This window comes from Enoplosus armatus, chromosome 17 (assembly GCF_043641665.1).
Source record: "Enoplosus armatus isolate fEnoArm2 chromosome 17, fEnoArm2.hap1, whole genome shotgun sequence".
NCBI lineage: Eukaryota > Metazoa > Chordata > Actinopteri > Centrarchiformes > Enoplosidae > Enoplosus > Enoplosus armatus.
The window spans coordinates 20,411,060-20,552,890 of NC_092196.1; the positions used below are offsets into that span (position 1 = coordinate 20,411,060).

General features: G+C 43.2%; 9 protein-coding genes, 1 long non-coding RNA gene and 1 other non-coding gene across 11 annotated transcripts in view; 5 read left to right on the plus strand and 6 right to left on the minus strand.

Annotated features, from left to right (window-relative positions):
- Positions 1–25,145: 25,145 nt before the first annotated feature.
- On the minus strand, positions 25,146–71,605 carry tmem104 (transmembrane protein 104). The gene is made up of 10 exons (XM_070923778.1): positions 71,486–71,605; positions 70,807–70,873; positions 69,888–70,009; positions 68,127–68,208; positions 64,389–64,482; positions 63,452–63,535; positions 56,939–57,038; positions 54,979–55,075; positions 35,650–35,743; positions 25,146–26,084 (listed from the first exon to the last, which is right to left on the minus strand). The coding sequence occupies exons 2-10, from the start codon at positions 70,849–70,851 to the stop codon at positions 25,321–25,323; spliced, it is 1,482 nt and encodes a 493-aa protein (XP_070779879.1). The 5' UTR covers positions 70,852–70,873; positions 71,486–71,605; the 3' UTR covers positions 25,146–25,320.
- Positions 71,606–72,687: 1,082 nt separating this feature from the next.
- LOC139300047 (5-hydroxytryptamine receptor 3A-like) lies at positions 72,688–76,210 on the minus strand. Its single transcript, XM_070923019.1, has 10 exons — positions 76,171–76,210; positions 75,927–76,090; positions 75,423–75,467; positions 75,227–75,336; positions 74,299–74,471; positions 74,048–74,208; positions 73,758–73,968; positions 73,509–73,667; positions 73,324–73,359; positions 72,688–73,175 (listed from the first exon to the last, which is right to left on the minus strand). The coding sequence occupies exons 1-10, from the start codon at positions 76,208–76,210 to the stop codon at positions 72,898–72,900; spliced, it is 1,377 nt and encodes a 458-aa protein (XP_070779120.1). The 3' UTR covers positions 72,688–72,897.
- Positions 76,211–76,525: 315 nt separating this feature from the next.
- tsen54 (TSEN54 tRNA splicing endonuclease subunit) lies at positions 76,526–82,597 on the minus strand. The gene is made up of 12 exons (XM_070923459.1): positions 82,542–82,597; positions 81,436–81,594; positions 80,978–81,041; positions 80,803–80,886; positions 80,569–80,667; positions 80,436–80,488; positions 80,133–80,240; positions 79,475–79,940; positions 79,266–79,401; positions 79,110–79,170; positions 77,942–78,055; positions 76,526–77,661 (listed from the first exon to the last, which is right to left on the minus strand). The coding sequence occupies exons 1-12, from the start codon at positions 82,595–82,597 to the stop codon at positions 77,484–77,486; spliced, it is 1,578 nt and encodes a 525-aa protein (XP_070779560.1). The 3' UTR covers positions 76,526–77,483.
- Positions 82,598–83,535: 938 nt separating this feature from the next.
- On the plus strand, positions 83,536–85,451 carry LOC139300271 (C-reactive protein-like). The gene is made up of 3 exons (XM_070923304.1): positions 83,536–83,587; positions 84,193–84,400; positions 85,046–85,451. The coding sequence occupies exons 1-3, from the start codon at positions 83,536–83,538 to the stop codon at positions 85,449–85,451; spliced, it is 666 nt and encodes a 221-aa protein (XP_070779405.1).
- Positions 85,452–86,217: 766 nt separating this feature from the next.
- trnat-cgu (transfer RNA threonine (anticodon CGU)) lies at positions 86,218–86,289 on the minus strand. Its single transcript has one exon. It is a non-coding gene; the product is annotated as a tRNA-Thr (tRNA).
- Positions 86,290–86,759: 470 nt separating this feature from the next.
- On the plus strand, positions 86,760–89,047 carry LOC139300599 (uncharacterized). The gene is made up of 2 exons (XR_011598846.1): positions 86,760–86,887; positions 87,750–89,047. It is a non-coding gene; the product is annotated as an uncharacterized lncRNA (long non-coding RNA).
- A 2,149-nt stretch (positions 89,048–91,196) lies between these two features.
- Positions 91,197–99,722, plus strand: LOC139300310 (polycomb protein suz12-B-like). Its single transcript, XM_070923356.1, has 17 exons — positions 91,197–91,368; positions 91,922–91,968; positions 92,079–92,143; positions 94,729–94,797; positions 95,129–95,178; positions 95,284–95,369; positions 95,493–95,739; positions 96,410–96,512; positions 96,607–96,712; positions 97,308–97,482; positions 97,587–97,675; positions 97,937–98,080; positions 98,314–98,471; positions 98,601–98,799; positions 98,945–99,024; positions 99,239–99,586; positions 99,671–99,722. The coding sequence occupies exons 1-17, from the start codon at positions 91,197–91,199 to the stop codon at positions 99,720–99,722; spliced, it is 2,190 nt and encodes a 729-aa protein (XP_070779457.1).
- Positions 99,723–102,884: 3,162 nt separating this feature from the next.
- crlf3 (cytokine receptor-like factor 3) lies at positions 102,885–116,074 on the minus strand. The gene is made up of 9 exons (XM_070923703.1): positions 116,007–116,074; positions 111,480–111,607; positions 108,277–108,484; positions 107,955–108,042; positions 107,676–107,853; positions 107,358–107,586; positions 106,831–106,969; positions 106,514–106,626; positions 102,885–106,335 (listed from the first exon to the last, which is right to left on the minus strand). Exons 2-9 carry the CDS (start codon positions 111,594–111,596, stop codon positions 106,070–106,072), a joined length of 1,338 nt encoding a protein of 445 aa, XP_070779804.1. The 5' UTR covers positions 111,597–111,607; positions 116,007–116,074; the 3' UTR covers positions 102,885–106,069.
- A 1,904-nt stretch (positions 116,075–117,978) lies between these two features.
- Positions 117,979–120,764, plus strand: mpv17l (MPV17 mitochondrial membrane protein like). The gene is made up of 4 exons (XM_070923907.1): positions 117,979–118,285; positions 118,805–118,875; positions 120,161–120,190; positions 120,549–120,764. The coding sequence occupies exons 1-4, from the start codon at positions 117,979–117,981 to the stop codon at positions 120,762–120,764; spliced, it is 624 nt and encodes a 207-aa protein (XP_070780008.1).
- Positions 120,765–126,895: 6,131 nt separating this feature from the next.
- Positions 126,896–132,817, plus strand: LOC139300482 (nuclear distribution protein nudE homolog 1-like). Its single transcript, XM_070923597.1, has 8 exons — positions 126,896–127,004; positions 127,652–127,805; positions 129,726–129,874; positions 130,317–130,453; positions 130,543–130,803; positions 131,384–131,469; positions 132,275–132,420; positions 132,769–132,817. Exons 1-8 carry the CDS (start codon positions 126,919–126,921, stop codon positions 132,815–132,817), a joined length of 1,068 nt encoding a protein of 355 aa, XP_070779698.1. The 5' UTR covers positions 126,896–126,918.
- Positions 132,818–137,320: 4,503 nt separating this feature from the next.
- Positions 137,321–141,831, minus strand: part of LOC139299846 (myosin-11-like) — a 22,973-nt gene continuing 18,462 nt past the window's right edge. The window contains exons 34-44 of the mRNA XM_070922780.1: positions 141,575–141,823; positions 141,227–141,439; positions 140,920–141,132; positions 140,572–140,733; positions 140,319–140,447; positions 140,065–140,153; positions 139,775–139,898; positions 139,446–139,654; positions 139,238–139,346; positions 138,988–139,160; positions 137,321–137,543 (exon numbers count right to left, since the gene is read on the minus strand). Of these exons, the coding sequence (XP_070778881.1) occupies positions 137,321–137,543; positions 138,988–139,160; positions 139,238–139,346; positions 139,446–139,654; positions 139,775–139,898; positions 140,065–140,153; positions 140,319–140,447; positions 140,572–140,733; positions 140,920–141,132; positions 141,227–141,439; positions 141,575–141,823 (1,893 nt within the window). The remainder of the gene's footprint in view (positions 137,544–138,987; positions 139,161–139,237; positions 139,347–139,445; positions 139,655–139,774; positions 139,899–140,064; positions 140,154–140,318; positions 140,448–140,571; positions 140,734–140,919; positions 141,133–141,226; positions 141,440–141,574; positions 141,824–141,831) is intronic.

A 141,831-nucleotide genomic window follows, 5' to 3' on the forward strand; every position in this document is an offset into this window, starting at 1 on the left:
ACAGAAAAATAGAACGCATAAAATACAAATAACAGAAAAAAGAAAAAGACAAGAAAAGAGACCTAAAACAGAGGCGGAGACAGCAATAGTTTGTGTGGGAGGGAGAGCTGAGGAGTGCTGGTTTACAGCCACTCTTCTCTGAAGTGGAAATTTCCCTGGAGGAAATCAGCAAGAAAGTAGAAACCATTTATGTGTCCAGTCCTCCCTATTGCAAAGAAATTATCCCGTACAAACCCCCACATCTCTGGGAGCCGAGCTGCCTTGACCTTCACCACGCTCTACCTGTTGTAAAGCCTCTCAATTTGCAGCCCATTTTGTGCTGGATATAAAAGTGGAGCGAGTTCGAGCTTCAGAGAATAACACGCACTGACATATCCATGAATTCCAATGAAAAACAAACGGACACAAAGCAAAAGACCAGCATCCAGCTCACTTTCCTGGTGAACTTAAGAGGTAACAGGACATTTATGAGTATAATGTTTAAAGGGAAAAATAAGTCTGACTCTCCATCCTGCATGGCTTTCACACAAAGTCGACCAATGCAGCTGACGTGCACAACGTCATCGTACCAGCAGCTGCAAATACTTTTCTCACCCTCTCGGCGCAAGAAAGCTCTTCCATTGACGGTTTATTAATTTAGATGCTGATCTGTCCCCGTGGCAAAGCCTGTGCTGTCAAAGAGAGAATATCTGAACACAAAGCAGCAATACGGACGGATAAAGATTACAGTAAGGTACTGTTAAACACGATGTCCTGTACAAACACTCCCTCGGGCCTATTTATCAATATAATATTACATCATTTCTCTAAGAACTTTTGATGAAACGTTTTCAGTAAAAATGACTTTTCAGCGGTCAAATCCAAATTATCACCTTGTTTTTATTTTTACAGCAGAAATGTGTGCAGAGCACGAAATGTCTATTAGAGCATTGATGTATGAAGTAAAAGTGCCTCATGAAGTTTGTCATATTTATTAGCTGAAGGATGTTGGGCATCAACTCATCAAAATGTATATGTGAAGGTATATTTATGTCTAAACACAGGACAGTATAGACGTGACGGCCTGATTGAGAGAGACGCCGCAGTCGTCCTGTCGCAGTCAACAGACAGATAAGGCCAACAGACCGCTCGAGGAGCAAAACTATAAGAGCTCAAACAGCAGCAGAACGATAAGGTGGAGGAAGAGTGGAGGATCTTTATATCGGGAAACGGGGGAAATGGCATTTTATCTCCATCTTCTTGAATGAGGCTCTCATAGGAAATAGTGTGTGTGTGTGTGTGTGTGTGTGCTCTGTTACAGCTGAGTGTGTCCTGACACTTTGCCCTTCGCTGAACCTACAGGTCTCTGATTCTATGCGAACGCCTTCCCTCTTGGCGCGCCCTCTTGACTCCTCTCCTCTAACTCAGTTTTGATCTCTTTTTTAAAAAACATCTTTTTGCAGAGTAGGTGGAAACGTTTCAAAGTCACCAGTGAGAAGGTCGAAAGTTTCCCCACGTCAGATCACAGCTTCTTTAGACACTAAAGAGAAACAAACAACATCAAAAAAAGGTTCAGTTATGGCGTGAATATAGAGGAGATAGATTGTGTGAATTCTACTGCAGGGGTTAAAGGCACCCTGTGGAGTTTTTCTGATGAGTCCTGTTTTGTTCGTAAAAGTGAAGAAATTAAGACACACACAATGTGTTTGGTGCGAAACACTGAATGTAAACATAACTGTGTTTGTTTGGGAACCTTTAAAGCTGCTCTGCTGGACCTTCGTTAGGTCTTCGGTGGGATGTTGTCAAATGAACAGTGAGATGAAACAAAAAGCTCATTCAGAAATATACTACCAAAGAGTCAAACTTGAACTGATGACGATGTTTTGTTGCATCATTTAAACACTAATTCAATTAATCATTTATATGATTTATAATTGCTTTTCAAACGTATCAGATTGTGGATTTATTTTAATCAAACACTGTAAAAGTCCTGAAACAGACAGGTGTCCCTCTGCGAGACGATGAACGTCTCGGCTCATTAAATCCGTCCGTTAACTCAAACGACTCGACTCTCAAAAGAAGCCGTGAATTCTTCCGTTCACTTGCAGACACTTTCTTCGCTATTCATCAGTGTCCACGAGGCAGGAAACTTTTCTGAATGGGCGCCAACATCGCACCATCTGTCTCCACCTGTCCTACGCTGGAGGTGCTGCATGAGAAATTGATATCGAGTGCTCCGGCTCCACCTGCAAGAAAAGGAGAGAAGGGAAAAGGGGGCAGACTAATAACTGCAAATCATAACAGGCCAATGGCACAAACCTGCGTTCCTCCGTGAATCCGGCCCCCTCTGGTCTGATCACCTCGAGCTTTTGATCCCGAGCTTCGTCTTCTCGGAGTCTTTCAGCGTAATTTCAAACGTGATCAAACCTGCTGTCTGACAAACAAGCGATTCTGGAAGAAGAGAGAATGTTCCTTGATATGTATTTGAGAACAGCTGCTGTAAGCCACAGAGGTTTGTGCCCTGCAGAGCATCTGCCTTTGCAAATTGATTACCCAGGGGGAGGCCAGACTCTGCCCCCCGCCCCCCGCCACACACAAACCACAGCTGCTGCTTTCATTAAAAGTTGAATCCAGGTCCGCTGTTTTACCCCCGTAAAGGTCCAACTCTGAACTGGGACCAACGTTGTCTCTGGAGGACAGGGACCGGGGATTACTGACGTTATCTGGGCCTCAGGACTGATCAGACCGAGCTGGGCTGAGTCCGTTAGAGCTTCAGCCAGCTGTTGTTGAGAGCAGGGAGGTAAAATCGCACACATTGTCTTAAACAGGTCTGGGTTTTTTCAGTGAGGAGCTGAAGTTTGCTGCGTTCATTAAAGGAAGGAAGAAGTTAAACATCTCAGAGCAGGAAATTGGTGTGTGGTTTATCCTGCCCTCACAGAATTACCTCCTCGTGGACCGACGAGAGGACCCTCGGTATGTGTTCCTTCTTCCAATAGCTAATTAACTTAACGGAAACAAGAATTGACCTTTGAGTCTTTTCTGACATTTCCAACCAAAAAAAGCATCGATCTCCGTTATCACAGCGACTCTGCAGTTTCCATCACCCCCGTGAGCTTAAGTTTTCTCTGGTCTGTCTCAGCTTGTTGTGGCTTTCGGAGAAAACACCTTTTCAGTAAAAATTACTTTTAACAAATGTCCGTTTTCTTTTCAATATTTATCTGAAACCTCTACATTCCTCTAAACTTTAATCAAGTGTTTTAATAGTTAACAACATACAGGACTTGAAGCCTGGTATCTGGTCTGATCAAAGTCCTGAGCTGTACGGATGCTGGATTTGTAAAAAACGTCATCTGTAAAACTGATCCAGGCAGCAATTACATTTCCTCCAAAACACATTTGGCAAAGCAAATTACAAGTATAGAAACCTCATTCTTAGGAGACGGGGGACGGCTGCAGCGCGAGGAAACAACTCTCCAACAGATTTTGACTTCCTCACGCCATTAACATCAGAACGAGTCAACACTTTTAGCCTCTATATTTGGCCTTGTGTTGATTCAAATGAGAACATAAATTCAGTTTCTGTAGATGAAAAAGAAGAAAAAAAACTGCACTCCATTAATCAGTTACAGCTTTTTCAAGCACAAGATGCTCCAAGTGTAATTACGATGATGAATAAATATTGACACGACCCTGAATCTCATTATCATCATTTATCATTGTCCCACGCAGGCACTTGAATAGAACTTTGATAGTTATTTATATTAGATATGAAAGGCGATTAAATGACTTTATTCTTTACGTGCGCGCTGATGTGAGAAGTCCGAGCGGTTCAGTCAGAGGTGGAGGACATTTAAGAGGACAGTCGAGATCGCTCGATGTCACGGAAGGGTTCATGATTTCAAATACAAGGCGGGGTTCAGAGAGGTTGGTGAATCGCAAGACTACATCCACTTCCCTCAGCAAAGGGGCGAGTTAGAAAAGGTTCAGAGACACCTCTCCAGCCTACAAGACGAGAGGGTTTGACATTCACAACACAGATTCCTTTGAGAAAGTAGTTTAATTCAACGTGAGAAAGATTTCATATACTCGTGTTACAAAAGGCAGCACATGAGAAACTGGTCATTTGTGTGGCACGTCATGACTCAGGTCATGCAGCTGTGTTTTTGTCACGAGGTAAAGTGTCTCAACGACTCCAGCGTGACGTGAGCTGTCATGCTCGGTGAGGTGAGGCAGGCTGTCGGCTCTATTTCACTCGAAAACGCAGACGGACAAATAACAATATCAATCCGGGGTAATTCCTGGAATGAACCTGGGGTTGAAAGACTTGGAGCAAAGGTGATGAAGCCGAGGGAGGAGGAGGAGGAGGAGGAGGAGGGCAAGCAAGCAGAGGGGGTGGATGAGTGAAAAAAAAAGAAACTAATGGCCAATAAAAATGCAGCTTTCACTGCTCTCATGGAAAGACCTTTTTCTGCTGCTTTATGTGACGCAATAAACAGGACAGCTGAGAGGGCGAGAGGAGGAGGAAGGGCCATTTTATCAGCTGGAAATGAGTCTGTCTCTTTCAGCCCCAAAGACTCATATTAGTTTTATTCTTGTCATGGTGCACATCCCAGAACCCCGTTTAGCCCTTCTCCTCAGATTTACACACTCAGTCTGCTGGAGGACTCTCCTCTTGTTCATTTCATGACTTACCTAACGGTGAAACACTCACAGAGGTGTTACCTGATGTCGACAGATTTTCTTCTTCAATTAACAGAATTGTAAAATGGGCTTCAAACCTTTGCTGTCTCTGCTAAAGTAGACAGAGATGAAAGACAACAATAGTAAACGCTGTTAAAGTGGCTTTGGAGGAAAGAAGGAGTTACCAGAAGCACAAAATGGAGCTTAAAACATATCTCAGAGGCGGGTTGAGCACCAGGAATTGTGACTCTCCCAAGATATTTTCCTCTCGCTCATCTTAACTCAACTTACAGATGACTTCAATCAACTGATCCATCGTTTGGTACGCACTGAAATATCTTTAGTTTGTATATAGATGTTCATGGAAATGTTAAATTGATATCCTTAGTTTTGCAGGTGTTTGGTCAGTATTGGAAAAAGTGAAAAGTTGACCAGATGAGTAAAGGAATCACCAGTTTTATTAGGATTCATCCTCTAGGAACTAAGACTTTAATGGTAATCCATCCAGTAGTTGTCAAGACATTTAACTTTGAACCACAAACTTTCCACCTGATGGCTGGAAAACTCACAGAATCACCAAAGTAAGCAGGACCTGTCATCTGTGAACCATGAATGTCGGCACAAACGTCTGTGCCGATCCATTTAATGGTTGTGGAGATATTTCATTTCATTTAAAGCAGAAATGTTGGCAAAAGATAAAAAAAAAAGGCAGGAATCCGGGAGGTTATTAGGGTTTAACCTCTGAGGATCATGTGTGTCCGTACTAACCTTTGTGCCTCGATCAATAGATGATTATACACTTGACTGGTGGTGCTGGGTGAAAAGGAGGATCGCCAAACTCAGTAGGATTCATCCTCTGGGGACCATGAATATCAAGGCAATCCATCCAATAGAGGTTGAGATATGGAAGATATGGCTGACAGCATGTTCGTGTCCTCCTTGTCCAGCCTTGACACTGAACCTCTGCAACCGCTTCAACAGTCATCTCCATCATGGATCGACCCTTCAAGGCTGCAGACCTGGAAGAAGAATGATCCCCAGTGTACATGCATGGAGGAAGGATTTGTGGCAGTTTGAAAAAAAATGTGACTAATGAGATTTCATCGTCATGAATCTCAAATTTAATCTAAGAGGCTGACAGTGATAAAAAAAAAAAAAAAATCCCACCAACAGTGATAATTGCTTCAGAAATGTATCACCCTGTTCACAGCGGTCACATGGGCCACATTTGCATTTATTCAAGGCTGTTTTCTACATAATCAAAGCTGTAAAGCCTGAAATCCCTTCCAGCACAGTGCTAAACAACAGTCAGCTGGCACACAGTGAGTGGACAAACTCCCAGCCTGTCACAGGGTTAACGAACAGATCCTTCATTATAGCCAAAACAATCTTCTTCTCCCACACAATTAGTGCCAAAGCCCCCGGCGGCGCCCCGTCTGTCTGCTGCCCGCCCCGTCCAGGAGGAGACACGTCCGTTCACGGCGGCGTCCTCCCTCTGCCTTCTCGCCAGGCGCCAGGGCCACGAGAGGGTCCCCCAACACATGAACAAAGAAAACCATGGATTTAGGTTCTCAAAGCGTTTTCTGTCTTCTCAAAACATTATATTCCATCTCAGTCAGTTTCAAACTTTGCATTTTCTTTTCTTTTTAACCATTGTCCTCTTGTACAAAATGTGAGATTTCTGCTGCTTCATCTGCTTAATTATCTATTAAGGAATTAAAGATCTATTAGGGTTTTTTTGTACTGTTTTCTATAGGAAGAAAACTGGACTTCACCAGGCTCTGATCATGATTGGTTGTTTTACACATTTCAAGCTTTATTTTTAGACTCTAGTTTCTGTTGTAACCTCAAAAAAAAGTTACAGCTGTTTTCCAGCTTTAATTAATTGATTACAATTAATTATTTACATTTCCCTCGTTGTATTTCACCTAAAATCAAAAACCAAAGGTGCCTATAAAAAGTTTGTCATTTTGTCCTTTGATAGATTCACAGATGTTGATAGTATTTTGGTAGATTTAATGGGAAGCTCTGGTATGTTTAAATCTGGGCCCTGTTTGTACAAATGTTGGTGTCTAAATAACTAAATGGAATTGGTCCAGTGGATCGCCTCAGCTGGCAGCCACGAACGGGCTGCAATGGCTGCAAAGTAATCCTTCACTTCAAGTACATCCACTAAAAGCGTTTGTTAGAATAAGTGTCTGACAACATTATGGGAAGGATCCCTACAGAGAGAGACCTTTGTGTATAATATATATGGCCCAGGTTTAAAATTTCCCTTTAATGTTTCTTAAACTTCATCTTATTTTCCGACGTGAGACAGAGTGATCGCATGTCTTGATCTGAATGCTAACTAGTGCTTAAAACAGCGGAGTAATTCCCGTGCATGTGCGTCACAGAGACGCAGCACGACAGCTGAAGGACCCCTTGATTCATTGTCATGTTCAATTTGCACGACTGATCTGAGCCAAGCGGCTCGTCGGGAGGAGGTGCGGCTCGACGGGTCAGCGAGGCCGAGCCGAGGCCGAGCCGAGGCAGCGCGGCCGGGGCTCCCTCCGTGTGTGGAGGCCTGAGAGGGAACGGATGAGGAACGCGGACATGACGAGCAGTAATGTGCTCATCCATAACGCGCTGGGCGACTGTCCCATAATTACTGCACGCATTGGGGTCCAAACATACATTAGCATTGATCATTACAGCACGAAGCTACCTGGTTCAGCCAAGTGATGACACCAATCACAGCCTTAATGAATCCCACTTAGCAGCAGCGGCTAGTTATCCCAGACTGATTACTCTCCCAGTGAATTAGAGGCTCACATCTGTCACGAGGTGCTACAAACACTTTGTGTACCTGCGGATCAGCATCAGGAACCGGCAGAGGATCTGTGGAGGTCCTGTTGTGGTCCACTGAAAGGGACTCTGCTTTCATGGCAAATACGCACTGTTCAGGCCCCCTCCTTCCCCCCCTCTGCTGAGTGTCCTTTAGGTAAAAGTAAATGGAAAAACAGTATGCATTTTTTCTAAATGACTTTGGTCACTTAGCGGAGCGATGAGCCGCCACTCGCAGCCTTAACGACTTCCCTCCTCCGGCTGTTAGCGGAACAAGACGACGGATTTACAGTTTGTGGTGCGTCAATAAAATGATCTGGATTATATTCTCCTCAGAGGCCGGGGGGGGAGGGACGGGGGAAGGATGCAATGCAATGCAATATATTGATCAGAGTATATTATATTTAGTGAGCCATGCATCCATATTCAGCATCAGTTCAGCACTATAAGAAGTCTTTCACCCTCAAAATCTAAAGAATGTGTCACGTCAGAGGGTGAATTTGTGTTTATTCATCAGACGACGGGGGTAGCTAGCTAGCAACACATGCCAACCTGGTGTGTGTGTGTGTGTGTGTGAGTTTGACAACATGCAGTTCTTTCAAACATTTTCCTCCATTTTACTTCCCTCTTCCTGTCTCTGAACATTCACGAAGTTACATTTGTTTTTACTGAAGTAGAAGTAATTGAAGTTGCCTGCACACATGAAACAGGAACGTGCAGCGTGCTACATGCTAACATGATCGTAACGTTTGTTCTGGAGTCTTTTCACATCAACTATGACGACTTTACTTCGATTCTCAATTTGCTCCAAGAAGATCAGATTTACGTGAGTAAAATATACCAATACAATGATGTAAAAATACAAGTAAAAGTACTGCATTCAAAGTCATACCGAAGTAAAAGTACTTGTTCAGCAGAAAAATCAGGCCCCTGTGACTGATATATTTGCATATACTGTACGACACTTTTGGATCGTTAATACTGATGCATCAGTGTATAAGTATCAGGTAGTTTAGTCCAGTGGTTCCTAAACTGGGGGTCGGGCCGCCAGAGACCATTATCTCACAGTTTCTCTTGTATCGTTGTGCTACTGACCTCCTCTCTTCACATCCTGATGTAACCAACATTCATGGGATTAAATGTATCTTGCAGGTGCAGTTAATTTTAGAGCATTAATGAACTGTAGTACTGTTTACATTAAGCAACATTTGAATAGAAATGTGACGACAGTTCGCCACCGTGGAGAATCCAATTAATAATCTCTGTTAGATTTTCTCTTTCAGGATTTCTGTTTGTGCTCAAAATGATAGCTGACACTGATGGGAAAATGTTCCCACACTCCTCTGCCACCCAGCCCACCTCTCCATGCCACTCTTCCCCCTTTTACTTGGCGAGCAAAGACACCATCCAACACCAATTAGGAGTCAGCATGAACAAGAGGAGTTAAGAAAGCTCAGGTTGAATCCAGAGGATGCCGAACATGCAGCAGATCTGCACCATTCCCACGGCCGTGAAACGACCGCTGTCTCACACATGCCAAGACGCATTAGCAGAGATTTAACCGCCCTGTTCCCAGCTGATCCCTCGAGAGGATCGCGGCAGAGCTGGTCGCCCACCACAGAAACAAAGCAGGCGGCCGCAGAACGAAGAGAAGGACGAGTGTAAATCTCAGGCAGGAGCGACGTTTCAGACGGACAAATATTGTGTCGCGTCTCCGTAAATATGGGCCATAAAAACAGACGCATCCTTTGGTCCTTGGAGAGCTTTCAGACAAACTGGCTCAGATTACTGAGACAGCAAGGGCAGTTCTGTTCATCAAATGGACAAACTGGATCACGGCGGAGCAGCGAGCTGCTCGGACGGGATATTAAAGTGATATTTCACTTTCCTCCACCACTTTTACTTTTTAGCACGCTATCCAGTAGCACACCCCTCCAGATGATGAAGCTCTAGTTCAGCCAGCCGTGGGAACAGATTTCCGTTTTTCTCACCGATGATCAACACGAGAAAAAAAGTAGAAGAGACGACTTCTCGAAAGCCGTGACACAGGAAAAGCTGATTCACTTGCTATCTGATTCTCAGACTACTGTAGTAAAATATTTAGTTATGAAGCTAAAGAGGTAAATGAGGTCAATTTGTTGAGAAGTCTTTAGAGCTGCAGCTTCTTGTGCAGTGACGGAGAGCCAAGAGTCAGCTTGTGAAAGGGAGTTTTGGTCCCATGTGGTGAGAGACAGCAGTCAAGAGTCACTGCATCATGTGAAACATAAATGACACCTGACTGTTCGTTAAAACACAAGATGTCAGGAATCAATTCAACATGTCGTAAGCATGTCCGACTGATTAGCTTAATACTTATACTATCACTCCACATTGTTAATACTGGGGTTAGGGGTTAGTATGCTATCAGTTTAGGCTAACGTTAGCGGCTCTGTCCCGCTCCTCATTGGATTAGAGATACTTTACGCATCGCATGGTCATCACAAAAACCTAAAAGTGAAAATAGTTTGAAAATACAAGCAAAGTAGATAAGCTAAGCGTTATATAACAACCTGCCTTATAATGAATATAAATAATAAGGAGCTCTACACAGCAGCAGTAACTGTGGAGGGCGAGGGGAGAGTCAGTTAAGACAAAATGAAGATGATGCTCGTCACCTTCAGCAGAGGCGACTGCGAGCGAGCGAGTGGGCGTTCGTTGGGTGAATTCTTGGCCCTTGTCGGCACATGTGGGGCGCGATTAAACAGCCTCATTGACGAGTCATCTGGGTGAGAACAAATTGGAGGCCGAGGTTGGCATTAATGGAGCAAAGTCACAGAGAGATGGTGGTGGGATGGGGGGGGCAAGGCACCTGGAGACTAATTAGATATGACAACCAAAGCCTGCTGTCAATTTACACCCTACATACAGGAGGTTTGGCAGGACTGATCCAGACCAAGGGCAAGGCAGCCAGGTAGGAAGAAGGAAGAAGGAAAAGCTTACTGAAGTGAAGAAGAGGAGAAAAATGAACTGCAGTCCAGTGATGAAGACTCATCCACTGTTTTTTAACAGAAGTAAACTCTCAGAACTTCAGAAACAACAACTTTAAAACAAGGACTTTAAAGAAGTGCTGAAACAGTCAGTTAATCAATCAATACGGTGATAACAGACGTCCTGTGGTTCCAACTTCTGGAGAGCTTCTCTGTTTTATATCATTTTAAATTGAATGTCTTTGGGTTTTTGACTGTTGATTGGTAGTTGAGTGCTGACATACTTTTCTTCTTGGTTCAGCTGTCACTGTCGTCCATTTCATCGTCATTTATTCTAAACTTACTTTGTATGAGTTTAAAGTATATTTAAAGGACACCAGAAACGTGATGTTTAGAAGTTAAAGATTGAAAACCAGCTGTTTCATCATTTGACAATAATGCAGAAATGGTTGCAGGTCACGACTATCGTTAGCAGTGATGGTGATTACGTAAAGAGGACGATGACCTTGAGCGTTGCCTCCGTCTCTTCTCATGACTTTGACTGTCCTCCAGTCCCACATGGTGCAGTATGAAGGCGCTGTGGAGAGACGTGAGAGCTTGTGGCTGAAGCGCTAACCCTCAGAGAAACGCTGGTGTTCACAGCAACAAACAAACGGTGTTGCTGGACGTGTGCACGGCTGTACACAATGCAGGAAGCAGCAGTGGGGGACGGAGACGGGAGGGACAGATGGCTTCAGATGAGAGAGGGGAGGGGGGGGGCGGTGGTACAGTATGTCATCAATTCATTTGAACTGCAGCCTGAATCCCAAATGACGCTCCTGTAAGATTTCAAAGACGCTGCAACAGATTGAACACCGGGCCTGTGAGGAGATCCAGGCAACGAGAGTTTAATTGGGAACACCGACATGCAAATCCGCCGCGGCATCAAAGGCGGCTTCAATTACTACAAACTTGTCTATTCAGACTATCTGTTGTGTATTGCTGCATGAGGTGATGTAAACTTTGTGGGGAGAAGTTCAATCTGATCTCTGTGAGCTGCATCGCAGCAGCGACCTGCAATAAACGCACCTTTAAAAAGTCTGAGCCTGATTCCTCTTTGATGGCTAAACAGTCACTAACAGGTCTCGTCTAGATGCTGCCGTCCTTGTCAGCGAATCAATAGATACCCTGCCAGCGGAGGCAGACGGGACCTGAGGCCTTGGATTTGTAGAGGAGGAGGAGATCGGGCTCCAGGGGAATGCTGGAAAGCCAAAAACTTGTATGACTGATTCAGTGCAGAACATCTAAATCTGCTCCGAGTTACAGCAACAGTTGGATAAGCTGCATGATCTCAGGAATCTCCTCAGCTCAGTCAAGCATGTCGGCACGCTCATGCATAAATCCAGGCCTTAATACACCAGTTCACACACACACACAGAGAGAAAACTCTGAGTGGGACAGCATGAGGGAGGATGAGATGTGAGTGATGCTTGTGGGTAAACTGGGTCATTGCAAACTGTAAAAACATGCAGCGACGAAACCAGACTGAGGCATGCAAAGATTATTGAAAATATGCAAAATACACTGAAGTCTGAAGCGGCTCCCCTAGAGGCTGCAGTGGCCATTACACCTGACAGAAGTCCAGAACCAGAAGGGACCACCTTAACAGAAGTGAGGACAGCGGGAGAGAAAAGGCCACCTGACAATTGTGATTCTAATCATTCAGCGACCAAGAATATAACTCGTCCGGCGTGTTTCATTTCAAAAGACCTGCGGCTGTACTGCGTCGTGGATTTGGATGGTTTCTGGTCTGGAATTAGACCCAATCCAAAAGGCAGCGTGATGCAGCCACAATCACTGAGAACATTGTGATTTGCTTTTTCCTTGAAGGTTAGCGGAGGTGGTCTTTGTTTCAGGTGGTCCACCTCCTTCTAAAATACTGCGTGAAACACCACAGACAGTAAATGACACATGAGCCAAAGTCAGAGAGGGACTCGGGGGTCTGTCAGCGACCACAGGGGCCTCGTGTCCAGCCCCCGCCTGCTGTCCCACTGCGGCTGTTTCAGCATCATCGCTCTGCAGGATTAAAGCCGCTGTCACTTTCACCGTTTTGCATTCCGACGGCGAGTCCTAATGAGGAGCGTGGAGGTGACTCCAAGACCCCCCCGCCGCCCCGCTGTCCAACCACATCAATCCAAACTTTGTCACTTAATCCTCAGCGGACGGGCCCCCGTCAGGATCCAGGGGGGGGGCGGCAGTCACTCAAACTGCAGCGGTACCTTTGACCTTAATTTTGCAGAGAAGCTGAAAAGATGGAAATTCCTGTTTTTCCTACCAGGAAACACAAAGTGACAAACTGTCAACTAGCATTTTATTGTCATTTTATCTACTTTAATCTATAATAATGCGTCATACTGTATATATTTATCTTATGTTTTGTTTGTAAAACAGTGAAATATTTTCCCCCTAAAAATACAGAAGGATAAACGTTGAAAAACTATTTTTCTACATTTTTCATGAATCTACTGTAGATAACACTGTAAATACAAGGCTCATGTAAATCCCAATTAATATGACCTTGGAACATCGAATGAAAGCGTTATTTATTGTGCGTGTAACCTGTCAGCTGTAACTGTGCTGTATGGATCGACAGTGACCTCTCACCTCTCACGAAACCAGGCCGAAAAATCAGTGAAGGGTGAAAAAGACATTTGAATGAACTGAGGAAAGTGCAGGTGAAAGACTTTAAAATCAGCGTTTCAGCTTTGTTTTTCTTTCAAGTCTATAATTTCAAAGCTCTTTCAGAATGAAGACACACTTCGTCTGCACAGCTTTCCGCTCAGAATGGCTGATCTCTGTGATTTCATGCCGTCGACACCCCCAGCGGGCCCCTGCTCTGCCATGCAGCACTACACATGACTTCTGCCTCATACATAATGAGTGAAGAAGACATTGTGAATGATGATTAGCAGTCGCCTCCGTCACCCTCAGGAGGGCAGCTAAATATCAGACAATTAACTTTGTTAACCTTCCCACAGGTTTCCTACAGGTGTGGCGCCGATTTCACCCCCGGAGGACAGACCCAGACCGGGACGAGAATTTTAACGAGGATGCTTCATGATGCTCTTAATGACGGGGACGGGGAGCCGGACTCGCGGACATGCAGCTCTTCGTGTGCATGCACATGTGCAGCAGAGGTCTGATGGTGTCATTTTATGGGTGATTAACAGAGATGAGTTCCCTCGTGTTAACAGTAATTATTAACTGACTAATTCAGGATTTATAGAAACACAGGGACTAATGTTGTTCCTGTCCACTATTAAACATCACTGACACTAAAATGTCTACCTGTTGAGCGTGTCCTCTGGACGGGGGATGACTCTCATACATTAATATTAATGACTCATCGCTCATAATGTAGAAAATAAAGTGGATTAAATGCACCTTCTAGCCATTTACTGCAGAAACAAACAGCGCGGCTCCCTCTTCGTTTCATTTTATAATGAAAAATAACTGATAATAATAAAATACAAAACCCACATGTTCTCACTGGCAGGTTATCAGGACAGGAGGAAGTCATTTGATAGTTTTGGAGCAGTCCCCATAACACTTTATTTCAATGCTGAAATGAATATTAATACTTTTAAAAAGATGATTTTGCATGTGACTTCGCAAAAGGAGACACGGTATTGGTTTACCAGCTGAACTAACAGTTTATTCAGACCCCCCAGAGTTAAAAACATGTTACTGTAGGTAGAAATCAGAAGACACAAAGACACAAAGACACGTTTCTCACCTCCTCACGCAACAAGCAGCGGTTTGCATGTGTGTCTGATGTGATTGGAGAGTCTGGCGTGCGACTCACATCACAGCATCTGCTGATGGATTAGGAGGCTTCAGACAGCTCTGAGGGGGGAAAGAGAGTCTTATCCCTCAGATCAGATTCACAGCCTGTCTGCTACCGACACAGATACAGGACTATCTTGGATTTAGACAAAGTGGCGCTCTGTGTGAGGAGGACGGACCAGAAACCGCCGTCTCTGTAGCTGAGAGGATAAGAGATGTTTGTAGGCGACAGAGACGTCTTTCTGGGGGGCAAATCTAGGTCTTGTCAAAGAAAGTCCTTTGGGGTCCGCAAGTCTCAAGTCCTCTTGAACAAAACGCCAATCCCGAGTCTCTGAGCGCTGACCTCTGTGATCCGAGTTGTCTTCACATGCAGCAGGTCCTGTTCGTACAGAGGACCAGTGATTGAGTACTGAAGGTGAGGAGTCTGTCTGTCACTGTCTTATTTATGTTTCATTCTTCATTCAAAAAGACTTGAATGTTTCTGCTTTCAAGTCTCAAGTTCACACATTTAAGGAGCGAAATCTCAAGTCAGTCGAGTCAAATGGAGACAACAGTTACTCCACCAGGTGCTGAGATTCTCGCCTTCACAGCTCACTTCCTGGTTCACTCGTAGCAGTCGTTGTTTCCCTTCCCCCAGGTCGTTTTGAAATGTGTTGAATGTTGAAATACCTCTGAGTTGATCGGAGGGTTATTCAGGTCACCTGTTGCTTCAGAGAGATGGGGAACTGCACACCTGTGTCATTCTGATTCTTCCTGGAGTTACTGCAGACCTCATTCTAGCAGCAGTGGTCGGCCAGGCACTCTGTCTGCAGGCCCGTTGAGATGTCTTTGCTGTATTTGTCTGATTGAGGACGATTTCAGGCCTTCTGGAACATTAAAAACCTTTCAACCAGGTCGCCTGCGATAGGCTTTATTTTGTTTATTTTCATTGAAACTCATTTCCTTTACACACATTTCCTTTCGGGAAAATGAAATGTGTGTAAAGGGGGTAAAGAATAAAAAGTAATCTTTAATCTCTAATCTCTAGGCATCACTTTCTGTTTGTGTTCATGTCTTCTGCGCTGCCACGTGGCTGGGAAAAGCAACATCCTGTCAGATATATAGACACAGATGAGATGTTCATACGCATTCAGACTGGATCAAACTTCACTTCCACAAAGGTGGTGTTACTGTATGTTTCTTATTGTCAACAAATCCAACCAAGTTACTTACTTTGTTAGCACACGAAGCCGCTGGCAGCAGAAAAACTCCTTTTTTTAAAAGGTTAGAAATTTCAAAAAAGAAGATCCTTGAGAAAACAGGATTCCTGTCACAAAGTGGGATGTGTCGCTGACTGTTTGCGTTCGTCTGGAGGACGACTCCCCCGACAACGTGACGGAGAGAGAAAATACCAGCAGCCGGTCCGATGACGGCGGCTCAATCTCTGAGTGTTTGCTCGTCCTGATCCTCTAACCGCTGAGGCTCCGGTGATTTCTGGGTACACAGAGAGACACCGTCGACATGGAGCTCTGCAAACAGTCGACGCTGAGGAGACTGAGAGGGCTTCCAGTGGGTTCCCCGTCCAATCCATGTGTTTATACTGGAGGTACCTGAACCAGCGGGACTCTGCTCTGTTTCCAGTATCTCACAGTAATGTTTGAGATTATCGGTAACAATTAGAAGACGACAAGTTGTTTGTGTTCTCTTGTTAAATTATTACAACATGTAGACTCTGTACAAGCACCAACCTCCAGGTCTGCACTCTTTCTAATGGCCAGCAGGGGGCAACGCCATTAAGTCCGATTGCATAGAAGTCAATGAGAAAATGACCCGACTTCTCACTTGATTTATGACCTCAGTAAACATTTTCCTGATGAGTTAATGGTCTCAGAATAAAATAAATAGACGATAAAGCTTTAGGGTCCGCTTTAGGGCGGGGCTACCTTGTGATTGACAAGTCGCTACCACGGCAAGTCAATCAGGGTAGCAGCGTTTGGCTGTTCCTTTTTTCTGGTAAGTACATTTACAGCCAGGTACAGGTAGGCGTGCATCGCGTCCTCGCGTTCTCAGATCTCCAGCTCCACCCTCTCGTCCAAATACGGTCACTTCTGGCTCCAAAAAAACCCCAAGATGGCGACGGCTAAAATGCCAAACTTGAGGCTTTTGAGTCACTTTGGTGCCGATGGTCAAATTCATGTTCCTCAGACGATGATTTGCAGTGTTTACGGTGACCCTTGACCTTCCCCACCATCCTTCATAATCTGACAAGCAGGATGCCAGAGAATGAGAATTCAGATTTTTGTTCAGTTTGCAGCTTGTGCGGCTAAAAGAGGTCAAAAAGTGACTTCACGCAGGTCGCAAGTGAAGAAACGTAAGGATGAAAAGTGTTTCCAAGAAAAACTACAGAAAGTTCCTCCTCCCTCTTTCTCCTTAATCGTTTTAGAGGTGTGGTGACTTATTATTGATTATTTATTGGCAGAGCACCCAGACAAAGTTCCTTCACTACATTTGTTTTTCCTTAATGATTGTTCACCTTTTAGTCCATTAAACGAACAAAACGGTCCATTTGAAACAGCTGCTTTAAAACAGAGTTCGACTTTGGGTAAGTTCACTTTCTTTTTGACTTCCAAAGAAGTGGAGATGATTGATTTGTTTTCTCGTTCTTCTTGTTTGTTGTCTGATTCGTTCCTCAGTGGACCAGATTTTAGCAAAGAAACGAAAGAGAAACGAAAGAGATGATGATCTACAGTCAAGCTTTTGACGGCATCATGATGATTAGAAACAAAAAATACAAAACTACTATTAGAAAAATACTATTAGAACTTTTATATTTCCCTGCTGGTTTCCCTTTTCAGTAAAGCCCTTCACTTTTGACTAAATTAGTATCATAAAGTCTAAATATTTGCCTTTGAAAACACAACGTATCGCCCCAGCCGTCGGGTTGAAGAGCACATCTACATGCAGGAGATCACCTCCCGGGCTGGAGCTCCACCTCACAGCAGCCAGCGTTATGAATGACAGAGAGCCGCGAGGCTTCGCTGTACGTTGTGTGTCGTGGACCGAGTCTGTTAACCAGACAGGTGTCAGAGAGTAAAAGGTTCCTCAGTGAGGCGTCCAGCCGGCGGCTGACGGCCCGCTGACCCAGCATCTGTAATAAAGACGCAGCCTGTCAGAGAGCCGCGCAGTGACAACATCTAGTTTTCCTTTTCTATCTGAATCACCTGTTTATTCTCACACTGATTGCAACAGAAGCTGTGTACGTTTCTCTGAAGGCTTCCCAACATTTTATTGTTGGACAATTGTTGTGCTCATTTAGCATCTGAGCTCAAATGACTCCTAAAGGTCCAGAGACATAATACTGAGTGGATTAGGATTAGACCAATATGGGGTTTTTTTAGGAGCTGATACTGATGCTAAAGTGAAAGTATTTACCATTAACATGCCTCCCCATCCGACGGCAATCCTGCCAAAAAGTAGAGGGATGCAGGGATTAGTGTTTCCCTCAGGATGGAAAAACCTCTAAAGCAGCATTTAGATCATCATGTGACACTGAAACGCTTTTCTTTTTAGGCGGATGGGTGTTTAGAAAAATAAATAAGTACTAATAAATGAGTGATTCAAATATAAACTACATGATAAAATCATAAAAAAGGTAAGATGGGAAGTGGAGTGATGAGCGGCAGCTGCGTTGTTCGGCCGGAGACGGACGCGTACGCCTCCTGAATGTAAACAACATGTTAGCGGCTGCTTGTGCTCGTCTGCACGTTAACGCTTATAAATCATGCGCTGACACTCTCACCAGACACAACGCTGGCAGAATATTCAACTCCAGCTTCTGTCAATACATCAGAGAGGAGGAGGAGAGGATAACGGAGGAGGTGAGAGATGGTGGAAACTGTTTCCAAGGTCAAAACAAAAAGAATGCACAGTGTTTTGTTTTTTTTCACACTGATCATGTTACTCCATGATTCAATTACAGCCCACAATCCCCAGGAAGTACGTCCATACTGGATGTCTTTTATGTAGAGAGGAGGAGAGTGTGGAGGTCGGGGGGAGGTGGACGGACATGTCGAACCTTCACCAGGACACTAGTTTGCATCCTGTCACACACCAACACCTGAACTTCTATCTACTTCTGTTCTACAGAGTCTGAGTCTGAATGAGAACGGAAAATGAATATAAACAGAAGAAAGGAATCAGTGTCAACACAGACGCACTCCAAAGGACGAGGAGGGAGCAAATATGTTGTATGACAGACTCTTTTATGCAGAGTCGTGGGATATCTACGCCTCACTAATCTAGGTTTACAGCAGGTTACGTCTTCAGAGGTAACTACAAACCCTTTTTCACAACACGAGCTGCACGTTATGCCCACTGAACCGGCCTCACATGAGAAGGGATGCAACTAATTTCAATCTTAATGGCTTTTTCAATGAATCAATTAGCTGTTTAGACTATTAAATGTAACAGCAATTGTCACCACAGTTTCCTGGAACCCAAAGTGACGTCTTCAAAATGCTTGTTTTTGTCCGAGAACAGTGACTGAATCAAAATAAAGACACGAAAGTCAATTTAAAAAAAAACATGATTATATTAATGAAAGTGTGTTGGTGCAGGTGGCACAATAATTAATTATTAATCTACGTTGAAATTCGCTGGAATATCCCCACCACAGAAGACACGGGTGAACCAGAAACTATGACTTCTTTTCCGTTGTTGTCTCGCTCTGTTTTGGCGGTAACGGCTGTCGGAGTTCGTCTCCTGTCAACGGGGACAGATGACCACCTCTTGTCCTGCATGACGATCAGGCGGTCAGAGCAGCTCAGTCAGGGCTTGGCCACCATCCCTAAAATACTGTGACCCTAATCTCTGCCCAAGACTTCTACTAAGCCCTGTTTGTGCTAATGAACCTCACAGCGGCGAGGCATGAGGGAGGGAAAAAAGAGGTCATTAAAAAAAAAAAAAAAAAAAAAAGGGGAAGCATCTGTCTGGAATTAAAAGAAAGCCATCTGTCAGTACAAGATGAGACTACACCTGGCTGGTAATGACTTCCAAATGTGCTAAAAACCTCAGGCAGGGAAATATTAAATGTGAATGATGTTGGGAACGAACAAAGGGAGCTGGCAGATGAGGAAGATTACTACTTTTAATGCCTCTTTTCGCTCTCGCTCCTTCTTGCGGGTACTTAGTAATAGTGCCAGTAAACAAGCCCCTGGCATTGCTTTAATGCATTCTCGTCTTATCTTGTAGCCGCTATGTTTACTGCCACTGCCTGAAATGACTCCCATTAGTGAGGCAGCGCCAAGGTGAACACAACCTTTCAGCCATGATGGTCGTACGGCAGACAGGAAACATGCGACCTGCTAACGAGCGGCCTGTAACGGGACTCCGTGTCCGGTTTCCGTCTGTGGCTCGGATCTGCAGCGGCCTCGGTGTCCTGCTGCTGCCGACACTTAATAAGGCCAGTTGATAGAGTCATAATAGCCTCCACCGCCGGGCTCACCTGTGGGGGCGAGCAGGTCTCACAGCAGCACCTGAAGCAGCCAGAGTAAATAAATGGAGTAATAAAGCTGTGGACCAGAATGGACCGGACTGCAGATGGTACAGTGTGTGTTACTGTCTCCTCTCAAGGACAAACTTGGGAGTTCTCTGACCACCCAACCGGCTCTACAGACTCTCAGAGTCGCAGAGGGGCGACAGCCAGAATTAAACTTTCTGTCTTTTCAGTGGGAAAATGGGGCAGCAGCAGCGAATTGGCAGCAATTTCGAAAAACAGCAAAGAAAGAAAATGATGGTCTCTGGATCAACGGTGGTGTGACACGGCGGGACGAGCTGGAATATTACGTGCAAAGCCAGTAACAAGTTGATCTGATGGCGTCCATCAGCCTCCAAACAAACGCCTCACATTCCCTTCCAGGACGAAGGGAAGGTCTGTCACACGCCTCTCCTGTAGAGAGTTAAATAAACTGCATGCTGCCCTTCACCTGGTCAGTCCGCTCGGTCATCTTCAGGTTTACGGACCTATTTAAAGGCACTTTTCAAATCAAACTGTTTTTATCTTAGAAATCATCAAATATAAACATAGTAACTGTAACACCTTTTGAAGAAACACAGTTTAAGTAGAAATGTGAAAAGTATGAGGTATAAATCACAGCGTGACTGCAGAACACGTGAAGACAAACCACATGAAATATTTATAAAGAAAACGTGAAATGCATCAAATATATGGAGATGTGTAACAACTGTACAAACTCTCATCAACATCAGCTCATTAATGAGAGCGCAGAGTTTAATTCTGCAGATAATCTGATCCAGGTTGCTGCCTCAGTGAAGAACAGAGCGCGTCTTCCTGATTGCATTTTTTGATATGTTTTCATAGACGCTGATGAAGCGAAGAGTTTAAAAAAAAAAAAAAAAAAAAAAAGAAATCAAATTTCACCCGAGGAGATCAAATATCTGCAAACAAACAGCAGCCAGCACCTGCTCTCTCTGTATAAACCACGCAGCAATTAAACACACTGTGAATTAATTAAGCCGTGCCAAGTTTGCATTTCCAATTATAGCTCAGCCCCCAAACATGCGGACACGCCCGCCATACGTGGAAGGGCAGAGGGTAAATTCAATTACACCGGAGCAGCCCTGCTGGGATTGAAATTCAGAGGGGGAGGTTTGGTTTGATAATAAAAACAGGGATCTCGTACGTCAATAAAAAAACTACTGAGGTGCTTCAGGGAAGATGGAGGTGAACGGATGCCAATTACCTGGAGAGCAGATACAAACACTGCCAACGGAGTGTGGGAGTACTGACTGACGACGAGGATGCGATATGACTCGAGTAACAGCAAAGCCGCTCTGATTCATGCATCCAGCTCTCAGCAGAGACTCTCGCGGTTTTACTGGCACCAGAACTGGATTTGTTTCTCTGGAAACGGGCCAGAGCCGGACGCGTCACTTAGACGTTAAAGAATTTCATATCGCTCCGTTTGTCGTCCTGCTGTAATTACAGAACTTGGACGTTCAACAAGGACTCTTTGCCACATTTAATTAGATTTATTGAATCTTAAAGGAAGATTAGTTTTTTTTTTTGCAACCTGGGTCACATGTTTGTAGTTTTTGCCATCGAGCCAGCTGGTTATGAAGCTGTTATTTATGTTGAAGCATCAGTCACTTGTTACAGCTCCTCAGCCGAAGAGGTCAAAGGTTTCAGTCCTGTTTGTCTGCTAAGTTCTCAAAAACTAGTAAACAAACTTTCATGAAATGTGGAAAGTGAAACCACAGACCAGGAACCAGCAAACAGGGTTTGACGGTTCCAAGGTTTCCTAGTCTGCCTCTGCGTGGATCTCCCGGTTTCAGGCTTTCCACCAGCCATCCGGTTCATCCTAAAAATGTTGGATGGGGTCGAGGTCGGGGCTCTTCTTTATGCATTTCTTCATGGAGCGGGGGTGTCGCCAAACAAACTGAAAGAGCCCTGTGGTCTAAAATATCACTGAGTTGCCCTCACTGGAAGTAAGGGGTCTAGTCCAAACCAGGAATGTGACAGGGGTGTCCACATACCTTTGGCCTTATAGTATGAAGTATGAATTCTGACAGCAGGTAACTAAAATGTCTGAGGCGTCCGGTTTAAATGATCGACACGAGGGCAAAAACTACAAAAGAAGACCCACTTTGTAAGAAAAGCCAATGTCTCTTTAAGTAACTGAGGTTGATGATGTTCAGATGAACATAAAGCCTTTATTTTTATTTGTGAATCATAAAAAATAAACATCCATTAAAGCAGTTAAACATCCATATCAATGATCGAATCACAGGCCAAATTACTGTAAACAAACACCAGAAACATGGAAATAACAGATTCTCAGAAACACAGGAAACTCGGGGGCAAACTATGGAAGGAAAAGAAATGAAAGAGAAGAATTATAAAGTATGTTGGGGGGGGGGGGGGGGGGCACACTGATTGTCAGTTAAGTGATATGGATTACATGCAGATGTTGTCTTTTCAAAAGATGAGAAAAACAGCAGTCGACAAGTTTAGGGCCAAAAAATGAGCCCATGAAAAAGGCACATTTCACAACTCTGAAGAAGAGTCATCTCTAATCACACACACACACACACACACACACACACACACACACACACACACACACAGTCATATGTTTGTCTCCAGATTTAACTATAAACATTAAAATTACGTAATAATAATAATAATAATAATGATGTTTTATGTGTCTCTGCATGCAGGGACTCTTACAGACCCCCCCCGTCAGACAGACAGAAGCTCCACCCGTCGGTCCAGCTAAACACTCGGATGCAGTTTGGTGAAGACAATAAAGCTGAAGCACCTCTATAACCTTCCACAGCTACAGCAACACTACAGTACCTTAAAAACACTTGAGTCTCAGCTCATTACCTGTCTGTTTAAACTGCGTTAGCCTCTCTAACCGCTCCACGACCCACTGAACGACCGCCATAACGCTGGGTTTGCATGTTAATCGACTGCAGTGTGGATGACTGTGTCGGTCCCTTTAAACACAATGAGCGTACCCTAAAGCATCACTTTAGCCATTTAAAGGGACACTCAATAAATATTGACCGTGTTTGACCTGAGGGACAGCTGGAGCGTGACCCCTACCAGGGACTACAGTACAAGTCTGGATATCTCAGCTGCTTCAGTTTCTAAATCTCTCGAGTATCATTTTTTTATTGTCAGTTTGAGGAGTCCAAGTTCCCTCGATGAGAAAATCAAAGGCATCTTGACGTAAACAGTTTTTGGTTGTGATTATTGATGCTTTCAGAAGATACATATACAGTGTTGCTGAATAGTTGGTGTCAACAGTCAAATAAGCTCAGAGAGGCTGTCACTTCACCATAAAACACCCTTTAAGAGACGGAAAAGAACATTTATCACTATATCACAACATCTAAATAACCAAAACTCCAGAGGACATCTAGTTTCAGTGATACTGTGTGAGGATATAAGAACATGACAGACAAGGTGGAGCGGCGTTTCTTCCACTGAGTCATTTTCTACATCCAGACACGCGACTGTGTTACTGGGCTCACACCATCCACATTTACCAATTTAGATCCACGTCCAGACACACTTTAAAAGTCTGTTTTTAGCGAGGTTAACCAGTATAAGTTGACTGGTAACGCAACGTAAAGCAGACTACTGTTGCTATGGTTACCTGCTGTTTAATATACATTGAGTTTAGGAGCCGTAGCTGTGCCTGAAATTGCCCGTCAATCACCCTTTCACCACTTCCACCATCACGATACTTCAAAGTACATTTTTTTTTCCCTCCATGGTGGAGATTTCTGACGGCATAAAAACGTTACACATACAATTTGGAGACTCAAATAAAATCTGAAGCACCAGGTAGCAAACAGGAAGTGATACTGGACACAGCATTTGATTGACTGTTGACTGACAGACGTTTGTATTGTATGAATCAATCAGCTCTCCTTCACTGCTGAAGTCCAACAGCATCCATCAGCAACACTAAAGCCTAAAGGCTCATTTCACCCCATTTACATAAGAACAAACAAAAGAACCTCGAGTGGTCTACTCGGTTTTATTTGTCCAGGTTTTGAGATTTCTGTCTCCTCTACTGTTGTTACTCTGGATAATCCACAGACCCGAAATGAATAGTTTTCAGAGGAACTACTTTCTACCAAAGAAAAAGTCCCAAAGACAGCGGTCCACAGTGATTATTATAACAGGATTATCCAGAGGAACATGGACACTGATCCCACTGAGACATTTTTGGACTTAGGATGAACCAACCCTTAAAGGAGTATTTCACTGACAATAATGAATTATGAAAATCAGAAAGAGAAAGATTAAGAAGATTAAGGTGTCAGGGCAATAAAGAAGTCCATCAACGTAGGCACAACTCAGAGAGGAAGCTGCCAAGTGTCAGTGAATCAGCGTTACTAAGCTACAGTACAGTGGGTAGTGTATGAAGCTCTAAAGTCACATTCGGCCACCGATGCCTTCCCCGTATCCAGAGCCGAAGCACTGTAGATCACTATTATCCTGTCAGGCGTTGGGCTGTGTGATAGATACAGGGGAATGAGGTTGACAGAGTCGTGAATGGGTGCTGAGCAGTAAAAGACGGGAGACATGCCCTGTGTGTGAACTACAGGCGCGAGTGCTGTGATAAACAGAGACGGAGCTCTTCCTGGAGGCCTATCTGTCAGTGGATCTGTCACGGACGGAGCTTCATTGTTCACAAGGGGACGAGGAGATCGGAGGCAGCCGCCGCTGAGGAATGGATACACATCAGCCAGGGAAGACGGATCATCCCTGATTCGTTCCTTTTTCTTCTTCTGTTGGCTTCTGATCCAATTTCATTATTAAGCTGTGTAGATGCCAAGCAGCTTCGCAGCAGAACACGAATCTGGATGTGACGGACTCTTTTTCTTGTCGCTGCTCGGCTCTTTGAATCACTTTCATATATTTTCTTTATTGGAACATTTGGCCCTGAAGGTCCAGTGGATCCCTCGGTCCAACCTTTTCCATAGTTCGGATTGAATGAGGAATACTAAAATAAAGAACTGCAGGATGGACAACCCACAGCACTCTTAAGGCGTCAGTCTACTTCAAACGAACCCCCGAACCTTTCCAATTGAGGGTTGCGCCCCTCAATTTTTCTAACTTTCCGAAACCGGCTTTATACAGTTTGCACATGTTCATATGACACTTCTTATGAACTAGTTCGTTTGAAGCATACTGAACCCTTAAGTGTATTTTTTTAAAAGTTGTGAATGTGCAAAACCTCACACTTCGAAGTGTTTGTTGACAATTTAAATAAACGATCCTTTTTTAATTCCCTTTCATTGTTGTCATGCACTGTTCCCGCTTTTGATAAAACAAAAAAAGCACTAGACATTTGGTCCCTTTTTAACAAATTTGATAAATTACTCTTAATCACATTTAATATATGCAACAAAAGTCCCATAAAAAGGCACACTGTCCAACCAGCAGCAAGTAAGGCCTCATGTACAGGAACAAAGACACTGGCCAAACAGATAGCTTTTAGAAAGTTCTTGGAGGAGTGAGTTCTCATTTCTTGGTGTCAGTCAGGATGATGTTGGCTGTGACAAATATGAGGCAGGAGGCGGCCCACAACCAAACAAACCACACCCAAAAGGCATGGCGGAAGGGAGACCGGTGCTTGTTGATGGCATCCCTGCCCATCACGGGCTCCAGATGGCGTCTGGCGTAATACACAAGAGAGGCTGGGACAATGTACTGGATTCCTGTGCCAGCATAGGATCCTGTAATGCCCACCAGGGACTCCAAGTTGTGGGTGCAGAAGGCCACCACGATAGGGGGCACCAGGGTAATGAGGGGAAACACGACCCGGTCCACCACCCATGGGTAGGTGCCGCCGTCCCGGTGGAATAGGGTCTTCCAGTTGTTGCGAAGTGTGACGGCAATGATGGGGAAGTTGGTGCTGATGGTGAAAACTGGGAAGAGGCCCAGGAAGTAGCGCAGGAATGGAATATCCAACACGTTGCAGTTGTCCGTGAAGTTCAGGGTGTACATGTCGTGCAGCAACGAGCTGTCGAAGCAGAAGATGGCGGTAAACGAGAGGAGGACATAGAAGCCCAGGATCAGGGTGTAGTCGGCAAACACCAGGGTGCCGACACGTTTCTTGTCAGAGATTGGCGTCACCAGGGAGGGCAGGGAGTGTTGGCACATGAAGGAGTAGACGCACACCCCAAACAGGTTGGGCACCCCAGAGAAGGAGGCCACTGGTGGGTGGCCCTCGCCGGTGCCTTTACCAATGCGGATGAGAGCCAAGATGATCATCATGGTGAACGCTGTAAAGAGATGACAGAGGAGACGGAATTAAGAACAAACCGTGACAGTAAACCACCCACAGAGATGACAACAGGACATAAACCTTCTTTGCATCTAGCTAAGTTGAGATGAGGAGTCGGTACAACATAGAGCCTCCTACAGAGAGGTGCATGGAGACTACGCAGAAGGATGAAGGATGACCCCAAGCAGAGTGTAGCTACATAATGGGGCTTGTGTCTATTCATTCCTCATCAATATCTAAAAAAGGGGGTCAGTATTAGATCGGTAATCCATATCAATTTCAATGTATTTTTTGCCAGTTGCCCTGGTTCTAGCCTAAGGACTGTGTGGAGGAAGTTGCCGGCCCCTTCTTATCTTTTCACTGGTCAATGAGGAGTGTGAATGTTAAACTCTGTAACATGCGTTTGGGTTTCTACCATCTCCCCTTCATGTTTTGCTGCTTTCCCTGAACTGCGTTCTTGTCCAGTGCCAAACTCTACCCTTCATGCATGCCAACAAGGCAGAGCTTAGCTGCAGTATAACAACGAGGGGTTGATGGGCAGGGATATTGCAGCAGTCCTGGGTCAGCTTGGGGCCAAACACTGAAATTATCCTTTTATTTTTGCCCCTCCTTAATCCCCTTCTTCCATCCATTCCAAAATGTCCTCTTCATTATTCTGCCTCTGTAAAAAGAAATAAATTCACCCTTGAAGGACATCTTTTATTAATCGAGAAGAGATCAGTGTTGACAGAGTGGAATTGTTTAGGTTGCAGTGGCCTTGTACAGATTATACTGTAGTTTATAAACCCCTCATCCTGCAGCAATTTATTGTTTAGCATTTTGAAACACTAACATACATAATGTAAAAGTTGGGCAACTGAAGAGAACGAACATGTTATGAGCATTTCTTCCCGTTTCTTATCACTCCTTCATACATCATCTGCCACTGTCCAAACGACCTTTAACAAATGTTTTGTATTGTAAATCTCCCTTTTCTACCAGTGAGGGGGATTTCCAACAAAACTGAAACTGGTAGCACCAAATGTACAGCTGGTTGTTTTTGTTTTCGATAAATCTCTGCTGAACTTCCAGAAGACGCAGGACTCGCCCGACTCCAACTACTTGATTTAAATCCAGGTTAAAAGATCTTGTGTGTCTGCATTTGACTGAATTTTTAGCATTCATTATGACCCACCTTGAACTCACATCCTGAACTTCTTTATATTTGTTATGTATTCTTTTTTATTTCTTTGATTTTCACCACGTTTTGGTATGATTTCCCCCCAGGGGTCAATAAAGTATTTCTGATTCTGATTTTTCTTTCTTGTAAAATGGTTTCTATCCTTTTGATTAGTGTTTTAGATTGCATTTATATATTTCTTTATGCATTGTTGATTGCCTTTGTGTGTGAAATGTGCTATATAATAAAATTTGCCATCCCTTATTTACACTAAAGTTCATTGTGGCATCAATTCAGATGTTAAAACACTCCATCTACTGCTTTAAAAAAGGGAAGGTAACACAAGTGAATTAAGTTTCTTTCTCCCAGCGTGGAACTGCCTTCCAGCTGTTTGTCCCAGAAACATCAGGCGTAAAAAACCAACTAGGGAACATTTCATGGCCCGGCATAAAGTCATTGGAGCCAGGTGAAGATAGAGAAGCCTCGCTATGTGCCTCCACTTCCTGCTGCTCACATCGCATCTCCAATTGATTTCTAGAGGTGCCTCTTTGGCAACCAGCATGAGCGTGTCTAAAGGAGACCTCTGAGCGTGGCATGCAGTCCGGTTACATGCTGACAGTCATGTGGCCCAGTGAGCCACCTCACCTCCACACACACTCAATCAGCCCGTGACACCAGGAGTTAGTCATAGCCCTGCGGTGGCCAGCAGCCAGCACTTCAACTTTAATCCTTGAGCTGTCCTTTAAACACAGAGTGACATTTAGGACTCGGACCATAATTTGCCACATATATGCAGAAAATGACTCTATACCAAACACTTCCATGCACTCTGGGAGACTGGGTGTGTATGAAAGAGAGAGATCCCTGCTGTCTTTGATGGAAATATTTATATTTATATAAGGGCAAGTAGAGCAGGTCCTCGAATAGTGTTGTTTCTGTTTCCAGCACAGGTAGTAGTGCTTGAACAGGGTGGAGGGGAAGCGTGCAAGGTGAGAGCTTAATGCTTCAAACAACTCTATTAATCAGCTACTGTGTGCTCTCGCAGTGGCACTTTAATGTATGTCAGGAGGACGAAACTCATTGCTATTATCAGGGACGGACTGTGCAAAGGGAAGGAGAAACCATTGGCAACAAAGGCGTTCGGGACAGAGGTGAGTGTCCGGAAAAAAACCATCGAGATTAAAACAAAGAAATAAACCACACAAAAGGAAACAAGAGGCATACAGCAGAAATACAACCAGGACTACACCCAAGAAAATACCGAAAACAAAGGCAGGTGTCACTGATAGGCCTTCTAAACCAGACTTAATTTGTCCAAAAGCAAAAAGCAAGATGGAAGAAGAAGTTGCCTACTTCCTTCATGGGTTTTCTACAGGACATAAATCTAGCAAAGGGGATGTAGGGCCACTGAAAGAGGACAGCATCACCAGCAACAACAGAGAAATGTATGCACACAGCTACATTCCTCAGCCTTGTTTCACACTCTCCATACACTTTCATCAGAGTAGACGTAAACCTGTTGCACAAGTGATCAATATTTAATGCATCTCTGGCTAACATCCAATGTAATCTCTGGCTCTGGGGAAAGCACCGCGAGTTGCAATCCACCACACTCTTGACCTCAACCCTCCTTACAGAGAGGTCAACCAGCTGGGCAGCAGACCAACAGACCAACCTTCAAGGACACGGAGGATTGTTTTCATTATAGATAAATCTGCCAATTATTCTCACAATTAATTAATTTATTGTTTAACCTATAAAAAAAATGTGAAAAAATGGCATTTACAACTTCTACAAACCCACAATGATGTAGTTTGCTTGTTTTGTCAAACCAACTTATATATGACAGAAAAAAGCAGCAAATTCTCACATCCGAGTGGCTGAAACTAGAGAATATTTAGCATTTTTGCTGAACCCTTTCATCCATTATCAATATAGTTCCACTACTCAATTAATCGACTATACAGATATCTAAGAAAAGTCCCACCAGATATCTTTATTGTATAAAAGTCTCCAGCTGTCTGCTTTGTTGGAGACACACATACTTTCTGCATTACTCTCCACTTCTCTCTCCCTAAAAACATCTTCGGTGTGCCATCACGACAACCCATCTGTCTTCTTTCTCCTCCAGACTCTCGTCTTCTTCCCACCTTTCTGTCCACGAGAAGCTACGTGTGAACCAGCGAGCAGGACGGGAGAAAAGAAGCTTTTCTCCTCTCTGACACCAACAGGAAGGAAACAAGCATGGGGCTTTTAATTAAGAGTGCCTCAGGGTGGTTGGGCACTAATACACTACCTTAAAGCACCTTTATGCAAGTCCAGCCAAGATAAAGATGCTGCAAGAGAGCCTGAGAGAAAGGACAGGGTGGACTGTCGTACTGGTAAGCTCCCAGTTAAAATGTAAATGAGGGTTAATAACTAAATAATATTCCGAATCCCTCCAAATTTCAAAATCTAGAGCATAACATCTCTTTTTTTTTCTGCCTACAATTCACAAAGGTTTATGCTAAGCAGAGACAGAGAACTCATTTATCTTACTTAAGACACAGGAACTAACCCCTTATTTTTCAAAGAAATTGAAAGTCAATCAGATGGTAGAGAGGAGCCGAACACCAGGAACAAAGCCACGAGAATTAAGCTTTGCATAATGTGCTCGTTTGTCACCGACTCTCAGCTGCATCATGCTACATGGGGGGGGGGGAGGGGGCAAATCATGTCTGCCCGAGACAATTTTATCGCACTCGTTGCACCTATAGCTAAGAATTTCAACGCTGAAGGAGCATATTAGCTTTGAAGGACCAAGGAAACAGAGTCTAGTACTTTTATTTACATAATAAATTCAGTACGGCCTCCCAGGTCACTGGATTGATGTAAAAGAAGGTTGTAAGTCAGCTTTAATCTAAACTTGTCGTCTCTTCTTATAGCCATCATTGCCTGTGCCTTATTTTATGCTCTTCTTTCGTATTATGTATTGACAGAATGACGGAGACCCTTTAAAAGACGCCACTGACTCTCTGAGGACATCTTATCTCTCACATTTCTGTCCCACCTCTCCAAAGACCCCCCCCCCCCCCCCACAAAGCTCATTCATTCAGATGGGATGAGCCATTTACCTCTGCAGATATCTGCCAGGACACGGGGACGACGTGCACTTTCAAATGTACACGCTGGGCCACGCCAACGCTCTCCAGTACACTTGACACACTGAGTAAATTGAGCAGGTGTCAAACAGCCACATATCATGTCCACGTAACTAGAGCCCGTCAGTCTTGAAGCCTGTGATTTATATTACCTAAATGGGGGGGGTGGCAATGACCTTGTGAGGAATGCTTCAACTTTACAACCCTCCAGAGGAGCCTCTTACAGCTGTATTCTCACTGGTAGCAAACAAAGCTGTTGCTGCAAACACTCTCAAATGCTCCAAGGAGTCATTGACTGCGTACGGAGAAGGATTCTTCAGCGGCTATCGAAGAAGAGATGGGATTCCTGGACTCAATTAATGAGGAGAAAATGGTAGAAGGTGAGAGGTGATCAATCTCAGGTGCGACGGGGCACGAGAGAGCTGCGAGCTGGGGGGGGGGGGGGGGTCTCTCACCTTGGAGAGAATGACACTTAAGTGTGAGCAATTCATTGATGGTAGTGAGAAGGTCAAGGACTTCTCAGCTGTGCTTTAATGTTTGAGAGGAGTGACACTGCTGTGACAGCACAACAGGAAACACGTTGTACTTCAATGCAACTGAAGGTTCTGGTGATGCCGCACTAGTTTTCTCATCTTGTTTGCCAATTTAAACACCTCCTCCCCCTCTAGTGGTTTTAGAGGCACAGCAATCATCCCATCATTAATTAAGAGAGACACTCTTTAGGCGCTCTTGGATAATCTCTTAGGTAATTAGTAGCCCTGGACCTTTGCCCAGTTCTCACCAAGGTCTCAGGATTGCTGGCTGTGGTAGAGCTAGATCACTTCAAACCTATCAGGACCAGAGCTAGCGGGCTGCTGCTGCTGCTGCTGCTGCGTTTGGTGGGCGACTGGGTGATAAGTGGCTGCCTCGCCTCGTAACAAGTTGTGTGATCTCAGATAGGGCTATCAGTAAACACAGCACAGAGCGGCGCAGCAGTTGGCCTGCAGTTTAGCAGCTCCACACTGCAGCTCAGGTTCACAGGGATGAGCCAGCCAAAACTCCATGACACTATCTGACAGCTTCACGAAAACATCAATTAGCCCACTCACCAGAAACACTTCCTGCAACAACTCACCTCTCGCGAGATTTCAGAACGAGACTTCAGTTTCTGGTTAAACAAAGAGGATCGTACTCTTTAACAAACAAGGTCAAAATAAGACGTCTTAATGTTCAGTTCCATCAGTATGTTGATACGGTAAAAGTCATAAATGAGCATTTAACATTAACATTTAAATTTTTTTCATTGTTAGTGAGTGAAGCAGTTATATATCTACATTTGCACATTAAAGCCAAGTTCAGAATTTTAAGCCACAGATAAACAAGTTTGATCAAATGGCTTTAATTCCTCCCTTCAAATCATTCTTTCATGGAATAAAGGCAACTGTGAGGTAAACAAGGCCTTGAGGTCACCGACCATAATTAAAGGCTTAGTTACTGGTTATAGATCCAATTGATCACGTACTCCAACCAAAGCAGACATCCACCAAACATTCCTCTAATCACCCTGGAACTCATCTCAGCAGGAAGTCAAACCTCTCATTACCAAAAGAAACATCAATATTAAGCAGGGTTGGAGGTCAGGGGCACGAAACTAACAGTCAGAACAGTGGAAGTGGCCACGATCATGTTGCTATAAAGAGTCTGATGCTTTAGTCCTCGGCTGACAACAGGAGCGTCATAGAGAGACAGAAAAGGAATGATGTTTTCCAATCTGGGGTTTTTCCCCCTTAAATGTAATTTTTCAGGACCTCTGAACTGTGGCTCTGCTGCACGGTTCATTAAGGCCTGCTCGTATTTCACCGTTCCCCTGTGAGCTGCATGCTCTGGACAAACTGAACTTTCCACTCAACCAGCCACCAGAGTCCCCCTGACCTTCAAAAACAATATCTCCCTCTCTCGCCCATTTTAAATGGCACTGGCAGCTGTGAATATCCCTGCGGGCTCTTTCTTAGCTGCTTCAACTATGTTGTAGTAAACTAAGAGCATTAGATGGATGGCGAGGCCCGTGGATCACTGAAGCTTTGACTCTATAAATTACAGTTTTTGTTGGTGCAGAGGAGGAAAATGGTGCCGTTTACTACATTTCACATAAATATTCAGTTTATCACAGTCAGGTAGGTTACTTTGAAGCCATTAAAGGTTTGTGTGTTATCTCAGATATAATATTAGGGACCTTTTTTGTTTTTTTATAAACTATACAGCGCCTATAAAAACTAAAAGCCTTCATGTTTTACAGTTTTACAAAAGTGAATCAAAGGGGTTTTAATGTGGACTTTTTTTTGGCGCTGATCAACAAAAGTGTCAAACAAGCCACATTAAATCTACTTTGATTCAACACAACTTCTAAGGGGTCCTGTATTTACAGTCTGACTCCATGTAAAACTGTTAGCATATTCTCACAAAAGATGCTTCAGACAGGAAATAAAGGAGAATCAGTGGCAGGATGAACCCCAGATAAAAATCTTTCCTCTGAAATAAATGTGATCGTTTCTCTTGGGAAGCACAGCATCCATATGCCACTGACTCAACCGTTAATATAGACCGTAACCCCTCTGAGGCTCCAAACAGCCATCCAGCCATCCCGGGAGAGATGGACGGAAGTGATTAATACTCGTTTACTGAGTGAGGAGGCTGTTAACTTATTCCCTTCCTCTCATACCACTCAATATCAATTAGAGAAGCCCTCTACTCCTGTCAGCGTTAAGGGGGTGGTCTTCTGGAGAGCTGATAATGATCCCTCCTGCTTTCAGTGGGCAGGAGATGAAGAGGCTGACTGCAACAGGTTGCAGCAGTATTTGCCTTTTCCATACATTTATCAGCATAACGTGCAAGAACAGTATATGGTGGTACACTCTACTAACTCTCATTTGTATTTATTTTGTCCGTCTCAGTGTTTAACTTTTCATATTATATTCACATACTTAAGTTTAGATTCACAAATGTCAAAATAATGTTTTATCAAGAACATGTCTGTAATGTGCTACAGTGAGTGATGATGTATGTCGTGTGCAGCTCCATTCAAGATTTTGTCTCGTTGTTACGCTGAAAAGATATAGACATAAAGGTTAACAAGGAAATGAATGATGACTGGTTGGAGTGGACGGCGTGTGATCTTTCAATATACATGGTCGATATATACAGTTGTAAGAGGAAGGTTAACCCCTAAGCCACAGGTAGGTGGCGTCTTAAAGAGGTGACTGATCGTTATGACATTATGAGTCACTTCATAAAGACTTCAGACGTAGTTGTTATATTCTTTATGTACTTTAAATTCAATAAAACAAAAATGTGACTTTGATTCGCCCTGAACGGTAGCCCACTCCCTCAACTTGCCAGAACATTGTTGGAAGAATCACTTTCACGCAGAAATGCGTACAGATGGCTTGAGCCCAAACGCTGCCCTTTGCACCAGTTCCCATTTTAATTAAGGAACAATTAAGTAGCACGGCTGAAAACCCCCCCAAAAAACTGCAGTCAGGAGTTCTGGGTTGTAAAAACGGTGTCACACTGACTCAGGCTAATGGCTACGCCATTGAAAATCACAGCGTGGTACAGGCAGCACAGCAGCAGGCAGTCACACCATCACTCATGTTTGGTGTAAAAAACAGGGCTCACTGGACGGGAAGGTGACTACAGCTGAGTGGCAACGATCGTGACAAGGCCAGAGCCGAGGGCAGGAGGCAGGGCCCCAACACACCGGCCAGCTGCTAACCCTGACATCAAACACACCACGTCCCCTCACAGGGCAGCACAGGTGACTGCAGGTGTATCCAGGGAGTGGTGAGTAATGGTCCGGAGGGGTGGTGGGGTCTTATGTCTGCAGAGCGTCAGTGGTTCCAAATAATCCTGAGAGCCAGGGACGGGAAAATAACCAAACTGAGTGTGTTAAAAAAAAAAGGAATGAGAACAGCGACTGTGATCAGCTTGAATCCTTGTTTTTGGCCATTTTTAGTGAAAAAGCAAACTCTCAAGCCTGCAGGGGGTGTTTGATACTACTCAGGCTGATCTAGAGAGACGCTGACGTGTTTGAAGCCACAATAAAACACCTGTAAACACACCTTTGACTGTCTAACATTTTAATTTAAAGGCACAGTTTGTGATCCACATGTAAACAGGGGAGTGCTCTGGTATACTGCAGCCACTTGCTGCAGAGCGTTTCAGTGCTTTTGAGTGCAGAACACCACTTTACATCACACCGAACACCTCGCAGCTGTCCAAAGAAAAACACACTTACATATATCTGAAATGTCTTAGCAGCATAATATGTTCTCTTCTCCTCGAGTAGCAGCTCCTCCGGAAACAATCTATAACTCAAACTGTCGTTACACGCTAGGAAATGTCGGCACATGGTTGTCTGCACTAAAAACAAAGATGCACAGCGTGTCACGTTTAAGGTCAACCAGGGGTTTATCACAGTGTTCAACATCTATTGACTCAGACTAATGTAGACCAAGAGAAATAATATCAGTGTTTTTCTTTGGCTTTTGTTAAAACTGAAATTTATTGTGATGGTTTTAAAATCTAAATGTAATTTTATTGGCTGTTGGATCTCTTGAGTGTCCTTTTCCTCATGTTATCGCCCCAAATACAAGGAGGAAACACGGAGCTTTGACTGGAGCCATTTTGAATCATTAGCCAGTGTTGTAAAGAGCCCTGCGAACGCAACGACACCAATCAAAGACCTAAGGTGGCAGGGGAGGGGGGCGACAGATGAAGAAGAGTGAAAGGTGCAGCCTGTGTTATTTAGCCGGGCAGACAGTAGACAGTGTGTGGATGCTGCTGGGCTCGTGTGCTGTTTATGCGAGCTAGCACGCGGCTGTGCGGGGGTGGCGGGAGCGCCATGATTCAGTGGTGTTGTGATTTTAACAGCGGACCCAGGACGGGCGGTTTATTTTCGCCCGTCGCCTTGTGAGTGACGGTCCAATCAAGCTTGGGACGGGCTGTCAAGCCTGTCAGCCTGAGGAATGAGAGGAGATGGGAATCAAAGACGGAGCAGGACCGAACCATGATGGACGGACCTGAGCACAGCAGCCACACAGGCGAGAGCAGGAGGGAATAAGTGGGGGGAGACACCGAGAAAATGGAAATATATGTCTGGAGCAAAAGAAGAGGCAGAGACAGGGCTAGAGGAAGCCAAAGAGAATTAGAAAAAGGAAAACGGTGAAAGGCAAATATCAAAACCGTCTACAGATCTGCATTTTATATTAGGATTCGTTTATTCTTACCAATCCAGCGCATGACTGAGGTGAGAAGCTGGAGATATTTGGTCTTCTGGGCGTTGAAGAAGGTGAAAGGCCCCAACAGTAGAGTGAACACGCTCTGCAGGAGAGGAAGAGTTGATTACTGCAGCATAAGACAAACAATACTCTTACTTGCTCAAGGTAAGGCAAAACAAACAAACAAACAAACAAACTAACAGCTTAAATGCTTAAATCACTCTTTAATTATCACAGAAAGGGATGACAGGAACCAAACTCGTGGTCATGGAAAAGTGAGGACCTTCCTTTACCATCCAATAATAAGAGCGGGCAAATAGTGAGAAACCAAGGCAACCGCGGTAAAATGTCACACAGCACGAATGAGGCCGTAAATGTCAAAGCATGTCAGTGAGTGAATTTGATTTACAGGGGATGAATGTTATGAACATCTCCTACCTTTGAGATATTTCAAATGTTTAATCAGCCGTTTCTGTGTAAGACATGTATTTATTCAAGGTTATGGTAATTCAGAACAGATGATTAATCAGGTCGTTGATCGCCAGACAATTACTTTAATGATCAACTTATTGTGGAAGTTGATTATTGAGCAAACATGTCAAACGTGAGAATTTGCTGCTTTTCTCTGTTTCTTTAACCCTTTAAAGGTTAAACAATCGATTCATTGGAAAGACACCCTCCTTGCCTTCAACACTGTGGCATTACCCCACTTTTGTGTGTTAGCACGACTCCTTATTTTAGCATGCGGCTGTGTCGACTTGCAGTTGCGACACTTCCCTGACGTGTCATTTTGAAATGCCGGTGGAGACGTATCATTCTCCCGAGGGCTGTCAAAATCCCATCAGCTCCCTCAGAGATAGGTGATCAGATAAACAGGAGGACCAATCCATAGTCCACCAAAAATTTCAAATCCTCCCAGGCGACGACTCTGATTGCCCATCTCACACTTTTCTTTATCAAGAGCTGCAATCAGAGGCAGTGGCTCAGCTACTGTAGCTCCAATTCCATCAGTTCCCCTCATTCCTCCTCCTCCTTCACGCCTGCAAACGTATTCCCTTCATCCATTTCTTCCCTCTGTTCCCATTCCCCGACGCTCTCAGGTCTGACTGCACACTTTGAGTGGCATGTGATCTCAGAGGCAGTCGCTTGTGTGCCATTTCATCTGAAGAGCAGCCTGCAGGGTTTCAAACAGGGACCTCACCCTCCCATCCAGACACACACTTACACATACACCTCTGTGAGGACACACAATACTATTGGATATAATACAATAACATATAACTGTTGGATGAATTACCGTGATGTAACAACTTCGGTGAACCCTTAACTTCTCATTTAGCGCCAAAATTTGTCCAATGCTTTGTTTAAAGACCAACTACCTGCAGATCTAATGACATTCCCATCAGCTTTTCTTTGTGGTTAGCGCTAATTAGCAAACTAAAAATGATGAACATGGTAAACATGAACAAATCGTCACTGTAAATATTTAGTATTTCTAATCTGTTCCTTGGTGAACATCAGTCAGGATTGTCTGACTAAGACGTATTCCCATTTACTCACACTTATTCGAGTATGATGACATCACACACACTAATATTTTAAGAACACGCATGATGACTTATCGGTACCTGAAAGTGCTCGACAGTTCCCTACAGAGTGCTTGCTATGTTCAAACTAATGAATGAGGGAACAAGGGCGCAATTTCGGACACAGCTAGAGTCAGCTATTATTTCCAGATGTGCAGATGGACAGCTGGGGTATCTGTGGGTGGGAGGGGGGAAAAAAATAACAGCCTTTAATTCTGCTGAACAATGATGATGCCTATGTGTCTATATATTAAAGTATTAGCAGCTGTCTTCTTGGTAAAGTGCAGCCTAAGCTCAAGCCAAGCCAAAGCATAAATCTGCAACTGCTACTAAAGGTAATGAATGAACCATTACGAAGAGAGACGTGTCTGAAAAAGAAAGTGAAATTAATGGCAGCTGGCTGACAGACAGTCGGCCTTTTCACAGCATCTTTGGTTTCCGTCTACAGATCACTTTGTAAACTACAGCATGGCATCAGCCTGGGCCGCAGTTCAGATATATTCAAAACATATTTCTCATGCTTAATGAAAATGACTGAATACATGTGACAACTGCAACTAATGACCAGCGTGGCACTTTGAGAGTGTTTATCAGTCAAATCAGTTTTGTTATATTGTGGCTCTGCTGAAGAAGCTGCGGACCTCTGTGTACATTAACAGGCAGAAAGTACTGAGCTCCAATATTATCTGATAGTGACTTTTTGGACAAAGGGAAAACATATCCTTTATCAGTTTCTTTGGAGCAAATCTTATAGAAATAGGGTTTGGTGTCCTTTGATGGTTTTCTTTAACTGTGCCAATACGATGGCTGAATTCAATATGACACAAATAATAATCAAAATTTTCCAATGCCTTAGTCTGAGGACAATAAACATCTACAAAATGTAGCTAATCTGTGGAGCATACGACATCCTGTGTCTTCAGACAAAACGCAAAGCTTTGTGAATCTGCTTCATAAACTAATAAAGAGACTGGCGGAAAAAACGCACAAAAATATGACGCTAAAGTCACAAACACACACAGCAAAGTATGTCTGTTGCTAGCTAGCTTACAGCTAACATTTGTACAGTCGGTTGATACATTAGATGTTTGGGGCAAATCAACACAGACTGCACAAACGATCCAGCGGTCACATTTGCGTGAACGACGTGGGACAAAAATGTCTGCCGGACACCTTTAGACGCTCTTCATCGGTCAACAAGTTCTAATAGTCTAGAGTTACATATCAAACACAGACCTTAATGCCTGGTGTGTCCCTGAGGGTTGTACTTGGGCACTTGGCTGATGAATTTCTCAACAGTTTCTGGACCACTCATGAATCAAGACTGCACCTTCAACAGCTTACAACCTCCCATAAAACCCCATACCAAACAATGGCCTGAGGACACCGGACTGCTCAACAACAAGAGCAGCACAACAACACTGAAAATAAATAACTGCAACACCTCCTTCTTTATTGAGAGCTACATTTGCACCAAATAGATCACCAGCAAAGACAATAATGTGGCTACTGGGGATTTGCTTTGTGTTTCTGGCCCCTTTTGGCTTTTTGGTGGTGTATTTCTGTCAGATCGTGTCCAGCTGTTTCTAACATCACCAGGAAGTGTCTGTCACAATCAAAGAGCAAGTGTTGCTTTGCACAGGTGTCCAACAACAACAACAACACAGAAGAAAAATCAATCATTGAAAAGGTAACGGAAAGAGATTTATGTCTCTACAGAAGCATAAATAGATTTTATGCTGATTTCTAAAACCTTGGTAGACTTGGGAACACGGCTGGCACTAATGATATGACTTGAAGTTAAAGGTCTAAATACCTAAATAACTGAAGATAGTTAAACCGTAACTAGACAACTATCAGAAGAAGTACGTACTCCCTCATCAGAGACTGAAAGGCTTGGTCCTCTGAAAAAGGGGCTCTTGAGTTTGGTTGAAATTTGATCACAAAGGCATCAAAGCTGCACAGGAAAGAGAAGAGGGCACACAAACATGTCAGGCTTTTAGAGAGGGAGCATGGGAATGGAAAAGAAGTGGAGGAAGTGTGAGTGGGCGAGTGTACAGGCATCACATGCCATGTGCTGTAGGGTGACTCAGACCCGGAGAGTTGGCATGACCACACCAGAGCAGAGAGACAGACTGGTAGGGTCACGAGAGGCCCGGCCAGCAGGAGATCACACTTCACCATTCCACCTTAAAAAAAAAAAAACAGCGCTATTGTGCACTTTCAGTGTGATCCGGCTGTGAGGGATGAAGCCATAAGAATACAAGAGGTGGGTCCAGTCCAGGTTAGACCACAGCCTGCTAAAGCTAGATGAACCTCATGATGCATACAATCAAACAATGGCCTTCATTTGAAATAGCCTCATATTAGAGGAATATTAAATAAAGGCCTTTATTTGCCTGTTTTAGAAGTAGATATTATCATATGTCATATCTGCTCCGGTTTTAATTTGCTGCCGATGTCGTTTGCTGTTAATCTAAACTCCACAGCACTTAATCCATCAACAGTGGAGTCGTGTCTTACCTACTGTTCTGACTTTCCATTGCTACGATGTTATAATTTCTTTTTCTGTCATTGTGAAGATATTGTCAATAAAACTCAACACTTTCTGCACAGATGTTTCAATTTAAAAGCCTACAAGCAACTCCCAGAGCAAAATGTGTCCCTTTCCTTGTAGGCTTTTAATGTGAAATACTGCTCAAGTGTTGAGTTTCGATCTTGGTCGCTATTTGAAAACCAGCTTTTATCTGAGAATTTAAAACGTGGCGTGTTTTAGTACAGTACATAGTTTTTGAAAGAAGGTATTAAGGAGGACCAGACTCAGATAAGCACACACAGTCTAATAATAAGAATAAATGTGTTGCGTCAGGTCACGAGCTGAGAGCTTCACATGATTGCTGTTATACATGTTGCTGTAAAACACAGGCGATGTGTTTTGCACTTCAGACTTCCAGATGAGTGAAATGATTGAACACATTCACAGATCTTCATGTGCCAAATATCAGAATGAAGCTGCAGACAGATATAAACCTACAGAAACAAATACCATTTCCAGTTGAAAATACCATCATCATCACTCAGCTAACTGCACGCTCGATGGTGTCATATTTCTAACAGCAGTAATTATATTAACATCGCACAGTACAAGCTGAGAACCAGCATCATGGTCTGCCTCAGCTGGGAATATGCAGCAGTGTCAGCTGGAGAAATATAACTGCCAGACAACAGGAGAACAAGAGATGAATATAGCCAGAATTTCATAACATGGACAGATTGAATGACACTTGGTTCCAATGCATTTATTCATTTAATACTTTGTTCGGGCTGTTTTAGCAATTTCATCTCACTCCCGTTCGCAAGGCCGACATACAGATTTTTGTCTGCGTTTTTTTCTTCCTCGCCACAGAAACTGCTTACGTTTCATGCTCACTTTAATAAATGTCTCAATAAACAAAAACAAATTCTGTCAGGAGAAAAGTGGCATGAATCAATTGGCTAGGCCCCTACCCCCATTCCCTCCTCTTCGGCAAGCTGATGGGTTTTTGCAGCACACTCATCAACTATGAGCGTTTCACTTCTGACAACAAAGACATTCTCAAAAATCGGCCATTTCTCCTCCTCAGTACGAGACAACACTTTCAGCAACAGCCACCTGGCTGGCTCCAATCACACACTTCAGTGAAACACAATAAACGGTGAGTCTGAGATGAGAAACTGCAAAGGTGACCAAGGCAATGGTGGATACAAACATTGAGATCTGTCCTATTACCTCTCTTTCGAGGGCACAGGCCGAAGGTGCATCAGTAAATACTGAGGAAAAGAGCATTCAGGCCTAACGTGTAAGGTCATAACCACTCAGTGCTTTGCAGAAAGCATTAGAGGTTTATCATACTTTAATAATTCAACATTTTGTGGTGATTCCAGGCACAATTTCAGGGCCTCCTTTTAAACTCTTATATAATACGGAATCATTAATGCGTAAAAATGCACAACGTAAACATTTGATCGTCAAATTGGAACTCCTGAAAAGGACTGAGAGAGTAGCTTGACATTATCCAAAGTCTATCCATCTATTCACCGGTCACACAAAGATGCAACAACCTGAAAGTTGCTAAAATGAGCAGTTCAGGTTCAGTTCATGAGACAGAAACAGTTCTACAGTTGATACAACTCCAATAATTGCCATCTCTTGGGAACTACTTTTTACAGGCCAATCACAACACCTTTGTTGCCACACCAAGGTCTCATTACAGACCATGACCTAAATCATGATGAGGCTCAGAGGACAGCATCTTTTTTATCACTATGTCAGAGCCAGAGGGCCCAACATCCTGCTGCCTCGTTCTCTAATTTCAATCTCTCCACATGGCAGCAAACAGTTACTTCACAGAGGCTCCACAGGACAGCAGCCACTTCATGGTCCAGACCTACTACTGAGATTGGACGTCAGATCGGACTGAGCTCGGCAGCTTTCAGGTGTGAATGTGGAGGACGACGAAGAGAGCCTCACCTTCAGCAAAACTACATTAAAACATTTTTAAAAACTTAAGAAAACAAGGGTTTATGATGTAATCTCAACGACTCGTTTGACTCCAGCTGGGGACTTTTGTTGCATGTCATCCCCAAACTCTCCCCTCACTTCCTGTCAGCTCTCTACTGTCCTCTGTCGAATAAAGTACTTATAAAAAAACTAACAAAATAACATCACTTTTCTACAACTTCTCCAGCACTCTCTGCGGCGCTGCAAAGTTATTATTTGGGAGATTAATGGGGCTTAGATATGGTGAATGATCTCAATAATGGTGAAAACCCGCCACCAACTGGCAACCCAGGCTGTAGCTGTCAATCACTTTCTAAGTCTATAAAGAGCAGTGTTTTGGATTTGTGCGGTTGAGAGAGTGCAGAGAGTGTGGAAAGGCTTTCAATTGGCATTAGATTGCGTCACTCAGAGCTCACCAGCCAATCCACTGGTCCCATTAATCACCACAGATGTAGGCATTTCTCCAGAGCCACGTGTTGCGTAGGCTCTTCATCCATCACAGTTGGGCTACATAAGTCAACCCCTGACCGCCCACCCCATTTAAGTAATTAATCAACATATTATTCTGTTCTTTTCTGTAGGGTCGGCCAAATACCGCGATGGCACAGATGTCCTCGAGCTCTTGGACGTCACTGTAGAGGAAGTTACAGTATATCCAAGAGCCACATGACCTCTTTGTTCATGACTGCCAAGCTGTCAGGTGCTGGACAACTGGCTGATGTTTCTTCAGACGCAAAGAGGGTTAATGGTAAAAGTCCCAGAGGACGAGCAGAGATCACGCTAGAGAGAAAGTCCAGCAATGAAAATCGTAAGTGCCCTGGTGGTTCCATGCGGTGGTCCAGCCTGGACGCTGATAATCCGCCCACAATCAAACAGAGAAAGAAGGATTATGATTCCCAATCCCCACGGTCCCAAGATCCCCAGCCATTTGTGTCTGATGTTAATCTTTATTCCAAACAGATTTCAAACAGAAAGTAGTGGTGCAGCAGGTCACCATCATTCATTTACTCTTTATTATTGGAGATTAGTGGTTTTTGGTCATTGCCATTGTCACAGCTTCGGAAAGAAAAGGAATATAAAACTGTGAAGTCATTATTCTGCTGATTAGTGAAAGCAAAGGGAAGTGGGATGTGATTAAAGGGTAAAGTTCATGTTGATGCATCAGGGTTTCTCGCAGGATAAACCAACTTTAACGCTGTTGGATTGTGTGTCCAGCTGGTGTTTATCAAACCAACTTTAAACTGAGTTCCTTCTCCGTAAACATTCCCACCTGTTTATGACTGACTGAGGCGTTTCCTCTAGATTTCCCGACTAAACTTAGATGGTTTTCCTTCTCCTGAGACATTGCCGCCCTGATTAATGAACGCAAAGCGAACGTGCTATGAGATTAATCAATCATTGTCACCCGTTGAGCTGAATCAGACGGATGCATCTCTTCTCATTATCATGGAAAGATGGCGATTTCCTCAATCATAAATACCTTTTCTTTTTGCACATCAACTCATTTTTCTGGAAAACCTACATAAACGCTGGCTGTAATTAATTACAAGATGCATTTCACAACAGAAACGTGTGTAGTTGCAATGCAGACAAACTCTACACAACACGAAATACAGATACAGGCTGCAATAATTCAAGACCTCTTCAACTGCACGCATCATTTAACTTTAATTAAGACCTTGAGTTGAGATGTTGAATGTGTAAAGTATAGAGTCAAGCAATCCAATACTTTTTTCAACCTACGGACAGTTTGACAGAAATTGAGACATTGCTCATGTTCCCAGTGGGAAGGATCCACAATTTGCTTTTCTTTTCATTAAGGCTGCTTAAAATGAATTAACCAAGTATTCAATACACATTTAAATAGTTCACAGTGCTGCGATATTGTCGCAAAGGATAGATTATTTAGATTTCCGGAAAATACTTCATCTTAATGATGCATGACTGCATGGAGCTGAGAAAAACACCACTTCAACTACATCACATACACAATGCAGTGGAATATTAGATATTATGGGGCAATTCATTGCCTCGGTTGTGACATGTATGATGAAAGACTTGAGGGTAACCTGACCATGGTGGAATAGAAATGGCATAAAATAGGCCATAAAAGCCCAGGAGATACGCACAAACCCTTATGATGGCAATATCAAGTCAACTGATTCACTGAACACACAGGCAGCAGGAAGGCAAGGGAAGCAAGACAAACATGAACGTGATGGGGGGGTGGGGGGGCAGAGATGGTGCCTGGGAGGCAACACTACGCAGTTAAAACCATATTGGAACTATACGTTTGTCAGGATGAAAGAGAGTCTACCTTCAGCGTCATTAATCACCAGCAAACATCTCCATCAAGAAGACGTAATGAACATAAATAGATAAATAAAAGATGGATGAATAAAATGACGTGACTAGTCATACATCATCAAGAGCCAATTAATGGTGCCAATCAAGATGTATGGTTCAATCCTGCTTTTGATTTTCTTTATCAGGACAAAGTGAACTGTGGGTAGTTACCCTTGTGTAGGTGCGCCAGCATTAAGAAGTTGCTATGTTTGCACAGTGACAGTATAATGTAATTAATAGCGATTAAAAACGGGATGAGTGCACTTTGGCAAAGAGGATAGAGCTGAAATGATGTTTAGATAATAAAATAACTAACAATCCAGCTCCTCCAAAGTGTTTGTGTTTTACATCATTGCACGTAGAACATTGTAAATTGAATATCTTTAGGTTTTGCAGTGATGTTCAGACAAAAAGAAGAAGTCACCTTGAGCTCTGAGATTATGATGGGAAAGAAATATAACGACAGATCAATCAACAATGGAAATAATCTTTAGTTGCCTAACAGAGTGGCAGAGAAAGAGGCAGACTTGACAGCTATTAAAGTACATTAAACATTATTTGAGCAAATGTAATGAGGACGAGTTAACTTGTGTGTCTTCTACACAATGAAAAGTGTGAATGATGCTGTGTGTGTGTATATAAAGCAGAACTCTAGGATCTTAAAATTAAGATTAAAATTACAGCAGATTCAGAAATAAACTGGTGGAAACTGGGTTTTTCTTTTGTTAGAGAGTGGAAAATTGGCTGTTTCTCTTTAGTGTCGGCGGAGGTTTTACAAATGAGCCTTTCGCCCAGGTACCATTTCAAAGTGTTTTGGCATCAAAACGAGTGACAAGCGACTTTTTGCTGACTCAGAATGTAAAACAAAACTGAAGATCTAAAATCTGTTCAACCTCTGCAGGACATCCTCAAAGCGGGAGACACGCTGAGTTATTCAGTTATAAATATCATTAACGAATGCCAGATTATGGTCAATGTTATGTTAATGTCTCAAAGTGTGTGTGCATATTTTTGTGTTTTCTGAGACAGACATAAAGACTGTGAGCTTATCTGCAGCCAACAGAAGCCTCTCCATCCATCTCTTATGTGACCGTCTGTCAGCTCTGGACGCTGCTCCCACCCCTCTGGGTCTTTGGGTTACCATTAAGCTACATAAATTCAACAGACACACACACACACACACACAAAAATACCCCATACCAACACACACATGTATAGATGAATAAATAATGCGGTCTCTCTCTGAACATGCCATGCATCCAAAGCAGACTTCAGGGAACCAGTGAACCAGGCTGCGGACGGACTGTCAGGCCAAGAGGAAGACGATTCAATTCACTGGAGGTCCTTCAGCCAGTTGGTTCAAGTAGTCTTGGTCTGACATTATTCTGTACAATAACCGAGCACATAAAACATATTGTTCTTATTTCGATAATAAGTCCAATAAGACACACAGTCTTGTACAGTGAAGGGTACTAAGTTTTACTGATCATGTCAAGCAGTGGCACATCTACAGTCGGGTATCAAACCTCAATACTTCTTTGGTGCTGAACGAAGCTCTTGAACATTTAACATTTGAGATCGTTGGCCTCTTTTGTAAAATGGAAAAACAACAAAAGAAGGATAAGAGAAGCATTAGAGAATTTGGAGTGTTGGCCTATATTCAGAGAGACTTTGTTTACAGCATCTCTCCTCCTCAGGAAATGTGATTTTAAAGTTACGTTTACCTTGCTGAGACTCGTAGAGGTCTGGATGCTGTTATACATCAACGAGTGCTGCTTTTTCAGCCCGTGTCGATGTTGGAAAACAGGACGATTGTCGTCATCTGTCAGAAGACCTCGTCCATCTGTGCTGATGCATGTCTCGCTGGCACTGGCGTGTGGGCTTACATGGATAATAATAGGAGCGTCTGTTTGGACACATGTCGTACGCCACCAGTGTGTTTCGGCCTCGAGTGTAAGCGAGTAAATATAAGTGAGTCACACATTCACTCACTCACTCACAGTTGGTGTTTCTCCTCAGACAACGTCTCATTCATTCAGGATCGAGGATCGTTCACTCACTGTGTCAGTAATACAGCTGTGGAGCAGTTTGCATCCAGCAAGGCGCTGTGTGTCATCGTGAGATACCCCGATCACACCTGGACTTGTTCAGAGCTGCTAAATGTGGCACTTAAAGACGAATAAATCACATTACTATGACTATCATCAAGATCACTGTCAGATTTGTGTGTGCAAATTGGTTGTTGTTGCCATTTGTTCCAGCTATATCGTTTTACTTTATTTTTCTTTCTGTTCCCTTTTCTTTATTGCTATGGACCTTCCTGCCTGAAACAAGAGTTTGAATTATACAACAGGGCATAAAGGAAATGTGGTTTCAACAACAGCAATGCTAGGTGCATTAAAATGTATGCTACCTAGAAAACGGCATTGGTCAGACTGCAATTCTACATTCCCACGATGTAATATTTAAAGTAACGAAAACAGACTACAGTAAATGAAAATAGCAGACGCTGTATGAGAACAAACTCTCATCTCAGAAAATACTAATATCTACAAGACCAGATCTGAAAAATCACATATAGACACATTCTCAAAGCGGCTTTCATCTCATTTGCAGATGGTGAAAAACGAACCACATCCAACGCAGTAGCCTCTACTGCTAATTAGGTATGTGGCCCTGGAGACTGCCATGTCTCCACACGATTAAAGATAGGACTCTTAATGAGGGGAAGGAAGACAACTCAGACAAAAGGAGAGGTGGAGGAGGGATAAAGCGAGGGCGGAGATGCAAGGAGAATGTATCATCGTGTTTCCTGAGACAAAGAGCAGGACGGGTCAGTATATTTTAAAACTGTGAATAAAGAGACATCACTAAATGAAGTTAAGATTAAAAGAAAGGCTGCCTGGTTTGGGGGTTCAATTCTGACTCTGGCCTCTAGGCTAAACAAGTTGGGTAATATTCACCAAGAGTGCTGGAAAATTAACTTTGTGGCATTCAACTTTAGCCTGTACAATAAACTTGGACTCGGTCCTATGAACATCTCTGCGATACTTAAATTTGCGTTATCTTGAAAAACAGTAGTTTGTGTTCAGATGCTCGACATGGCCACACTCAGCCTGTTTGAGTGCAGCATCAGAAACTCGAGGACTTTTGATGACGATGCCGCTTCATAGACATCAGGTAGTCATTACACACACATTAACAAGTCACATAACAAGGTGCCCTTCAAAATAAGTGCCCCAAATAAACTGTGCATATAAACTCATAATTACTGTTTAATAATGTGGCTACAATTTCAGCCCCCGACTCCACAAAAACCTGTTGCAGCTGTATTTAAAAACATGTATTCGCAGTCACTCATTCCTTTTGAAAGGAGGGGACACTTGTCAAAGTAAACACTGATGAGCATTCATGACTTTGAACAAGCTGCCGTTTCCAAGACGCTCGCCTAATTAAAACTCATAATGCGTCGTTCTGCTCCTCAAAAACAGGAACACATTACACACCTTCCACGGTAAAAATAACCAGCGAAGATTCATGATGGAGGAAATGAGAAACGATAATTTGCCTGTGGTTTAATAGGACGATGGCTATTTCACTCCGCCCATCATCCCAACTACTGTAAAACGGGAGACAGAGAAGGGGGGAGGAGGAAGAGGAAGAGGAGGAGGAGGAGGAGGAGGAGGAGGTGGCTGCATTATAGTACAAGATGCTTTCCATTCAAACTACACTGATGATAAACCTCATGAAAAAAAAAGAAGAATAAATCAACAAAGAGGACGTTTTGCGAGTGTGCTACACGTCAAGATGTAATTGAAAAAGACGACGATTGGATATTTTATTTTCCACTCTCTAACAGGTCAGTGGACAGAACTTAAACAGCTGCTCCCTGAGGAGCGACTGGAGAGCCCCCACGACAACCCGATCAATTCAGAAAGACACTCGAGGTGGAACGCTGTGGCAACCTACAGCATACAAACCCACAATCACGCAGCCCGACACATAATGAGCTGAGGGTTACGCTGGGTCTCACTGTGGACGGTTACTGTTGACCCTGTCTGCATCTTAAACGTGTCCGTGAACTGCTGAACATTTCATGGAGATCCAGTTCGTTTGTCTTCAGCGGGGGAGACCGTTACGTCACTCTAAACGTCCTTGTACCAGAAAACCAGCTTTACACTCCCAGCATTCGGCATGTAGATTCATCCATGTTGGGGAAACATTGGTTTGGGTTATAATTACTACTTCGTTAAGGTTAGGGGACCTTTGTCTTCACAGTTATAACAATAACCGCCTAGTTAAGGTTGAGAAACAATCATGGTAATCGTTAAAAGAACTCAACATTGACTTTTAGAAGGAAATGGGAAACGACCAACCATCTTTGTGGCTCAATAACACCATCAGACTACTTCCTCCTTTGCTCCGGACAAACAACAGTCATAATTACTGCAGCCGCTACAGTCTCATCACACACTCACGACGCCCTTGAACACGCCGAAGCAAAAGAGTTATCTGAAAAGGCTTCAGTGTGAAAAGGGCTACTACTGTTTAATAAAGGCATGATGCATGAGGACATACGTTATCTGGTACAAACATGTCCTCGTAATGAATCAATTAATCATTCGGTTTATCAGGCTGCAACAAAATGGGCTGAATAACTAGCTAAATGTAAAAAAAACAAAAGAAAAGAAAAACAAACTCCACAGGGCCCATCAGTTATTGCTCCGTGACCTCTGTGTCTCCTTGACAACGGCTCCCTCACCACCAGTCACCACCAGTCACCACCAGTCATTCCAGCGCCGGCAGCATCATGCGTCTTTTCCCCGTCCTGATCCGCCGCTCTGATACAGCTTCCTGCTGCTGCGTGGAGCGGACTCCCCCCGTGTGGATCGCAGCTCAAACACTTCTTCCTGCTGCGATAATCTCTATTGAACCATCTGCACTGTCGTCTCCCCACAGCTCCGGCACTCGACTGCAGTATATACCTTCTTACTGTTACTGTACGCATCAAACACGAGTGCTTCAGCCGTGTGGGGCAGATCTGTGGGACCGTCACTCCTAAGCACCTGTACTCAGATCAGTACACTTACTCCAATATTGGTACTTCAATGAGTTTGGTAAAATATGAAGCGTGGAAAAGGAAAAGAAATGTGACCTGTTTAGGTGACGTATTGCTTTTAATCTGTTTCTTTCAAACGTTGGGTTTCACATTACAACAGAACTTCATTCTTTTCAGTAATAATAATAATATCTAACTGTGGAAACGCAGCAAAATCATTAAAACTAATAACTAAAATACTCTGATGACCCAAAGACAAATACGAAGCCGAAAGATAAACTTATTACCCAAACTGTTTTCATACAGTTTTCCTGTGCAATGAGGGATTATTACCAACATTCATGTGCCCAGATCTCCGCACTAAACTTGGTAAGTACACAGACATAATATCAGATTCTGGTTTAAGGTGAGAGATCTAATGTTGGTTTCACTTCGCTGCCCAGTAGGAGCATTATTCAAGTGTGAAGACAAACGTTTTACTAATGGTGCTGGTTTTTATTCTATTTCCAGCATTTTCATAACTTCTACATCTCAACTTTCACTCATGTTGCCACATCAACAGGACAAACACTAAAAAAAACAGGCTGCTAAATCTGCTCTTTCCTGCGTAAAGCTGGTGAAGCTACACTCGAAGTGCAGACAGATCTTCTATGATTGAAAGTGCATCACTTTTGTTGAATTTTATAACCACGAGAGGCAGGCCAGAGAATCGGTCTAGGAATATACGATCACCAGTAATAAAGTAATAAAAGTACTGAGGTGGGATCCAAATCTATGGTGAGCAGAAGCTCATTTGCCACTTGAGTAAGTGCAGTTTCAGGGGAGTGACCCTGAAAACAGAGGTTCAAAAAGATTACCGTTAAATATGTTGCTGCGACACAACTCTTTCTATTTGTTGTGCTGGTGGACAAACACAAGCTTTCCTCCATTAGCTGAACAACTGAAACACCATGTGTGTGCTACTAAGTGTGTGTAACAGGCTAAAACGCTGCAGTACAAATATGGCAGGAGGCCTCCACAGGGAACGGACATCAAGGTCATTGAATAAATCTTTATTAGTCAGTTAATTAATCAATCAGCTCTGTATTGAGGAAAGTGGCAGGGTGGGTCATTTCTGAACTCTTAGGGGACGGGCTACAACTTTGCCTGCACTTCAAATTAACTTTATTCCAATACACGAGACAGCGCCTGGCTTCATAGAAACACACTATAATTGAAACATCTGCATGAAGATAAGCAGTGAACAATGCAGTGTAAGCATAAACTGTCTCTGAGCTCATATACTGCATTGATTTTCCATCACGTCCCACATACTGGGAGAACAATAAATCAGCCATTTAAAATTGTACTGGCTGTCCAACGAGGTGGAGCATACCAACCACTGCTTGGCCAGCCACTGTGACAAAGCCCCCGCGGTGATATTCAAAAAGAAAACTTAGCAGGGGACAATCAAGGACAGAGAAGTTTAATTGAGGTCTCGGGAATCTCTGCTGGAGCTGAACAAAAACCCAGAAAGACCCCACTGTTGCACGCCTGCTTAATCTTTTCAATCAAAGCTGTGTAAAGGGCCAGGATCAACACTGAGTGCTCCGTTATGCAATGGCTTCCATCGTCTTCTGTTCACACCCCCAAAGCCAACAAATATTGTAGATATGGGAAGAAAAGCCCTCCGCCGTCCACTCGGACAGCAAACACGAGAATCAATCAGCAGCAGAGCAAATCACGTTCAATTGATCTTCTTAAGAGCTTTAAGAAGCTGCGATGAGGAAAATGGCTGCTGTGACATGTCCACAGCTCCTAGTGTTGATGTGTGAAGTCAATACTGATCAAGTCAAAGATGTGACCTGATGATGAAATATCAGCCGGGCTGCTTCGGGCCTTATTATCATGAGTAATTAGTCCGTCTCTTTGTGAATTCAGCCCTGAGGTCTTTATAATGAGAGTCTGACGTGCATTAAAACATCATTCTGTGGCCTTTGAAAGCCGAGTAAGACTGAACATGTCAATACTGGACGGGCAGATGTGAATGTGTGCAAAGTTCACCTAATTTAACTTAAAACCACACAGTTGTCAGTGTGAGTGTCAAGACTGACACTCAGTTGATGTGACTGACACACGATGAAGGAAGGGGCCTGAGGTGTGGAGCTAAAAAGAAAACGTGACGCCTGAAAAAACACTAAATTCAAACATGCCCTCCAAGCGTTAAAAGTGAGAAACAAGGGTCAGGAAATCTCTAGAAAACAACACACAGTTCACAAAACTTTCAGCGACAGGTTAAATAAAAACACTGACCTGCTGAAACAGCGTTGAAGTTACTAACCGAGGGGTTACAAACGAGGTCAGCACTCAAAAATGAACCAAACCAGGTTTCAGTGTTTCTTCTCACTTTCCCTCATCCCTCCTCATTTCCTCAGTGTCATCAGGAGGGCTGCTGGTAAAGGTCTAGTCATCTGTACAGAGACAGCTGTTCTCAAACCTAAAAATAACCCACAATCTGTTGTCCACTGCGAACAAAGCACCCCAATCGCTGCAGAGCCAGCCGTCTAGGAACGTCGAGTCGAGACAGAACGGACACCAACGAATAAGGTCGATTCGACAAGAAGCTGTGTTAAAAACCTCGCTGTGAGACTGCTTTAAAGGATGATGAGACAGATCAGTGCTAAAACGATTAGTCTATGGACACAACATTAATCAATTGAGAGATTCATCAAATAAAAAAGCCAAACTTCCTCTAAAGTTTAAGGACTTGCTGCTTTCTGTTTTACATCATTGTAAACTGAAAAAAAGACATTTCAGTGCAGAAGCTTGGGCTCTGGGAACTTACAACTGGCAATAATCAACACATTAACTCAAAACGATGAAATAATCTGCCGTTGAAGCCTGAGATGTGACCACTCCGGCTTGTTTGCAGTGATTCTCAAAATCTGGGCTGATGAGCAGACAGATGAGAACATCCACAGGTTGTAGGAGACGAGTGAGCGGACGCCTCTGAACTTGTCTGGACAACAATTTATCCTGCAGGACTCGACCCATCAATACAACAGCTCCGTCCCTCCGTCACCGGCCTCCCTCTCTCTGAACCAATCACCCACACAGGGATTAGAGCTCTTTACAGCGACACATAATCAGGCTGCTCTTTAATCTCTCGTCGTTTTCGAAACTCTAAAAACGTTACGGCTGCAGAAATGTCTCCAGCATCACCCCCGATGATTCCCCTGGACACGACCAAGCAGCCACCTACTCACACGAGACACCGCTGCAGGCCACCAATCCACAGTGTGCACACGGCCCTGTCACTACAGCACAAAGTAGAGAATATTATAATAACATATTATAATTATAATTCTGTGTTTTTAACCTTTATGTCAGGTTTGCTTTACATGCTGACTTGGTTGCAGGATTTGCCCCCCATGCTTCCCTCATGCCCCTACAATATAATCTGCCCTGCTCAAATTGGTTTGATACCACGAAACTCTGCCAACACTCTCCTGCTGGAATGGACGTAATGTGGTCGTGGGCCACAAAGGGTTATGAGCCTTTATGCCCATTTATTTGATCTTCATTAAGTCAGGGGCGGCTTATTGTTGGCAAGATGTACCCTGCTTCAAATTTATCATCTTTTATTTTTCAGCGAGCAATTTTGAGCATGGCTTCACCGACTGACCCCTCTGAATCTTTGCACCTCCGGAGGAGCCGAGTGAAAAAGGTCCGTTACAAAAACGGACAGTCGGTTTAATACTGTGGAAGAAGGACACGTTGTCCTTGCAGCTCAGCTCAAAACAATGAGAATACAAAGGAGCCCAGGTGGATCCTGGGCGGGGCAGGTTTTGAGGGCTCTTTCCACAGGGTAAAGCTCTGCTGATGAGATATAGTCAATTATTTAGACCCATCATTCAGAGTCTGGGCAGAGTCTTTAGGCCAGAGCCTGTGACCCCGTGAAGGCTCAGACAGACAGCGGAGTGAAGAGACAATCCTCCCGCTGTACAGTATGCTAACAGGACCTGCTCAATGTTTCATCACAGCTCAGTGATTTTCATTTATTTCAGAAAAGGTCAAGCAGGACAAAAAAAAAGACAGAAGATGTCCAGGAAAAAATGCACATTATGCCGAAACACTCGCGTCTTTGAGCAGACGGATCGACGACTAAAATCAAAAGCCACATCGTCACTGTTGAAGACTGCGATGCAACATTTTGAGACCAAGCAAATAAAACTTAAACAAAACAATGTCAAAAAGGATTAGTTCAGATGAATGTTTACAAAACAAGTTTAACTTTAGAAAGTGAATTTGTTGGTTTGATTGGCAGCTGATTTATGAGACAAAGACCGATTACAATAATAATATTATTATGACATATTCATGGGCCTTATTAAGCTGATTGGACGTCAGCCAAAAGTGAACGCTAGTTTTCATTCATCTGCGACTGCGCATCATGTGTTTATACAATAAATGCATTTCAATGTGAAAGCTTCACTGTGGAACTGGAAGTGCTGACCGGTTTGCCAAAGATAGATTCATGCAGCTTCTGATGAAGACACAGCAGTGTTGAAACGTTTGTATGTTTGTACAATTAAATGCTGCAAAGTGCACGCCAGTCCTTAACAAAAACTGAAAAGACTGACGTTAAACTTTCAGGAACATGCAGAGAAACAAAGAGGTTTGTAACTGTACACAGCACCAGTAACTGTACTGCAGAAACAGTGTGCACTGCATGTATTAGACAAGCTGAACATGATGTTGTGTCTGGTTCACAGTTTCAAAAACCTTCTGAACAATACAAATAAAACGTGCACAAGTCTGAGAAGGCTGAATGTGTAGTTACAGCCGCATGTTCCCTTTTACATTGAAGAATACGTTCATCACACAGGGAGGTTTCAGATTTAACTTTGGCCAATACCCCGAGTGTCAGTGTAGTCGGAGGAAAAAGGTCAGACCAGTGCTCACTGGTAAAAATATTCATATCTATTTCCCTGCGCGGTCACGATGAAACTGGGAAATTAGTCTGGAAAAAATGCAAGTGTAAACAAATTGACCAGAGATTACAAATCAGCATTACTTCAATTTGCTTACACACAGTAAGAGGCTTATCCCATAGGAGATAAAGGGGGGAAAGTTAATTTATGGACAAATGACTTGTGGTCGGCTCATTCTATGAAACTATGAGGAAGGACAGGAAACAGAAAGAGAGCAGGGAGGAGGGCGGCGGAGAGATTATACAGGAGGAGATCAGCACATCTATCACTGTCGCTGTGCAAAGTTAAAGCTCGAGTGGAAATCACAGAGTTTGGCTCGCTTAAGACTTCAAGGACACACACACTTCCTGTGGGCTGAGAGGTGGTGTGTCCAGTGAGGGAGGGACTCCGAGAACAGAAGAAGCTGTCAGAGCTGCGTCCGACTGAAGTACAGGCGCAGCATGGCACATTACACCGTGTTCACGCAGGAGATAACAACATCATTGGACAAGCTGCAGCCAGACTGTTTGGGCCAAAAGTACATTTTTATATTACATTACTTTCACGTACTGTCAAGCAGCTCCATCACTCCAAAGAGGAGAAATCCCCAGTGAAAAACAGCTGTACTAAACACATCAGTGCAGGAACTGACTTTAACTGTCCATCTAATTCACTTTCTCAGCCGGTATCTTGACTTGATGTTGTTTTTTCCCAGCGTGAAGGTCACTAAGAACTTTTCCTACCATCCTGCGAGTCTGTATTTTTAACATTCCTTCAATGACAGATGTTATGAGTGTTACAAAGGAAGAAGCTGACAACTGAGACCTGCTGTTGTGACGAGGACTCAACACTTACCAGAAACACCCGGTACGCGTCTTTCCTGGTGACAGAACCCCAGCACGGGTCTGTATCGTTGTACTTCACACTTCCAGCGCTGCAGGAGTGGTTTCCACTGCACAGGTTTAAAAAAAACACAAACAAACAGAGCTCAGTATTTGACCCCGACCTGGTGAGAGGACGCCATCTGAAACTGACGCACACTGCAGATCATCACCACTTCATCATGAACTCTCATAACAACTTGTGATGTAAAATACCTGAGTTTACATATCATGAAAGACACAATGGGATGAATCACCTGAAGGAAAAGATAACGCTGTGTGCAGCAGAGGCTGTGAAACCTCAAAAGAGTCTTAAACGTAATCACAAACCTTATCATTGTTGCGTGGCAGACCAAGCTTTAGTAAAAGCGTCTGGCTCTGCAAGAAGTCTGCAGTTTGAGCCTTCAGGCAAAACAAACTGCTTTTGAAGTCTCAGTTACATCTCACATTTATTCTTGCTGGAAGGTTAGCAAGGTTTGGACCACAGAGGAGGAGAATTTAATACGAGAAGACAGCATCAGTGTGCTGCGCCTCAGGACAGGATGAGACAGGCCGGCTTTGTCACAACAACAATTAAAAGAAGAAGAAGAAGACAGAGTTTACGCTGTGATTTTATTATTGTAAATAAATTCTATGCCACAGGAAATGAAAGATTAATTAAGAATTAATAACATAATGTCCTGATGAAAGAACGATTCTCGGTCCAGGTAATAATCATTTATCTTTCCATCAGTGAGCTACGTGTGTGTCTGTGTGACACTGTTAGCTTAGCATAAGGCAGGCGGGCTTTAAAAAAGAAGCTGTAATAAAAAAAAAAGAATCTGAGTGTGTTTTTGTCTGTTTAATTTCAGTTTGGGCTCAGGTTGGGAGGACAAACACATGAACAACTGTCTGATTAGTGTCTGGCTCAGGAGGGAACTTTGTGACATGGATCAAGTTTGGATGTTAAAGTACGGCTGCATTTCAAAATGCATCTTTTTCTCTCAGTTTTCGTCCCTCCATCCACACTGAGACTCTGTTTTTCAGAACAGAAAATAGACTAGATAAATGTGAAGACAACAGCTGTTGGAAAAGACATCAAAGACAAGAGGACAACTTCCTGTTGCCTATAACTGTCTCTGTAATCACTGTGTTTAATGTCAGTTTAGCCAATCACACTTCATTCACCGATATTCATGTTTATGTTCCCGTTGTTAAAATAATCATTTGATTAGCACAAGAGGAGGAAGGACCGTATCTCTTGTGTCACAGCATGTAAATCATGAGTTTCTAGCTGTCATAAATCACAGCACAGATAATCACAGAGAGCAGGAGGGGGCCGAACTGAGGTTCAACCAGCTGAGACTAACACAGTAACCAGTAACCAGTAACCAGACTGTCTGACCCACTGGTTTATTCCAGTTGACTCAGAGAAAGTAACTGAGATAAAATGGTGGCAGTTTATGAAAGAGATACAATACTTTCTTTCAAAGGTGAACATTTTGAAACTACCAAAAACATTTCTGTCAGAAACTTTTAACTGTCACTAAAAAAGATTTCTGTGGTCCAGGATCTGAAGGGCAGAGTCCGTAACTATATGATCTACCTTATTCTCACCCAGTCTGGCCAAAGGGACTTGCAATAAAAATCTGTCTGGAAGCAGGTCGACATGACTCCGGCGCCAGCAGCACCGGTAAGAGGTCAGCGGGCCTAAAGGCCTCTGTCAGCAGAGCTTTATTGTCTTAATCTGGAGTTCAGAAGGTCACACAGGACCAAAGTGTGGAGGCAGAGGAGCCAGTGAGATGAAGACAGAGCTGCTCTGTCCTGCCAAAACTGAAAGTAGCAAATGTTCCGAATGTTCTTCAAGGACAACATCTATAACATCCATCTCTACGGACGTTTTATTTCACAATAAAACTGAGAACGAATGTGATTAAGAACTATATTGGTCTTACCAGGCGACTTCCATTAGTGATATAGGCACCGCTGCTGCGTAGATGGCCAGGTCTCCGTACAGATAGACTATGATGCAGATGTAGAACATGTTGACGCCAACTGAAAGACAAATATTAAAAGAAGTTTGAAGAAAACCGACAGATTCTTAAAGTAACACGAGGTCAAGAGGTGACGATCGAACACATTTTTCATCTTCATCAGGCGTCCAAACACTTCATCATGAAACAGGGTGGTGTCAAACTTTACCACCATGGTGCCATCTCTATTAAAATGCACTCTCATGCACACCTCCGCTCAGCACATCCCCCCCCTCCCTCTTCTGGGACAGCAGAGGCACATCTTATTGGCCCAATGAAAAATATTAATAGCATTAATTAAAAAAAACTAATCACTCCATGAAAGGCATTTTCCTTCTCAGCCTTTTCCTCTCCACACACACACACACACACACCACACACACACACACACACACACACACACACACACACACACCACACACACCACACACACACACCACACACACCACACACACCACACACACACAGAGGACCGGCAGGCCCGGCCCGGCTGCCTCTGCCAAGACAAGATCGAGAGCTTTAACCAGCCGTCAGATCATCACAGCGCACCACACATCCATCACGCTCTTCAATTCTCAGAAGGGGGTTCGACCGTCCAACTGGACCCTTCAGCTAATTCATTACTGACAAGGAAATTAGAGCACAGAGTCCATTAAAAAGAAATAAAACGTGACAGATTCACAGCTTCAGAGCTTCGCGGCCTCCACCGATTCTTTTATGAATTAAGGGCTGAGGGCGCCGATCACGCAGTTCAATTAAGCTGTGATAGAAGTTGTGAACATAAGGAAGTGGCAGACTGATAAACAATCCTTCATCTAGTATCAGAAACCAACATTAGAGACCGGAAGAGCCTCCAGAGCACTGCAAGTCAAAGTTAGGTGATACTCAATTTACAGCGGAGAGTTTTGAATAGAAAAGTGACATAACTCATTACTAGGAAACAGAAAGTCGTATTAAAAAGCATTTCACTAGCTCTATTTAAAAGTGGTAATGTGCATTTAATTGTCATTTTGAAAGAAACTTCAAATAAATAAATAAAAGAAATAATTGGCATTGAATTGGGCAATCAACAGAGATGATTGCACCGATTTAAGCGTTTTGAAATGTTATGTTTCAGCCTCAGTTCATTTCAATTTAATTTAATCAATATTCTGAAAAAAAGTGATGTGAAAGGAAGTATGACATGACCAGTTTTATACTTTTTGACTATGAAAACGTTTCCTGATACGTTCTAACCTGGAAAACACTTCCTGCCTGCCCGCCTGTGCTTTTAACATTTAATATTAAACAAAAAATAAAGGCTTTGTTAGAAAAGTATAAGTAGTTCTGGAGTGTAGCAACTTTTATACGATAAAATGATGTTAAAATACAGTCCTGGTTCAGACTGGACAGCGGTATGTTTTAGGGTTAACGAAGAAGAAGGAAAACGAAGTCTAATTTCTCACAGTCGGCTGAGGCAACACATCCTTCTCCACACAGCATCGCGTCTCTCGTGGCACAACGTTGGACGAGGCACATTAGCGTCCCAGTGGCAGATAGCAGAAACGGGACGTACTGTACTCTGCTGCCGCTGTCAGTAAGCGATAGCAAGGCGAGAGCCCTGCATGACCACAGGGATGCAGGCCTTCACGGCACTGTAACTAATATTTCCCAATTACCCAGAGCCACGGGGCGAAAATGCTGCAAAATGGGTCTTCACGTGGGAGCCCGGTCTTTCATGTGGCTGTGAAACGCATCACTATCCATCATCACTTTGCTTCTGACTGACAGCAGAACCTGACAACTCCTCAGTGAGCTGCTACACAAGAAAGCGGCCACTATTAAGCCAAGTGCATAATATGTGAAGGCTCTTTTATCACCTTATGAGGGTTTAACAGTGGGGATTTAATACTGTACGTTACATAACAGCAGCGGACAAACATGTTATTTGAAGTATCCTATTAAATATTAAAGTCTGCTTTGACCTCCCCTGTAACATGAGATAGTTTGCATGGTGTTAAATCATAAAAATAACTCGGTGTCACACTGAAAGCCTCTGAAATAAAGAGGAGGAAAGTGAATTTTAACTTTGGATTTCACCTCATTAATCTGTCTCTCCTTATATTCTTCTTCTTGTGGGAATATCAGAGTGAACTTCCGATGAACTGAGATTATAGACTTTCACAAATCAAATCTAAATTGAGCCGGCCCCGGAGGCAACAACACCATTAACAGTATGTCTCTAAAAATAAGAAAATAGGACAGCAGAGATGTACAAAATGGCCAATTTAGATCCTCCTTGTCAACACCACTTCTGTGAGACGGAGGTAACCGACTGAATTCCTTTGTCAGTACACGACTACAGTAAATCAGTACTTGACACTCGAGCTGCAGCTCGTGATTATTTTCATTATTGTTCGCGCCTGCAAAACTCCAAACAAAACAGAGAGAAATACCAGAACCACAAAAGTCAAATCTTATAGCGACTGCTCTCAACGTTACCTGGAGGGTCAGAAACACGGACTCACAAACAGCCGAATTCAAAGTGCACGTCTGACAGGCGGAGCCAGGCAGTAGTAAAAAGGGGCGATACAGCATAGAAACAACGGTTATTTTCATTATCGATGAATCTGCCGATTATTGTCAGGATTAATCGATGAATCTTCTAGAAAATGCTCGTCACAATTTCCCAGAGACCAAAGTGAGACCAAAGTGACGCCTTCAAATTGCTTCTTTTGTCCAGCCAACAGTCCAAAAGATTCTTCTTTTACCATCATAAACGAAGCAAATCCTCACGTTTAAGAAGCAGGAACCGGCATACGTTTTACATTTTTTGCTTGAAAAATGACTGAAACGATTTGATAAACGATTATCAAAATAGTTGGCAACAGATTTTCTTTCAATCGAACAATCGAGGAATCGTTGCAGCTCTAGTTGTTTTCCATTTCTTCTGTAGGCTTTGAGCAGACGTGACATGATCTAGAGCCTCCTTCAGCACTGTGCTTCTTCTATCAGACACAAATGAGCTTCTTGTCTAACAAAACCTGAGCTACTTGTATTGCCCCCCCCCCACAGCTCCACATGTGCCTCTAACCATCAGTAAAGGACTCAACATAACAACCTAACTCGGTCTCACTTGGTTTCATTTTGAGAAACAAATCAAGCTTTAAGCTAATATGGATCTCTTGCGTTGATCACAGTCAGCCGTTACAACATTAAAGTGCATTTCTTACAAAGCTGACAGAGGAAAGTATCGTAGCAGCAGCTTATGGAAAATGATTGTCCATTTATCTTCCCAGTGGCTCGGGCGCTCCTGATTTTCATTTCGCCAGTGCTCTCAATGCTCAAGTATGACATTTAAGTAAAAGTCAGTGAAGTATTAAAAATGGATGCGGCCATGTTTGGCTCTCATTAAAGACAGAAGCCCGGGTTGCAGAGGAGCAAATTACTATTCGCTGCCATGGACCTCCGTATGTCAGGGGAAGGACGGCTCGCGTTGAAGGAACAATCCTGCTGTTTGCACAGCCGCCATGTTCGCCGTCACATCACAGAGGTAAGAAGAGCTGAGACAAGATGCTGATGCAGGGACGGCGCTCCGTTCGTCTCTCTCTTTGTGACTTTAGCCAAAGTCGTCTTCTAACCAACTTTCAAATCGTCAGTGTGAAGGTTACAGAAACACCTTTCCACAGTGGTGCAGATAAACCAGCCCCCATCAACATTCCCGTCAGTGGCTGCAGGTCAGGCTGATACGATACCCGTGGCCTTATTCCAAGCCTGCCTTACCGCTGCCACGTCAATTTCAGTCCAGGAGGAAGTCGAACGCCCTCTAGGAGTGCCTCTCCAACAGCAGGACAGATGCCTTTTAATTGCCTGCAAAGGTGCAGGACAGACAGACAGACAGACAGACAGACAGACAGACAGACAGACAGACAGACAGCGTGCTGTCACGCTGACAGTTTATTATCTGGGAGGTGGATCAAACGGTTTTAACGTCCTGTAACTTGATGGACTTGTTTGCACCCGTTCTTGTTATTTAGCCCCTTGAACACATGAAGAGCTGAATACAGACGTCAGTCCAGACTGCAGTCTGCCCGCAGTCGATTTTGTTTTGCTCCGCTTTCCAAGAAGGAGAAACGACTGATGATCAGATGTCAACATATGTCCCCTCACACCCATAATCCCTTGTAATTTAGGGGTTTTTTCTCCTGGGGTTGGTTTGAATGAAGTTGTCACTTCTGACAAGCCGCACAGCCTTGGAAGAGGACAGAGAGTGACATTCTGGTGCAATTGCAAACAATCCAGATGTAGCTCCTGATGGCCTTATTATTATTATTATTATTATTATTAAAGTTAGCAGATTACTTTAAGGGCAAAACTATAAAATCTGAATGCACTCTGAACAAGAGGCCAGGCCAGAATAAAGAATCTATAGCTAGGGCTGCAACTCACATTATCATTATTTTCATTATCAATGGATCTGCTGATTATTATCTTGATTAATCCATTAACAGTCTGCAAATAATTACCGTTTGAGGGTCTGCAACAAGATAATTTTTGGCTTTTTGTTTAAACAATTACTCGATTGTTGCACATTAATTTACTACAAATTAACTGATTACTCAACTAATTTAAACTAAAATAAACTGCACATGTAAACGTGTAGTCGAGCCATCAGATGAAGCAGTAATTAAACATTTGAAGAGCAAAAGAGTAAAACATAAACTCTGATCGACAGGCACAAAACAGGGACACGTGTGCAGAGTTCACATGTATTCTACAGGACCTACATTTGAACAGTTGTATCAGTCCTCAGCGTGTTTTCACATCAGTTATCATCAGTGTGAACATGCAGAGGTCATCCCGCCACACGAGTCTGTCCCTTCTATTAGTGTTCTCACCTGGAGCCTTTACTAAACACTAATTAAACAACAGAATAAAGAACAAGTGGAGGAGTTGTGGACTCAGAAAACACTTTGGAATAGATTTCTTAATCGTTTGGTCTTCGTTGTCCAATTTAATATCATATATGACAAAGAAGAAGCTCTCGCATATGAGAAGCCTGAATCAGAGAATGTCGGAGGACAAGGAACTGGGGTTTAAACCTCTCTCTCTCTACACGACCATCTCTAATGCGACCCTTAGTCCTAGTCTTTAGTCCTTAGACTGAAAAGTACTAAAAGGTGGCATCGAATGGCAGATATGTAATTCTTCTGCTCATTCTTTGACCAGATAGCTCCTCATTTAAATCAAAATTTAGCAAATTTATTTCATGTATTTTAAAGTTCTTAAATGGCCGCTTGTGTTTCAACATTTAGCATTGAGAAGTTGGATATCAGTACACAGCTCACAGGTCCACACAGGTATGAAAACTGGTGCTGTCAGGACAGACAAAGGAGCTGCGTGTCCCCCCCCTCCTCGTTCAGCATGTGCTGGGACTCGTGCCTATCTAATTCATTTCTGATTAGCCACTGGGCAGCTTTCCCATAGCATGGTGAGAGAGAGGAGAGAAAACTCATTTCCTTATTACCAATCAATACCTCCACGTGCCTCACCTGCACACAGTGTGTTTCGTGGTGGGAAAGGTCATCAGCAAAGATACTTTGGTTTTTTTTCTTCAGCACGTCACCTTTAACGGGCAGGACGCTCGAGCGGAGTGACAAGAGGCTGAATGGACGGGAGCACACTGCAGCTTTAACAGCATGAGCTGCATGACGGCATGCATGAGTGCGTTCACACGTGTGGGTGTGAACATGAGCCGAGCGGGTGTGCGTTACGCTGTGCGTGCCGAGTGCTCCACCCAGTGTTGAGATGCTGAAGGACAGAACATGTCAGAGCTGTGTTTTCCTTCTGTTGTTCCTTTATTCCTGCGACAACTGGGACGCTGCAGACTGTCGAGTCACTCGGTGAAGAAGAGCCGGTCGGCGTAATGTAAGCCGACACGAGGAGGGAAGAGATGAGGAGAAGGGGGGGGGGGGTACAGCACGCAGACACGGCCAGGGCAATGTACCGATATGAAAGAGGGATGTAAAGCCGCGAGGTTGTTCTGTGCGGTTCAAGGTGAACAAGATTCTGCTTTCAATTTGCAATCACAAGTTAGCAGAGGGTTCATTAGCTCCAGAATCACTCAGGCAGGAGCCTCACCGTCTTTGCCACAAGTACAGGTTGAACCCCCTCCCACACACATGCACAGTGGGGAGATTAACAGCCTTGATGGAGCCTCAAACAGGTAATTACAACCAAAGGCAATTTATCCATATATAATTACATCCAATTAAAGAGCCAGTAGACTTCCTTTGTGAACGTGAGGTTTGGACAGAAAAGGTGTAAAACAAAAAAAAAATCTTTCACTGAATTATCCCACAGCCTTCACGACTCCTCCATAAATGTTACACGTGGCTAATGATGGTGGCGTCTGCAGTTAATGGAAGTAGAAGCTCGAGGGCAGAAGAATATTACCTTTGTTGAAGAACATGGAGGCCATTTGACCCATCTCAACGCGCTCCACAATGTCGAAATGATCAACGTGACCTCCTGATCGCTCTGTGAAAACACAAGAAATCTACAGTAAATACAAAGAGCAGGCGGAGGATTTCACCTGCTTCACACTGCATGTATGTCACATCAGATATTCTGATTAAGCAGCTGCAGTGTAAACATAGTAACACAGAGAAAAAAAGCACATGAGCTGGATGCAATGCACCAGAACCCAGTCTAACATGACTCCCGGTCTACTGAGACCCCAAACTGAAAAATTCAACAGTTTGACAGACTGAAGAAGAAACAGGTTCTTTAATCTGTTCAGTCTTTCATCATAACATGATGAAAGAAATGGAAATATGAAATGGGTTAAAAAGTACACCATTGTTGAGATTTGATGGTTAAACTAATGTGACACAGAAAGTGTCCACAGTTCTTCACACAGTTATCTTGGTTATGTTAACACACACTTTGTTGACCCTTAAAACATCTAGTTCATTTTTAATTTTAAAAGAAACTCTTTGGTTCATTAAAAGTGCCGTTTCATCCATCGTCTCTGCAGACAAAATACTGCTTCCTCCATCTTAATGTTCTGATAGATTCGTATTTACTGACCTCACAAAAACAACAGCATCAGTCGTTTGTTCAAATCCCTAAAACTTAACAAACTTAACAAATCTGACTCCTGTCTGTCAGGAGCGAAGGCGTGGGAGGAGGTCAGGTGGACATAAAGGTCAACAAAGCGACTTCATATGAAACTCTAACTTTTAGGTTTGCCTTAACCTAACCTAACCTGTTTACTCTTTTATTTTGGAGGATGTGTTGATTTACCAGCCTGTGTCCAGTCCAGTTTAACCTCGTGTTGCACTAATGCCAGTAATTAAATCTATGTACCATCAACACTTGTCGTACTCACGAACAGACAAGATGGGCTTCGTCTCCGGCTCCGATCGACCTCGTCCCATGACATCATCGTCCGAGTACTCGGAGGTGGAGTCGCTGTCATCGATCTGTGGAGATAACACGAGCGTGTGAAGCTCTGTTTTGGTTGCCTGTTTTCCTAATTTCTCAACATAAACCACATTCAGTTTACAAGCGATTAACACAGCGTTTATCTGCTCTGTATGTGACGCAGGGGAGGGCAACATCTGGAAATTACAAGCAACAGCTGGGAAGCACTTTGGAGAATCGAGGACTTCACAATTCACACCGATCACATACCCACACGTCTCTTTTCACAAATTCTCTGCAGATTAATGTCAATTAGCTGTCAATGATAGTCAACGGCTGCATTAGTAAGCGACACGCCGGCCGGGACTGAGGGAGGAGGAGGAGATGAGCAGTGACAGGAGCTAATGGCTCCCTGACAAACAACAAACAAGCAACAGCAAAACATAAGCAAGCCAACAAAATAACAGATTAACGCGTGCAGCGATGGATGAGTCAGGTGGCTGCTCGTGCCTTCAGGCAGCGATAACGAAGCGACGTCAGGCTAACTTTCTAAAACGCAGTCAAACAGCAGGCGACTGTGAATCTGTGGATCCACGAGCGCTGAAAGTCATAACATACAATATATTGTCTCCAACTGGCTAAAGAAGAAGAATTAAAACAAAGGCCATATGATAAAACTGTGTGAGACAACATTTAACATGACAGCTACATGAACCTGTTGTTCATCTCTGGTGTTTTTTCATCATATAATGTTTACAGGACATGACATGTCATTTAAAATTCATCTCAGGACTCCTGGAGAAGAGGACTTCATTTGTCAGGGTTCATGTCGTCCAGCTGTTAAGTGATTTTCCATTATTTAACTATTTTATGGGAGAAGAAGTAACACTTTACAGTATTTTACAAGAACAATTTTGATAATAGAGTCATTGTTTTGAGTTTGATTTAAAGAAGAAAATACAAAGACGTGTCTATTTATTGTCTTCTGTAAATTGGATATCGCTGGTTTTGGACTGCTGGTCTGACAAAACAAGGAACCTGAAGACGTCATCATGGGCTTCAGGGAATTGTGACGGCCATTTTTCACCATTTCCTGACATTTCATAAACCGAGAAAATGACAAACAGATTCACTGTAATAACTGTAAGTTGCAGTGATTATATAGAGGAGTTCATATTAAAGTTTTTAATAATAAATGAATAAACTAATCATTTACACAGGTATAAATGGAGAAGTTCCTGCCTAAACTGAACACAACTAACTTTCCTGGTCATTAGTACCAAATACCAAATCAAATCAAATCATTCAGACATTACAGACTAGTAAAATGATTTCTTAATGGATCTTTTTTTTACAGTCCCTGTTGGAGACATATATATATACGATCTAGTCGCACTCGACTTAAACTTCCAGCAGAGGGCGGTCACATCTCCGCAGCCAAGATGAACTATGTAATGAGAAGGTCACTCAGCTTCAGACGCAACACAACCAGTTATCTGACTAATTACAGTTGGGGATCTTCATCTTTTCCTCCAAATCTGCATTGTTTTCCATGTGAGCTGGCTCAAAATGATTTCTGCAGCAGGCGACGCACACAGAAGGACCGTTCTCTAACTCACGGCTTCTAGTTTCCACCTGATAAACTTTTAGGAGGCTTTCTCTGAAAACATATATGATGCATCGCTGTAAAAAAAAAAGGCCTTTATTTTCGTTAATATGCTTCACTCGGGCAGAGCGAAATAAAAAGCATTCAGCGGCAAACATTTCTAGTTTTCTCCTCCTCTTGTTTTCCATTACGTGGGAGGAAAAGGCCGAGAGGAGTACAGGAGCCATGAATCAAGGCCGAGTGTTCGGGGCTCAGTTGGAGTCAAGCTACTGTCCTCAGGCTCATAACTCCTCAACTGGAAACCCACCGGCATTAAGCAAGATGGCTTCTGTACCAGGGGAGAAACAAAAAGCAACGGCCGAGCCCTTTAAAGTGCACAAAGTCTTTTTCTTAGTCAAAGTAAAAATGATGGAGGACTGGGTTGCTCCCCTCGGTAATCGGGTACAGTCCTGTACTGACGGCTTCATCCAAAATGGGTTTCTTATAGACGGGTGGCAGGAGACACATTTCACTTGTGCTACGATTGGACAATAAAACAACAGCCAACAGCCATCTCAACCAAAAATGCAGCCTCCTATTAAAAAAGGGGGGATTTCTTTTCAGGCTTTAAACATGAAATATTCTACAGTCTACTTCTTTTTTTCTGGGCTACAAATGAAAACATGAAGAAGAGACATGATGAAGACAGCTCATTGAGAGGAAACGTCCCCCAGCTTTGGTGCTACAGAAACATTTGGACACTGTAAGCTTTAAAAGTCCAACTTACATGTTTAAATGATCCAGTGAGACCAGTGAGACCAGTTTAACACACTTCAGCTGTGATGAAGCTTTTTGAATCATTGCTTTGTGACCCAGTGGACATCATAAATCTACCATCCTCTCGCACTGACCTAACGTACCTTAAAGCTGCCTTTAAGTACGACACTCGCTTGAACACAAAGTGAACAACACAATGAAAACCAGCGCTGCAGGTCTCTACAACGAGCCTTTAACCCCTCGTGTCAAGTAGAAATCCAGCATTAAGCCTTTGAGAACGGACACGCTGTTTGCATAATCCTGTTTAAATTGATCTAAAATAAAAACCGTAATAGCAGGAGCATTCATTCGCTCTTCCTCATCGTCACGTTGATGATGCCGTTACGTTACGCGACACGGTTTTAATTTATGACACAGTTTCAATCATTTTAAGGGTTAGCGTTTTCAAATTTGATGAGAAAAACATGTCCGATTTCTTTATTTTCTTTCATCAATTTATTAATTATTGTGGTTTATTGACTTGCATAACGTTTTAGCTCAGGTTGTGCAGATTTTAGGGATATGAAAAGTATTTGAAGATACTCCAAGAAATGACAATAAGCAATAGTACCAATGTAGACACTGGCGGATCATTTCTATTCAAAGAGTTCAGAGGACTGACAGCGAGAAACATTATTAGAAATCCAGCTAAAGTGTGTTATAAGAATACAAATCCATTGTAAAAAAAAAGTATTACCCTGCAGCGAGCACACTCCTATATCCTCCAGTATTTGTGTTTTCAGTGGCAAATCTGTACCATAGTAGGATTTACATAAGTCTATTTTCTAGACTCAATGAAACAAACTGGATGCGGCGAGCTCCGAGCAAAGAAGGGGTAGTTCTTATTAATCTGTCTTGTAATGTGCTCCTACATAAGCACAGCATCACTCTGCCTGACTGAAATCACTCTGGATTTGTGCTTATTTTGACACAGATTACTTCACTGGTTTATCTCTGTAATGAAAGATGTTAGAAAGAAGAAGTTAATTCTGTTATGAGCTGCCTGAACATGCTTCAACATGTCAGAACAAGACCTGAAAGCACATTAACCGCAGCTAAGGACTGGAAATGTCCTTGCGCAGCATTTACACCAACATTAGTTCCACTCTTTTGCCTGCAGGGTGTAAATAGTGTTTGGCTTAATGTCTTATTAGACAAACTCCCCCTGACAGAGAGGAACATTTACTTCTTTAATGTTTGGTTTGTCTGACACATCCTTACAGCAAACAGAGAACTGTCCATCCAGACGACACCCTATTAAAGATATTTACATAAAGACTGGAGCACAGTTCATTATCCCACCTCCTCCTGCTCCCTCCTCTTCCAGCGCAGCTGAGCGTTGGCCGCCGCCATCGCCTCAATCACAAACGTGGTGGTCATGTAGCTGGTGGGAGGAGACGGAAGAGCAGGTTAAAGAGCCGCTATTAATGACCCTGATGTTCAGATGAAGGATGTTCCATCATCATCATCATCATCATTTAGGCCTTTACTGTGCAAAACAAATGTTCGTCATTCATTGAAACACCACCATGTGTTTGAGTGATCACAAACATCTGGTCTACAACACCTGGTCCTCATCCGAGACCATCACAGTCACCTCTCTGTCTGTCTGTCTGTCTGTCTGTCTGTCTGTCTGTCTGTCATGCAACAACAAAGACAACATAAACAGCTGGTGGAGTTAATGGCTGACATTTTCTACCAGTATCTGCCTTCTGTTTAAAATCTGTTTCAGTATTAAAACAGCACAGCATCTCGACTTTTTAACACGTGGCCTGAAAACAAAAACCAAATATCAAATCCCAAAACATTTACATACAACAGCTACTGAAGTAGTGCAACCTGGATCGTCCTGGATCGTCCTGGATCTCCTGTAAGTCAGACATTTCAGTCCCTCAGTGGGTGAAAGCTCGTACACAACCGTCTCAGAGAAGAAACAGGAAATGACACTGTTTTTAGCAGAAGTATTGCAAATATATCTTCCAGCCACCAATGTTATATGGTTTGTATTGACTTGGAGTAAATAACGTTATGTTACTTTGCACCTTCCTGACGTTGTTTTTACCACCCTGTAAATCACCAAGAGGACTTTCTCAACATTCGTCATGTAACAAAGTTTACCAGCCAATGAGCGACTGAAATGTGCAGCTTTCAGGAGGCGATGTCCAGGCTCTGCAAATATCAAAAATATGTATGTATTTATTGAGACGCTGGTACTGTGGGGTGGGGGGGGGGGGGGTATACAGTAGCTATTATAAAGTAGTTGTCTTTTTCCCCCTTTTTTTCTTTGAAAAGTAACTTAAGCAGTCTGTAAGGGACCACAATCTAATAAATAAATATCAAAAAGAATCAAATCTTCTCCCTTAAATGTTTTTTTTTAAAAACTCAATGTTTAATAGATGCATTCAAAATAAACAGAGCACACACACTGATCACCTGCACATCAAATTGGTTCAACTTTAGTAGAAATAAGTTATCCTTTAACTTTCTGTGGTCTTTTTTTCAATGAATATGTAATCATTTTGATATTTGTCGTGTTGTTTTTGTAAGAATTAGACCACAAACTTCAACTGAACTCTCATGGGAACCAAAGACACGTAACAATAAAACTGAAACTCAACTGTTCTCACTGTGATATTTGCGACACAAATCACAGCCATGAAATGAGTCTCGAGCTGATGAGAAAAAACCTCAAACACTCACTGAGCTTGAACGCCTCCTCACTGGTCCGTGCAGAACTTTTGCATTAGCAATGTGCGAGATTGTTTTTGTTTTGATTTTGTTTTCATATTCATGTCTTACCTTCAGACCACTTCACACTGCATACATGAATAATAAACAACCTTTTCTGGGAAACACATGACTGACCTTCATACACATTTATCTTAGTTCAAATAGAGATGTTGTGCTGTTTTACTACTGGAACAAAATATAAAGTGTGAAAAGAGAGCAGATGTTGGTAGACACCGTCTCTGCTGTTGTGTGCTGGACAGAAAGAGTGTAAAACGAAAGGTATAACACAGTACAGGTATTTTTCGGGTTGCGCACTAACTGAACAAGACTTACCTCATAAATCCTAAAAAGGTGATGAGTGCTAAGCTGACCACCCAACCGGCTGTAGCGAAGGCTTTGGGCATCGTCAGAGCTCCTGTTCCCACAATCAGATTGAACATGTACACCAGCCCCACCTAGAGAAGACACGAGCACAAGTCTAACACGGTCAACTTATTTCATTTTCTGCTGCATTTTGTCTTAACCCCCCCCCCCCCCCCCCCCACTACAACCTTTTAGTTCTGGTGCTTGATGCTGCACTGACCTAATTATCCACAATCAAGTTTCATCCTATATTAATGATTTACTTCATGTAGTTTTTAAGTGCAAAATCTCAGGCACTGCAGTATCAAGTGTTCCTCAGCAGCCTGCTTGATAAAGATCCGTCTACTGGGTTGAAGAATCCACTATTGTCAGGGAGGACGACTGGGCTAATAAGGCAGCCTTCACTCCTATCAGATAGCAAAGTGCTTTAATGATTCAAAGCTTTGGCCTCCTGGAAAAAACATTAAACCAGCAGAACATTATCTTTGTGTCATGCTGACGTAAGCAAAGTCAGGGATTTAAATGAGTAGTCACAAACTCCAGTCCAGACCATAGAGAGGCCTGGCGTGTAAGCATTTTAGCTTCCTCTTTATTATAACACTTTCACACGCACCAGCCCCACTTACATAGACACTCACGTGATGACCCAAAGAACGTTTCATGAGCAGAAAACATTAACATAAATTCAGTCAAATTAGGCAAGTAGTTCAATACAATCCAAAGTTATAATACTACAGTAATACTACAACTTCTTAACCTCAGATCTTAAAAGGGCTGCAGAGTTTAAAGCTTGATTTGCCCCAGAAATATATCCACAAAGTCTAATGACAACCCACATTTTTACAGAGCTCTCACTTCTCAATGTCAAAGCATCCTGCATGATACTTACAAATGCGGAGTAGGGTTCCCCAGTCTCTGTAATTCCCCCTGCCATGGTTGATGACACTGGTCCTCACCTGAAGGAAAAACAACAGCCAAGTAGCTGAAACCGGCTTCATTTTTTCTTATTCAACATAATAATATTCTCAGCTTTTAAAAAAAAAAACCAGACAATAAGTGGTTGTCCAGTCCTATCTTGAATGAAAAAAGAACTCCCATCAAATATCTTGCAATTTGTATTTATTTTAACGTTGGCAAAAAAAAGCACATAGGTTACAATTTCAATTCGAGACATTTAATAAGTTTTAAGAGCCTCCTGTCAGTTCGGCATACACATGATTCACTAAGCAGCACATCTTTCAAAACAAATCTCCCAGTCAGTGGTGTGTCGTCTGGTCACAGAGACTGTGGCAGTAACAACCACTTCTTTCATGTGATTCATGGCCGTGTGTCGGTGTTATGGAGTGTATGGTTCTATCCTGCCTTTACGAAGTTGTGTTTCAGTCGCTGTTGATCTCAGTTAGCTGACATTTTCCTCGCTAGCAGCGCAACTGGCAGCGTAGGTTAGAATAGCTATCACACAATAGTACAACTGTTGTGTCGTTGTTGTGACGTGAGAAACTAGTTAGCTCATCCTGTGTGTAGCTACACGGGTGTCATTCGTGAAAACAAAAGCGAACACTTCTCACCTTACTTCTTTCCAGTGTATCTTGCTAATGTAGCTGCTAGGCTAGCAGGATGTTCCAAGCTGTCAGCTGGATCAAATCCCCACTAGCTAGCTGAAAAAACGCGGGCTGCCGCCACCTAGCTAACATGAGCTGCTTCGTCAGTCGCCGGGGTAATTTTGGAAGTAATAGTAATAGTTGGAGGGAAGTCAGTTTAAACACTTTCCCATGGGCTAGCAAAGGTCTAACACTAAACTGACTGAAGCAGTAAACTAACCAACCAGCTGACCCGCTCCCGCATGAACAGGCGTCAAGCTAACTCTGTCACAAACTCACACTTCCGGTACCACACTTCAAAATAAAACTTTCTCTGTTGCGTTTAATGGTTAAGTGTATAATAAAGCTTTTATTATGAAGGCAAAATTGAGTTGTCCTCGTTATGATATGTTAAGCTTGATGCTCCTGTCAGTTGGTGCGCTCGGTTTGTTGTTGGTGCGGGGATAAATTCACGAGGTCCAGTCGAAGAGCCAGTTTTTGTTAATCCACGCTGTCCCCGCACACTTAGAACTACACTTCTGACTGTCACTCAACATTATATGACTACACTTTGGTTAAATCAGCTTTATTTAAATCGTGTTGCTTCAAACCGCCCCTCCATGCTGCATAGGTTCTCAAAACGACCGACCCCCGCAGTCATATGACACATGTACATGTCATGTGGGATGCACTCTTGTCTGTTCATGATTTCAGTGTAAGTTTTGAGCAGTATAATTTTTAGTGGATTGGTGGTGCTTTTAAAAACCTGTCAGACTCAGAGCAGCTTTAAAGAACCACAGTTCTGTGAAAATGTTCTGAAGACTCTGGAGAACTGGTCTACCTGTGATCCCTCATCCAGGACAGAGCAGGATGCAGGATTCAGGATCAGAGGTTCCCAAAGTGAGGTTCAGTGACCTGAAGTGGTCCATCAAATGAAAAGAAATTACATTTCACCTTAATTTAAATTCATTATAAATTAGTTAATGGATCGTTTTCTCCATGTTCCTCTCAAGAAGGTGCAAAGTTACAATCCTTAAATAAAAGCCCTCTTATAGTTTAACCATTACACTGTAAATACATCTTATACATCTTTTATCTTGTGCCACATATACAACATAGAAATAGAAAACCACCAATATAAACACAAATCAACTTTATTTTGACAAATTCATATAATTCATCCATTTCTTAATATACTGTACATACAGTAATGTTCATAATCTGTACTTTGTATGTAGGTTGTAAGTTCAAAGGCAGTAGAATTGATTAAAGGACAGAAAATGTAGAAGACACAATCAATTAGAGGTTAAAAAAACATAAAAAGGGTGATATTTAGTTATTTAAAAAGCCATCATAGTCAAATTGGCAGATTATACACACATCATCTATTCATTATAATATTAAATATAGTTTTGAAGCCACACTGAATACATACAACTCAGAAAAATCACAAAAGTTAGAAAATAGAGGACAAAGAAGACAGAGTCTACGATTTCGGCAAGTCGTTTGTAGAATCCAGTCTCCGTCCTCCGGTTTTTGTCTTGTCTGTCAGCTTCCTGTCGAGCTGCCTTCACTTCCTCCAGGATTCCTTTCAGCAGGTCGCGGCCACTGGGCTCAACCAGAGGAAGGTAAGTTCTCGCTGGGGTCACCTGGTCCTTCTCTTCAGCTCCAGCAGGCTCTGTGTGGGAGAGGGGAAAGACAATCCAGCAGAATGAGCTGCTAAAGCTGCTAAAGACACACGGATACATACATGTAGGATCATAAACAGAGCTTTAGGTTATTGTTTATCTGCCCGGCCCACAACTTTACTGTTAGTTCAGTCTCACCGCTCTCATAGTGTTGTTTTTGTCCCCAGCAGGAAGCTGTTGTCAGAGAAAAAGCGTCATTCAGATACTGGTCCTCTGAAACATCTCCAACTTTAGTTTATCGGCATGAAAAAATGTGGTCTTGAGTTTAAGTTTTTACAAAAATAGCAGAAAAATGAGAAATCTTTAGTTGGCAGAAAACGTACCTTTGTGACAGTCGGCTTCCAGCTGAAAATCCACCTGTGCATCAACAGAGCTTTGAGCCTTCTTACCGCAATAACCATCAAGGTCGATCAGGAAGCTCACCAGCATGGCCTCCAGGACGCTTAACCCCACCAGGGCGAAGATCGCGACACAGTAGCTGGCTGGAATAAAGATGGAGAGACACTACAGGTCAGTGCGAAGAGGATGCTGAACTCTTAAATCTCTGGTCTGAGGTCTGTGTGGCAGCTCACCGATCATCGGCAGGTTGTCTTCAGTGGAGGGCAACATGTCCTGAAGAATCAGCAGTAAGACGGAGATGGACAGGAGTATTGTCACTTTGAAGCTCAGCTTTTCGCCTCTGGCCTCGCTGATGAAGAAGGAGGCCAGATCCAGGACCAGCAGATAGAACAGGGGCACGATTAAATTGATCACATAAAGCATTGGCTTCCTGATGATTGTGACCTGAAAAAAACAAATGAATTAACAAACACACACTCAGAGTCTGAGCAACAAACTGTTGTCATTACACACCTGTTCTTACCGTGTATATAAGTGTGCCCTGAGATGCATCATCTTTGTTGATAGTTTGAATGTTAGTTTCCATTTGTTCCAGCTGCCATTCTCCGTGAGTAATCATGAACAGCTCAGAGACTTTCATGAGGGTCGTGTCATTGTTGATCGTTGCTAGTGTTACAGTGTCAACTGTGTAGATAATAAAAAACAAGCTTTAAATAACTACATCAAATAGAAAATCTGGATGTGAATAAATGAGGTTAATCTGATGTCATTTACTTTCAGCGTTCATGGATAAAAATGTGATGTTACAGCTTTGCCTGTCAAAGGGGAACAGGAAGAGATCCAGCTGACAGGTGAAGGTCAGCCGCTGACGAGCGTTTGCAAACACAAAACCGCTGGCAAACAAACTGACCTGTGGACTTCTTTCAATACTCCCGGCATCAGAGGCGCTGAAGGGGCGAAGAGGGTTTTTATGGAGAGACAAGCGGAAACAAAAAATATATTATTTCTTATTTATTTTACAAGTAGGTGTTTTGTTCTACTAAGAAAATGTAGCTACGAGTAAAAACATAATTAACATTTTCTTAGTAGAAATGTTGTTGCTGTAAATGTACATTCAGTCAAGATGCACATGCATGGATGCATTACAAGCCATGTGAGGAATCTGAAGGGGGTTTCACAAAGCAAGATTTCTACTTAAACCAGACTTACTTCAGATAATCAAACTAAAACCAGCCTGGTCCCAGTCGGGTTACCCTTCAGACGGCAGCACAATTGATGCTCACATTTGACCCTTTACAAACTAAAGCTCCTTCTTCTCTAGTTTACATTCAGTGCGTCTACAACGTGCTGCCAAAAGATCTTTATTATTTTAATCTTGGCTGAGAACATTTTCTCTTCACATCTCCGTCTTCTTCAGCTCGCTGTTGGTTAGATGAAATGTTTTAAAGGTACCCAGTGGAGTTGTTGATCACCAGTAGCGCTATGGAGCATTATCTTTACAAGGGAGCGCCTGTTTCGTTGAGCTGTGGCACGAGGACGCAGCGACACAGTCCTGCCACCAGCTTAATGCTGCTGCGTTGGTGGTTTTATCATTTGCTTCTGGAGAATTTGTTGTGCCTGACCAGGGACAAACATGGAGACAGGCTCCTTCATGAATAAGATCTAAACCACAAACTGCAGTCATGTATTGAACAGCACATACTCCTCTTTTATGGATATATTTGGGATCCACAGCTTCGATCTCGGGACGGTCAGACCTTCTATCCCACAAAAGTCTGGTGGATTCCAATTTAGGAATTCATCCGTCCAATGCTGGGAAAAGAAAAAGAAAGTGTGAGTGTGTGATGAGAGCCATGACGGTAAAGTTAAAGTTGATGAAGTCGAGTCCAGAATCTTACCATCTGGAACCAGACGTGACTCGTGACAGTTTGAGACTTCTCATCCTGCAGACAATCAGCAGCACCGTGGTGAGTGTTCACAGGCATTTACAACAGAAGTAATGTGTACTCGAAAGGATCAATTCACCCAAATATTCCAAAGTGGTGTCTGTCCACGCAACATCTGCTGCCACCATGATAAAGTAGAGGTGAACATAATTTCATTTGTGATGTTCACAGCATTGAAACAGCTGCATGACTTTTCAGAGAAGGTGTCCTGGTTACTCTGGATAATCCAGGACTGCTGCATGAGACTGCATTAAACTAGCTGTCAAATACATTTAGAGGAGTAAAAGGTACAGTATGTCCCTCTGAATGTAATAAGAAGTTAAATATAATTGAAATAATCGAGGGAAATACAGTCGTTACAAAACTAGCTGGAGTGCCTGATACCACAAAGGGAAGAAGCAAAAATATTTGTGTGTGTTTCGGATGAATTCATCAGAGAACCATAACAACACTGACCACTTCTAAAATACCATACACCACCATGTCCATCTCAACCAGGGTGGATGTAGTCCAGTTTTTCACGGGTCGCATCATTGCTAGAAGTTCATTTGTTGTTGTCAGGTTCAAGTGATTCAGAAGACCAACGTATGAGCAGTCGGAGGTCTGACTGCTGGAAACAGCTGCTGGGAAGGAGACAGGAAACCTCAATAGACAAGGAACAACTGACAGAACGTCTTTTAAGTTTAGTTTAATAACTCACCAACTGAAGCGAGGACAGCTAGAAGCCCCAGAGCCGACATGGCCGTTTGATTCATCTCAATCTGAGCAAACCCCTTTTTAACTGCACAGCTGAGTTACAGTCGAACAATACGACTGTTAAGAGCGGAAGAGACTTCAATTGATTTACTTAATTGCACTGTCAGTGTAAGAAAGCCTCTCTTTGCTTCTGTGGTCTGCTGTCAAAGGACACAAGTGATGCGTACATTTCTATTGTTGACCTGCAGCTGAAGCGGAAAGTCAACACGAGGAGATGTCAGTGGCATCAGCCGGCGTTGTCGACGCTTACAACACCTGCAGTCAAGAAGACACGTGACTAGAAATGATTCCAGGTTTTTTTTAATTATTAAAATGCAATTTAAAAAAAGCAACATTTCAATATGCGAACATCAAGAGTCTCCTGTGTTTGCAGCCAACAGAAAGATAGAAAACATTTAATGTTTTGTGACTTCAGACGGGAACCAACACGAGCACAGACAAAATCTACACTTCCACGACAGTCGGACAAACTTCATCTGCTGTGGAAGACCGTGTTAGAAGATAGAAAGCTCCAGAACGCCGAGGTGAGAACCTTTTACCAACTGCAGAATCAACTTTGAGTCTTGTTGCAAATGTTTTATTTTCACTCTCGAGTTTGTGAAAAGTAGTTTAACTCGAGGTCCGTTAACACGCAGAGTGTTCATCTGATTACAGCCTCTCACGCAGAGTACAGGAGATAAAGCAAAGCCGTGTGCACGAGGACAGTAGCTTCAGAACACAGGCAGCTCACACAGTGTGCAGTTCTGAAATGTCACCTGGACATTTTCCTCCCAGCTCACTGCTGACGCTGTGAAACTGATAATTGTTTGAAAGGTGCTGGGGGGGGGGGGGACTTGGAGTTGGTGACTGAGTTTATCTTTAAATTAAAAAATGCAGTGTCACTAAAACTGACGGCTGTAGCTGCTTTTTTGCACACAAAATCATCTCAAGACGGCATCGCTGTCGTAGCAGCCTGTTAGTGTGTTTTCTTGTCGTAGCAACAATTTATTTGGCACCAGGAATTAACTTCTCAATCTGTCTTGTTGCTGCAGAAAATACACGTCCGCTCATATAAGTCACTCTGATGGTCCCAAAAATGGAGAAGGAAATATACCTCGAAACAAAGCCTGAAAAAAGAGAAACCCACTTTCTTTTTTTAAATCACTGGTGCAGATTTTTTCATCCGTAACGACTGGCTGCACTTTTATTTTTGTGTGTCCAGCCGACCCAACTGATGCAGATTAACTGAAAAGTCCTGGCTTCGTGTCGGTACATGATTTACAGCGGAGTTGCGGAGCAGTGAGGTGAGGGGTGCACGTCGGTGGGCAGCTGGAAGTCTTTGAAGGTGTAGAAGGAGATGTCTCCGTGGTCCACCACAGCAAAGACCAACGGGACGTCTCCACACTGGAGGGTCAGCTGCTTGAGAGCTCGCAGGTCCGGCACAGGGCCGTCGAAACTGAGACACGACAGGGAGGGAGTCCTATCATGTCAGCAGTCTGAAGATAAATGTACTCAAATTCAAATTAAAGCCACAATCTGCAAGAACAGAAGATTAAAGTTGTGTTTTCTGACACTTCACAGAGCACACGATCCACCAACACATCACTGAGAGAAACATGAGACAAGATCATCTTCAACCACTGTGATGTTTGTTTAATTTGAGTCAGCGGTCTGTTGTTTTCCTGCGAGTCCATCTTCAGTCAACACGCCCCGAGGCAGTTTGTGTGTTTGCTTACCTGCACACACACATGCGGGAGTATGGTTTCCCCGGGTTGCTCTTCTTGAAGTCAGCCACCGTATCAGGTTGGTAAACAGTGAAACAAATCCTCCACTCATCTGACCCTTTTAACCTGAGAGGACAAAAGCACATCGTCGTCCCCTGAATGCCGGCCTCTCCATCGCAGCACAATACACCAGCAGCGCCACGCCGCTCTCTCTCTCAGAGTCTTTATGGCTTTCTAAATTAAAGATCATAAATCGTGATAGCAGCGAGACGAGTCCCAGCTCTGATTTATTTTCCCTCACGGGTGACTCACAGTTGATGTTAAGTAGCTGCTTTTTTAATCTGGGCTACATGTTTACTGCAATACATATAAAAGTACAAATAAAAGTAAAAAATATATACAATAAATCTAAATTTATGCTACTTTCTACTCTTGAATGGGAGCACCGGTAACTGTATAATTTTGTATAATTCTGATGTTTATATCGTGCAAGAGCTTTTTAATACCACTTAATATGCAATTTAATACCTTTTCTTACTGCCATACCAGTCAAAGAAATACGGAAAACCAGGAGGGATAATAAGGCTTAATAATTTGTATAAGTGCGTGAATTTATTGACATTTATAAGACATTTCTGTCAGTATTTCCCAGCTGTATATAACAATAATTCCTAATGTGACCTGGACCCAGATAAATGGCAGAAAATGAAGGGATGGCTTAAACTAATTTTATCTTTGTTAACATTGACACGTGCCCATTACGAGTGGATGAGCTTCATATCTGCTGTAGCTGCTGCAGGTCTGATGGGGCTGACTGAAACTCAGTGTCACTCCAGTCTCACTTCTGGTTTATAGGTGTTTGACGTGTCCCGACAGCCCGCAACCACAGACAAAAAAAACGAATGTTACTGTCAAAGCATTTACGTCCTTTTCTGTGAGGAAACTGAAATCAATGCTTTTTAATCCTTTTCAAGGCCTGCAGATAATGTTTCAGTGTAACAGTGTGTGTGCTGTCATGGCGCCTGTTGACTGTGTGCTAACAACAATCGGACAGGTTCACTGCAGGTCGCACGAGGTGTCAGACTTCAGACTTTGAGTCCTGTTTTCAATCTGAACGCCTGCTCAGTCTCTCCTGATTGAACTGGTTTGATGAAGCGATTTTCAGTGTGATAAGTGATACCTGGACGCTCCCTCGAGCAGATGTGTAGACTTAGTCACGCTGATTTTGTCCAGCAGCTCCTCTGGAACACAGAACAAATAGCACTGAATCAGATACGACTAATCGATGTAGATTAAAATCCATGTTCACTCTGAATGTACTTGCATGTGGTCTCACCAGTGGGGACTGGTTGTCTTGGGTCATGTAAAGGAGTGACCTCCCTGTTCCACAAGTGTGCTGGTCGGCCTTTACGCCTCCTCTGTCGCCTCCCCAGGAGCTCCCGATACTCCGCCCAGTTCCTGCACCGCCGAACCTTGAAGGAGCTCAGAATGTGAATATCTGTAATGTGTTCCACCGGAAAATAAAGCTGATGATATGTTACGAACCTCTCTGTCTTTGTTGACGTCCCACCGGCGCCTGCGCTTGTCGTCTTCCCTCTTCTGCTCCTTTGAGGACATCTTCACCGTCCGCAGGTTTATCTTCTGCCTCCAGGGGGAAACGTCGCAGACTCCCACAGCCAAAGACCCAGGCAGCAGAGAGGGGTTCGGGGGGACCGTGCAGCTGGAGAGGCCCTCCCTGGAGCCCAGGTCAGGGAAAGGGATGGAGCTGAAGTCCCAGCGTGAGCGACCAGAGGCGGGCAGGTGATCTGATCGGCCCCCAAGCACATCTGTCATCCACCAGCTCCTGCCCCCGCCTTTCTCTGCTGAACCGGCAGCGGCGGTCTGCGTCCCTGAAGTCCCTGGAGACGCCGTCAGGTGGGACTCAGGAGGTTTTTCATCCTCCTCACCTTCATGGCTGCATGTATCCTCCTCCATTCTGTCACTTGTGGATTCTTCTCGTACGTCAGCGCGACTGCAGCAAGAACAAACAACTGTGTAGGACTCCGACCGGTGATGGAAGATCTCACATGTCAGCCGTTTTATTTGAATTATCTGTCTTTTTCCTTTTCTGTGCAGCCGCTGAACAATCAAATCTGGTTGTGTCCCCAACGTCAGACAGCAGATACAGAGCAGTGTGCAGTAAACAGGGAGGGGTGTTGCTTACCTGGACGTTGCGGTGGGGCTGGGGCTGCGCTTCCTCTTCAGTTGTCTTCCCGCTCTGTCACGTGACTGAGGCAGGTTCAGCTGCCTCGCATAGGACGACGGCTCCGAACTGTAAGACGCCAAACACAAACACATCATCACATCACGCTGGACTTCCACAGCAACTTCATCCAAAATACAAAAGAGTCTCTAAAGTCTCCAAACTGCGTAATGACGGGGTTTTAAATGTGGGTATAGATAATGGATTAATGGATGGAATACACATCACTAGTAAAACTACGTCCTATGATCTTATTTCTGTTACCTGGGACTGAATCTGTGCACCACGTAGCCAAGCCTCTTCAAATGCCCGAACACCTTTGTGATGACGAAGAGTGGTTAGACCAGTTCAGCTGTGCAGTCCTCTTTCAGAATATCTGCCGGACATTTACTGGTACCTGATACTGCCGGAGGCTCACTGTGCTCGACGACAGAAACCTCTCATACCCGTCCTGGATGGACAGCGGCAGGTCCTGGTAGACCACCTGCAGGTTCCCCTGTTCACACAGTACAACACACTCACAGATGCAGCAGGGACTCTTAAAGTGAAAATATGACAGAAGAAGACAAAGATTGATGTGTCCTAAGAGGGTAAACCACACCCTGGCAAACCGGTTTTATCTGCCACTCACACACTCCATCAGGTAGAGCGCCTCCTCAGGGAGGAGATGCTGCTTGCCGTTGGCAGAAAAGCCCATCGTCTGCCAGAACTTTCCCTGAGGAAAAACAAGGTTCTCAAATGCGGTAAGACAGTATGAGAACTTGACTAGCTTATCACAGGGTGTGTGTTAGTGATGCAGGACTCACAGCTGGAGACTGAAGCTCCACTATCTGCTCACTTGGAATCCATGTGGCCTTCACGAGGTTTCCTCTGCAGTGACAGAAAAACAGACGCTACTGATCTCGCGTCAGCGCAGCACAACCTGAGTCTACTGTTTTATCCCCTTCACATCAGCCCCCACACTGACTTTGACAAGGCAGGTGGTAAATAACAAGACAGTTAACAGATTTTCTGGCCATCAAGGCACCGATGAACTCCACACAAGCCAACAGACATATACATATATCGAGCAATGACTGCTTCAGAAAGCGTCTCATTGCTGATGCATTCAGGGACATTCAGAGCTCTTGGATGTGTCTCGTTCCAGCAGCTGAGGCCAGAATCTCAGAAGGCAGAACATCCTTGAATGCATCACTAAGGAGTGATATGTGATATGATATATATCATACATCGCTGGGGATGGATGGATGCTACGCCTACTCACAGCTTCTCCACCCTCTCCTCTGATATGAGGCCCCAGTGCTCCTTCAGACTCTGCTCGAGCTGCTGTCTCTGCTCCTCTGAGTCATTGGGGAAGAAGTCCTTCTGTCCTCTGACGGGGATCTTGTGGCTCCTGGACCGGGCTGCGAACAGCTCAGATGGACTGCAATGTAAAGACAGACGACGGCGCTCAGCTTCAGACATTTGACTCATTCATCACTGGATAGAGGACAGATATTACTCTGATATCTGATATCGACCAGACCTGACTGATCAATGTAAAATATTGTTTCTCTTTTTTTTTTTCTAGCCCCGAACAGGAGGGAGGACAGTAAGCAGACCTGTCCCAGACCACCTGAGAGGTCTGGACATCCATAACGGAGCAGAAATGTATTGTAGTCTGAAACCATTCAGTGCTTCAGAAAACAACAGACACGGACACGAGAAACAAGTCTTTTCATTCTTGCTATGTTTTCTATTAAACATTCAGCTGGTTTTGTAATTGTCTTAATGTGGACCAAGATTTCTGGCTTCTGGTTTGTGGTCTGTGACATTAGGGGTTCATAGAACAACATGGATTCATCCAAAGCAAAGTTCATTTTCTGTGAAAGATGCAAAATACATGAACGTCTCTAAGGAAATAACATGAGTGCACACAGGGCTGTTCTTCTGATTATGAACACAGGAAACAGTCTGTTGCATGCTCGGTGTTACTGATGAAGTACAGCTGCATGTAACATGTGTCTTCATGAGTCATGAGGTGATGACTCACTGTCATGAGACCTCGCCCAGACAAAAACCAGTCAGCTGCTTTAACTACAAATATACTCTGCAACACTTCCAACTCTACAAACTCCAGTTAACACTTAATGTTCGCAGCCGTTTCCCTCCAGGATCAAACTGCTGTACAGCCAGCTTTTCCCAAACGCAGCTGATGTGTTGTTGCACGCATGCACCGCAACCTCAAAACTTTGCTGACTGACAGGTGAGTGAACCGTCCCGCCATGTGGACGTGTGACACGAGCAGCCTCAGAGGGAGGACATGTGTAAAAGGTATCGATCCTCTGTCGATACATTTACTGATAATTCCCGATAAATACAACAACACACCTTAGTACTTCACTGAAGAACTTCCCCTCGCTGTCCGTCTTGTTGTGGTCCGCCATGTTTGGCAGCCCCCGCTGCAGGGCTCCGCTGGGTCCTGACGCCCGTCAGATTCGGTGATTAAAGGTAGTTACAAGCACGGCCGACAGGGGGAGCCAAAGCAGCTGTATGTTCACCAGACTGCATTCACATTTTTCACGTTTCTCTCTGGAATAAATAACCAGAGTTCCACCTTGACAAGATGTTTATAATCTCCACTATGATTCACATAAATGTCCAGAAGGCTTTTCATCAGACTCCTCATTGCAATGACCTGTTTGTGAATAAAGTTAATGATTTTGAATTATTCTGACGAACTTCCCCAAACTTTTCTCCTAGAAAGTATGTTTATATACGACTAATTACATGGATTATGTTCACTGGCGGTGACTTTTGTTTTTTGAGTGCAGGACGTTGGTCTTTCTTGGTAATGAAGGAACATGTTTGTTGCCCCTGAGTTGAGGGGAACACTGGTTAGATTATTTTCAGCTCTCTAACTCAGGTTCTTTCACCGCCGCTGCTGTTAAAGTCACTATATGGAAAAGACCCCGGGGGGAATATCAGGGTTCATTGTTGTCCCCTCTGTCCTCGATCTGCTTCAGCTTTTCACAGAACCTGGACTTTGTGTACTTATATTTGCCTTTAGTTCAGTGTCCCCTTTGACAAGTGACATGATCCAGTCTTATCTAAAGCCAATACATTACACAAGACGTAAAGAATGCTGTTATCTGTGTGTTGTAATGAGGAATCACAACATAAAAGCCCCCCAGGTCAGACCGTCTGCAGCAGGGCCCCCGCAGCATCACAGTACGTATACAGCTTCATTGCTCTTTTATAGCTTTACATAACTTTTTCTACACATGAAAACTACTGACGCTGCCTATAACCTAAAACTGCATGATGCATGAAAATGAGTTTAAGAGTAAATTGTCTCATTTTCTGCAGGTTCACTGAGGACAAAATGGGACTTCCAGGCGTCCTTTTTCTCATTGCCACCTCCACAGTGTTGGCTGGTAATTCTATATCTTTCCTTTGTGTCTTTATGTGCATATCTGTGCACGTTTGAAAGTATAAATTTAATCTTTTGTTTTCAATCTGAGGGCATTTTCTTTCTTTGTCTTCCATGATAGTAGACTGAGTATCTTTGACATTTTAAAACATCATCATGGAGTTGGAAACTTGTTTGTCTGTAGACAAAACACTTATATTAATTATAGAGATAATTTATAGATACATTTATAATGAAACATGTTTTTCTTGCATCTCCAAAACTGGCTTTTGGTGCACTGAAACACCACAACATGCCTGTCTATGACTTAATTTGTGTTTCTTACATTAAACGTGTAAAATGCAACGGATTCTGTGCAGCACCGGATGCTTCCTGTCATAAATAAAATAGTCAAAGACACACAAACATAAATAAAACACCTTCACTTTAATGTAGGAATGTGTAGACAGAGACGGAGGGACATGTGTGGATGCACAACATTTAGTTTAGTTAGACAGTCGATTAACGTGTGAAATCTGATATATATAAATATAAATGTGGGTGAAATAATAAAGAAGCAAACAAACTCTGCTGCTGCTTTGTTGACAAGAAGTCTCTGTCTTGTCTCAGGGAGCACCGCCATTAAGACCTTGGTGTTCCCCAGTGAGACCAGCACCAGCTTTGTGGAGCTGGTCCCTCAGAAACCCCTGAACATGGGGGCCTTCACTCTGTGCATGCGGGTGGCCACAGAGCTCAGCGGCGAGCGAGAGATCATCCTGTTCGCGTACCGGACCAGACACTACGATGAGCTGAACATGTGGCGGGAACTGGACGGCAGGTAGACCAGCAGCACGATCTGGATCCCAGATGAGACAAAGAGTAATCACCAAAATACCCCTCGTACTACTACTACAAACAGTACTGCTTCTACTCTGTAACAAAACTACAAACAGTACTGCTTCTACTCTGTAACAAAACTACCACTACTACTACAAACAATAGGGTACTACTACTAACACTAATAACAATATTTTATAGTCTACTAGTACTACTACAATACTACGAGTACTTCTACAATCACTGGTACTAACAAGACTCCATCCACTACTGCTACTAACAATACTTTAGCTACTACAGCTACTACAAACAACACTACTGATACTACTGCTGTGAACAATGAGCTACTTGCACTTCTAACAATACTACTACTACTACTACTACTACTACTACTACAAACAAGTCTACTACTACAGCTTTATTTCAGTTTTTAAGCAGTAAAATAAAACAATAAAAGATCAGTCAACAGCTGATACTAAGATCAATGCTGCTGAATGAGTTATTGTACTACACAGTCACAGCGATGCATTGAAGTAAATGTGTCTTCCAGGCTCCATATTTGTCTTTAAACACCTTAAAATGTGTTTTTATTTATTGAAACTGTCCTGGGAGATGCATACAAATGAACTGTACACTGTGTGTTTAGATTGTCCTTCTACCTGAGCGGAGAGGGTGTTTTATTCCAAGTCCCTCAGCTCGGCGCCCTGCAGACACACCTGTGCATCACCTGGGATTCCGGTTCAGGTGCGGCTACCGTCTTCATGGACGGGAGGAAAAGCTTGACCAAAATTTACAAGAAGGGTCACACCGTCCGCCCCAACGGCAAGGTCGTCATCGGACAAGATCCGGACTCTTATGTCGGTGAATTTGATGCCAAACAGAGTTTTGTTGGGGAGATCTGTGATGTTAACATGTGGGACTATGTCCTCTCAGACAACACGATCCAAGACTTGTTCTCTGGGAAGAGAGTGCCCAGAGCAAACGTTTTGGACTGGGAAATCACGGAGCTGAAAGTGAACGGGGAGGTGGAGGTTATTCATCGTGAGCTGTAGCTGTAATGCTCACACAGTATTTCCTTTCTTTCCAATAAAAACTTATGCTGACAATGCTGGTTTGTGGTGGAATGTATTACATGATAATGTCAAACTAAGACTGCATCAGAACTCATCTAACATATACAAAGAGACTGGGCCCCCCACTGGCACGTTAATCCAGTTGGAATCAAGTGGAAAGAAAATTAAATTAAACACAGTGCAACAATCTCTGAAAGTATAGTAAAGTAAAAATAACTTGTATTTAAACTGCAATCAGTTACTGCTTTTTCTACCCACATAGTGAGGCCAGAAAACACTGTGGGCTAATTACAATGTGGGCTAATAAGTTTTTATCATTTTATCAAATTGCAACTCAGATGGTGTGAGAAATGATTTATAACAGCGTGCAGTACACACCATGATAACTTGAATAGCCTATTAAAAACCTTGAGTATATGTGTTGTTATAGCGCCCTCTTGTGTACTTTTAAAAGACTTTCTCCAACAGTAGAGCAGCTGTGTGTAGAAGCTGAATTCAGTCATAACTCCAGATAAGTTCCAGTTATTTTTGTGGCTTATTTAATAATCATGTGAATTTTATGTTTTTGCAGTCTTGAGACTTTCATATTCAAGTTTTAATATGTGGACTACAAATTATTATTATTATTATTTAATAATATGGGACCTTTGTGTTCCACTGATATTGGAAGGTGCATGGTATTTTTTAGGAGTGTACAAGGTATTGGTGCACACGAAAAAGTAACGTTAATGTCTCCGCGGATCACAGGCACGGACGGGGTTCGAACCCGCGATCTTCGGTTTACGAGACCGACGCCTTACCACTTGGCCACCGCGCCTGGCAATGTAAATGGGGCACAATATACTAATTTAAACAAGTCTACACGACCCTGTAAATTCGATCGGTTAGCCTTTAGAAGGAATATAATAACACACTCCATTTGAAATATACTATTTTGACTTTGTTAGCAGTAAACGGACACATAGACGTCAAGACACACGCTTGTATTGGCTAATTTATGTATTTTCTGTCTACCGGACGAACGTACATCATGAGCTGATGAGATGTCAACCTATTAAACTTAAAATGCACCATGACAGAGTTTTTGTATGCAGCCGAATGTTCCAGCAGGTGGCCTTAGAGATTATACAACATCTTTGGTAATGTTTTATTTATTGTATGTTTGTGGCGTGGTGAAGTCATAAGAGGCGTCAAATATCGAAATGAAGTTTGGCGTACATTTGTCGCCATACAACAGAATGGGGACTCTTGAGCGAGAACACACCCGGAAGTAGCTAAAGTAGCTCACAGCAGATAGGATTTCACTCTTTCCCTGAAACATGGTAGCCACCGATGTAATACGATGATGTGAAAGTCGCATGTTCATGCATCAGATGGTGCGAAGATTGTGCGGTATTTCAGAAGTAGCTCATGTTGTAAGTAATATGACTTCGTGAAAAATCAGTTCTAGTGTGGTAGGAAGAAACCAGCCTGTATATTAGCTAAAGCGTTAGCTTGCTAACGGGATATTTTTGATCACGTTAACTTAATTATTTCGGTGCAAGATATGGTATTTGCCTGCATGTTAAACTAGTCATGGTGTTGCAGTTTGTTCGGTTACATTAATGTTGTTGCTGTAAATCAGTTTTACACATTAAACAGTATTCCAGGAATCCCTGTTACGCATCTCAAATTGTATTAAAACCATCTAGAATTATTAAATCCGTGCGGATAGCCAAGCTTGCGTATTAGGCAAAGCATGAATTAAGACATTCCTTCAATTCGGCATATCAAATAATGTCAGTTTAGAAAGCTTAAACTTTATATAAGGCGTTTTATAGGAAGATTTCGATACTAACTGCTTCTAATAGAATCTCTTGGAGCAAGAAATAAACCTACGATATGTCCCAGTCGCTAAAGCTACTGTTAAAGGGCTGCACGATAATTCAATATTGATTATGTTATTGGCCTGTTGATATCATATCGTCGTTATCAAAAATGTTGCTGTTCAAATGAGTGATTCTAATTCAAAAGTAACATGAGTTTTTGAAGGTCTTGTTTTACATATTCAAGGAGCCATTGAGATTATTTTACATGTGATTTCTGTATACATTTGCCTTAAAAATGATCGTCATATACATTTCAACCACATCTGTGTTGTATAAAGCAGGTACACAAAGCATTACAACAACAAAAGGATGTAGAAGCAGAACCATTCTTTCATTGTCTCTGTCTACAAATCTAGCATTGCTTCAGTGCATGGTTGAAATCTTGTTATGTCTTGTGCTCTTGTTCCAGTCTTTGACAGAGCCTGTCTGATCTGCTGCAGCTGAGCCCCCCCTGCCTGCTTCGCCATGCCTCTGGTGCTGGACGCTGTGTGGGCGCTGTGGAGCATTGGAGCTGGTATCTATGACTACTTCCACACCAGCGCCATGGAGGAGAGGATCCACACGCTGGAAAACGTCCTCTCTATCCACCAGTTTGTGATCGCGGCCCTGTCGGCGGGCCTCATCCTGCTCATGACCTACATACTATGGAGAAAACACTGAAACCCCATTGACCAAGGCCAAGCACCCGCTAGATGTTGTTTTGTCGCAGGATATCTCGTGTTACCCTGATGTTGGCCAGAGTGAAAACTGGGATTATGTGACTGCTCACACTTCAGAGATCAAGCACGTTCAGCAACGTCCCAAATGAGGTCAGGAGCACCGATGGGCAACTAAACCGGAAACAAAGCTCCATAAGAACTCCACCGGTGTGTGGTCTCTGAAAACTCATCTGGGATCCTTCAGCTAGTGGACACTTGGTCTGTCCATCAGTCTGTCTGCTTGTCTCTATGTTTTGGACGTTAAACTGGTCTGAGTAATACTAATTCAAAATCATAACAGCTTCTCAAGGCAACTTTGCACTTTTTTTGCCAAGCTTCACTTTCTTTGGAGGTAGGGACCATTTTCTACTATTGACTCAATCCAGCACTAGAATTTCAAAGGTAATCAGGTCGTCGCTAATGTGACACCCATAAAAACGGTGTGTTTCACTCTTTAATGATGGTAATGTGTGGCCGTGATCAGTAAACTGGGATGAATTCAGCACATGAAACATCCCTCCGAGCTGGGGGGGATCAGACACTTGTTCTAACTTGCAGAGTTACTAGAAGTGATCTTGTTGCACTGTTACAGGAAAGATTATAAGCAGACATTTTAGAAAACTAGCATTTGCCTTTGGCTGCGTTGGTCTGTAATTATCCTGGTTCCAGGATAAGCACTGAGCAGACGGGATTGGAGATGTAGGATGGAGGTTATTTATTTAGTGCTATCTAGTGTTCTGGAAAGGCAGGTTGTGTGTGTGTGTGTTTAATTTGTCCATGTTTACATTTTTACCAACACTGTTTCCAGTCTGTCATCCAAGTTTCCTCAAATTTTTCTTAAAACCTAATGATTTAATGAAGTATGGGTCTTTCACTACTGTACCTGCTTACTTTCTGGGGTTCATTGCCAGTGTACTGTTTGCACTACTGTGTGTCACTCTGACTAACCACTACCATGGCTACTATTAAAGGGAATATGTTTGGATAATAAATCATAATTTCAGTCCAAGCTGTTCTTTGTCCCACGTGTTTGTGTTTTAATTATAACCTTTTTGTTTCTTGTCTTGGTTAACCAGTACATTTTTGTGTGAAACAGATAATCCACAATGGAAAGAACGTTCTGACCTAGTTTGTTACTAAAGTTTTTTTACTGGTTAAATTATTAACTGGTAAATAAGTCATTTTAAAATCTGGATATCTGAATCCATTGTGTGATTTTTGTATCCATGTTGAATGAGTTAAGATAGTACTTTTATTTATCCTGAGGGAAATTGTTGTGCAGCAGTTGCAGAACAAACTAGGAAAGAGTGCAAGTATAAACAAAATGTGAGAATAAAGATTATCAGTGAGCGGCAAAAACCAAAGGTACACAATGGCAGAAATGTAACAGGTTAACGGTAAGTATCATAAATATCAACATTAGTATACACAATGTCAAGATGTAAGAGGTGGACTGTAAGATCACAGATGTCTTCAGATGACATTTCAACATCAAAACTCAGAACTGAACTGAGACAAACTGTCTGTGATTTCATGGCTTTCAGACACTGAGGCCCGCCGATGGACTCTGCTTAGTTATTGTTACAGCTGAATAACGCAGTGGAAATATATCACAGTGTGTATGTTCAAGTACTGTGTGTGCTCAGCAGCTATTTTAGTCCTCATTATGTTTCGGGGTCAGTGGTTTAGTCAGTCATGTGCAGGCAGTGCTGTGCTCATCTTGAACCATATCAGGAAAGATTATCATATATATATATAACAAGCAATTTGAATGTTTTTATGGATTTATATTTAAGCAATATTTAAGCGTCTTAAAAAATCTAAAATGTCTAGAGAAAATAAACTGTTTGATGTGCTGATGAAATGGTACTAGCTCCTCACTGTTCCTTTGTTCAAAATAAATAAAAAATAAAGTGTTCAGAGTTCACTTTCCTTCACTGGTAGAAACACTATAGCACTGATAACTACTTGATTTGTAGTTTTTAGGCGTGATGATCTCTGTCTTCAAGGAAAAAGAAAAACCCGAGGAAAATCACATTACACACAACTTATCCTGCCTTTATTTAAAACTTCTTTTCATGAGCAGCCATTATAATCAGTGACTTTATTTAGTTGTAATGACGTTTTGCGTCTCTGACCTTATTTAGACCGGGCTCGACATGCTGCAGGCGGCAAAAGCGCCTCTGCCTTCTGCTTCCAATTCGTACAATGAAACCGGCCGATATTCGCACCAATGAGAGCTCAGGGTTTCACAAACAAGCCCGGTGATTGGGCAGAGCTGTTAGAAGGCGGGCTCTTTCAACCCGGGTCACAGTGGAAGCTTCAAACTACATTTGTCAAGTTGTCGAAGAAGACGGAACTGGGATGGAGTCTGCCTTCAAAATAAAAGCACGCAATTGCTCAAAATTACACTTTCAGATAACATGTGTTTAATTTAGTGTGTTTCCATGGATTTCTGTATTTCTGATTTCCATATTCGTATCTGTGTTACACAAAAATTGAGTGGAACATGTGTTTTAACAATTTTATATTTTAATTAGAATTTATTTAGAAAATACTAAGCGGATAACATCGGTGTTATCATGTGCTGCTCTCCATTACCGCTAACCCAACTTGCCAACAGGCGCTCGGCTAGATACAATGCGATATTTGATGAAATTATGGCATCGAACCCCCTGAAAACGTGTGCTGTTTCCGTGTTTATTCAGTTGTCGTTTGGCAGCAGCTTACGAGTTCGTCATTGGTGAAGTTAGAGTGCCGGACAATGCTAGACAGTTAGCCCGGGGTTATTGCTAGCTGGCTAAGGAAGCTAGTTAGCTAGCAAGTCGCGTCAGCTTGCCGGAGGCTGATATCTTGTTTCGCGCATTTCAAGCCCATTCACCGACCTCTGTAACTGTTTAACCGGCACCATTAGAGAAACACTAGATTGAAGCTTCACCAGTGTCAAATTTAAAACCCGGAAACTTCCACAATCCGCTTTTAAAATGAAGAGCCAACAGTGTTTCTCCTAAGCGGCTGGTTTTGAGCAAACGCTGCTCTTTTGTTTTGACAAAGGAAGAGGACCTGAGGATCTTTCTTTCTTTTTTTCTCTTTTTTTGTTGTTGCACCAGTTCACATCTGGTGGTGGGACAGTTTCTTTGGCCATTGTTCTTTTGGCCATGGCTCCACAGAAGCAGGGCTCCTCAGGTGGAAGCCACCCGGTGGGTTTCGGTTCTGGGGGAAAAGCCAACGGGTTGTACCAGTCGTCCTCTTCTGCGATGGCTGCAGCCAAGAAGCCCAACATGCAACTCATTCAAGCCGACCACGAGTTGTTCCTGCAGGCCTTCGAGAGTGAGTTTCTGCTGTCATATAGTTTATTTAAAGATATCAGTGTTGGAGTTTAATTTAAGGGCACAGGAAGCTTCACACAGGCCATGTGAGTGGTGAGATGAGGGGCTGCATAGCTGGAGGAATAGATCATTTTACAGCTGTGGAGCTGAGCTGCTCCATAACTTACTTCACTTATCACCGAGTCACTGTACGCTTTGATTTTAGCCATGGCCAAGTGTTGCACTGCTGTCATGCTTCATATCTTTGTCGTCGGGCTTGTTGTCTGCACACTTAAATCAAGGTGAAGTTAAGACAGAATGAACAGCTTGTTGCACGCAGGCAGGAAGATGATTGAATTATTTTCATGAATGTGTTGCTGCTGTTCAGCCACGTGTTTAACAGTCTCCCAAACACTGCTGCTGCAACGTTTGTGTTCAGTTAACCTATCAATTGCATTTTAATCAATCATTGTTTTTCATTCATTACTGAATTATTGTTTCAGCACTAAGTGTACTGAGCTTATCGTGCTTCTTGGTTGGCTTGATGATGTAACTATATTTATGTTTATTCGCAGAACCAACCCAAATCTACAGGTTCCTCCGCACCAGGAACTTGATCGCTGTGAGTGTTTCCTCTCCTTGAAAACAGTCACTTGATTAACTTGACCATTTGTAAGAGGAGACATGTTGAAGTAGAGTTGTAACCCTTCATCTCTCCCTGTTACATTTCAGCCCATATTCTTGCACAGGACACTCACCTATATGTCCCACAGAAACTCAAGGACTAACGTCAAAAGGTAAAAAGAAACCTCTCTGAGGATGTTGGCGTGCTGTCTTTGTGTCCATTCATGATGGTTTTCCAAAGGTGAAAAGTTTTATGCTTGTCTTTTTCTGGCTTTGTTTCTCTCTATTTTACGTTTAATGACTGTGTGTTGGATTGAAACCTGGTGTTGAATAGTTTGTCTCTTTTAAAAACCAGGTCAAGTGTTACCTGGAGCGAAGGTTAACCGTCAGCTGTAGGTGGGGGCTGACTGGATCGGTTAAAGCTGAGATAGGAGAGCCGTTTTCAGTTAAGCTGCTTTGCATACAGGAGCTGCACAAAATACACATGGGGCTGCTTGTGGTTCAGTCTGCACTGAGGGGGTGTGTTCAAATACAGAGAGCATTGTCTGGTGTTAACACCTGGATGTGATGCTGAAGGACTTTTTGTTGTGTGTTAAAGATCTTGAACACAATTAAACTGAGTTTCTCTTTTGCAGAATGTGTATATTGACACTTGATCATGTATCTGCTGTGCTGCCAGTAAATCGGTGACAGTTTTACCTCCGACACGAACACACGCTGGCAGGTGTTTGTTAGTGTTTGATTTGTCGTTTGTGTCGTGGAAAAACATTCATGTGCAAAAGAAGAGAGAAGTTCTCACAGTATTTAACGGAGTAATCTGTGGATACGTAAAAGTGTTTCGTGTAATATTTTAACTGTTAGATTCACAAGTTTTACGAAACAAAATCTCTTTGATCCTTCATTATTAATTTAGTATTTACTTCATTTTTCTAAGTTTAATAAAACTTTAAAGAAGAGAGAAAAAGAAAATATATTTTGTTAGAGCGTTTTTATAAATTTGAGGATCTGAAACGCTATCAGCTGAAGTTGAAAAGTTTCAAGTTTAGTTGTTTTTTCAGTCCTTATTTGGACATGCACTCATCCCTTTTCTTCTTTGAGTTACTGTAATTTGTATCAAGACTAAAAACCCAATTTAAAGCCCCTCGAGGCCAGTTTGTGATAGTGGGCCATATAAATACAATTGACTTAAAAATGGCTGGTTTGACGTGGAAGTAGTGAACCAGGTCGATGCGTCTCCTGCAGCTCACTTTCACTTTCACTCGTGCACGCTTCAGTCACATGAAACGCTGCTTGTGATTTGAGATGAATAAGCGCCACACAGTTATTAACTGTTCACAAAGCACAGATAACTGAGAAACGTAAACTGAAGACACAGAACAGAAGTAGATTTCATGAATTAGGTTAAATGCTGTTAAAGAAAACTAGTTTAGTTTTAGACATTTCATGCAAACGTGTTAATGTCTCTTTTCAGGCCCTGTGAACTAAATTGACTCGGTGCAATGAAAATGTCTGAGCAGTGCACAGTTTCTCTTGTGTTGCCTCTTTGAAAGTCCTTTTTTCAAAATGGGTCTGTATTTTATCCCAGCTGTGCTCCACCTCAAGCCTTCTTGATGTTTTATGTGTGGAACTGTAAGCCAGTTAAAGTAAAAGGCACGCAGCCGACAGCGTGTCCAGCAGCAGTCGTTTTCTCCTGAAGGACGCTGAAATAATGGCGTTCACGTTGCAGTGATGTTCCAGGAAGGAGAGCGTGCATGTATTTGGTTGATGCGGTGTGTTGCTGGTTGTTCTTTTTAATTGAAATGAATGAAAATAAGGAGGCTGCACCTTTTTGATTCAGTGCTCCTGTCAAGATGTAAGGCTGCTTTCTCTCTGCACGGCCTCACACAGGTGTTTTCAGTTACTTTGGCTCATTAGACCTCAGCTCAGGTTGAACTTGGACAGAACTGGGGATTATGTGAGGCCACCAAACCCTGTGCACTAATGGGTTCGCTCCAAAACTCAGACACACGGACACACTGCCGCTTTGAGCCAGGTGGACGTGCTTTCCATTTCAGTTCAGTTCAGCACACACAACTGCACATGGGGCTTATGCAGACTTGAATTGACGGCTTATGCAGCGTGTAAACAACACATCACATCTACCAACAGCATCTTAAACAAACAGACTAATAAACAGACATCTCACATGGCTTGAAACCAAATGGAAAATGTTCTGTGCTTCCTCTGCCAACACTCGAAAAACAACATCATACCTGCTGCCTCATGTGCTGCTTGCACAACAGGTTTCTTGGCAGTTTCCAGCAACTTTACATGCTGATGCAGAATCAACTGCACGAACAGATTTAGACTTATATGTTTTTACAGGTGATGGCCTTTACTTTTTAAAGATCAAGATCATACACGATTCAAGCTTTCAATAGTCTGGTCTATAGTTTCATATCTGTATCTGTGTAACGTGACCGGGCCTAGGACACAGCTGGGGAAAGAAATGACCATCACAAGCACAGTGATAGCAGATGATAATATAATTAAATTTATTTATTTAGCACAAAACAAGTTCACAAAGTGCTTCACGGAGACAAAAACAGGTGCAGATGATGTTAGTCGGTGAAGAAATTGATTTTTCTCTGATCTATCTCTGGATAGCAATTCGCCGCCTGTGTAGTGACCTGCTATTCTGCCTGTAGGTCAGTGTTGGGTGGTGGTGGTGGTGGTGGTGGTGTTGCCACTAATCCCTGCTGTTTGTCTGCATGTACAGGAAAAGCTCCAAGGTTGACAATCTGTTGTTCAAAGTGGAAAAGATGAGAGGTGAACAGGAGACTCACAGGTAAATACTCACTGGTCCGTGTTGTTGTTGTTGTTCAGAAGTGTTTTACCTTAACACGTACAAAACCCTGAATATGTGTTATAATTCATACATTTTCCATTTAAATGAGACGTGTTGGGTTCAGTCAGTGTTTTCCTATAAATACCACAGAATGAGTGTCTCTGTATCTGAATGAACCCATTTCTGATCTTACTAATGCAACATCCAGGCCCAAAGGTTTAGTCAGGATGTGGAATATTATTTATTTCACCAACTAAAACCTACTTTTTGTAACTGCTGCTCTAAGACACACTGATCATGTGACCTAAAGTCCCTCTGTTTCTCCCTGCAGCTTGGCCTCTAATCTGCAGCTCACCTTTACTGGCTTCTTTCATAAAGCTGGTGAGTTTGTCCTCTCTGCAGCCGTCCTTTTTGTGTTTTCCTAAATAAAGCCTTTCCACTGACACAGGAAGCGTCTTGTCCTGGTTTGTGTTGTGGTGTTCTCAGGGAAGCCATCTCAGGACAGTGAGAACGAGCAGAACTCTGTATCTCTGGAGGTGCTGCTGGTCAAAGTGTGTCACAAGAAGAGGAAGGTGTGTGTGTGTTTCACGACTTTCAGATTTTAAAGGAGGGGCATCTCCTGCTTTTTGCACACTTAATAATGTCCTGTTGTCGATGAAGTACATCTGAGCTGTCTTTTCCTGCCTCGTGTCCAGGATGTGAGCTGTCCAGTGAAGCAGGTCCCCACAGGGAAGAAGCAGGTTCCTCTGAACCCAGACACGAGCGCTGGAGTCCAGGCCAAGCCGGGCTCCTTCGCCTCCCTGCTGGTTCCCAGCAGCGATTTTGAACCCAGCAACTCTCACATGGTCAAGTCTTACTCGCTGCTCTTCAGAGTCTGGAGGCCCGGATACCCCCGAACACAGATCAACGGTCTGGCCAACGGAGAGAATCACCACAGCAGAGGTGAGCAGAGACTTATGACTTTTAAAGGAAGGCTTTCTATCAACGACTAACATCGTCGGGTCCAGATTATGAAGGTGAATGTTAAAATTATTACCCAAACATCCTGCTTCAACTTCGGGTTTGTTTCTGACAGCAGGCTCTATTTTGCATCCGGTTCCCAGTTGGTAAAAAAACGATCAAATATTATTATAATCTCTTATAAGCAAAGATTAACGTTAATTCATTAATGGTTCAAATGAAACTTCTGGCTCTTGTCCGGTTTATGACACTCGGCGTCTGTAGTCACCACAGATTGTTTGTGAGGGATGAGAAACATCATCCCTGAGTGGTCTGTGTTTGCAGTCTGAAAAGACCAACAGAGGGGCGACTTTTCTGCAGAGCAATGATCCATCAACGTCATGAGAATCTCCTCGTTAAACATTCCTGAATATCATCAATATTTTAGGCTTTGAGCTCAGCGATTAACTTTGAGTACTGTGTTTTTATCACTGATAGAATGAGAAGTTGTAATAAACTAAATTCTTTCTTTTAATGTGAAATCAGCACTCTGATGTTTGGCTCCTTGTGGTCACCGAGGATTCACTGATCAGGTTTTTAAGACCAGTTCTAATCCTCGTCCTCGGTCTAGTGTGGCACAGAAGCGGTACATGTCATTGTGTGTCTGTTTCAGACTTTACAGAGGAAGTGGTAAACCGGAAGAGGAGGAGCTCCTCGCTCAGGGAGGAGGGAGAAAGCACATTCGTGGCTCAGATGACAGTCTTTGATAAAAACAGGTGAAACTCACAAACTGTCACACAAGAAAAAGTCTTGTTATAATCTTATAATCTGCGGCAGAATCAAGAAGTGAGAAAATGTTGTTGGTTGCAGACGCCTGCAGTTGTTGGACGGGGAGTATGAAGTGTCTATGCAAGAGATGGAGGAGTGTCCTGTCAACAAGAAGAGGGCCACCTGGGAGACCATCCTGGACGGAAAGGTGTGTTTGTGTGGAAATACCTTTTAGTGTGGAGCCTCGCTGGGTTTGTTCAAAGTACAAATGTACATGTCAGATGTTTGCACAAATCCTGACGGGTAGTTAAATGCTCGCTGCTCACACATCCGACTCATCAGTGACGAGAGATGAGTGTTGTTTCTCCTGAAATGTAGCTGTCACAAGTGAGCATTAGATCAATAAAACCTGTGTCCTTTTGACAACGTTACGAGATCGTGTCTTACTTAGTGAGCGATCTGAGTAACAACAAAAGCACCGTCAGACTGAGACTCACCACCGTCTCGTCACCTCCGCAAGATTCCTTTTGTTAAGGAGCACGAAAAGCAAAATATAGTACCCTCTAATAATATTAATAATCTTTATTTATCGAGCAATTGATGCAAATAGTTTCACACAAAGCAGCAAATTAAATTCAACAAATCATCTCTTAAATCTTATAATAAAACATTCTATGGTTAAAGTATTTTGATCAAATGTAGATCTGTTTTTATTTGATGGGACATGCAGTCGTATAGCATGTTATCATTATTATGGTCTGGATGTTTCTGACCCTAATTAACTGTCTCCTGTCTTCTTGTAGCGTTTGCCTCCATTCGAGAGCTTCTCTCAGGGTCCCACCCTGCAGTTCACTCTGCGCTGGACCACTGACTCCTCTGATCGCTCCACCGCACCGGTGGCTAAACCTCTGGCCACCCGCAACTCTGAGACCAACCAGGACACCAGACCCAGCACCCTGAGAGCCACACACACACTGGGTGAGCAAGAAACGCAGACACGCAGATTTCACAGCGAGCCGTGTTCAGTCGGTGGTGAAACTGTTCCTTTATTAAAAGTCGCGTGTTTCTCTTCTGTGCTGCAGCTGTTAAAGAATCCTTAAATGCTGACGTTCAAACCAGAAGAGAACAAATCTCCGCTGAGCCCCGACAGAAACTACGCATCTTCTACCAGGTCAGCCTGCATACACACACACACACACACAGGTCATAGTCATGTTAGACTTAAGAATATAAGACGCTATCTATTAGCTTGTTCTGTTAGCATGATTACTGCTACTGGTGCTCACATCGCACTGTAATCTTCTGTTGTAGTCTGATGTGAGTTTGAGGGACGTCCTTCTCGGGAGTCTTCGTTCAGCCGGGTCAAACAGACGATCCGTCTTATGTTCGTCTCGCTCTCTCTGACGCTCGACGTCTCTGTTTTTCTGTCCAGTTCCAGTACAACCACAACACGCGGCAGCAGACGGAGGCCAGAGACGACCTCCACTGTCCCTGGTGCACCCTCAACTGCAGGAAGCTCTACAGTCTGCTCAAACACCTCAAGCTGTCTCACTCCCGCTTCATCTTCAACTACGTGGTGAGACGGGCTCACACTGTCTGTGTGCAGAGAGAGAGAGAGAGAGACACTAGAAAGCTAAAGATATCCTGAGACTTAAAATACAAAACAGATAAGACGTCATTAGAACTGAAATAAATTAGGATTAACATTAACTCAGAGAACTAATAATAACTATTTAAGTGTTTGTCTTCAAGCTGTTGTTGTTGTTGTTGTTTTGGTCATTGACACGTTCCTCTCCTGGTCTCTGGCAGCCACATCCTAAAGGAGCCAAGATCGAGGTCTCCATCAACGAGAGTTATGATGGCTCGTATGCAGGAAACCCTCAGGACATCCACAACCAGCCGGGCTTCGCCTTCAGCAGGAACGGCCCGGTCAAGAGGACCGCTGTCACCCACATTCTGGCCTGCAGGTACCGCCGATTGTCTGAGTCTTTACTTTCATTATTTAGCTTCTCTACGGCCTCATTAATAATCACAATAACCCAGAGGATCGTATTCACGTCAGCGTTTGTCAAGGTGAATATTGTGTCTCTGCCCAGACCCAAGAGGACGACGGCCAGTCTGTCTGAGTTTCTGGAGTCGGAGGACGGCGATCAGGAGCAGCAGAGGACGCTCATCAGCGGACACAACCGCCTCTACTTCCACAGCGACAGCTGCGTGCCGCTCCGGCCTCAGGAGATGGAGGTGGACAGCGAAGACGAGAGGGACCCGGACTGGCTCAAAGAGAAGACCGCCAAGGTGAGTCCAGTTTACCTGTCGCTGCTGGGCACACTCTGAGGCACCAGCTGATCACGTTCATCAGGATGAGGAGGTCGAACACGCTGCTGTTCTGTTCCTGGTCCTGTCTAAAGTCTGACGTCTCCGTTCTCTGTTCTCACTGCAGCAAATCGAGGACTTCACTGACGTCAACGAGGGGGAGAAGGAGATCATGAAGCTGTGGAACCTCCACGTCATGAAGCGTGGGTGTGTATGGAGCTGGGATGGGGTTCAGTAGGGATTATATTGACTTCAAATCCACTCATGAACATTCAACATGTGCAGCTAACTGAAGACTAAAATAACCACCAACCACAACCAAGTCCAAGAAATTCTGTAAACCTGGTTTCTCAGAGATTTGGTCTCATCTGGTCTCTTCTGGTCTGTGTTCATCATATTGATTCTCCTGTCCTCCCTCCAGCTTCATAGCCGACAACCAGATGAACGAGGCCTGCCTGCTGTTTGCCGAAAACCACGCCGCTCACATCGTCAAACACGGCCTCCACCGCAACTTCCTGCTGCACCTGATCAGCATGCACGACTTCAACCTGGTCAGCACCCTGACCATCGACCAGGCCATGGCCCGCCTCACCCAGAGCAAGGCCGCCCAGAGAGACCGAGACCAGGAGGAGGAGGAAGAAGAGGAGGACTGGGAGACGGCCGTGGAATCCCAGCCGGAGCTGGATCCAGATCCCGATCCTGATCCATCAGAGTATAAACCCTGTAGTGACGAGAACGGCTGCCTGGAGAATGGAAAGCAGCAGCAGCAGCAGCAGCAGGAGGAGCAGCAGGAGGAGGAGGAGGAGGAAGAAGAAGAAGAAGAAGAAGACGAAGAGGAGGAGGAGGAGGAGAGTGGAGGAGCTGTGACAGAAAAGCAGAAACTCTCCGGTTCAGTTTTAAACTGACTGCTCAATCAGAGACCCACAAAGATCCACAAAGATCCCCGAGCAGGACCAGTGGTTCGGAAGATATCTGTTACAGGCCAGAATCCACAAAAAGGACACACACAAGTTACTGCAGGGATTTTGTTTTCAAGGGCAGAAACAAGATGAAGTCGTTTGTTTTTTCACACGTTTACACCGAAGAGACGCCTCAGGGGCGTTTACCGTTTCATGTGAGGAGTTCAGAAAACTTGAAGCTTAGAATCACCGTTATTGTCTTGTTGTTCTCGTCACGTGTCCCGGCAGATGGAACAAGGTTTTAGCTCATAATCAGCGACCTGCCTTCAGAGGTGCCGCATCCTTTCATGTCCAACCCACAAAGTTTATTAACGCCACAACTATGGAACAAGCACAAAAGAAATTCAGCCGTCAGTCTGGATGTGGAGGGACAGATTCTGTAGATAAAGTTTTTTGTTTTTGTCAACAAATCCCCCGAAAAGACCAAAACCAGCAACGTGTAGTTACATGGTAATGAAGGAACATGTCCTCCAGTGCATCGCTGTGGCTCATTCGTGTGTTTTCAGTAGTTTGGAGCTCTAGCTGATACCTGTTGGACTGGTTTTACTTTGTTCATGGGATTTTTTTTTTGACAAGAAGAAAAACATGAAACGTCACCAGAGTTGTGCACAAATTTGTGATTTTGCGTTCAAAGTTTTGAAATCTGCTTTCACATTTTTCTGCAGCCGTTTTTGGCAGATTGTTTTTGGAGGTTTTTAAACAGGAAGCACACATTATTTGGCTGCTGTGCTCGTCTGTTGGGAAGAAACGTGACTTTCGACAGCTGTTGACTTTGCGCTCGTTCAGATCTGCAGACGCAGTTTTTCTTCTGGACTTGATGAAAACCTCAAACACACTCAGGACTTTATCTTCTGTTGCTCTCTGAACTTAGAATCTACATTTTATATCATAATCTGCCTCTGCACGCGCTCAGACCCTGATGTTTGATGACCAGTCACATTCATTTTGTGTTCCGTTATAAACCCTCAGACGGGATCGTGTCCTTCGTCTTCCTCAGTATGAAGCAACAACCAGTGACCCTCCAGCCAGTCTCCGCTCCACCAAAGCTTTTCTTGATCACGGAGTGTGTCTACATGCACACCAGTGTCATGTTGTGGGTCACAGATGTCTGATCAGGTCTCGGATCAAGCCTCTAGGTGTCCAGGACTCCTATCGGTTCTCCAGGTGTCTAATCTGGTCTCTGGGTCTCTTATCGGTTTTCTGGGTGTTAAATCTAGTCTCTAGGTCTAAGTCTATTCTGGTTTCTGATTAGCTCTTCAGGTCTCTAATAAGAACTCTGCTGCAGCTTCACTCTCTTCTGTTCTCCCTCTGATCGACAGGATATATTGATATTTATTATATTGTGGAATATAAACCCGCTCGGACAGCTGTGATCAGATCCTGGATCAGATGTTTGCTTGTCACAGCACCCAACTCAAATATTCCACTTTGAGGGCTCATGTGAGTTTCTGTTTACACATGCAGAGACATAAAGAGGATTCACTAAAACTCTCTGGTCTGCACACACACTTCCAGTGCAGTTTCGTCTTCCGGTGCTCGACCTTTTTATTCCTCCGAAACACTCGCTGGACGTTTCCAAGCGTCTCGGCTCCTTTTTCTCACATCGACTTCTACTGCCAGCACTCAGACGCCAAGATGCATTATTGCTTTTTTAAAACGACTTGTTGTTTTCCTCCAAGACAACAAAGTGATGGTAAACTGTGTCCCCCTTCAGGCGCCGCCTCCTCTGAAACACACAATGTAAGCGTTTTGGACCGTTGGTCACACACACAAGCTGATCTGCATTTCCCCTTAATTTATGGTCTTAATGATTATAAATAGTTGCAGCCCACCTACAGAGGCGGAGCCTGGAGCGGCACACAGCTAACAGTTGTCCCTTATTTTAGTCATTTCTCAGCTGGTTTTTGGTTTAGTTGTCCTCCTGTTGTGTACATACGACTCTTGTGTAATAAATTAGTTTTGGAGTTTGATTGTTTGAGAACCTGAACGCCACCCGGGAGGTTTTGTACTTTCTTAGTTTACACACCAAAGGGGATGAATTTGCTGCAGATTCCTCCGCTCTTGTTTGTCTCTTGTGAAAAGTTCCTGCTTTTTGTTTAAAAAAGAAAGAAAGAAAGAAAAATAAGACTCAGCTGACCTGCTGATGTCAAGTTTCAGTGAGACACAAAGCACAATGTCCAGATGTTACTGCTCCACACTGACCAGATGTGTGCAGCAGTGAGGACTGAATGCAGAAGTACTTTGAGGTTTGATGGAGTAGTTGGTTTTTGTTTGTAACTTCTCATATTGTGAATCTGCTCTTTAAAAGCTTTACATCAATCAGAAGTCTGATGGTGACAAATCCAGCATGCGGTGGGCGTTCGGAGTTCATATGAGACCCCTCAGAGTGACGCTCAGAGCCCACTGGAGGTTCTTCTTGTTTTTGTTTCATTCACCTGAGACCAGCAGCATTTTGCACAAGATGGGAGGAGCCATGTCAAGAAAACAAGACTTTTCTTCAACAATTTATGTAAAAAAAAAAAAACCAGCTTATGAACTTTTAAGTTGAGTCAAAGTGGTTTTTCTATTAAAAGAACAATTTTGTACAATAATCGTGCAGATGGTCCGTTTCTTTCACTGATATTAAGTTCCATCACAAAAAGGTGACTTTAAGACCTGTTGATGGCTCGAACAAGGCCTCGTTACGTCAACTTCGAGAGTAACGTCCGTCACGATGTTTCAGTATTCACTGCTCCCAGTGGTCAGCGTGTGTTACTACACATCTGTCTGTTGTGCCAAAGCACTGTATGACTAAAGTACAGTGTTTGTGATTACTACAGTTTGGACGTATTGATTGTTGCAGTTCCTCATTGTGACCACTGGAGGGCAGTAAACACTCCTGATTCCGACCTGTTTAGACACAACGTCACGGTAACGAACATCAAATATTTACTGACCTCAGCTAATGAAACTGTTTTAAACGTAGTCCTCTCTAAACAACCAATAAATGTAGAGGTATAACTAAAATATTGTTAGCTTTTTAACAGAATGACTAGATAAAGACGAACAGATGCTTCACATAAACAAAACAAACGAGGACTCATTACGTCACAAACACGAGAGAAGTGATCAGTTTACATAAAATTACTTTATTGAATAAAATATGAAAGATGACAAATAATGCAATGCAACAGTTTGACCAGCAGGTGTCCCTGTTTAGACTGTCGAACACTTTGAAGCACAGTTTGCTTCAGTGTGGTTCGGCCACCAGTTTTCTCTCCTTCAGGCAGGAAGATACAGTCAGGTTGTGTTCACTGGTCTCAGGAAATCTGTACCATCAACTGGACCCATCCAGGGTTCCATTGTCCTCCACAGAAACGAAAAACACTGACCTTAGATCAGCCAAAAAACAAGGAAACATCCCAGAAGAACGTTGTTTGAGAACTGAGGAAGAGGCGTCGGTCGGTTGAGTCCAAAACAGTTTCTGACATTTCATTTTCATTGAAGTCATCTTGTCCACAGTGTGAGCAGGACAAACACTAGTATTTATTCTTTGCACACAGAAAACAAACGACATGTTGTCAAATAAAAACCCAAAGACGGAAGGAGCAACGTCAAGAAGACGCTGCTTTTATCGAATAAAAACAAATTCAGAGCTGAAACGTTGTAAAGACATCAAGATGTTTTTGTTGCAGCAGAAACATCATTGTTAATAATTAGTCTTCACTGCGCCAGACGGACCAAAACAAAGAATAAAAGTGACATAAAGACGGTGGACAGCCATGATGGAACATCGTGATGTACCAGAGTTTAATTCTCGGAGTTAACACAGAGGAAACAATTATTCTGACAGTCTCGTTCAATCAAAGTATGTGTCGCCAAAACAAAAGAACAGCAGCTGATCCTTTACAGTTGTGAGCAGAACAGCAGAGCAAATATCAAAGTAATGTTTCTCTCGGTGTGTCTGAGAGAAAGCTGTCGACTATTTTGATGATTGATTAATGAAAGTAGGTTGATTTTCAAGTAAAAATATCAATGATTCTCTTGTTCCAGCTCCTCACGTGAGGATTTGTTGCTTTTCTCTGTTTTACGTCACTGTTTTATGTGTTTTTGACAAAACGAGACATTTGAAGACGTTAACTTGGACGTTTCTGACAATAACTGGATGGCGACACAGAGAAACTGAACTTTAGTAAATTAGTTAAAAACAGTATAAAAGTCATTTTGTGGATTTATTATTATATTTTAAGATGAAGGGAAGAAGTAAGATTCACTTCCTGTCTTCATCCAAGCCTTGTTTCTCTGTTTTTACAATATTCTGCATCAACACTACGACAGACGAGTTAAACTCAGGTCCTCACATTAATCCCACTCTTATTAACATCGGCCACATACAGTAACAAGTCAGGCTGTGTAAACTGGACCGAGGCCCATTAGTTCCTCACAGACGATCAATAACCATCACTCATACGTGTAGCTAACACGCTCATCCTCCCACTAGAAAAGGCAGGTTTTGTAAATACTGTTAGGATTGTCGATGCAAAAAGCTCAAATAATTCAAAGTAAAAGTTTGATCCGTTTAAAGGCGGCAGTTCAGCCAAAAACACAGTTCATCAGTTCATCTGTTCGGCCTGGAGCTCCGTCTGAGCCATCATACAATAACAAGATTTCACATTATTGAACAGTTTGTGTTGAGTCGAGATGATGATAATATTATATCTGAGTTACCACATTTAAAAAAACATTGATCTAAAGATAAAGAGCTCCGGGTGAGAGCCCCCGTGTCATTACCTCTGAACAGACACTGCCTTTCTTTCAGCAGCACACGAGGCATTTTACTGAGCTTCTGATTGGCCCACAGGTCAGACGAGTCACAGTGCCACAAGCCTGTAAGCAAGCTAAACATTTAAAAAAAGAAATAAAGAAATGAAAACCTGCTGGCTTCCATATTCTGGGGTTCTCCAGACCTCAGAGATTCACCCCATAACTCCCGACAGACACTCAGGCCGGTTTGTGTTTTTGGCGAACTGTCCCTTTAAACGTCTGATGAACACGTTTAGGAGGAAAAGAAAAATACAAGACTTTCACAGTGACGGGTTTCTGTTAAGATACAAAAAACAAAAAGACCAGCAGGTTTAGCCACTTAAACCTTTAAAGAGGCAGATTGTAAAACTAAAAACCATCATCTTGCAGCCTCCGAGGATCAGAGTGCGTGTCCTGACAGGTTGTGCACTACGGCTAAATTAAGACGATGCAAAGATCAACAACTACAACAGATGCCAAATAACAACAACAAAGCTGTAAACAACGGCCAACCTGGTCAGATATGCTGCTTTTTTTTCCTGAAGAGCTGGAGACCGGCGGTCCACACCGACAGGGTTTACAGAGTCTGGAAACATCAGGGTCAGTCACATCTCCTCCTGCAGCCTCAGTCAGCACACGAGAAAACAAGATGCTCAGAGAAATCAGGTTACGGGAAAAGGACACAGCTTTTCACCGACTGAAAGCTTTACACGGGCGCTCAGGTTTCATCCCACTACTCTGTTGTCACGGCGACACTTTTCCCTCAGAGAAAACTAGCTGGGGAAACCAGGCTCCTCTAATTCTTTACCCCGACTACAGAAACCAGATTTGTTCTACATGTGACGAATTCAGATTAGTGCAGAAAGTGACCCAGTTACTTCCTGTTAGTTCATGTAAACACACTGAAAGAAACAAGCTGCTGCTTTTGACAGTAAAACCGATGAATGCAGCAGATTTTTAAAGATTTGTCTGTAATCCTCGTAATCTTGTTTTCTTGCTACAAAATCATTCTCTGTGGAGCCCCGTGGACTCCAGCTTTAAGTTTAATCTCTTTTCCAAACAGAAATGAAACCTGCTCGCGTTGCCAACGTTGGCTCTGCTTCAGTGAACCTGTCAGGTGCTGCAGGACCGAAGAGTTTTACTTCTGCTTGGACCTTCACAGCCGTTGCTTTGTCATTGTGGTCTGGTGAAGTCGGCTAGCTGTTTTCCAGGACATGCTGGTCAATTTTGTCCCATTTCCCAGGAACTTTCCCTGCCTGGAAAGCTCCATGACAGAATTCCAGGTTGCAGAAGGAGCCCTGAGCAGTGAATTACGTATGAATAATGTGTGCAGCTGCTAAAGTGGAAAAACTCATTCTGGGGAGAAATGACAGATTTCTGTTTCCGGACTTGTCGCCCTGTGAGTGACTGAGGTGTGAGAGGAAAAACAACAGAAGAGAAACGTTGACACTCTGAGCTCCAGCAGATTCAAGGATCCATCTTTACTCTTCTCAAGCTGAGCGACGGAGCCTTTAGAACACGAGCACTTTCCAGCCGGAGTGGACGAACGAGCAGCCGAAGAAGAGGCAGTCCACCGCCTGGTCCACCAGCCAATCAAACACCACCTCCCGGTTCCCCGAGCCGATGGTCACCCGCAGCTTGAAGTTGCCCCCCTCGCTCAGGTTGTTGTTGCTGATGGGAAACAGGTTCACCACTTCCATGTCAAAGGTGACAGCGGAGCCCACGGTGATGGCGGGCAGCTGGTTGGTCATCTCTTTGCCGTTGACGAACACGGCCCCTGAACACGAAGACGTAAGTCAAAATAAAGTGTTTAAATTCAACCTTTTTCCTCCTGGTCTTTATTAAAAATGATCAATACTTCAGCTACAATCGCCCAGTAATAGTTGGTGACTTCTATTAAAAATAACAACAAATCCCTAAAAGGACTACATGTCTCTCCGTCTGTGTCGGCGTACCGTTGGTGGAGATGCAGACGGCCTGGTCTCTCTGAAGCGACTCTGCCCCCCTCTGACTGTCCACGCACACGCCCAGACTGTCCCTCCGATCCATCTGACCTGCTGCAGAGATCCTACACACACACACACACACACACACACACACACAGTTAGATTACTGTACATTCACATACAGAATTGAATCTATAATCTACAGCTATTCAAATATTTAACAGTAATTTCATTATTTGCCAGGTTGAAGGCATACATACATCTATAAGGGTCAGGGTTTCCTTGTGTGTGTGTGTGTGTGTGTGTGTGTGTGTGTGTGCGCGTACTTGAAGGTCAGTGTCTGGCCACAGAAGTATGTGGGTGCGTTGGAGTAGAGGACGGGGCAGCGGGTTTGGGTGGAGTCGTTGCGCAGAGCGATGTTTCTCCTGCTGCTCAGGATGAAGCCCTCAGTGGCCGGACGCCACTCTGGAGGATGAGACAACACACACACACACACACACACACACACACACACACACACACACACACACACACACACACACACACACACACACACAGATATATTATTCAGTGTTCTCATGTCTAGAAATTCATGCTGGAGTTGAATTTTTCATGCTGTGAGCAAAACAAACCAAATTTCTTTCACTTCCATTGTATTAGAATCCCAGACACAGATATCTCCAAACCGGGATGATTAAAACCTAAAACCACCTGCATCATCATCCAGCTACTAAGAGTTTAGATCCTCTCGAGCTCAGCAGTCTGAGCGTGCTGTTTAGACCTCCGCAGCTTCGGTTCCCCCCTAAACAGGTTTCTGCGCTGGCCTCTGCGGGTCCGCTGAGTCTTCACCTACCATGCGGTGCGAGCGTGGTGAATCCTGTCTGCGGGATGCTCCAGGGGCTCCACTCGGTGCGACCCTCCCCGCGGGCGCAGACCCTGAACAGATAATCAGTGTGAGGGTCGAGGTGGAGAACCAGGAACTCACAGTCCCGACCGATGTAGGCGTCCTCATACTGGCTCCCCCCGCTGCCAGACCGCCGGTACTGCACCCGATAATCTGCAGCTGCGAAGTCTTCATCCACCTGATGCACACGAATGATAATCAAGTGTTTGACATTTACCTCAACATGTCCTGTGTGTATGTGAGTGTGGTCTCCCCCCCCCTGCTGACCTTACACCAGCGGACCAGGATGCTGCCCGGTCTCTCCTGCAGCTCCTCGATCTGGACGGGTGGGTGGGAGGAGACTGAGCCGTGGCGGGACACCCGGTCCCTCAGCAGACCCAGCAGGGAGTCGTCCAGCTGGGCAGAAACACACGGCACGTCCACCAACGCTGGTACCTCTGGTAAACTGGAAAACACCAGAACCAGAAAAGATGTCAATATAGTTTGTGATCATGGAATATTATCTCACACAGATGGATGGAAACTCCTGCAGAGTCTCTGTCCTACCTGTCCAGTTGGATGTGCAAGGCCTTCTTGGTGAAGCTGCCCAGTTGGTCCTCCTTCTCCCCAAGACCACAACGCAGAGCTGCTTCCCCTGGAGACACAGAGACAGAGGCTATGTTCAATACATGACTTTTAAAGATTATTTTCTCGATGTCATAAAATTAGGAAAATTGCCACGGTGACATCTACAACCGTCCACAACCCAGAGATTATATTTTATCATCACATAACAGCAGATAAAAGCTAACAAGTAGAAAACAAGCGTTCCTTTGCTCCCTCCGGAAATAAAAGAGACGTTTTGCAGATGGTGTCTGTGTGGACCCACCCTCCCTCAGCAGCTCGTCAGCCTGGCCCACCCCGTGCTCTATGAGGCTCTGGCAGTCATCTAGAGGTTTGACGCTGTCCGCCTCGATGGCGTCCACCTCAACCAGCAGGGCGGCCAACCGCTCCGCCAGCAGCCGACTTGCTGCCGCCTGCAGCTCCGCAAAGTGCCGCCGGAGGGCCTCGCGGGCCTGACCCGAGCTGCCCCGGACCTGAACAACAGAGAGACGAGGAAGAAGGTCAAAAAGACGAAGGTTTCTTTGAAAAGAGTGCCGGCTGTTAGAGAGCATCGTCATTCTGCTTTACATTTATCCAATTTCAAACCTTCACAGCCAAGATTTGGTCCAGGTATGAGACCGACACTGCAGCAGTCGTTACTTCAGTACTAATACATTCTGTATCAGTGTCTTTTAACTACTACTGGACAGATCACACAGAGAACTGGTACAGACAGATTTCTTCTTCACAAATAATCAATCAAACAAAGACACGCAGACAACATGCTGTCACTATGTCATGATATTTAGCTTACATTTGTACACTTTCAGCATTTAGAAATAATAATCAAATAACTCGGTAACTAATGTCTCTGGCTAACTAACATTTCAAATGGTATACCAGTGAACAATGGCAGCTAGTAGCAGTTATAACTAACAGCAGTATCTTTAAGGATGAGGTGATATTCTTTATTCTAGTTTTGGTCAACAAATCCCACGAAAAGACTAAAACCAACAACATGTCAGTCCGTCTCTCAGTCTTGTCCCAGTGGTTCCTACTGAGAACGTAAGAAACACCTCACAGATATACAGTTTCATATTTAAAAATCAGAAATACTTTATTATTGATCCCCGGGGGCTCAGTCATTGAAATAAATAAAACAGCTGCTCACTGTAGTTTTTATCAAACCAACAGGAGGAAACAGTGAGTTTGTTGGGGACTATTTTCAGCGGCGGATTAATCCACATTTGGTGCTCTAGTGAGTATTTGGGGCAGCAGGACGGTGTATGTACAGTGTGTACTACTACTACTACTACTACCACCACCATACACAGTGCTAGCATCGACTCAATGACAAGTAGCTTGTCAGGAAGCCGCTGGTTTGCCATCAGCAGCACAGGTCATGTTTCAGTTCCTCTCTGCAGGACACACTTTTATACACAAACACACACATGCGCGCACACACACACACACACACACACACACACACACACACACACACACACACACACACACACACACACACACACACACACACACCAAAGTATTTCACTATGAGTATACAGACAGAGCGATAGAGAGATAGCAGGAAACGGAAAGCTGATTAACAACTGCTGCAATGATAAAGCAGGGACAGCATGAGGATGGAAACACACACTGGCTTTTACACACTGAACTGTGTGTGTGTGTGTGTGTGTGTGTGCGTGTGTGTGTGTGTGTGTTGAGCAGACACAGGACGTTTTCCACTGGAGACAACGCATCCCTTCCTGACGACTATCAGTGCGACACAGACAACCAATGATCAATATTTTGGGGTTCGTAGAATAATAGTCAAACTAAAAATATGACCAGACATCATCAAACATGGGAGGAGCTGATCTGGAATCAGCCGAGTGTTTTAAGGAGGACAAGATGCCGCAGTGATAGTATTGTCTGAGTTTTCAAACACACACACTCTGGCATCTCCTTTCTTATTCTCATTGAGTGAGTGTGTGTGTGTGTGTGTGTGTGTGTGTGTGTGTGTGTGTGTGTGTGATGTTTCCTGGATTCCTTTAATCTGGTGGTGAGCCATCGCTGCTGTGGGAAAGAAGGGGGTTATGGGAAACAAACCGGACCACATACTCGATCCAACATAATGTATGATGGAGCAGCTGGGACTGGGTGGAGGGACTCTCAGACACACAAACACTAAAAACATTGTATTGTGTGTGTGAGAGTGACTTAAAGAGCATGTTTCACTTTATACTTAATATACATCTCCAGACAAAACCAATAAATCGTCAATGTCAGGGGCTGCGGATGGCTGTGAAAAAGCTTTATGAAATGATATTATTTCAGGTAATATCTATCTTACTTGTGTAAAAGTTGAAGTAGGATTGCAACACTAAGGACTTTCAAGGATCATGCTGCGGTCAAGGATTTTTAGACGAAGTGCAAAGTACGCTGTTAGTGGAACAAACACATGTATAGCTTGTATCTGCCTCCTGGAGAAACCAACAGCATTGTTTTAATAGCAACTCTAAAAGTCTGCAGTCATGGAGTCTATGTCAGATTCATCTGGTCAGGCTCAACTCATGAGCATGTTCTACTATTAATGAGCAACAGTTGGCATATTAACATGCATATTAACAACTATTAAATCCTCACAACCTGATGTTTGGTGGCACGGGTATGTTAGCATTCTGAAGTTAGCGTATTAGCAGGCGTACAGTTAGCATCACTTGCATGACCGATCAATTCAACAGTAGTTGAGATATTTCACTGTGGATCAAACAGAGGAGAGCTGCTTAATCTGCTTTAAACTGACATGTTTGAATAAGTGACTAAAAGGGCAAACCTGAATACTTGTAGTTACTGACCCGAAATGTGTTGAAAACCGTCAAATACCGAAAGTTAGCATCCAAAGTCTGCACAGATTCATCAAATATAGCACCTGAGTTGGCTAAAAACATGTTGATCAGTATAATTTTACCAAACTCAAGTCTCCTATCAGTCCTAATATTAAACATCTTTGAAATGATACCCAGCCGTAGTGACCGTAGTGAAAATAATATATTTATGCATCCAGAATAAAACCCCACTTTACTTTTTAATTCCACAGTGTTATTGATCAATTAAATTCATGTTTTTGGACATGAATCTGTCCTCGTCCCTCTCCTCTAAGACGTACTGTGCGTCCATAGCAGCAGGAAATAGCAGCATTGTTTACTGTGAGCAGCTGGAGGGGTAAATCTAGACAGCAGGAGGAAGGAAGAGATAACAGACAGAGGGAGAGGGAGAATACACTCCCCTGAGACTGTGCTGGGTCAGGGGCTAACACACTTCACATTGCCCCGGCCTGGCTGAGTTTACTCGTGGTGATCAGGGAGGAAAATCCATCATACCTCAGGGCAGGAGCCATGTTTTCTCCCTAGTGACACCTCTAAGGGAGTTATGAGCATAAATCTGTGTATGCGTAGAGGTGTGGACAGATGTGGACAGATGTGGTACCTGTTTGCGGGCCTGGTTGAGGCCTTGCAGGCGCTGCTGGAGTTCACTGCGGTAGTTCTGGGCCGCCTCGATGCTTTCCTTCGCCTCCTGCAGCAACACGTCCACCTCCACAGACATCCTCCCGCCTCCTGACACAAGCAGGAGGAGAATATTTACAAAACACAACCAAGACGCAGTTTAACCTGAAACCAGACACAAACACACTCCCAGACTCATCACGACGTGCAAAAGTGTCTCAGCTCGTGTCCCGAGGTTTCAATTCATTCAGATTTAGATTTTTGAATTAGAAAGTCTCAGTATGGAAGAGCTATAAAATAAATAAACTGATCAGACTAGACGTGATGAAGTTGGCAGTGACTCAGATCGATCTAAATCTAACAAAATAAAACATGCTATGTGATGCATTTATTTGAGGGTAACCTCTGCATCAGTTTAGAAGGCATCAATTACAATCAATTAATATAATTTTCAATTAAATACCCAAACCATTATACTCTGACATCCAGCCGCCCACCTTTTCAGTCCTGTTTCATAGAAATTCTTGTGTACTTCAGGAAACTGCGTAATTCTTTCCCAACAACACCCACTCTTGCAATACAATATCCGCTGATAATTAAAGTATGATTAACATTTTTTAATCGGCACTCAAAGCACTTGATCTAACACGGGACAAGATGTGTTTACTGTACTAACATTCATCCAAAAACCACAATCTTCCTGTAACCTTCAGTCTCAAGGTCTTGAATCCACCGTCCCCCTCCCTACAGTAGTCCTACTACTAGTACTGCTGTAGTCTGTCCTTATAAAGGTTTTGAAATAACGTGGTTGTGTTTTGCTGAAAGAATCAAACACAAATACACCTCTGTAACCACCCTGAGAATAATGAAAATGTTTGAGAGCTTAATAACCTGCATCCTCCACTACAAAAACTACCCAGCATGCAGAGCCTTTTGACTGGCAGAGGATGTGTGGCAACAAGAAAACCACTTCCTACTGCTACCAGCCAGAAACCTACCAGTCAGTTAACAACTCTACTTTCAGTGTGTGGGAAGTACAGTTTGGATAAGAGCTGCTCAGTGTGGCCCACCTCTGACACAACGTAAACCTTCCTTGCAAAGATAAAACACAAAATGGGTGTACTTATTATACAATACTGACCGCAGAATACACCCAGCAGGTAATATAAGGTCAGATTAACAAGCTTCTTCCTGTGACCTCAGCATCTATTATCTAAGATCACTAAAATAATGATTATTTTGGCTGCGTGTTAATGTTAAAGTCATCCAGAGTATGAGAACACTGATAGCACAGAACAAAGTAACATCAACACGTAGAGTTCATCTACAGAATGAGCGTTAATGTCACCGCAGTCACACAAACACATGAGAGTTTACAACTGAGCATCTACAGCAACACTTTTCCAACAGTACAGCAGTAAAGTAGTAACACCAGAGTACTTCTCACACTCTCACAGCATCATTTCACTCTCAAAACAGGCTGACGAAAGCAAACTTTCTTTAAATCATAGCATGAAATATACAGACACACTGTTGATACACTTATTTGAAGTTGATAGCGCCATCATACCCAGAGTCTCTGCTCACACTGCAGACAGAATGAAACTGAAGATGAGATGAATTTCCTTTTACACTACCCTAAATGTCTTCCTGTCAACGCAGTCTATTTTTGGTGAGAGAATCAAGGGGAACGTCAACAGATCATGTTCATGATCAATTAATCTGTTAACCGTTTAGTCCATCGCAATTTCACACAGTCTAAAGAGAAATCTTCAAATTTGATTTCCTGTCAGATTAACAGACAAACAAAACAAAGATATTTAATTAATAGTTTTTAGCATTTTATAACACTCTCTTTCCACCCAGAGCTGAAAGTAGTGACACAACCTGGTTCTCGCTGCCGTCGGCCATGTTTCCTTTACAGCATCTAAAGAGGAAGTCGCCGACAGGCCTCATGCGTCTGCCACATACAGTATCATCGCGTGGCCCAGGAGGGCATCTTATGTTACACTAGACCATGAAAACAATTATCTATAGGATGAAGACAGTTATCCACCATCTTATTAACAACAACCCAATGATCACAAGGTGTGATTTCACCCTCTTATCGCCGCTTGAGCTCTACAGCGCTCCAGTTTTATACCAATTTATTTCACGTAGAAACAAAGCACAACCCTCTATAAATATCACAACTATGCACCGGAAAATCATGCCTGTCATTCTGGAAAATGATCCATTATCCAGAATCTGATGTAGGGCTGCAGATCAATCGTGTTGTCGTATTCAAATAGTTTGTTTTGTCCGACTAACAGTGCCAACGATATAAAACACAGAACAGAGGCAGATTCTCACACTTGAAAAGCTACAAACGATGAATGTTGGCACTTTTCCTTGTTGAATTAGTTAATAGATTCATCAATTATCAAAATAGCACTCAGCTAATCGATAAATCAATCAATGGTTTCAGCTGTAGTCAGATAAGAAGATCAGTTCATCGTCTCTGTGGGTCAGAAACAGAGATGCTGTAGGTCCAGGATGTTAGTTTAGCTTAGCACAAAGACTAGCAGCAGAGGGATCTGCTAGCTTAGTTCCATCAGGAACTTAGTTTCAACAACTCCAACTTATTTACATGTATCTTGTTAACTAGTCATCAATCCACCCAAGAGTCTAAGTTTAGGTTTAGTGGTTTAGTGGTTTAGTGGACCACTGAACTGATTTACTGTTACATCAAACAAAACCCCAGTTTATTTATGTATTTATACACAGATGAATGCAAATGAAGAGCCACAGAATTATGCAGGCATGCACTCGCTCGCTCGCTCCCTCCAACGTGAACAACATGCACATATACATTAGTCCTCCCGTCTCTCTGCTAACAAACAGCAGCCTTTAGTCCAGCCGTTAACAGCCACCCACAACTTAGAGTTTCATCCTCTAAAAAGGGTGCTGGCCCTCCCTCCATCTCTTTAATCCTGTGGTTTATAATCCCTCATTCTCTCCAAAACCCACTGAAGACTCAAAGTGAATGCAGGGCACTTTGCCAAACAAGCTGGTTTTCCTATAACACAGAAAATCTCTTGTCTATATTATACGGGTGTGGCTGGAAACAAACTGAAATCTCCTTTTGTCTTTTATTTCTTGCATGCTTCTGATGTAAAGCCGGCGATTCTTTTCAGAGTATTTAGGTCAACCTGCATGGAGCGATGTCCTACTGTCCCGCTTTCACAGGTCTGTCAGACTGTTTACGGTGTCAGAAATATGTGCTTGCCACAAATTTAGTGACACAAACAAGTCCTGCTGGGGAAATAAGCCTAAAAGAAACTTCGATATAACCACACATTTCTGCATGCTAGAAGTAACAAACATTGACTGATGAAGCAGACTTTATAAAGGTTTTGTTGTGCTGCTTTTGTGTGTGCTTGTTTATTCTGGCTCATCACTCTGTGTTTTCATATTCTTCTTTCATATCCATGAGCACACTGGCTGCTATGACAGCATTTACCATAATGTATATTAGTGGACACAAACAGTATTCTCACATTTGAATCTTTCAATACATGTCGTCATCAGCAAGGAGTTTAAAATAAGCTGCATGCAACTCCTTCAAGCATGCTGCACATGTTGTGACTAACAGGAAAGTTATGAAAGGCACTCAAGAGCAAACCCACATTATTATTATTAGAACAGACCACTGACAAGACGAGACAACAGCAGACATCAGACATGTCTAAACTCGCTCACAGCAACTTCCGTATTTTGTAGTTATTTTCAAGTTAAACCTCCGCCCACCAGCATTGGGGCTGCCCTATAGTCTTATTCCATAATGTAAAATGCATAATTACATAATTCACGCTGCATAATTTCTCACATTTTCGTGTTGCAATATCACGAGGAGGCAGATCGGTGGATCTAGTCCTGCCAATCTTAACTTATCTGGAGTGTGGAGAGAGCTACTTCCAAACTCCGTTAAGAAATCTCGTATTTTTAAGTTGGCGCTACTGTCAGCAAACCCAGACACATCTCAATAATAGAAATAAATGTTTTCCTCAATAAATTATGAATATAAGTAAATTCGGCGTAGAAGCTGTTCACTTTATCCATGAAATGTCAACTTCAATAGATGGTTCGCGCTGCTCCTTACGATGTATTTTGGTGGAAGAAGTTTATCACAATAACTAGCAACTAGCAAAAAAAGGTTGTCAGTGTCAGCTATGAGACTGAAAGAGTGCTACTGGGGCAGTGGGTAGTTGATATAAGAAGTTAAAGGCAATATTTACCAGTTAGCGAGACAACACGACCGCATTTTAAAGGAGTTTGTCGTCACCTTCTCTCAATAACGCAACAAGACAGGAGGAAAGTTGTGGCTAGCTTGTGGCCAAAAGACAATGAACCTCGGATCATGCTTGAGAGAGCAAACACAACACTCCCATTAACTAGGACAGAAAAACAACGGCTAATCGGTGAAATTAAACGTCTCCCTTCTTGTGTGGAGAAAAGCCTCCAAACGTACCTGTTTTAGAGCTTTCTACAGGCCATTTCGTCCCGAAACTTGTGATTCAGCTCGTAGCCGCCGCCACACCACCGCTAGATATGCCGAAGTTTTGCTCAAGTCCAAAAATGACACTTCCGAGGCTTTAGAGACAGCAGCCAATCACAGACAAGATAGTTTCTATTGACAGGGAACTCAGCCAATTGGATTGGGATATGCTCTGTTAGTCCCTCCCGAATCAACAGACCCCTCAGATGAAGTGAAACTGATGAAATTAGTTGATTTGTGTCCAAATCTGGACAGTACAGTGATGGTACGTGTAGCTACTGTACACATGCAACGTATACTGTAGTATTTTATATGCAGTACCTCATAATGGGGTTACCTAAATTAAAACATTAACAAAAATGTAAACGTAAATGTAAAAGTGTAAACCTTGATCAGGTCTCAGTTGGGATCATGGACTCTGAGTGGACTGACGTCGCTCTCTGTTGGTTGCAGTGGATACAGCAGTGCAGTGTCACTTTACAGTTCAGTACAGCTTCACTCTTATACAGGAGCTGATCTATGGTCAGCACACTCTGCCTTGATGGCATTCAGGGGCTCTTATTTTGTGAAACATGGTGCAGGTTGAATAAAGCAGGTAAGTAACACTCTTGACCGAACACATCGGTACCCAGACTCTTAAAGATCCATGTTTGATGGATCAAAGACATTCTGTCTGAGCTCTTCCCAAATATCCTTGATCCTTTTCTCATATTGAATTCAGCTTCTTGCAGTTTTATTGCAGTTTCTGATATCAGCGTTACAAGAAAAGGCCACAAAACGATACACGATACTTGAGGAACTGATCACGAAGCCTCTTAAAATAGCACTGATGTTTGAAACGACACATTTCTGCAGCCTTCCAGACTGCATCCCTCCCCGTACAGCAGGAATAATGTCGGTGAGCGGGACAGATACCTCCTGCGTCCCCCGGAGAGTCCCGGGATCAGCACCTCGGACAGAGATCATGACGCACTCTGTAATAAAAGATCCACCTGTGAAGAAAGAGGACGCTCCAGACCAGGATCTGATCTACTGAAAGTCTACATCAGTGACATTTCAGTGATCCAGAAGCCTCCAGACAGACATATTGGAGAGGGTCAATGTCGTCGCTAATATTTCCGTTTACACAAGTCTGTTAAAGTTTATTTCATCGTGCGTTAGACACGGTAGAAGTCCTTGGCTTTATTTTGCGGTGGTGTGAAAGGTGTGGTCAGGCCTGCGATGCTCGCCGGTCTGAATGATAACCACACGTCGTGAGAGAGCAGTGACTGAGCTCATGGGGCACCGCTGATCTGACAGTGCGTGGACTGGCGGAACCAGCGTCTACACGGAGCTCTGCACAGCAAACTACTTCTGTTGGTGTCAGTGACGCAGTTCTACGGGGATCTAAGTCTGGGCAGCCTGGGACAATCCCTCAGATTAGCGCCTGACCCGCAGGATTTGTTGGAGAGGCACCTGATTCACCGGGAGCGACACGGCGAGTCAGAGCAGACGGAATGATCTAGATTTATATTCATGTTCCCCTGGAGCCTTTTCCACAAGCTTCTTCAAAGATCGGACGCATTTTACGGCTGCATAACTCCAGGACGCGATACTTTACAGGGGCCCTCTCCAAGTGACCAAAGCGGAGCCATGGCAGGTTTTACGCAGAGCGCGAATATGCCGGCAGGAGTGTTTGAGAAACTTTTTGTCGGAGTCTACATTTCTCATTAGACATCTGAGATCTGATCATGTGTGATATTCCTGCCGCCGGTGGAAGCGTTTAATCCCTCCCTGATTACCGCGCACCGATGGATTGCGTCGTGTCAGCCACCCGACTGATATCAAGGCCTAGTCAAATGAATTTAACCGCTATGCTTGCGTCTTGATTGCTGAATTGAAGCCATTTAGGGCAGTCCGGCATCACTTTGTAAGCGTCAACGGGACCCCTCCCCCTGGTGCCAAAATGAGGAGAGCTGTGCTGAAAGAAGCCGCCAAACGCTTCCCCTGGCTGGCCAATGTCACTTTGTACGGGTGCTTATTCGCCGGCGGTGACCTTGTCCACCAGCTCATAGCTCAGAAGGAGCGAATGGACTGGAAACACACTCGCAACGTGGCCATTGTGGCAATCAGTTTCCATGGAAACTTCAATTACTTCTGGCTACGAGCTCTGGAGAGGCGTTTCCCAGGAAAGTCCGCCGGGATGGTTTTCCGCAAACTCCTGCTGGACCAAAGCTTTGCGTCGCCTTTGGCCACCAGTGTCTTCTACACGGGTAAGTTGACCTGGTTTCATCTCAGCAAAGACACGAACTATTTAGAGTTTGGTTACTGCGAGGCAAAGGGCAGACACGCTCTTGGTCTCTGTTTGGGTTGAAATGTTGTGCGCTTTTGTAGGAAGACCAAGAACCACATGATGCCAAAGACATCCAGTTATCTAAATGAACTCACCAAAGGTTGGTGTCACCACACCACCAGAGCACGAGCACAGAAGCAAATAAGTCTCATCAGTTAAACGTTTTGAATCTTTGCTCTCTTTTCTGTAACAACGCACAACACAACCTCAGGACTCAGGTGGACTGATTATTATATAATTATAATAACTTGCTGTCACCCTACAATTATTCAAAACCGTTAACACACAATAGTGAGCTGATGAGGCTTCATATTAAGGCCGTCTCTCAGTCAAACATCATGTGGGCCAAGGTGAGGAGTCATGACACACGTTTTTGGATTGTGCGTAATGACGCACAAATCACCACAAACTCTGCGTGAACGTGTCCTCTGTCCTGCAGGGGTGAGCTTCCTGGAGGGTAAGGAGGATATCTCTGAAGACTGGAGGGAGAAGTTCTTCAACACCTGGAAGGTAAGGAAGGCCTCGACAGCATCAAGCGAGGGAAAGTCACCTTCCCTTCACACACAGGAGCTGCCGCTGCGAGCTCACAGCCAGATTAACCCAGATTGTGTCACTGCCGCTTTTGCGCAGTGGGCACGACGCCCGGGAGCAAGCGGGGTAATTCAATCGCGTCAGCGAGTTTCAGGACGTGTGGGAGCTGAAGTCCTGCCAAATGTAAATCACAGTGTCATGCTGCTGTAATTGATTCTGGTAAATGTACAGACATGTTCTAATAAGGACCATTTCAAGGCTGGAAGAGAAGTCTGTGTGTCTGAGTGACGGATGAAGAGGGGGGGGCGAGATATAATCCAAGTATTGTACCTTGTTACAACTTTGAGCCTTCTTGTACTTTGCTTGTGTATTTCCATTTTCTGCTACATCATATGTTTACTATTTATTTTCACCAGTCATTATTTTACATACTAAACATGATCCGATGAGTTTATATGAAGAATTGTTTATTTAATTAAACTACCCTACAACATTAAAATGCTGTTTACATATTAATACATCAGTAATAATATTCCAATATAATACTCTTCTCATCATCATTCTGCTGCATAATAATATAATACTTATGTATACTTATTATTATAAGTTACTTTAACTACATTTTGCTGAAACAAACGTACTTTCACGGTTTGAAAGCAGTAATTTTACTCATAATTAAGTAATATTAAACTGTTGTATTACTACTTTTACTTAAGTATCTGGTTCTGATCTGCTGATCAGGGATTACAATACAGTTTATTCCATTAATTTTATATGATCAAGTGTCCTTTTCTTGATTTGGTACAGTGGTCTGTCCCTTTTCTCTTGTTTTAAAGTCTTAAAGGTTGAACATGATGGTTCCCCAGTGTGCTGATGTGGACCAGAACATTATTTTATTTCTCAATCCAAGCAATAAATCATCCTAAAAATACCATTAAATCCAAACTGTAAGCCTGACTCTTGTGGCAGTTAATCAAAGAAGATGGGATGTTGACAGAATATCTTCAAGTAGTTATGACAGCTGCTCCTTTCCTCCAAGGCAGAAGTCCATTTCCACAACTTTGGGTGTGGTATATTTAGATGGATAAGAAGGATCCCAAAGCATCCAATCTAAACTATAAATATCTTCACTGCAAACATAAACTCATCCTTGATCTCCTTTAATAATCGTTCCAAGGCAGTAATAACAGATTTGCATGGACGGGGATTTCAAAGGTCCTCTGTGTCTTCAAAAAAACTCATCACATCCTGTTTTCCCTTTCAGACTGGACTCATGTACTGGCCATTCATGCAGGTAAACATGAAAGCAATTTATTGTTTTTTTACACATTTATAGCTTATAACAAAGACTTTGTTGTTGTGCTGTCTGACCGAAATGTTTCATGCTGATATTCAATACTGATAAATTTGAGCATTTCATGCCAAAAAAAAAAATACTGCATCATATCTGATTAAAATGTCACTATTGCTGTAAGTTATACAGTCAAAGGGCATCCTATCCATTTGATCACAGGTGGATGATTCTGACTGTCTTGGTTTTTCTATCAGCCAAACACTAATTATACTGATGAAGAGGTACAGAAGAAGCTGACAGTACATTTATAATTACAATGTCTCCTGACCGCGTTCACTGTTTCCTGTTTTCGTCACAGTTTCTGAACTTTGTCCTGATGCCGTTGTACATGCGGACGGCCTTCATGGGCTGCTGCGCCTTCCTCTGGGCCACCTTCCTGTGCTTCTCTCGGCAGAGCGGCGATGGCACTGCCGCCGTGGCTCTGGCCTTCGTCATGGACCCCCGTAAGACACTGGAGGAGATGCGCGAGGCCCGGCTGGCCCGAAAAAAGCAAAAGGCCCAGAGTGAAAACTAAGGGGAGGAGGAGGAGGAGGAGGATGCTGCTTCTGTCTTTCAGGCCTTTGAGCTTCGGTCGCAGGACAGAGGGGGTCCCACTTTTGCTTGAGCAGCACCCACAAACTGAAAGCACCACGGAGAGCTGAGGAGCTGAGGAGCAGCTTACTGGTTGGAAACGTTGTCACTGAGTACATTTATCTGCCACACACACAACAGCTGTCATGGAATCTGAAGGCTGCCGTAATAATACTAATAACATCACTGGACATTTTCTTCCTGTGCTGAATGTTATTATTACATTTCACCTTTTCTATGTCAAAAATATGTATTATTTCCCCCAGAACTTTTTTCTTGGTGAAGTGGGGAAGCATTTAGATAAAAGAGGACAATAAAACACAAGTTAATAACAATATATATATAAATATATCAGTTAATATCTGTGTGACATACAGGAACAAACTAAAGTAAATGTGTAATTCAACACACTGTATGAGGCGGACAGCCCTGACAGTCAGCTGATTAATAATAACATCAGCCCCACATATTGTTCTTTAAGGTTTATTAGTTTATTTGTTATAAGGAGCAAAGCTCCTCCAGCTGTGCAGTGTTTCCTGAATGAAGTTTAAGACGTGGGCATCAACCAGGCAGAGAGGTCAGGATCTTTTGGCCTCTGCTGCATCGCTTTTGACTCAGTTTTCTTCAGTTTAAGAATTTGTTTTGACATTTTGTGTAGTTGGGAGTGTATATGTTCACAGGACATGTGGGAAGATAGAAGGGTTTGAAATCCCTGCCCATAATCAAACTGGGACATGCGGTTACATGGTATGCACCTTTACCACCAACGGAACAACACTAAAATAGTGACATTCATGAATAGGATGTAAAGTCTAAGTGCTTACGCCTGGCACGTATTGTTTACAGTTGCAGTGATGAACAAATGATGATCTTGCCTCCAGAGGTTTTTTATATGAGACTGGACACATGGACTTCAGACTTTAAAGGGCAGTTCTGTTGTGATGGGCCGTGGCTGGTTTTTGTGCTGGTGGAACTGGTTTGATGGGAGTCCACAGTGCAATGAAGCTCCTGAGATCAGATTTAAGGGCTCGATATTTCTGCTGTACACTAGTTGTGCCTTCTTTCAGTGACTGGAGTCCTGACCACAGGTCTGCGAGCTAGCAGTGTCTGGCTGACTGGTGATAGTCTTCAGTCATCATCAGTACAATAAGATACATGTATATATATATATATATATTTTGGTGTACAATTAGAAATGAAGTTTCTGTATTTATTTTGGGATGCACTGATGTATCAGGCTGAGACATGAGGCAACAGGTTTCTGATGTCTGAAAGCTCACGAAGTGTCCAAAAACAAGGGGTTCATCATCTGGGGAGCAAGAACGTGCTCAGTACATGACACAAGCTTCCTGATGGTGGCGCTAGAGGGAGGTTCAGGAAGCCGTGAAACTATTTACTGCAGCTTTTACTCGTTTTTAAGATACCTTGTCAAGTATTGTTCAAGGAGAAAAGTGAACGTGATGGTGGTGCTATAGAAGAAAGGTCAGGATATACACAAAATACTTGTTAGTGGGTCTTTTTGTGGGATTTTCTGGCAATAAGATAAATATAAAATATCATCAGACTATCACTGTTTTATAGTTTTAAGACCAACTTCTTGTCAAAAGGGCTCATTATGTGTTATTACCAGCAGATACAGTATGTATCAGTGCATCCCACCTGTGTTGTGTCTCCTAGTTCGACCTGCGAAGCTACAGTCTCTTAATCCTGTCCTCTTACTTGAAACATCACATAGATTGCCATCAGCCCAGATACCTTATCATGTAACACAACACTTACCTAAACCAGACCCATCACTCACTCCTGTTTAGATTTGTGACTTTTATTAATATTTATCAAAAGAGAATTGAAGATTTCATTGCAGTACACTTATTATACTAGAAGTGGAAAAACTCATGGCTGCATTATTGTACTTTCATGGATTAAATTCACCTGTCAATCACATCAAGGAGGACCAGGTTTATACACAAGTTTAGAGGTTTGGACACAGCCCTTCTGTAGATAAGCTTTAAGTGAATAACAACATAGGCATTCTGTTCTTCCATGTATGAAACCAAAATAAAACCTCAAAGAATGCTCAATATTGTTCAGAACTTTGTGTGAAAGTCCGTATTATGATATTGTGATGACCGGTATACAGCAAACTGTGAGAACCTCAACCACTTTGCTGCATTAGTATTTTGATATTTTCAGAAATAGGACACTCGTGGGTGTGTTAACACTGTAATGTCATTTTGACATGGGACCTCTTCTATTCTGTCGAGTGGATGGGATGACGTCATACGCACAGGTTTTAATGAGATTTGATGGGGAAAGTGTGTCACAGTTAAGCCATCAACAATGAGACTGTAGCACTGTTAAGGTGTTGAACCAGGTCCTGGAGTGGACTGGTGAAATCAGGCGACTGAAAGTACAATAAGACTATGAGTCTACAGCCTTGCCAGCGGCTCTGTGAGGCTTCACCATTGGCAGTATTTAAAGGCACGGTGGTGCTAAATGCTAGCGTCAACATGCTAACATGCTCACAATGACGAATGCTAACATGCTGATGTTTAGCAGGTCTAAATGTTGACCTGATGGTGGCGCTAGATGAAAATTTAAGGGATTACCAAACTGTAAAACTTATTACAATTGTGTGCACCACATTTCACCGACTGACATTACCACCCATAGAGCCACGCTGGCTAGAAGCCTATCATGAGCATTGTTATACAGTGAATTAAACCATCCAACAGTATATAAAACATTCACCCCTGCCAGCTACATTAAAATGCTGTTTGCATGTTAGTTTTAATAACACCATGTATAACAACACAACTCTGACCAGGCCATTTTGCCTGCATAGTGAGAATTTGTACTTTTATACTGATAATACTGTTACTGAGACTTTTACTCGTTATGGAGAGTCTTTATATTATGGTATTGCTACTTTAAGAAAGGAATCTGAATACTTCTTCCACTACTGCTGTTCAAAGACCCATACCAACGCCTGCGCTCACCAAGTATATCTGGCAGCCTGCGCTACAGCTGAAGACCTGTATGGAAGAACAGGGCGGATGGATAAACTGTTGTTAGCCCAAAAATACTTCCAGCGCGTAACTCCACCCTAAAACCCCATATTGTAGTTATATTTCTGTCTAAAAGCATGTTAAGAAAACAAGAGACATCATGTTAATTGGTGAGATTTAGAGGCGTTAGTGGTTGATTTTTTTAAACTTAGAGCCAGGCTAGCTGTTTCCAGCTAAGCTAGGCTAACAATACTTACACAGACTGTACACAGAATAAGATTGATATACATTTTCACTCTCGGAAACAAAACAAATAACCTTTAACCAGCCAGGGTCACAGACACATGTTTGTAATCTGCTGTCAGTGTGGACCAGACTTTCTGAAAACATGTAGCCCAGATATGAAGCAAGGACATAGAGGATTGGAGTGTGTGTATAACAGCTTTATGCTCTAGTGATGGTGCGTGTGGATTAACCAGGATCAGATAGGCCTGGTTAATCCCTCTGAAAAGGACAGAGTTGACCCAGTGTGACCTCTGACCCCAACAACAGGAAGCGAAATTCCCCAATCAGAGTCAAGGATGCTTTCAAGTGCCACGCTCAGATATTAGTGTAACACGCCCTCCTTCAGTAACCTTCAAAAACATAATCATACAACACATCATGTAAGTGGCCAGATGCAGAGCAGGAAGCAGAGGGATTAAAATTCAACACACTTTCATATTCAGGTCTAAGAATTGAGAACAATAAATGTGGGATATGAAGTATAAATGATCGTAATGCCGTCTGTTCACCTGTTAATCACGTCATCTGAATGAAACAGTGACGCTTTGTTTGAGCCTTTGTTCTGTTGTGTTAATGTGCAGCGTTGCGCTGTAGGAAGGTGCCTTTGGTTGTTTATGGACTTAAGTTATTTAAATGAAACTGTACAACTGCAACAAATGCAACTATTACAAAAAAAGTAAACAGAAGAATGATGAGAAACACCATCGGGAATATATCAAACATCACTAAGATTTGAAGTTTACATTCTTTCTATTCTTGACATCAATTAAAAATTTAAATGAACAGCAATGGTAATACAATTAGGTCATTTTACTGTTTTTGTGCATTGCAATACTAACAAGTTGTAACCTAGATAAACTAATTGGTAGTTAGTATTTGAGTGTTAGGTTTCCCAAAACACAACAACCAGACAGAATAATCTTTATTGGAAGAAGAGAAATAAATAAATGTATATGGAAACCCATAAAAAAAAGATTTACTATCTCATCGTTTTGACCTAGCACCCCTTATAATAATTTCTTACTTTTCGTCTTGTTTTCTGCTTCCACATACATGCTGCATTCAATGTCTTCCTTGTACATACTAAATCTAAGACCAAAAGTTGCAAATTGGGCACCACACATTCAAAAGGTTGTGGTAGGAAATTAAAGGCAGTATCACGGCATTTGTAGATACATTCATGATTTGTAGGTTCAAGTTCGTAATTTGAAAGCACAATCCTTGATTCACCTTTAAACAAAAGGATAATCGCAACACTAAAAGTGAACTCTGCTGTCACTCCAAATCTGATGTGTGATCTATGTGTAATTATACCTATAATCTATGTGATTATAGCTAATAAGAAGGAAATAGTAGCTCATTTTCAGCAGTAACTAATTAAGAAACCAACCATTGAAGGCACCATTATAAGAGCTGATTGTTTACCATGTTTTGAACACAATTTGATGAGTGGAATAAATTGATTTTACTGTGGGCTTAATTTGACGCAATGAATGACTGTAAATAGCGTGATTCTGGATTACTGTCATTTTACTTTTAACATTAGCTGTAGACAGGGCTGACGATAAATGTAGTATCATATCTTCGGATGTTTCCGACAGCACGGGAAGGCAGCACCGGCCTCCGGTAATCCATCAAAACGTCTAGACGGTGCGGATGATGAAGACACCCCTTTTACCCTGACATCACTCCTCTGATTGGACAAGGATTCTAATCCCGCCTATCAACTTTTGATTGACAGACAGTTGACTAATAGCGACAGGCAACGAAGCTGTCGTCGAACTTGTGATTGGTGAGTTGGTCCGGACAATATGAATGGCAACTAGTATTGTTCGACGTCTTCCCAAGACAGTAGCAACTTTGTGTTTCCAACTCCGGGAAAGTCTTCTAATAGTTTTATTTAATCGTTTCGACTTTAAATTTAACCGACAAAGTGTGTCGGTAGTAGTATCAGCACATGAAGAGGATTTAGAAAAAGAATAAATTGGTAAACACTGCGTCGAAAGAAGCTAACTGTTGAGCGTAAGTTATAGCTGTGTTGTGTTTATCTCAGCTGGGATTTAAATGGTTAACGCTAAACTCCGTTAGCTGAACTAGCTAACTTATTTGCATTTACAAGCTAAGAACATTACATTTTTTATTATGTGTTGTCTTAGTTTTGTAGTTAATAGTTTGAGCTAATCACTTACAATGTTTATAAAAGCAGGTGTTACTAATGATAAATCATATGAGGGTAGATGTTACCCGTTATCTTTGAGGTAGCGTTTTCTTTCAGTTCCCGTTGTTTAGTTCAGGTCGCTGTAACCAGACTCCATATAAATATTGTAAGTAATTTATTTCTGGAGTGGCTTGGGTTACATTTTAGTGAATTTGACTTACGTTAAAGCTGTTTTTTGAATCAATGTAATCTATTCTTCTATTCGGCATACAACCAGTATTCAAAGAAACATTATTTACCACAGCTAGGTCGAAACGTATTCGCCTGATTTACCCGTTATCTCTCCGAACTAAGCACACCGTTAACGCCATGGATGGCGGTGACTACAAAAATCTAGAAACTGAGATTTTATTTGAAATATAGTGCTACTTGAATTGCCGGATTAACGTGAAAATACTGATGAATCGTCTGATCAATCATGTCCTATCATAACTATTACCGTTAACCGGCGTAACGTTGATGATAAATTGGCCGATTTGTAAACGGAATTTCTACCCACCGGTACCTTGTCTAAATGCCTTGTTTTGATTGAACCACAGACCATTGTGTGACAGAAGAGTCGGCTCTCCACCTGGGCTGAGCTGGAGATGGGGGATTCGCAGCCTCCAGAGTTTGGGTCCCTGGAGGAAGAGCTGGAGTACTGGAAGGAGCAGGCTTCCAGGCGTCAACAGAGGTGTGTCCCCCCCCCTCCCTGTTTATGTTTTATTAACAGACCCTCCATGAATAAATTACGGAGCCCCAGAAGTCCTGAAAAATGATATTTTTTATCTTGTTATATAAGTTAGATAAGTTAATATTTTGTTTGAATAAGTTAACACGTTGTGCCAACAAGATAATAACTTGTGCACACCACATAAAAAAAAATATAATCTTTCAGGACTTCTGGGGGTCCGTAATAAAATCTGAAAAAACAATCAATACTCTTTTGCTGCTCTCCAGTTCAGTTTCTAGAAATATGAGTCTGTAGACACTCCTGCAACACTAACAATTGTGAACCGCAAGGTGTTTTCCTATTAAACACACTTCTGTGATGTTTAGACTTTCGTGTTTAAACCATAATGCCCACAGCTTCCTGTGGCTGGGTGGGAAAATGGTCAAACTGGTCTGTTTGAGAATTATCTGGCAAAACCTCCTCTGAGACAACATCTTGGTCTGATTGTTTTGCTCCAAACACGAGTGTGATTACTGTGTTTTTACTGTATAAAACCAGAAAATCCAATCCAATAAGCGAAATTGAATAATAGTTCAAATTATTTGCTGTGATAATGTCCAAAGGTAACAAACATATAGCTAATATTCTGCGTATGTGTGTGTGCGCAGTGTAGCGGAAGCCCAGGAGGAACTGCAGGAGTTTCAGCAGATGAGTCGGGACTATGAGGTGGAGCTGGAGACGGAGCTAAAACAGTGTGAGGCACGAAACCGCGAACTTCTTTCTGCCAACAACCGCCTCCGCATGGAACTGGAAAACTACAAGGTACAGAGGACATTATCAGTTATCAGATACTGGCAAACTGGAGGTCGTTCAGACATAATATGCAGAACAAAGATTCAGATTGCTCTGTATAAACACTTTGGGATGAACTTTCCCTCAGGTTCTCAAAGACAACACTCGGAGGTAAACAAATGCGGTTCATCGTTGGGAAATAAAGCTGTTCTGTCCCAGTGCACCAGAATAGATGTACTAGTCTTGTAATATGTCCTTCTACCCCCATAAAGCGGCTGTATCATGTTCTGGGTTGCAAAGTTATTTTAATAACGTTCAACCAACTGACCCATTTAAGTGGATTTGACTGTGTATTTCTATATTCATCAGCTGATAGTAAGTTGAGTTTTATGGCCTGTGCTGAATAGATTTCACTGGTGCTCATGACTGAACACACACACACACACACACACACACACACACTTTCACAGAGGATTGATTCAGGGCAGAAAAAGGCAGCTGATGTGTCTTGGTTGGTCCGTGTCTGGAGGGGATGGCAGTACTTCCCATGAGACCTGTCTCCCGGTCATGTTGCAGTTCACTCTCCCTCTTTTCTCCCTTTTTAAATTTTATTTATTTGTTTATCATCCTGCTGAGAGACGCACACAGGCATTTTGAGGGGAACGTGGCTAAATTAAGAAAAAGAAGAAAGAAAAGAACATTTTACTTCCAACATTTCAGTCATAAAGCCTTGTTTATGCTCCGTGCTGCGTCCCGGGTGAAAGTGAGCTCATTGCATCATGTGTGTTGGGCTCCACAGGCCATTGTAACACATGGTTGTGCAGCTCCCAATTTCTGCCTATCGCATGTACTTTGATTCAACATTCAGGAGAGAATAAGTCATCCTGCTAGAAAAGACTGTTCTGTGGTAGTATGTTGGTCAGAGGTTATGTTTACTGTCTTGTGTAATGATTGAGCTGCAGGCTGCTGCTGTGAAACAACTTCATATAAAGAAGCTCTTTCTTTAGCTGTGTCAGCTCGTTGTCTCCGTCTTCCTCGCTTTAGAGGGCGCTCTCACTAGAAACAAGATGGTGAAGGTCAGCAGTAAAATCCTCAAAATCCTAAATCTATCCCATCAGTCAGCGCCGACCCCCTTCACTCCGAGTTTCAGAATCTACCTTCCAGATTTCCGGCTGTGAAGAGCAATAGATATAAGCACTCAGTCATTTCCCTTAGTAGTGATGGTGTTGTTCTTTGATGATGATGACGGTGATGATGGTTGTGACCTTGGCTAACTGTGTTGATTTTGTTTGTTTATGATGACATTGTCAGCCATGTTGTTTATTTAAGGTCGTTGAATTGTATTTGCATATCTATGTGTATGTGTATTTATATTAGTGTTTATTTCTTTATACAAGTGAGGTTGATCTTGAAATACACATGGATTAGATCAACCTGGGACCACAGTTGTTTTCCCCGAGAAACATTCAGTGCCCCCCCGTTGAGACTTTTGAGAAGACTGTGAACTTGAAAAGGTAAAAGGGCTGTTATCTCACACAGCATGTATGACCAGTATGCAGAGACTTCATGGAATTTAGCTGAAGCATGCTGAAGCTTGACACAGTGTTGTGTTGTCTGGTACCAGGTCTCTGTTCCTGCCACGTCCAGCTGCGAGCCTCTCAGTGCCTCCAGCTGCAGATAGATAATGTGTAGAAATATCCAACACTCAACATGTGATGAAACATAAAGCCAGCAACAGAGTGACCGTGATAACACATGATGTTTCCTGTGAAGGAGCTATGAGTAAATGTAAGCTTCCATTAGCTGGATGTGCTTTTAACCACAGAGGGGATTTTTTTTAACTAAATAGCCTCAATTGTTGGGATCATTTAAATGCTTCTGCTAGCAAATTCCCCTTCAGGAGTTTTGTTTGTTTTCCTCCTCCTGACACTGTGGTCGTCCTCCTGCCAGGACAAGTATGAGACGCAGCACTCAGAGGCCTACCGGCAGATCTCCAGCCTGGAGGGAGACCTGGCTGAGACCACAGCCATCAGAGACCAGCTTCACAAGTACATCAGAGAGCTGGAGCAGGCCAACGATGACCTGGAGAGGACCAAGAGGTCAGAGGACACTCACACATTGTTGGAGGAAGTTGAAGGAAAACTCTGTGATTGTACGAAGGAAATTAATTCACCATGTGGTTTTCATATTCTGATTAAACCCGTTTTAGCCTCGTTTACAAACCTAAATAGAGGTAAAAGAAAAGAGAAATGTTTAACTTTACTGTGTTTTCCCTTCACCTTGAAAAGTACTTTTTACTATATTTTTTTTACTTTTAAGGTCCATTATTCTGTCTACTTCTCCACCAGCTGCCTTTTTACAGCACAAGTAACCTAGCTAGCAAGGCTGCAGGAAAGTAGCCTAACAATGACTTGACTGTGGTAACAGTTTCTCGAGTCTCCCGAGCCTCACTAGCAGTCTCACACTGTGTGTGTGTGTGTGTGTGTGTGTGTGTGTGTGTGTGTGTGTGTGTGTGTGTGTGTGTGTGTGTGTGTGTTTCAGGGCGACCATCATGTCACTGGAGGACTTTGAGCAGAGGATGAACCAGGTTATAGAGAGGAACGCCTTCCTGGAGAGCGAGCTGGACGAGAAGGAGAATCTCTTGGAGTCCGTCCAGAGGCTGAAGGACGAGGCCAGAGGTAGGGCTCCACTGATCTGCTGTCAGTTAAAACATAAACATCATAATAAATACAAATATTGTAACATATGTGTTGTTTGTGTGTGTCAGACCTGAGACAGGAGCTTGCGGTGCAGCAGAAACAGCAGGTACAGGACAGGAAGCCGTCCCTCAGCAGTGCAGTCAAAGAGCCTTCCTCCTCCTCCTCCTCGGCTGGTTTTCCCACCCCACCCCTCACCCCCCCAGACAAAAGAACCGAGGACAAAACCACGTCTTCGTCCTCTAACCAGCTCGTCCCCTCTGCTACCACACCATCCAGACCTCCAGCTTCAGCAGAGTCCTTCACCACCCCGCCGCCCTCCATCAGCAGAGGTCGGCGCATGTGTTCATGTTGTGTTGTTGGACCCATTATCAGACACACCAGTATCCACCAGGGATCCAAGCATGTCCCTCTTAAGTCTCAGTTTTATATCTGTAAACGGTGTCCTCACGCAAATCCAGATAAGAGGAAAATGCTGATGCCTTCATCTGAGCCTGTAGTTATTATCACCGTGTGCTGAGCAATTAACGAGCAGCAGCAAGTGATTTTCAGACCTTTTCCCTGGGTTTTGCCTGTTAGTCAATACACTACAGGATACCTTATGCGGAAGGTTGTATGCAGCCTGAGAGGAAGACTGCAGGCACTGCTCGGGGCTGAAAAACCCACCTAATCGTTTTTTATTTGAACATCAGGATTCATTTTCCAGAGAGCTGAGGTCTCATTTTAAATGAAATACTGAAGTATTATTGAAGTGTCAACTAATGAATTGATTGACAATCGATTCATTGGTTAAGTAAATGATCAAACAAAGATCCCGAACATTCTCTAATGTGATCGTTAGCTGATGTTTTCCCGCTTTGTATCGTTAGAAACTCGACTATCTCTGCCTTCTTGGGATGTTTGTTTCTGCAGGTGAAAGCCTCTCAGGGACTCCTCTCACCACGTCGGCCAGAATCTCGGCTCTGAACATTGTTGGAGAGCTGCTGAGAAAAGTCGGGGTAAGAACCACGCTTGTGATTTTTGAACTCGGCGTTTCATGAATCAGCCTTTTTATCAGCTGCTGACTTATCGTCATGTGGCGCTGCAGGGTGCTTCTGGTTTTACTCTCACTTCTTTTCTAGAGCTGAAGCAACAACAAGTACAGACAAGCACAAAACACAATCAGTAATTGTTCTTCCTAAAAGATTTGACTATTTTTGTACAATACTGACAACTTAAAGAAAGACGTGTGACTGTAAGCTTTGGAAACATCCACTGTCTGATCTCAGAGGTGCAAACATCTGCACTTCATGCACTTTTCTATTAAAGGACACGATGCACTTCAGTATTTAATGAATATTTCTTGACTGAAACTTTTGTTTCTGTTTTTTGGGGGATGATAAAGTGTCGGTCTGTCCGTCAGACGTTGGTCCACCACTTTGGTCCAAACTGAAATAGATCGCCATGACATTTTGTGTTCAGCCTCAGCTGTACTTTGTTTTTAGCGCTGCTTCACATTGAAACACTGATGATGTCTAAACTGTACAGACATGACAATCAGTTCCATACATACTATTAATACAGATAGTGTTTCTGACTGAGGCTGTTAGGCCTTTTATTCTGACATTTATTACATTTACTTCCCCACAAAGATCTCAACCTCAACGTTCATCCATTTAACAGTTTATAAAGAGCTTTACAGTCTCACAGAGCCGCTAGAGTGGCTCTTAGTCTTGTTTAAGTTTGATACCAGTGCAGATTAGATTCCTTCCAGCGATTAGGATCACAGTGATGACTGTCTGAAGCTGAATGGCCTGTTTGTAGAACCTGGAGTCCAAGCTGGCGTCGTGTCGGGATTACGTCCACGAGCAGACAGCGAACCGCAGAGGCCACGCTGGTGGACAGGGGGCGACGTTGGGCCAGAACAACTCCTCAGAGACCCATCCCACCAACGGCCTCTACAACAAGGGGTGAGACGCTCTGTCCTCCTGCACTGTGCAGCCGTCAGCTGCAGGTCTCATGTCCGGACTAGCAGAGGAATCAAACCTGTTATTAGTTTGTGAAAGAAAGAAAGAAAATACTGAAAAAAATGTCCAGATAGACAAAACTCGAAGGGATGTGATCAAAAATCACAAATTGAAAAGTTGGGAGCTTTAAAATGATCACTCCTATGATTGTTTATCTGCTGAAAACAGCACACAAATACATCAGTGTTTTCATTGTTTTGAAGGTTGTAAGATTTCAAATGATGTCTGACGGTGAGTGAAACAGGAAACCGGAGCAGCTGATCTGTGAGTGTGTTTGTTGTGTTTTTAAAGGCTGGTGAAGAGGTTAGACTTCGGGGCGGGACCCAAGCTGCTGCTGTGAAAAAGAAAACGTCCTCCACCTCGATCCTTAATCCTCCTCTGAGCTGCTCCCTCCTGTCCATCCGGTCCGGATCTCCCCCAACATGTAACGGTACTGTGTGTTGCACATCATACGGACCGCTCTCTCTGGGAGCTGCAGTGAATGAAATGGATGGATACGTTGCTATGGATACTTTGGGATGTCTGTTACCGGCTTAAGACTACACAGTTTGTTTGTTTATTAGCAGGACTTGTTTTTGGCACTCGCACTTATCTTGAACTCACTTCCTGGACTGCGTGTCACCACCTCACCTCCTTTGTTTTCTTGTGAAAGTGTTTTGCTCTTTTTTTTGTTGTTTTGTTTTCGCTCAAAAGGTGTGTTAAGACTGAACACAAAGCTAATTTTAGAGGCCGCGTGATTACAAACAGAGTGAATGAAAAGACACAAACAGATGCAGGTAGATTTCAGTCCGTCTTGAATGCTTCATGGATGCTTTTACACTTTACACTGCTTTTTAGTTATCAGATCACTATCCGATCCATCCAAGACGCACCGAGTGACGAAGTGAAACAAGTGGAGTTCCTGTTAAGGGTCAGGTTAAGGTTAGCAGACATGCAAACACATGAAGTTAGTTCCTTTTTGTTCGGCTACAACAAACGTCTTTACTGTCGCGCTCGTTTCACGATTGTTAAACGCAGACGGCTAAACCGGAGGTCAAACCTGCACCATTCAACCAAAGTGAATATTCGCTTTCTGTTTAGTTTGAACACACTTTAAAAGTGCTGAACACTGGAAGGGTGTTTGAGAATGTCTTTAAATACTACTTTTTAACTGTTAGTGAAACACACTCAGTCTTCTGCTTTGTCCTCGTTGTCAACTGATAGTCTGAAACTCCACCAACAACAAAGTGCCACTAATCCCAGAGAACACATATTAAAAGCACATATTTTACATATGATTACAGATTCTTTAGTCGCTTAACTCTAGTGTGGTCAAAGGGAGCCTGTGTGGCGCTGATCTGGGAAAAGCAAGCAGTAAACAACATGGCTGAATGTGATTGGCCAAGACTCAAGTCAATCAAACAAACACACTTTCAAAAACACCCCTCTCTAAGGTTTTAATGAACTCATTTAATGAATGAGCATAAAAATTGTACTTTCCAATTCAAAAGAGATGCTTTTGAATGCAACATCTCGTGGCCATCAGTGGTTCTGCCTTATTTAATATGTTGTGTAAATAATGAATCTAATGTGAGAGGAGAAGACATTTATCACCATCATCATCATCATCATCATCATCATCTCTGCAGCTCCGTGGAGCCTTTTAGCCTCATTGAACTCCTGGTTGTGGTTGTACGGCTCATTCACTGTAAGATTCACTCGGAGCTCTCCGACTCTGAATAAGGAAATGTGGTTTTTTAAGATGACTGTTTGCCTTTTGTTCTGTGTGACTGAGCTCAGTGCCACAGGAAGCATCGCCTGTTTCTGTGATGGAAACAGAATTTCTACTGGAATTTGTTGACTTCTTTGCTTTTTGTTGTCGTCAGGGATTACCCGACCCTTCAGTATGTGGCATCTGCGGATACACGGTCCGATCTGGTACTTCTATTTACCTAAATGACTAAAGTGAGCGCTCAAGCTACAACCTGAAGATGAGATAAGAATTTTTGTGCCAAAGATGATCAGTATACAAACATTTAGCACAGCTTAGCACAAACTTTGTGATCCAGATACCTGAGATCCTGGTCCAGAACTATTAAGTTGATAACCTTCACTTATCAATGATGATATGAGCTTTACCAGCAGAGACTTTATAAGACGGACAAGAAACAGAATACTGAAATATGCTGGATCATCCCCGGGACGTCAGTTAACCTTTCAACACTTAATTCTCAGTTAGTTGCTGGTGCAGAGGATGCTCGTTAACCCCCCCCCCCCCCGGACCTTTCCTCTAGCCAAACACGAGGAGTATCTAAAGTAGTATCACCCCCCTCAGGACAAACTTCTAGCTCCACTGCTGGTGATAGAAGATCAGCAGTATGTTGTTTGTTCTGTCCAGTTCTTTGATATTTGAGTCTCGTACTTGTAGTCTTGTTCCCGTGTTGCACCATCGAGTAGAGGAGGCACCTTTTAGACTCTGTAGAATAAATGAGCTCGACTTCTGTCTGTCCAGGAGTGAAATAGGAAACGTCTCCTGTTTGTGAGGAGACTTGAATACTTCAGTGAAGGCTACTTGTGTTTTATGTTAAAAAGAAAAAGTCTGTAACAGGTCGACTTGTAGTGTTGTGTGCTGTACCTCTGCTGTAGGGTCTCAGGTTGTGGTTCAGCTGAGCCCCTCTGGACCTCTCCTGTAGAGGTCAAAGGTCAGTGTGTGAAAGCAGACGTGGATAATGAGGTTGGGTGTTTGTTTTTGCCTTATATGACTCTATAAGAGTACGTACGTGCTGAGACCTGTTCTGCTTGTTGTTCACCTTCAGTGCTGCTTATGTCTCTGAAAAAGCAATAAAACTTGAAATGTAAAAAAAAAAAGGGTTTGATTATATTTATTCCTGAAAGTGGAGGAACTGAGACGACACGTCTGTTGTCATTTATAGCAGTTTATTTAATGGCACTTCAGAAAGTCCTGCATCACAACTCACTGTTATTCTAGTTATATATATATATATATATATTTATTGTGTGTCTGTGAGGTTTAAATCACACCGCCTAATCTCAACGAATATACAACAGCTGGGTTATAAATATAGTTTTACATTCAGTTTCCAAATAAACAGATTCTTCCTAAAATATTCTAAAAGCCCCTCTGAGGACGTGAATAAAGGGTACAACGGGCCCCAGCTTGTGCCTCAGACTTTCCGAAAACTAAACCTGTTGATTATTAATAAACCCAAAACTTCCTGTCGCTCTGAAGGTCAACCATTTAGATGAAAAAATATTGTATTAAAATTTTCTCTTTTTTTTTTACCAGTTTCTCAGTTTTCCTAATCCAAACAAAGATGGTGGACAGAAATGACATGTTGTTGTTCATTTTGTACAGATGTCATCTCTGGCTGCCTGGATAGAAAACACTGTCGCATTTTGAGAAACGTGTTAAAAATCTTCTTTATTGTGGAATATTTGTTTCATCCAGATGGTTTGACTCGACTGAGGGAAACTGACTTTATATATGGGAATTGTTTAAACTACCTGGAATATAAATACATCTAAATATATTCAAGTCACATAAATTATATGTTCTATTAACCCACAAACATTGAAAATAGTGGTTTCTTCTTTTTCTTGCTTCATTCATAAAACCTCTTGAAAATCTAACCTGGGAATTAGATTCTGGATGTGATGTTTATCATTTTATATCGGTTTCACTTTGTAAACTTTATTTGAGGAGTGAAAATCTGTAGCATTCATACCTCCTCCTTTGTTCTCATTACATGATAATTATAGTCTTAAATAATGAGATTTATTTTCCCCAAATAAAGTTAAACCATTTGGAATCAATCAGTTTAACGTTAGAGAAGTATAAACAGATGTTGTCGTCCATTGTTGTTGTTTATACCAGCTGATTATGTTAAAGTCACATGATGTAATAAATTAAAAAATAAGACCTGCATGTGTCCTTTAGTTTGACATTTCAAACTAAAGTGAACCTCGTTTACTTTTGAGGTTAAACACACATTCTTCTGTGTCATGTTTTTTTTAATCAATTAATTTATTTATTTTTGAGAAGGGGGGGGTAAAAACTAAAGAGAGCAATACATGACTTTATAGAGCTTCAAAGAGGAGAGAGGAAATTATGGAACAGAGAAAGTTTGGTTTGTTAGCGACGCTTTAAATTAAGTTTCTTTTTTCAGGGAAACTGGATTGAAGCTGCCGATATTTCTCTCCAACGATAAACATGAAAAAGTGTCCTCTGAAACTGGATAATTGAGATTAAAACTAAAAAAAAAACAGGAGTGGAGTGTCTTAACTGAAGATTTCTGCTAAAGAACTAAAGGACTAAAGAAAAACATTATTGTATTTTATAGAGCCACAAATAGACTTAAAATCCTTGTAGATTATTTAAACTCAGGTTCATATTCTTATCTATTCTTGTCAATTATTATCTGTAGATATTTTCTTTCATTATTTCGTCTATAAAATGTGGTGAACATTGCTCAGTATAATTTCCCAGAGCCCAAGATGAAGATATTCAGTTTACTGTCACATGACTCCTCTCTGAGAAGCTGGAACCAGCACCAGAAACATGTATTCTCAATATAAATTAATTTCATGGGTTTGTTTTAAAGTGGTTTAATGATCATGTTGTCATCGGGTTAGCAGGGATAGTGTAGAATAACAGGTTATAAATAGGTTGTGTGCTATAAGAAGGCTGTTGTTATGAGACTTCTGTGTTTCTGTGTTCAGGAACATTTGCGTCATTTTCAAAGGAAACTTTCAAATTGAACTTAAAAGTGTAAAAATGTTTCTGGAACAGGTTCTGCCCACTTTACTTGTGTGAAACCAGATCATAATGCTGCGTCTGGTCTCTCTACTCGTCGGGGGAGAAGGTGTAGGCCTCCCCGTAGGACTCCCCAGGGGAGGTGCAGGCAGGAGGAGTCGGGGAACGATGCTCTTCCTCCTGCAGCTCCACTGAGTTCTCTTTGATGCTCCTCCGGCCGATGCTCCCTCCCAGCCCCAAGCTCCTGAGGCTTCCTCCGCTGCTGCTGCTCCGGGGACTGGGGCTGCTGAACGTCGCCTCCCCGCCGCCACGCCTGGGAATAACCGTCACATCAGGAGGAAGAGAAAGAGGAGGAAGAGGAGGGTCAGAAGGAGACGAAGGACAGAGGAAGAAGAGAGAGCAGCGAGAACATGGTGGCTTGTTGCAAAGCGAGATTTTTTTTTTAAAAGTTGAAGGCCCTGATATCTTGCAGCAGGGTTGAGACAGCGATGAGGAAACTGAAGTAAAAAGCCCGTTAAGGAAGAGGAGAACATTCCCAGGAAGCTTTGAGGACAGTTTGCAGATCAGCAGTGTCTGAGGAAAGGTGTGAAACAGGACACGGAAGGAGGAAGAGGAAATGGAAAATCACAAATGATCTCATGCCTTCACAGTTCTTTTCTCAGGCACTATTGAATCATAAAGAATGAGGACGAATGTGGGTTTTTTTGTCATCGCAAAACAACGTTTACTACAGCAGGCGGGACCGTTTAATATTTCACTTCAGGTTGAACATGGATGTTTGCCAGTGGGATCCAGCGTTTCACTGCCCTGTAGTCTCTCTGTCGCAGACCGAACAAACAAACAGAGTAAAGGTAGAAACACACAGGAGGCAGCGAGGTCAACAAACACGTAATCCATAATAATAATAATTCATCAGTGAGTTTGGTGCAGTCGCTGCATCTGATCAGAGGGTTGAAAAATAAATACATCCCATCATGCTCCTTGTGTGGGATTCGTCACTTCGGAGCCCATCAGCCTGTTTGTTTCTACCCTCACAGTTTGTTAAAGCATAAACCAAAGTTACAGTTTTGACAGAAAGATATTTTAGATCATTATACTACTTTTTAATTGTGAATTGCGATATTAAATTGATAAGCTGTGCGTGGAAACAGACTTCTTTACAGGATAACTGTAATCGTTCATTTGATGTGATTTCTAGTCTGGGGCTGATTATTTTCATAATTATATGATCAATTAGATAAAATATTGGATTATTTTTATTAACTGATTAATGTTTAGTCATTCAAATGTAACAAAACTGTGAAAAAAGTTCATAACAAGTGTTAATAACCCAAACATATTCATTTTACCATGACTGAAATCACATCTGAGAAGCTGCAACCAGAGACTCACTTATAAATAACTCTAATTAACTAACTAATTATTGATCATCAAAATAGTTGATTCATCGTCTGTCTACTAATTGTTTCAGCTTTACGTTTCAACCGCAAAATGTTCCACTCATATCTTGGAAACAACTCTTAAAAACCAAAGCGATCTTTACCAAAAACATTTGTTCACGTTTATGTTGAAGAATAAATAAAGGTCGACACATTTTGAAACTCTACATGTCGATCAGAGTTCTGCAGAACAGGAGCTCTCAAGCTGAACTTTTTCTAATGAATCACTAATTTATTGTGATTTTCTTCTTCTTGTATTTATGTTTGTCCTCCACACATTGCTGCCCCCCCCCGTCAGGTCAGAGGGCCCCTCAGTACCTCAGTTTGCTCCTGAGTGAAGCCACCTCTCTGTTGAGGGTGTCGTTGGCCTCGCTCGCCTCCTCCAGCTCCCTCTGCAGTTTCCTGCGAGCCGCCGCCACGCGCTGAGCCTCCTCCTCCGCCTCCTCCAGCTGATGCTTCAGCTGCTTCACCCGCACGTTGCCCTTCTCCGCCTGCACAGAGCGGGTTTATTTACAGGTGTGTGACAGAAAGCGCGATAAAACGTTGCCATCATGGTTATCGGAGTTACCTGGTCTTTGTATTGCTGCGCCTGCTTCCTCTCGTCCTCCATCTGGATGGTTAAATCCTTCAGTTTCTTCTCTTTCTGACGCAGATTCTTGGCGTTGGCCTGACGCTCTCTACACAACATCAGTGACACATTTAATCCTTCTTACTGTGTTTCAGTGCAGTTTATCAAATCTATGTTTGGAACTCCATTTCCCAGCATGCACCATTACCTGCTCTCAATCTCCAGCTGCTCTTCAGCCTCTCTCAGTTTGGCCTCGAGGGCGGCGATGGAGGATTTGAGCTTGGAGCGGCCCTGGCCCTCGATCTCCTGCAGTTTGGCCTTCAGCTCTCGGTTTTGTCTCTCCAGCTGCTGCCTGGATCCCTCCCTGCTCTGAGAGGAAGACCTCTCTGCTGTCAGCTCCGCACCCAGCTGCTCCACCTGCACAACGGGACGTAGACAGAAACATTAAGAGACTCAGGAAGGAAACACCACGTACAGCCCGGCCTAGTCCTCGCTTAAACCCTGTCTAGTCCAGTTTCTGGTCCACCCTGGACCTACCAGCTGCTGGCTCTTCCTCAGCCGGTCATTGAGGCTCTCCACGTTGGCCTGCTCCTCCTCCAGCTCCTCCTCCAGCTGGCTGATCTTAGTGTCCAGACGACGCTTTTCATCAGACAGCAGGGATCTGAACAGAGTTAGGAGGAGGAGGACGGGGAGAGGAGATGAAACATGTTGAATCATAACAACCTGAGTTGTTAGTTGTATTGATTTAATCTTCTTCTAAATTCTTGAACAAACATCAGATCTGAACTACTGCTGGCTGCTACTTGTTAGTAACTCATGACACCCACTTTCCAGAGGAGTTACTGGCCAGTTCTTCAGACAGCTCGTCTCTTTCTGCCTCTGCCTGCTTACGAGCTCTCTCAGCAGCTGCCAACATCTGGACAGACAGGAGGACAGACAGACAGACAGGAGGACAGACAGACAGACAGGAGGACAGACAGACAGAGGGAGTTGATGGTGGAATAAAGAAAAGGTCGTCCTGCATGTTGGTGGCTCACGATCAACTGACGGGAAACAACACGCTGTTTCTTTGAGGCCTCACCTCGTGCAGCTGGACGATGTCGGCCTCCATGGCCTTGGATCTGCGCTCAGACTCCCTGGCTGAGGCGAGGACCTCCTTCTGGGCTGCACGCGAGTCCTCCAGCTCCCTCTGGAGGTCCTTTGCTTGGCCCTGTGAGGAGAGCAGGGGAGGCCGTGTCGGGTTTCAAGTGGTTTTTCAATAATAGAAGCACTTCACGTCATGGAGCTTTGATTTCTTATCAATTGAAAGATATTGCATTAGTGTGTGTGCTGACCTGGATCTTGCGGAGCTGCTTGACTGCTTCGTCGCGCCCCCTGCTGGTGGCCTCCAGCTGGTCCTCCATGTCCTTCAGCTCCCCCTCCAGCTTCTTCTTGCCGCCTGACGCTTGACCTCGCTGCTTCCTCTCCTCCTCTAGCTCCGCCTCCAGCTCACGCACCTGACGGAGAGAGACGGGAGGTCATTTTATAAACACACATAACATAAGGAGCACACACACTGTTTCATCCACAAGATACAGTCCAGAGAAATCTTACATGTTCATGGGAATATAGTTTTCTGGTTCACCTGCGTGTAGCATGATCAGATGTTATATTAGGAGGAGCAGCAGGAGGTTGTACTCCACCTGTTTGAGGAGTTGCTTCCTCTTCTCCTCGCCCATCTCATCGCGGGCGTGCAGCTCCCTCTCATGCTGAGCTCTCAGGGCCTGACTGTTGACCTCCAGACGCAGCTTGGCGTCCTCAGCGACCTGCAGCTCGTCCTCCAGCTCCTCCATCTGCGTTCTCATCTCCTCCACGATGGCCTCCAGGCCACGCTTGGCCTTCTCCAGGTCATGGACCTGACGGAGGATGGAAAGAAGATAAGATCAGAAATTATGTCAACTTTTGTAATAAAAGAAAAGAATTCATTCACGGTCCGACGTTTCCTCTTACACTCTTCCCCACGTCGTCCTTGGAGCTGATGAGGTCCTCCATCTCAGCTCGGAGGGACTTCATGGTCTTCTCCGCCTCCTCCAGAGCATCCTGGTTCTCGTCCAGCGCTCTGGCCAGTGCTAACACCCGCGTCTCCTTCTCCCTCGCCTCGGCCTCTGCTCGATCCCGCTCCTCTGCAAACTTAGAGGAGATGGCGCGCTCCTCCGCCAGCATCTGACAAACACCAGGACAAAGGAGAGTAATGTAAATTCAAAGGAACAGAAAGAACAGGCAAGTCTGCACCGAGGAGCCGTCTGGACAGGATTCAGACTCTCTTCAGCATTAAAGGTTCACAATTTACAGTCAGACCTGGTCAAACTTCTTCTGCTTCTTCTCCAGGTTGGAGACGAGCTGCCGCTGGCTGTCCAGGTCCATGAGGACGTCCTCCAGCTCCTGCTGCATCCGGCTCCGGCTCTTCTCCAGCTTGTCGTAGGCCGAGGCCTTCTCCTCGTAGTCGCTGTTGGTCGCCTCCAGCTCGCGCTGCAGACGCTTCTTCCCCTCCTCCAGCAGCTCCACCGTCCCCGACATCTCGTCCAGCTTCTTCTTGGAGTCGGACAGCTGACAGA

Coding starts and splice junctions, on each gene's coding strand:
- tmem104 (XM_070923778.1), bottom strand. CDS start 70,851: ATGGCAGGGGGAATTACAGAGACTGGGGAACCCTACTCCGCATTT. Junction 64,483..68,126: donor AGAGGAGGGAGCAGGAGGAG/GTGGGATAATGA, acceptor TTATCTCCACAG/ATCGATGACAGCGACTCCAC. Junction 26,085..35,649: donor CTCAGTCATGCGCTGGATTG/GTAAGAATAAAC, acceptor ATCTCTTTACAG/CGTTCACCATGATGATCATC.
- LOC139300047 (XM_070923019.1), bottom strand. CDS start 76,210: ATGTCGGCTCTGGGGCTTCTAGCTGTCCTCGCTTCAGTTG. Junction 74,472..75,226: donor AATATATCCATAAAAGAGGA/GTATGTGCTGTT, acceptor TCGCCCCTTCAG/CGCCTCTGATGCCGGGAGTA. Junction 73,969..74,047: donor AGGGCACACTTATATACACG/GTAAGAACAGGT, acceptor TGTTTTTTTCAG/GTCACAATCATCAGGAAGCC.
- tsen54 (XM_070923459.1), bottom strand. CDS start 82,597: ATGGCGGACCACAACAAGACGGACAGCGAGGGGAAGTTCTTCAGTGAA. Junction 80,668..80,802: donor CGCTCTACCTGATGGAGTGT/GTGAGTGGCAGA, acceptor CTGTGTGAACAG/GGGAACCTGCAGGTGGTCTA. Junction 77,662..77,941: donor TCCCGCATGTGTGTGTGCAG/GTAAGCAAACAC, acceptor GTCGTGTCTCAG/TTTCGACGGCCCTGTGCCGG.
- LOC139300271 (XM_070923304.1), top strand. CDS start 83,536: ATGGGACTTCCAGGCGTCCTTTTTCTCATTGCCACCTCCACAGTGTTG. Junction 83,588..84,192: donor CACCTCCACAGTGTTGGCTG/GTAATTCTATAT, acceptor GTCTTGTCTCAG/GGAGCACCGCCATTAAGACC. Junction 84,401..85,045: donor TGGCGGGAACTGGACGGCAG/GTAGACCAGCAG, acceptor CTGTGTGTTTAG/ATTGTCCTTCTACCTGAGCG.
- LOC139300310 (XM_070923356.1), top strand. CDS start 91,197: ATGGCTCCACAGAAGCAGGGCTCCTCAGGTGGAAGCCACCCGGTGGGT. Junction 94,798..95,128: donor GGTGAACAGGAGACTCACAG/GTAAATACTCAC, acceptor TTCTCCCTGCAG/CTTGGCCTCTAATCTGCAGC. Junction 98,800..98,944: donor TCAAAGAGAAGACCGCCAAG/GTGAGTCCAGTT, acceptor TTCTCACTGCAG/CAAATCGAGGACTTCACTGA.
- crlf3 (XM_070923703.1), bottom strand. CDS start 111,596: ATGTCTGTGGAGGTGGACGTGTTGCTGCAGGAGGCGAAGGAAAGCATC. Junction 108,485..111,479: donor TCAACCAGGCCCGCAAACAG/GTACCACATCTG, acceptor TCTGTTGTTCAG/GTCCGGGGCAGCTCGGGTCA. Junction 107,854..107,954: donor TTGCACATCCAACTGGACAG/GTAGGACAGAGA, acceptor GGTGTTTTCCAG/TTTACCAGAGGTACCAGCGT.
- mpv17l (XM_070923907.1), top strand. CDS start 117,979: ATGAGGAGAGCTGTGCTGAAAGAAGCCGCCAAACGCTTCCCCTGGCTG. Junction 118,286..118,804: donor CACCAGTGTCTTCTACACGG/GTAAGTTGACCT, acceptor TCTGTCCTGCAG/GGGTGAGCTTCCTGGAGGGT. Junction 118,876..120,160: donor AGTTCTTCAACACCTGGAAG/GTAAGGAAGGCC, acceptor TTTCCCTTTCAG/ACTGGACTCATGTACTGGCC.
- LOC139300482 (XM_070923597.1), top strand. CDS start 126,919: ATGGGGGATTCGCAGCCTCCAGAGTTTGGGTCCCTGGAGGAAGAGCTG. Junction 127,806..129,725: donor TGGAACTGGAAAACTACAAG/GTACAGAGGACA, acceptor TCCTCCTGCCAG/GACAAGTATGAGACGCAGCA. Junction 132,421..132,768: donor AACGGCCTCTACAACAAGGG/GTGAGACGCTCT, acceptor GTGTTTTTAAAG/GCTGGTGAAGAGGTTAGACT.